The 144,179-nt window shown below is 39.7% G+C and overlaps 2 protein-coding genes across 14 annotated transcripts; one reads left to right on the top strand and one right to left on the bottom strand.

Moving 5' to 3' along the window:
• Nucleotides 1-82,009: 82,009 nt before the first annotated feature.
• Nucleotides 82,010-85,619, top strand: GPR151 (G protein-coupled receptor 151). The gene has a single exon (XM_005906625.2). The coding sequence runs from the start codon at nucleotides 83,476-83,478 to the stop codon at nucleotides 84,694-84,696; it is 1,221 nt and encodes a 406-aa protein (XP_005906687.2). The 5' UTR covers nucleotides 82,010-83,475; the 3' UTR covers nucleotides 84,697-85,619.
• Nucleotides 85,620-87,758: 2,139 nt separating this feature from the next.
• Nucleotides 87,759-139,636, bottom strand: TCERG1 (transcription elongation regulator 1). Of its 13 annotated transcripts, XR_011464840.1 has the most exons (25): nucleotides 139,492-139,636; nucleotides 133,305-133,530; nucleotides 130,947-131,099; nucleotides 129,627-129,972; nucleotides 129,207-129,326; nucleotides 125,079-125,321; nucleotides 120,816-120,878; nucleotides 119,445-119,645; nucleotides 118,622-118,734; nucleotides 117,599-117,687; nucleotides 110,470-110,630; nucleotides 109,321-109,377; nucleotides 109,110-109,176; nucleotides 108,005-108,055; nucleotides 106,509-106,644; nucleotides 105,600-105,689; nucleotides 102,293-102,411; nucleotides 98,788-98,938; nucleotides 94,214-94,378; nucleotides 93,780-93,962; nucleotides 92,183-92,362; nucleotides 91,435-91,518; nucleotides 90,014-90,114; nucleotides 89,113-89,208; nucleotides 88,709-88,844 (listed from the first exon to the last, which is right to left on the bottom strand). XR_011464840.1 is itself a non-coding variant. In XM_070374558.1 (24 exons), exons 1-24 carry the CDS (start codon nucleotides 139,548-139,550, stop codon nucleotides 88,643-88,645), a joined length of 3,360 nt encoding a protein of 1,119 aa, XP_070230659.1. In that variant the 5' UTR covers nucleotides 139,551-139,636; the 3' UTR covers nucleotides 87,759-88,642. The 13 variants fall into 13 exon arrangements, 12 of the variants coding, with proteins under 12 accessions (XP_070230659.1, XP_070230662.1, XP_070230660.1 ...); XM_070374558.1 differs by lacking the exon at nucleotides 89,113-89,208 and having other exon boundaries at nucleotides 87,759-88,844; XM_070374561.1 differs by lacking the exon at nucleotides 89,113-89,208 and having other exon boundaries at nucleotides 87,759-88,844; nucleotides 125,079-125,237.
• Nucleotides 139,637-144,179: the final 4,543 nt, after the last annotated feature.

Genomic DNA, 144,179 nt, shown 5'->3' with positions numbered 1-144,179 from the left:
TAAGTAAAAGAAATCAAACAAAAAATAATTTCTTCATGAATACAATTATATACAATTCAAAAGCAATTTTATAGATTCACAAACAGGCAAGACTGAACTATAATGTTTATGATGCATACTTAGGTAGTAAAACCATAAAGAAAAACAAGGAAGTGGTTATTATAGAATTAAGGACAATGGTTATCTTTGTACAAAAGGTGTGACTAGGAAGAAGCATTCAGAGAACTTTTGAAAAGCTGTATGTGTGTGCTCAGTCATTCAGTTGTGTCCGACTCTGCAATGCCATGGACTGCAACCCACCAGGCTCCTCTGTCCATGGAATTTTCCAGGCAAAAAATATACCAGAGTGGATTGCCATTTCCTCCTCTAGGGGATCTTCCCAACCCAGGGAGTGAACCTGTGTCTCCTACAGTTTCTGCATTTCAAGTGGATTCTTTACCACTGAGTCACCTAGGAGGCTCTTCTGAAAAACTGACACAAAACTAATTTACCATTCTAAAGGATTCCCTTTATAATAATTCACTGTTTTCCACTTGTGCTTTTCAGTTTTCTGTGTACTATGTTTCACAAAGATTTTTTTAAAGCTAAGAGAAGTACTCAAACCCTTTGACTACATGACAGTGTTACATGTTGGGGAAAATAGTCCTGACTGCATGCCAAGAGCCCCACAGGGCATCACTGAATCACAACACAGGACAGCATGTTTACAATGATAACCATAAGTTATCAAGAAAATACTAAGTTCATTCTGTATGTGCTGCTGGACAAGGCAAGGAAGCATGAAATACATAAAAAACAAAGGCGAGTTACAGAGGTTGCAGCAGCTATAGCTGAAAGAACACGAGTGTTCAACCTAGGAGTTGAGTGCGAATTCAAATTCTCTCCCTTCCTTCCAGGACTGTTCCTCATCCTTCTGTCTTCAATGATCTTTTTCTTAACTCTCCTGAGAAAGAACAGCCACTGTTACTGTCCAGCTTCTAGTGGGGAATAAGCATATCATCAAGAAACTGGGTGGAAATATCACCTTCTCAAGATATCTGGCTGCATTGCTGGACTGTTTCCGTCCAATATTTGCATTTGCCTTATTAAACAGCAAAATGATCTAAACAGAGCATTATTAATGCAGCCAACGTTTGTTTTCACTACCCAGACTTCTGCCCTCTTACAAAAAAATCTCTAGATATCTCTTAGGATAGGGCCTCTCAGGTGGCTCAGGGGTAAAGAATCTGCCTGCCAAGGCAGGAAGCACAGGAGACGTGGATTAAATCCCTGGGTCGAGAAGATTCCCAGGAGGAGGAAATGGCAACCCACTCCAGTATTCTTGTCTGGAGAATCCCATGGACAGAGGAGCCTAGAGGGCTACAGTCCATGGGGTTGGAGTCGGATATAGCTGAGCACAATCTTAGAGTAGACCACTTTCTCCCAGCACCTGGCCACATACCTTGAATGAAGCTGACCTCACTCTTAGCTCCAAGGATGGAGCATGATATCCGGGCCAAGCCAATGAGCCTTGGCCACTATTCATAACAGATGACCTAAGTCAGGCCAATCAGGGCCAGCAAGGGTGAATTCTTGGACTTAGTTTGAACAATGAGAGAACTGAACATGTTCTTTCTTGATGAATATGAACAGAAAGGGGTTAGAAACAGGAATAGCTACAGCCATCTCGCCACCATGTAAGCCCGAGAATGGTAAAATCCAGTAGAGTAGGAGTCAGTCAACTCTCCCTATAAAGGGCCAGATAGAAATATTTTAGGCTTTGCAAGCTGTACTGTCTGTGTTGTAACTGCTCAACTGTGCCTTTGCAGCATGAAAACATAAATAAACGAGGGTGGCTGTGTCCCAATAAAGCTTTATTTACAAGAATGAGTGGAGGTGGAATTTGGCTTGTAGGCCAGAGTTCTCCAACCCATGTTTTAATGCACAGGTTCTAAAAACTAGAAATATCACATAGACGTGAATCCTGACTCTCTTATTTGCATAGTCCTGAACAAGTGATGGCCTGGTGTGCAGCGATTCATGGGGTCGCAAAGAGTCGGACACGACTGAGCGACTGATCTGATCTGAACAAGTGACTTCATCTCACCATACCTCACTTGCCTCATCTGTAAATGGAAGTACCTACCTCCTAAGCAGTGACTGCAGCCATGAAATTAAAAGAGGTTTGCTTCTTGGAAGAAAAGCTACGACAAACCTACACAGTGTATTAAAAAGCGATATCACTGGGCTAACAAAAGTCCATATAGTCAAAGCTCTGGTTTTTCCAGTGGCCATGTACAGATGTGAGAGTTGGACTATAAAGAAGGCTGAGCACTGAAGAATTGATGCTTTTGAATTGCGGTGATGGAGAAGACTCCTGAGAGTTCCTTGGACAGCAAGGATATCAAACCAGTCAATCCTAAAGGAAATCAACCCTGAATATTCATAGGAAGGACTAACGTGGAAGCTGAAGCTCCAATACCTTGGCCACTGGATGCAATCAGCCAACTCACTGGAAAAGACCCTGATGCTGGGAAAGATCAAAGGCAGGAGGAGAAGGGGGCAACGGAGGGTGACATGGTTGGATGGCATCATCCACTCAATGGACAGGAGTTTGAGCAAACTCTGGGAGATGGTGAAGGACAAGGAAGCCTGGCATGCTGAAGTCCATGGGGTTGCAAAGAACTGGACGTGACTAAGTAATGGAACAATAACAACAACCTCGTTGACTCAAGAGGATTAAATGAATTAGTGTCAAGTGCTTAAAACAGTGCCTGGCACACTGAAGTGCTGTGTGTACTCCCTGCTATCACTTTAATCATCATAGTCTCTATCAAAGGTGCCAAGAAAAAGAAACCGGGCTTGTATCACTGGAGCCCAAGATCCAAATGGACCCATGTTCTTAGCCCAGGCTATTTAGTTGCATGAGGTAATAAATTCCGTTTTTGCTTAAAACAGTTTGAACTGGTTTTTCATCTTATAACTGAAATTACTCCAACGGAATAAATGAATGAACCCCAGATAAAAATGACAACAACCTGACAACGGTGATGCAACCTTGCATCACAGACATCACCAATCGAACACAGCATTTTCTCTCACTAAGCTCAGACAGGGCCTAAGACAGGGCTGTGAACTGAATTATATCCCACCCCCTTCATACGGTGAAGCCCAGTGTAATGGTATTTGGAGATGCGGCCTTTGGGAGGCCATTAGGATTAGTTGAGGTCAGGAGTGTGGGGTCCTTAGGATGGAATTAGCATCTTTATGAGAAGAAATATTACGGGGCTTTCTTCCTCTCTTTCTCTCCACCTGCTCACACTAAAGAAAGGACATACGACAGCACAGTGGGATGACAGCCATCTACAAACCTAAGAGAGGGTTTGCACCCGTCACTGACCCCACTGGCACCTCAGACTGCCGGTCCCCAGGAGGAGAAGCAAACGCCTATTGTTTAAGCCACCGGGTCTATGGTGTTTTGTCGCAGCAGCCCTAGTTGATTAAGACAGACATGTTTTCCCCTCAAAACAAGACCTAAGCAGTCTCTCTCAATCAATCAAAGTCAGTACGTGAAATGAAACCTCTTTATCCCTGCTTTAAGTCATGAATTCTAGGGGCTGATCCCGAGTAATATTAATGAGCTTTGTAAATTGTCTCTTTAGCATATGCTTGTGAGAGCAAGAAATTTGCACAAAGTGCTATATACATTTTGAGATGTGTAATCTCCATCTATAACTTCTCATTTATGAGTCTTTATTCCATTTCAAACCCATATACTTTAAACTACCTGCAAAAAACAACAACAACAACAACTTGAAATCATCCTATCCTTCTCTTTTCACCAGGCACCTTTTCTCTTAGAACATTCAATAAATGCTGTTTGCATGAATGAGGTCAGCAAAGGCTTGTAAAGAACAAGTTTCTCCTCTTACCTAGGAAGTGATAAAATTAATATACTTGAAAATGTAGTGTCTCACTGATGAATGTAATGTCCTTAATCTATAGTAGAAAAAACAATCACATAATTGATTTGTTTTATAGTCATAGAAAGAGGGGATCTTGAATTTAAAATGCAAATGAGCCAAGAACCTGGATATTTTTCTTTTAATTAGCTATTGCTAACAACATTCCATGGGAGAAGGCAATGGCACCCCACTCCAGGACTCTTGCCTGGAAAATCCCATGGACAGAGGAGCCTGGTAGGCTGCAGTTCATGGGGTCACTAAGAGTCAGACACGACTGAGCGGCTTCACTTTCACTTTTCACTTTCATGCATTGGAGAAGGAAATGGCAACCCACTCCAGTGTTCTTGCCTGGAGATGGGGAATCTCAGAGATGGGGGAGCCTGGTGGGCTGCCATCTATGGGGTCATACAGAGTCAGACACGACTGAAGCGCTTTGCAGCAGCAGCAATATTCCATACTTCCCAAATCCTTAGCTCACAAGGTGGGAATACCATTGCCACCTCCCTGAAAACCTATTCAGACACATTTCATCTTCTCAAATCAATAGAAATACCATATGTTCATTAAGAAAAGGATTCCTGGTAATGCTACAGCAATTTATGAACTGTGCAGAGCAGAGGTTCTCAAACATGAATCTGCGTCAAAATTACCCTGAGAGCTCATTAAAACCCACACTGCAGACGTTCCAATTCAGTAGGTCTCGGGTAGTGCCTGGGAATCTGGATTTTTAACTAGTTCCCAAGTGATGTGATGCTTAGCTACAAGTGAAATATTTGTGTTAGTTTTCTACACCAGGCAATAAATTATCACAAACTTAGGACCTTTGCAAAACACAAGCATATTCTCTCACTGTTTCTCTAGGTCAGGAGTCTGGCCATGAGTTAGCTGGGCTTTCTGCCCAGAGCCTCCAAGGTGCCAGAGCTGGGGTATCTGTCCATTACTACAAGGGTGTTGACAGAACTCATTTCCTTGTACCTGTGGAAGTCATGGAAGCTGTCTCATCAAGGCCAGCAGGAGGGTTTCTCTCACACTCTCAAACTCTTCTGCCCTCAGGAAGACAGGGTCCCGTTTAAGGACTCACCTGATTAGGTCAGGCTCACCCAGGTTGGTTGATTTCTCTTTGGATGAACTCAAAGTCAACTGATGAGTAACCCCATCTCAGGAGTGCTATCCCATCTATTCACAGGTTCCACCCACACTTGAAATGAGAGGATTATACCAGGGGGAAGGTAAGGAGTATACACCAAGAACTCCAGAATCACAGAGGCCATCCCAGAATTCTGCCTACCCCAACCTCTATCACAGTACCTAACCTCACAATATTGAATTATAAATTTGCCTATCTGTCCCCTTATTGAAAAGTACCATTTTATATCAATGCCCTCAACACCAAACACTGAGTGCCAAAAGACATTCCATAAACACCAGATAGCCGAACTAACTGATGAATGCTATACTACTACCTCCTAGTGAAGACCTTTTCTTCCCTACTTACTTTAACTTGAAAGCTTCTGGAAAAAGTGACACATGTGATTATGTGTAATATATTGGACAAAAGAACTGAGGAAGGAAGCAATCATAATCCTAAGCAAAATTCTATTGACGTGTGCACAATTCTGGCTTCAGAGGGTAACACACTTCACATAACAGATATTTAAACATTAACTAGGTTTCAACTGCAGAGAAGGCAATGGCAACCCACTCCAGTACTCCTGCCTGGAAAATCCCATGGATGGAGGGGCCTGGTGGGCTGCAGTCCATGGGGTCGCTAGAAGTCAGACACGACTGAGCGACTTCACTTTCACTTTTCACTTTCATGCACTGGAGAAGGAAATGGCAACCCACTCCAGTGTTCTTGCCTGGAGAATCCCAGGGACGGGGGAGCCTGGTGGGTCGCCATCTATGGGGTCGCACAGAGTCGGACACGACTGAAGTGACTTAGCAGCAGCAGCAGCAGGTTTCAACTGAGATCGCTGAAAGATTTGACATATATGCTTTGAAGCTTCATCTTGTGCTTGACCATAGTACTTCAGCTTATAACTGTTGTCATGCAAACAGCCTAAATGTCCCTCAACAGATGAATGGATAAAGAGGATGTGGTACATGTATACAGTTAATATATGTATTATGAATATATGTATTCAGCCATAAAAACAGCCTAAATGTCCCTCAACAGATGAATGGATAAAGAGGATGTGGTACATGTATACAGTTAATATATGTATTATGAATATATGTATTCAGCCATAAAAAAAAAAAATGCAATGACATGGATGCAATTATAGGTTATCATACTAAGTGAAGTAATTCAGAAAGAGAAAGAAAAATACCACGTGATATCACATATATGTGGAATCTAAAATCTGACACAAACGAACCTATCTAGAATCAGACACGACTGGGCGACTTCACTTTCACTTTTCAGTTTCATGCACTGGAGAAGGAAATGGCACCCCACTCCAGTGTTCTTGCCTGGAGAGTCCCAGGGACGGGGGAGCCTGGTGGGCTGGCGTCTATGGGGTCGCACAGAGTTGGACACGATTGAAGCGACTTAGCAGCAGCAGCAGCCTAAAACAGAGAATCACAGATGTAGGTGAGAGACTGCCAGTTGCCAAGGGGAAGGGGAGGTGGTAAAGGGATGGCTTGGGATTCAGGGATTACCAGATGGAAACTAGCATTTATAGAATGGATAAACAACAAGGTTGTACTGTATAGCATGGGAACTAGATTCAGTATACTGTGATAAACCACAATGGAAAGTATGGAAAGGAATTTTGTGTGTGTGTGTGTGTATAACCAAGTCACTTTGCTGTACAGCAATAATTAATACAACACTGTAAATCAACCATACTTCCATTTAAAACAATAAAATATAACTGTCATTACTGTTTATATTGACCATTTGAGCACTGACTATACACCAGGCGTCATGCTAGATGGTTTGAAAGCAAACATTCTCCTATAATGTCCCATGAAGAGTACAGATTATCTCTCTTTTTCACTACTTTACCAGTGTCAACCCAGTGTCTGGCCACTTGAAGGCTCTCAGTAAAACCGCTGTCAAATGAGTGACCAAAAACCCTTGGAAGAAGTTATTATGCCCATTTCAAAGATGAGGAAACATGCTGAGAAATGAGGTATCTTGCCTAAAGACACACAGAGACAGGATTCAAACCCAACTGCTTCACTCCAAAGTCCACACCCGTCAATACTTGTCTGTAATACTTCACTTCTCATCTGTGGAATTCCCACATCACAGTAAATTTTGGCAGTTTAAAAATGGGACTTAAATTGGCCTAAGTCTCTTAAACCAGCTTCCCTGGTGGCTCAGACAGTAAAGAATCTGCCTGCAGTGCAGGGGATCCAGGTTTGATCCCTGGGTTGGGAAGAGCCCCTAGAGAAGGGTATGGTAACCCACTTCAATATTCTTGCCTGGAGAATTCCATGGACAAAGGAGACTGGTGGGCTACAGTCCACAGGGTTGCAAAGAGTCGGACACAACTGAGCAACTAACACTTTCCCTTTTCACTTAAACCAAAGTCTTTTTTTTTGTGTACCAGTCCTGGTTCTTACAGGGATCTGCCTGTCAAGCAAACCTGTTTTAAGAGAGGAAGATGAGAAAGAGAACCACCTGTTATAACCAAGGTCTACACTCCTGTAAGTTTATATCACACACTTTCTTAGGTAATGTAAGGAAGAGCACTGACAAACATTTAGGATTTAATCTGCATGTCTTCCCTAGATGCTAATGGTTTTTGAAGTCCTCATCATCCTTGAAAGACCTTGACCTTTGCTTGACTAAACCCCAAGTGGACATTTCAAATCCTTCCCATGAAATAGAAAATTAACCCACAAAACATTGTGTGGGAAAGACACAAGGGCTTTAAGAGTTAGTGCCATCTGGGAAGTTGGATGCTCAAAAAATATTGGGATATAGAAACAGAAGTAGGCTGGCAGGAAGTGTAAACACAATGGTGTGTGTGTGTGTGTGTGTGTGTGTGTGTATGCGCGTGCGCACGTGCTAAGTCACTTCAGTCATGTCCGACTCTGTGCAACCCTATGGACTGTAGCCCACCGGGTTCCTCTGTCCATAGGATTCTGCAGACAACTGGAGGGGGTTGCCATGCCCTCCTCCAGACAATCTTCTTGACTCAGGGATCGAACCTGCATCTCTTATGTCTCCTAAATTATCAGGCAGGTAACTTCCCTAAAGGCTCTTGTGAGGACTATCATGAAACAGGCTTATGACTTTTCTTCTCTGAGCTCAGTCACAGGTTTAGAGTCACCTCCCAGAGTCCCTGGCAACCAAGCAACCAAAAACTTCTGATGACATGAATAGAAGAGAAATAGAAATCAATAGTGCTAGAGACCTCCCTTGTGGACACATTCTAGGGAATCCTTGGGCTCACACCTTGACTGTGTTCCCACCCACATGGCCACACTCCAGGCTGCCACGGTTTCACCCTGTGCTGCCACCTAGTGGCCATAGCTGCACAGACCAAAGTGTTGTGCAAGACCCTTAAACCAAAGTCTGACACACAGACCCCGGGGGGATGGCACCCCTGATTCTGTGCAGTGATTTTGTTCTAGTTTCCTGCAGAGGGGTGCAAACTTGACAGCTGAGGGAGGTGCTCTACAGTTTCAGTGTGAAATACAGCCATGCCTGCCCACTAGCTCTTTGTTAACAGTCCATGAGAAATTATGTACAGAAATTGAAAGTAAGCATTTAGAAACTCTTATAGTGGGGGAACTAAGATCCTACATGCCGCAAGACAACTAAGCCTTGCACCAGCAACTAGAGAAGCCCACACGACACAAGAAGATCCTGTGTGCTGCAATCAAGACCCAACACAGCCAAATAAATATTAAATTCTTACAGAACTTTGACAGAGTAATTTTAGGACTATGGAATCAAACAATCAAAATCTGAGTATATTTTATTTTGGCATAAATAAGCTTTATTGTATTTTGGCAGAGTTTGGGGAACACTGGATTTCAGAGAATCAACGATCGATCTGCAGACATTTAAAGAAGAGGCAAAGGCAGATGTTTGTGAAGGGGTCCTTGATATCAGTTCATTCCTGAGACTTGATTACCCCCATGTCATTAGGGGCTTCTTAAGTGGCTCCAGTGGTAAAGAATCACCTACACAAGACACGGGTTCAATCCCTGGGTTGGGAGGATCCCCTGGAGAAGGAAATGACTACCCACCCCATTATTCTTGCCTGGAAAATTCCATGGACAGAGGAGCCTGGCGGGCTGCAGTCCATGGGGTTGCAAAGAGTTGGACACGACTGAGCAACTGAGCATGCATGCACATGTCATTAGATTCAAAAAACATTCCTAAATCCTTGTGATGAACATTCCTTTTCTGCTGAAACTTGTTCATGCAATTTTATGGGCCTTGAAACTGAAGTCCTAGTAAATACATTCTCATCAATCCCGGGGGAGGAAAAAAGCCCTACTGGTCTTTATCCTGGTTTCCTGAGAACGTCTCCTAACCTGAGACTCCATCAAAGCAATTCAGAACAATCACTCTTTCATTCTCATCCTTGACTAGACCATTAATTCTAAAATAAAATGGTTGTTTATGTAGGAATCATGGAAAAGAGAAGGAAAATGGCTGAGACAGAAGAGCATTAGTCAATAAACATGTACAGAGAGTCTACTAGGTGCTCTCATTTAGTGAACAGGTGTGAGCAGGTATATGCAGGTTGCCATATGTAACTCAGGTCATAATGGGAGGAGAGTGCTGACACGTCAACAAACAAGATTATTTCAGAGAATGATACATACAAAGAAGGAAATTACATATGACAGGAAAAACAGACCAGCCCCTCAAAACCACCAGCTAAGACAAAGAGAAAGATGAAGTAGAGAAGAAAGGCCAATAATTATAAAAAATATCATTTATTAAAAACTCTATGCCAGGCCTGCTAAATACTTTAAGTACCCTCACAACAACCCTAGGAAATGCTGTTGTCATCCCCATTTTACAGATGGGGGGAATGTTCAGAGAGATCCCCTAACATGCCCAAGATAACAATTGGGAAGACATGAAGGCAGGGTATGAAATTAAATATTTTATCCCAAAGCCTATACGATTAACCACCCATGGAGAGCAACAGAACAAAAAGGTGAGCCTCAGCAACATGACTATTTTATTTATTTTTATTTTTTGATCACTCAGGTCAGGCTCAAACACTCTTGCTTCTTAGGAAAAAAAGGACCATGAAATCCCTTCACATACATATTCCCTTCTGAAAGCCAAATGCAAAGGCCTCCTGTTCTGTGAGGCTGGTGGTTATCAGTAGAAACCAACAGTAGCCAAGTACTTTGGGCCACAAAAAAAGCTTTTTTTAATTAAATGAAGTATAGTTTGTTTATAACGTCATGTTTGCTTCAGGTGTACAGCAGAGTGATTCATTTATATATACGTTATATATGTATATATATATTTATACACACATATATTCATTTATACATATATATTTATATAAAAATTTATATAAACTATACACCTGAAAAAAGCTTTTATGTGGCCCAAAGTACTTGGTTATTGTTGGTAACATAAAAGCTATTTTTGCAGAAAGCATCTCACAAAGCAGAACAGGAAATAAAGTTGGATCTTATGACACTATTTCTCCAAGCAGTGGCAAGAAATGGCTGTAAGATGTCTCTTCAAATCCATCAAATGTACAAATGGCATGAACTTAAGTTGAACAGCGATTCAGTGAATCATTGAACATCTGGACTGGATTTCCAACAGCCAGAAGAGCCTGGGGCTCAGGTCTTTGCTTATAGATCACAAACCCCCTCCACCATTTAAGCCATGTCCTTCCTCTCTCCAGGGCGTACCTCTCTCCCTCTCACTCTTTTTCTCTTGATAGGTTAATGCATGTGTTTTCTAATAACAGTTTCGGGTGACTGAAGTCGTCCATCTTCTGGACCTTATTGGTAGGCAGATTTTGAATATAGGCCCCATAATCAGCTCCAGGCAGATCCCCTGACATCCAGGCAATGAGCGAAGATGAACGCAAGAAAGCTGGGTGCCTTCAGGTATGGAAAAGATTTATGGGATGGTGGCTCTACTGCAATAAAAAAAATCCATTCCAACTTTAGAAGTCTAGAATTTGCTGCAATCTAAGATAATTTTTATTGGATTTACCTGCATGATGCTTATTAAATGTATACTAAGGCAATTTTTAAAATATATTTTATTATTTTAAAATTAACTTGGTAATTAACTTGGTCGCTCAGTTGTGTCCAACTCTTTGAGACCCCATGGACTATATACAGTCCATGGAACTCTTCAGGCCAGAATATTGGAGCGGGTAGCCTTTCTCTTCTCCAGGGGATCTTCCCAATCCAGGGATCCAACCCAGGTCTCCCACATTGCAGGCAGATCCTTTACCAGCTGAGCCCAAAGGGAAGCCCTTAGTAAAATTAGCTCTCTGCAAACACCATGTGCTATTCATCTAAGAGTTATAGTTGACCAGATATCACTAATAATAATATTAAGTGCTCAACAAACATTATTTTTGTCAGATCCCACCAGACTAAGTGTTACTACAGCCCTATGGCATAGAGAGTATTATCCCCACTTTAAGGAAAAATTAAATTCAAGCTTAGAAAGTGTTTACCAAGGATACCTCAGGTGAAAGTGAAAGGAGCTCAGTCACATCTGACTCTCTGCAACTCCATGGACTGTATAGTTATCCAGGCCAGCATATTGGAGTGGTAGTCATTCCCTGCTGCAGGGATCTTCCCAGCCCAGGGATTAAACCCAGGTCTCCCACACTGTAGGCAGATTCTTTACCAGCTGAGCCACCAGGGAAGCCCACTTCAGGTATGATTCAAATCTAAACTCAGGAGACAGGATCAAGAGTAGGAACACGGTGGGAAGACCTGAGTTCCTCGTCCCCCATTGAACACATCAAAACCACAACTACATATAGAGCAGTTCTTACAGAGAATGACCTGAAGACGAGCAGAATAGCTCTTGACCACCACGGCTATAAAGAAAGAACCACATGGAGTCTGGTAGGAGTGGAGGAGAAGCAATCAAGCCCCTAGTGGGTGACCCAGAAGAGGAGAAGAGTATCAGAGGCTCAGGGATCTTCCATAAGGAGCAAGGGTTTGACCCCCAGACTAGGCACCCCAGCCCTGGGGTCCGGCACTGGAAGGATGAGCCCCCTGGGCTGAACTGAAAATCAGTGAGGCTTACTTTAAGGCTTTAAGAAACCAAGACTTTGCTCTTGAAGATCATGCACAGACTTGCTTGCTACCAATCTTAGCACAGAGGTAGCAGATTAAAAACTGCCCGCTGCTCTCATCAGCTTACCAAGACTGCCCCAGAGCACTGCCCTCTCTCCAATCCCCACTAGGCTCTTGCTTCAGAGAGGGGCTCCATGATATATTGAAAGTGTTGAAAGGAAAATATCTATAATCGAGGATACTCTACCAGGAAGATTATCATTTAGAATGAAAGAAAAAAATAAAGAATTTCTCATGCAAGCAAAAACTAAAAGTTCACTAATAATATACCTATCCTAAAATGTTAAAGACTTCTCTTAAGGGGAAAAGAAAAGGCTACAACAAGAAGTAAGAATACATAAGAAAGAAAAAAATCACACTAGCAAAGGCAAATATATAATAAAAGTAGTGGATCAACCACTTAAATAAGCTAGTATAAAGATTAAAGGACAAAAATATTGTAAAAATTAATTATAACCACAACAAACAAGTGATGGGATAAACATGAAGATGTAAAATATGACATCAAAAACCCAAAATGTGGGAGAAGGGAGTAAGAAATAATGTATATTTTTTTAGAATGTGTTTGGACTTAAATGATTGCCAGTTTAAAACAAGTGGATATAGTTACAGGTCAGGAAGATGTCCTGGAGAAAGAAATGGCAACCCACTCCAGTATTCTTGCCTGGGAAATCCCATGAACATAGGAGCTTGGTGGGCTACAGTTCATGGGGGTGCAAAAGAGTCAGACATGACTTAGTGACTAAACAAACAGCATATATGAACCCCATGGTAATCTCAAATTAAAAACATAAGAAATACACAAAAACCAGTAGGAAAGGAATACAAGCATACTGTTAAAGAAAATCACCAAATCACAAAGGGAGAAACCAAAAGAAGAATAAAAGAACAGAGACGAGATACAAAAACAACTGAAAAACAAGTAACAAAATGCCAGTAAGTACATAACTATAAATAATCACTTTTTTGTCACTGGACTAAATGCTCCAAGTAAAACATAAAGGGTATAGCTGATTGGGTAAAAAAAAAAAAAAAAAACAAGCAGACTCATTTATATACTGCTTACAGGAAACTCATTTCAAAGCAAAGATATACAGACTAAAAGTGAGAGGATAGAAAAAGATACTTCATGAAAACAGACACTACAAGAAAGCAGGGGTAATATTAATAGCACTCATATTAGACAAAATACACAAAGAAGGGCACTCTGTACATAAGGGGATCAATACAAGAAGAGGTTTAATATGCTCCCAAAATTGGGGCACCTAAATACATAAAGCAAATACTGAGAGACTAGGGAGAAATTGAAAATGATGTAATAATAGTAGGGGATTATAATACCCCACTTACATCAATGGACAGATCATTCAGACAAAAAATCAACACGGAAGCAGTAGTGCAACAATAGATCAGATGCACCTTAACAGACAGCTACAGGACATTCCATCTAAGAACAGCAGAACACAAATTCTTTTTAAGTTCACATGAAATATTCTCCATGCTAGACCACCTGCTAGGCGGCAAAACATAGCCTCACAAAACACAGCAAAATATGCTTCAACAAATTTAAGAGGACAGAAACTATATCAAGCATTTTTTTTCTGACCACAGTGGTTTGAAACTAGAAACTAATTACAGGAAGAAAAATAGGAAAAACTCAAACATGTGAAGACTAAACAACAGGCTACTCAAAAAACAATGGGTAAATGAAGAAATCAGAGGAGAAATCGGAAAATATTTCAAAACAAATGAAAGCACAACTTCTCAAAATCTGTGTGATGCAGCAGAAGCAGTTCTAAGAGGGAAGTTCTAAGGCCTACCTCAAAAAAATTAGAAAAATTTCAGATAAACAACCTAACCTATCCTCTAAAGGAATTAGAAAAGGAAGAACAAACAAAGCCCAAAGTCAGCAGAAGGAAGGAAGTAATAAAGATCAGAGGGCAAATAGAGACTTTTTTAAAAAGAGAAAAGATCAATGAAACTAAGAGATGTTTTTTCAAAAAGATAAACAAAATTGAAAAAACTTTAGCCAAACTCATTGAAAAAAAGAGAATTAAATAAAAGAAACTAGAAGTGAAGGAGGAGAAATTACAACTAATATCACAGAAATACAAACAATTATAAGAGAACAATATAAACAGAGGAAAACAATAGAATGGAAAGATTACATACCTCTTTAAGAAAATTGGAAATACCAAGGAAACATTTCATGCAAAAATAAGCACAATAAAGGACAAAACCCAGCAAGGACCTAACAGAAGCAGAAGAGATTAAGAAAATGTGGCAAGAATACACAGAAGAACTGTACAAAAAAACTTTTAATGACCCAGATAACCATGATTCTGTGTTCAATCTCCTAGAGCCAGACATTCTGGAATGTGAAGTCAAGTGGAATTTAGGAAGTATTACTACGAACAAAGCTAGTGGAGGTGATGGAATTCCAGTTGAGCTATTTCAAATCCTAAAAGATGATGCTGTGAAAGTGCTGCACTCACTATGCCAGCAAATTTGGAAAACTCAGCAGTGGCCACAAGACTGGAAAAGGTCAGTTTTCATTCCAATCCCAAAGAAAGGCAATGCCAAAGAATGTTCAAATTACTGTAGAATTGCACTCATTTCACATGCCAGCAAGATTATGCTCAAAATCCTTCAAGCTGGCTTTGGCTGTACATGAACTGAGAACTTCCAGATATACAAACTGAATTTAGAAAAGGCAGAGAAATCAGAGATCAAATTGCCAACATTCGCTGGATCATAGAAAAAACAAGGGAATTTTTTTTTTAAAAAATCTAATTCTGCTTCATTGACTATGCTAAACGCTTTGACTGTGGATCACAACAAACTGTGGATATTCTTAATGAGGTAGGAATACCAGACCACATTACCTGCCTCCTGAGAAGCCTGTATGCAGGACAAGAAGCAGCAATTAGAACTGGACATGGAACAATAGACTGGTTCAAAATTGGGAAAGGAGTATGCTGCTGCTAAGTCACTTCAGTCGTGTCCAACTCTGTGTGACCCCATCGACGGCAGCCCACCAGGCTCCACCGTCCCTGGGATTTTCCAGGCAAGAACACTGGAATGGGTTGCCATTTCCTTCTCCAATGCATGAAAATCAAAAGTGAAAGTGAAGTGGCTGAGTCGTGTCCGACTCTTTTCGACCCCATGGACTGCAGCCTACCAGGCTCCTCCGTCCATGGGATTTTCCAGGCAAGAGTACTGGAGTTGGGTGCCATTGCCTTCTCCGGGGAAAGGAGTATGCAAGGCTGTATATTGTCACTCTGCTTATTTAACTTATATGCAGAGTACATCATGTGAAATGCTGGGCTAGATGAAGCACAAGCTGGAATCAAGATTACTGGGAGAAATATCATCCACCTCAGATATGCAGATAACACCTCTTTAATGGCAGAAAGTGAAGAGGAACTAAAGAGCCTCTTGATGAAGGTGAAAGAGGAGAATGAAAAAGCTGGCTTAAAACTCAATATTTAAAAAACTAAGATCACGGCATCCAGTCCTACCACTTCATGTTAAATAGATGGGGAAAATGTGGAAACAGTGTCAGATTTCATTTTCTTGGGCTCCAAAATCAATGCAGACAGTGTCTGCAGCCATGAAGTTAAGACGCTTGCTTCTTGGAAGAATAGCTTGGACAAACCTAGAATGGTATATTAAAAAACAGAGATATCACTTTGCTGACAAAGGTCTGTATAGTCAAAGCTAGAGTTTTTCCAGTAGTCATGTATGGATTTGAGAGTTGGACCAAAAAGAAGGCTGAGCACTGAAGAATTGATGCTTTCCAACTGTGGTTCTGGAGAAGACTCTTGAGAGTCCCTTGGACAGCAAGGACATCAAACCAGTCGATCCTAAAGGAAATCAACCCTGAATATTCATTGGAAGGACTGGTGCTGAAGCTCCAATACTTTGGCCACCTGACATCAAGAGCTGACTCCTTAGAAAAGACTCTGATTCTGGGAAAGACTGAGGGCAAGAGGAGAAGGGAGCAACAGAGGATGAAATGGTTGGATGGCATCACTGACTCAATGGACATTAGTTTGATCAAACTCTGGGAGATAGTGAAGGACAGGGAAGCCTGGCATGCTGCAGTCCATGGGGTTGGACTCCACGCAAAGAGTTGGACAAAACTTAGAGACTGAACAACAATAAACAGTTACACATAACAAATTGGACAACCTAGAACAAATGGATAAATCCTAAAAATATACACTCTTTCAAGACTGAATTAGGAAGAAATGGAAAATCTGAAGAGACCAATTACTAGTAATCGAAGAACTGCCATCAACAACAGAGAAAGTCCTGGACTGGACAACTTCATAGGAGAATTTTACTAAACATTTAAAGAAGAGTTAATACCTTTACAAACTACTTCAAGAAAATCAAACTTCCAAACTCATTCTACGAGCCCAGTATTATCTTGATTCCAAAACCAGACAGACATTTTTAAAAAAGAAAATTATAGGCCAATACCCCTGATAAACATAGATACAGAAATACTCAACAAAAGATTAGCAAATCACATTCAACAAAACATAAAAAGGATCATATACCAGGAACAAGTAGGATTTGTTCCTGAAATAAGTGTGATTTATTTCAGGGATGCAAAGGTGGGTCAATATTCATAAATCAAACAATGTGATGTACCACTTTAACAAAACATTAAAATCACACAATCTTATCAATGCAGAAAACGCATTTAATAAAATCAGAGATTTTCCTGGTGGTACAGTGACTAAACTCTGTGCTCCCAATGCAGGCAGCCCAGCTTCAATCTCTGGTCAGGGAACTAGATCCCATATGCCACAACTAAAATTTGCATGCCTCAACTAAATCCCACAGTTCAGTTCAGTCGCAAGTCATTTCCCACTCTTTGTGGACACCCATGAATTGCAGCACGCCGGGCCTCCCTGTCCATCACCAACTCCCAGAGTTCACTCAAACTCATGTCCATCGAGTTGGTGATGCCATCCAGCCATCTCATCCTCTGTCGTCCCCTTCTCCTCCTGCCCCCAATCCCTCCCAGCATCAGGGTCTTTTCAAATGAGTCAACTCTTCACATGAGGTGTCCAAAGTACTGGAGTTTCAGCCTCAGCATCAGTCCTTCCAATGAACACTCAGGACTGATATCCTTTAGGATGGACTGGTTGGATCTCCTTGCAGTCCAAGGGACTCTCAAGAGTCTTCTCCAACACCACAGTTCAAAAGCATCAATTCTTCAGTGCTCAGCTTTCTTTATAGTCCAACTCTCACATCCATACATGACTACTGGAAAAAGCATAGCCTTGACTAGATGGACCTTTGTTGGCAAAGTACTGTGTCTGCTTTTTAATATGCTGTCTAGGTTGGTTATAACTTTCCTTCCAAGGAGTAAGCGTCTTTTAATTTCATGGCTGCAGTCACCATCTGCAGTGATTTTGGAGCCCACAAGCCACAACTAAAGATTCCATATGCTGCAACTAAGACCTGATGCAGCTAAATAAATAAATAAAAACCTTTTAAGTTAACATTTAATCATGATAAGAACTCATAGAAAGGGGGATATAAAGGGAACATACCTCAACAGAGTAAAGGCTATATATGATATACCCACAAGAAACATACTAAGATCAGAAACAAAATAAAAACACCCATTCTCACCACTTTTATTCAACATGGTATTGGAACTTCTGGGCACAGCAATTGGACAAGAAAAAGAAATAAAAAGAATCCAAATTGGAAAGGAAGAAAAACAACTGTCACTGTCTGCATGTCACATGATACTATACAGAGAAAATCCTACCCAGAAGTCACCAAAAACTATTAGAGTCTGCTTATCCATGAATTGCAGATTGTAAAGCTGCAGGATACAAAAGTAATGTAAATAAATTTGTTGTATTTCTATACACTAATAATGAACCATTGGAAAGAGAAATCAAGAAAATAATGTACAATTGTATCAAAAAGAGTAAAACACCTAGGAATAATTTTAATCAAGGAGGTAAAAGATCTAAACTCTGAAAACTATGAGACACTGAGTAAAGAAATTGAAGATGATATAAATAAATGGAAATATATTGCATGCTCATGGATTAGAAGAATTAAAATTGTTAAAATGTCCATACTACCCAAAGCAATCTAGATTTAATGCAATCCATGTCCAAATACCCATGACATTTCTCATAGACCTAGAATAACATTAAAATGTGTATGGAACCACAAAAAAACAAACAGCCAAAGCAACCGTGACAGAAAAGAGTTGCAAATCAAAACTACAATGGGGTACCACCTTACACCACTCAGAACAGCCATCATTCTAAAAATTTACAAATAACAAATGCTAGAGAGAGTGTGGAGAAAAAGGAACCCTCCTATATTGTTGGTAGGAATGTAAATTGGTACAGCCACTATGGAAAAGAGCATGGAGGTTCCTCAAAACACTAAAAATGGAGTTGCCATATGACCAGCAATCCCATTCCTGGGCATATATTCAGATCAAACTATAATTCAAAAATATACATGCATCTTTTTGTTAAACTATTCACAATAGTATGTGGCACTATTCACAATAGTCAAGACATGAAAAAAACCTAAAGGCCCACTGACAGATGAATGAATAAAGATGTAGAATATATATATACACACACACACATAATGGAATACTACTCAGCCATAAAAAAGAATGCAATAATGCCATTTGCAGCAACAAGGATGGATCTAGAGATTATCCCACTAAGTGAAGTAAGAGAAGAAAAGAGAAGGAAAATACCGAATGATATCACTTACACGTGAAATCTAAAATGTGACATAAATGAACTTACCTACGAAATAGAAACAGACTCACAGACACAGAGTTGTGGTTGCCGAGGAGGAGAGGGTAAGGGAGGGAGGAACTGGGAGTTTGTGACTAGCAGAGGCAAACTATTAAAGAATGGATAAATAACACAGTCCTACTGTATAGCACACTGAACTATGTTCAATATCCTGTGATAAACCATAATGAAAAGAATATGATACATGTATAGATGAATCACTTTGCCATACAGCAGAAATTAACATGACATCGTAAATCAATGATGCTTCAATAAAATAAAGTTAAGGAAAGAAAAAGAACGAAGTTGAAGGTATCACACGCCCTGACTTCAGACTATACTACAAAGCTACAGTAATCAAAACAGTATGTACTAGCACCCAAAACAGACAAACACAACAAAACAGAATAGAAAGCCCAGAAGTAAACCCATGCACATATGGCCAATTAATCTATGACAAAGGAGGCAAGACCATACAATAAGAAAGGACAGTCTCTTTAATAAGTGGTGCTGGCATATCTGGACAACTTGCAAATAAAAGAATGAAATTACAACATTTTTTCACATCATATACAAAAATAAATTCAAAATGAATTAAATCTAAATGTAAGACAAGAAACCATAAAATTCCTATAAGAAAAAATAGGTGTGTGTTATTTGACACTGGTCTTAGCCATATTTCTTTGGATCTCCTTGGGAAAGGGAAAAAACAAAAATAAACGAAGGGGACCCAACTTAAAAAGGGGATCAACTTAAAGGCTTTTGCAAAGTGAAAGGAACTGTCAATGAAATGAAAAGACAACCTACTGAATGGGAGAAGATATGTCTTATAAGGGGTTCTTATCCAAAATATGTAAAGAAATTATATAATTCAACATCAAAAACACAAATAATCTGACTTTAAAATGGGCAGAGAACCTGAATAGGCATTTTTCCAAAGAAGATATACAGATGGCCAACAGGCACATGAAAAGATGCTCAACATCACTAACCAGGGAACCACAAAATCCACAGTGAGATATCACCTCAGATATGTCAGAATGGCCATTATCAGAAAAGTCTACAAATAACAAGTGTTAGTGAGGATGTGGAGAAAAGAGAACCCTTGTGCACTGTTGATGTGAATGTAAATGAGTGCAGTCACTAAGGAGAACAGCATGGAGTTTCCTTAAAACATTAAAAATGGAACTATCATAAGACCCAGTAATTATACTCTTGGGTACTTATCCAAAGAAAACAAAAACACTAATTCAAAAAGATGCAGGCACCTCAATGTTCACAGCAGCATCATTTATGATTGCCAAGATATGGAAGCAACTTAAGTGCTGACAGATGAATGGATGATGTGATACACACACACAATGGAATATCGCTCAGTCATAAAATTTTGCCACCTCCAACAATATGGACAGACCTAGAGTGTGTTATACTTAATGAAACAATTTTGACAGAGAAAGACAAATACCGTATGTTCTCACTTACGTGTGGCACCTAAAAAATAACAAACAAATCTAACAAAACAGAAACAGGCTCACAGAGAACAAACTAGTGGTTACTGGCTGGGAAAAGGGTGATGGGAGGGGCAAGGTACAGGAAGGGAACGAAGAGGTACAGACCACTGTTGTTATTGTTTAGTCATTAAGTTGTGTCCGACCCTTTGCAACCCATGGACTGTGGTCCTCTGTCCAGGGGATTTCCTAGGCAAGAATACTGGAGTAGGTTGCCATTTCCTTCTCCAGGGGAGCTTCCCAATCTAGGAACTGAACCAGAATCTTCTGCTTGGCAGGCGAATTCTTTACCTCTGAGCCACCTGTGAATACTATTAGGTATAATAAGAAGTTACAAGGATATAATGTAAAGCACAAGGAACATAACCAATATTTTATAATAACCTTATATGGGATATAGACTATAAAAATTTTGAAATGCTATCTTGTACATCTGAAACTAATATAGTAATTGAACTATACTTCAATTTAAAAAAAAAAAAGGAATGATAAGCAAATAGAATTACTACATCAGATAAAAGAAAAGCAGCGGGTGCAGTAGCTTCCTAAATCACCTGACATGGAGATGGGCATCTAGGGTACTGAGCAAGAAAGTTCAAATCTAGTCCTTAGGCACTCAGGAGTAAGTAGCTCCATGAGCTTGACCTATCAGCTTGACCCTGTGCTTCTGGTTCTAGTTAAGGGTCAGATAAAATACCAAGGGATCACAGGGACCAGGAGGAAGGCTATACTACTAACACAAAGCTCTGCTCTGAAGCAGCCCTGTATGATTCTGTCCAGAAACACGGGGTAGGATCATGCTGTCATGGGCCATTTGTGCGCCCTTCTGGATACACCCTACTCCTTGACTTTTGGCCCAAGTTCTAATCTGGACAATCTGTCATCTGCTGCCTGCCTATATATTAATAGTTTCCTCTCTGGCCTTCAGTATATTTATTGGTAGAATGGTAATCTCTGATTATCTTGTATTCATGGAGTGATACGGATATGAAAGGATTTTGGAAAATGTAGTAAGTTAAATAGAGTGGGGCAGAGGCAATGACTTCTTCCCAATTTGGCCATTCCTGCTTCAGAGCCATTCTCCCAGGTCCCAGCTTCCAACTCTATCCCAACCTTTTGATCAATCTTTGCCTACCAAGGGGCAAAACTACATGTTATCCCAAGGAACAGGGACGACTACTAGACTCCATTTCCTCTCTTTACCAATTCCTCTGACCATTCTTCAACCTAGAAACTGGGACCACTTTCATGACTGGTGGAGATTACTGACTGGTCACAAAAGGAGTGGCATGTACACTTCATAGAGGGCATTTCCATTATGAATGGGGTGATGCACTCAGCAGTGTGACATAACTGCTGGATCAGGTCTGAGTTTCCACCAGTTACTGATTTTCACAGGATGAGTATGCACAGAGTGCCAATTGAAAGAAACACAAGAAAACTACCTGCAATTTCCTCCTCTCAATTCCAGCCTCCATCTCCTCTTCCTGCTCATTCTTGCTCTCACTGTCCAACTCACCTTCCTCCCCTGTATCCTCCATCTTTTTGCCCTTGGCCTCCTCCCCGGCACTATGCTCCTCTCTCAGTTTTGAGCCCCACCTGTTTCCCTCCTCTGACTAGTGTCATCCCTTCCTGTCACCCTACCTTAAGGACTTCCATGCCCGGCTCTTCCCTTGTTCCCTGCAGACCATCCACTTGCCACCCTGTTCGTCTTGGCCCATTGTCTCTTTACTCCTTTGTTCTTGCCCCTACTCCTCCTCCGACCCCTTCTAGTCCTTTGGACTCTGATTCTCACTAATACTCCAGCTACCCCCAAGCTGGTAATTCACAAGTATCATCCTGAAGAGATGGGTTCCCTACAAGGGGACTAATCTGGTGAAGTTCAATCAGGAATTAGATTGTGGATTCCCTGGTGGACATAGGGAATTCAAGATGACGGCCAAACAACATTCAGCATAAAGGTAAGCTCAGTTCCTTACAGGACCTCCTCCATCCTCATTATCTTACTCCTATCCCTAGTTTGCCTTCATCTTCATCTTGTCACTTCTCTTCAGATGCCGGAGACATCTTCAACAAACTCCTTTCTTCTGTTTCTTTCCTCTCCTGCCTGATCACCAAGTCTGCACAATCTGTACATCTCCAATTGGCTTCTCCATGAAACTTGGTCTGTGGCCACAAAGCAAATAGTGAGACCAGTGACAGAGAAGGTAGAGAAGAGGGAGGAGTAGAAAGCATCTTACCTTATCTCTAGGTGGGTAAGTTCTATTGATCTACCTTGGGTTAAAGTGAGCCCAAGCATGGGTGACCCCTGAAAACTCACATATGGGGCACAAGGTCCCTACTCCAGAGAGATGAGAACTCAAGGGATTTTGGTCTGGTTCTTCCAAGACTCCCATTTATTTTCTGTATCCTAGAGTTCTAGAACCTTGCCAGGGACTTTCCACCCCTGAGAAGAGGAAGGACCCTCCACTGTGTTCTCAGCAAAGAGGTAAAGCTTGAGCCTCTTTCTCAGTCAGCTGATCATACCCCAGAATGTGGAAGGTAGCAGAGACTGGAAGGCAAGGACAGGTCCACATCCTACCTAGAAGATAGCATCAGATGAACATGTATTATTTTTTAAGTGCTCTCTTCAAACTGATATATGATTCAATATAATCTCAATCAAAATCTTTACAGATATTTTGGGGGAACTTGGCAAGTAATTTATATGGAAAGGCAATAAACCGATAATAGCCAAGATTCTCCTAAGAACTAGTAGGAACAACTTCCCTACCAGATATCAGGACTCACTGTGAAAATTATAGTAGTTAAGATAGTGTTAAGTTATTAACATGGCTGGTTCTTTGCAGTCTCCCAACATAGCAAGTCATTCCTAAATCTAAAATTATACTAGTTAAGCCAGTGTCTACTGGTGTAAGCATAGACAAATAGACAGATGGCATAGAACAGAGTCCAGAAACAGATTCACACATGTGTGGATATTGAAGACAGAAGTTTCATGGGGTTAGGGCTATCTTTTCAATAAATTGGTTCTGAGTCAGTTGGATATTCATATTAAAAAAATTAAGCTAGGTTACTACCTTGCACTACACACAAAAATTTCAGAGAGAACATGGATATAAATGTGAAAAGGTAAAAACAGTAAGTCTTTTAGAACTGCTCTGGTCATGCTTGGCTATTAAGCACTTGAGATGTGCTACTACACGTAAAATTCACACTAAATAGTAAGAAAAAGACAATAAAATATCAATTTTCATACTGAAATGCTGAAATGGAAATAATCTAAATATACTGGTTAAACTAAACATTTTAAAATTGTTCAGTTGCTAAGTGGCATCTGGCTCTTTTAAGTACATATCCAGACCCTTCAAACTCCTTCCACTAGATTGTCCAGACATCTATTTCATGAAACTGTCATCAACAGCTACTTGGCAGAAATAAAATATTTTTCAAAATCACTCTAAAATCCACAGCAGCCTTGTATTCTCCAAGACGGGAAAAGAAGTGAGTTTTCCCTGTGGCTAAAAGGCTCTACAAACCATGGAGGGTTCTAATCCATCTCGCACAAGTCACTTACAAAGCCTTGACGTTCTCAACAGCCATCCCCTACTTTATCTCTTGTTCCCTCGCCCATGCCACCTTACATGTGAATTATTTCACCTCTCTGAGACACAAGGCCTCATCTGACATGGGCTTCCCTGGTGGCTCAGAGGTTAAAGCGTCTGCCTGGAATGCGGGAGACCCGGGTTGAGTAGCTGTTATAAGGATTAAGTGAGATCATATACATAAAAACTTAGAACATGATAAGTCAATAAACTGGGGTACTGGGGTCCAAGAAAGGAAAGGAATTTATTTTTTACTGAGTATTTATTTGTAGTATTTAAATTTTTACCATGCAGACGTACTAATTTTTTTAACTGTTGAAGGTTATTAAAATCAATGGTCCAGCTCGAGTCTCTCTGCCTGGATGAAGCAGAGAGACCAGGCCCTGGTGGTCTCACTTCCAAGCTTGCAGAGCCTTGGACGCTCCCTGTTCTCCTCTCCTGCTGCCTTGACCGACTGACCACCTATGGATCTCACAGTTACCTCCTCAGGATTACAACTCATAAAAGCATAGCCCCAAATTAGGATGCCATATGGAAAATACTATGACAGAGGTCCACAAATTTTGAAATGTGGTTCCTGGCAAGCTGAGTAGATTTGGATTTAAACTGTTGACCCCTCAAGCTCAAAATTTGACAGATGCTCTAAGGCTTTACAAAGCAGAAAATAAATGGTGTTTTTCGAGATATCTGGTTCCTTTACCTTCCTTATGGGCCACTAACCACAAGGGCACTGGGGCAACCCTCTCCCCACTCTAACTATTAGCTCAGAATACATCCCTGAAGTGACAAGAGAGCTACTAGCTTAGTAACAGTAAGATGCACAAGAATTCAAGCTTGAAATCTGGAGGTGGGGGTGGGGAAACATTCCCCCATTGACACGGCATCTTTTGGTGGTAGAGTAATCAGAATGAACACAAATCCTTTTCCTGGATTATCATCCTCTGTCTTGCTGCAACCTAGGGGCGAGTGCTAGTGGTAAAGAATCCACCTGCAATACAGGAGTCGCAAGAGACAAAGGTTCAATTCCTGGGTTGGGAAGATCTCCTGGAGGAGGAAATGGCAACCCACTCCAGTATTCCTGCATGGAGAATCCCATGGACAGAGGAGCTTGGTGGGCTCCATGGAGTCGCAAAGAGTCGGACACAACTGGGCCCGCCCACCCACCCACTGGATACAATCAAGCAGTGGTTGCTAACCAAGTTCTTTTTCATACTTCTCCTTCTGCTACCACATGACAGACAACCTCCACGGGAAGTCTTCCTAGACCATCAGAAAGTGACATCCAACCTGCCAGATTTTTTTCTACCTAAAAAGCTTGTCTGTTTCTCTCTCAAACTATGCTGTGAGTTTTTCTTTTTTTTTTTTTCTTCTGCTGCACCACATGACTTATGGGATCTTAGTTTCTCAACCATGGATTGAACCCGGCGCCACACAGTGAAAGAACTGAGTTCTAATCACTGGGCAGTCAAGGAATTTCTTCCTTTATTTTTAAAGGTGAAAATGTCTTTTTCCCATTTTCATAGCTTTATATCTTAGTTTTCAACTCCATCTAAACTCTCTCCCACCACCAATCACACTCTCTCTGGCTGATCGAGCTGACCAACTTCTCCAGGCCCACATGCGGGATGTACAGGAAAGGTGCAAGATGAAGTCCACTTCACTTAGGTCTTCTCGGCTGACATCCAACAGTTAACCTACATGGGCAGATGATGCCGTCTTGTCTGCAAAAACCCCTGGAGTCCCACGGCATTCTGTTTCCCCAAAAGCCCCTGCTGTTCAGAGTTGCTGAGAATCTTCATGTCTTAGGAAAACCGAAAAACTCCAGGTGTTGCTGGGGCAGAGCGGATGTAGAGATTGGGGCAGGGGGGCAGTGGGCAGTGGGCTGGGGAGGAAAGAGCCTCTTAATTGTCTCTTATGGTTGCTGTAATCTCTGCTACTGGGAATTGAAACTGAGTCCCTTACAACTGAGTTCTCTGCTGAGTTTATGATTAAACTCTCTGTCCAAAACTTTCTTCCCTTCCTTGTCCCACCTGATTCCCTCAGGACTGAGGAGTATCTAAGGAAAGGAAGAGGGACTGAAATCAAGCAGGATCTTGTGAAGTATCCCCAGCGGCAAGACCTCTCTTGTTTGTCCGGAAAAAAGGCTTTAGTCTCCTAGGTGTTTCCTGAGTTCCAAAGAGCAGATTCAAGCGGTTACTAATTAGAGAAGCGATGGAACACAAAAACAAAGAAGCAGTTAAGCAGGATAGCTTGCACAATAGTACAGCGATAAAAGAGAGCCCCAGTTCCTTCTCAAGGGATATATATGTAACAACCTGACATATATTTCTGAGTTTTATTGCAGAAACTAAGACCCCAACCCAGGTGGAAGATGGTGACTATCTGCTGACCCTAAGCACATAGACCCCAGACTAGCTGAACTAGAAGATGGATGATGACGATTCCCAAAACAGCACCCTGTTACCTCACCACCAACCAATCAGAACAAAGTCCAGGAGCTGCAACCCTCACCCCAAATGCTGCCTTTAAAAATCCTTCTCTGAAAGCCACTGGGTAGTTGAGGTCTTTTGAGCACAAGCCTCCTGTTCATTATCCTTGCCTGAAGTGAAATGTTAGTCGCTCAGTCATGTCCAACTGTTTGTGACCCCATAGACTGTAGCCCAACAGGTTTTTCTGTCCATGGAATTCTCCAGGCAACAATACTGGAGTGGGTTGCCATGCATCTCTCCAGGGTATTTTCCCACCCCAGGGACTGAACCAAGGTCTCCTGCATTGCAGGCAGATTGTCTACCATCTGAGCTCCAAGGGAAATCTTATCCTTGCTTCAGTTCGGTTTAGTTCAGTTGCTTAGTCGTGTCTGACTCTTTGTGACCCCATGGACTGCAGCATGCCAGGCCTCCCTGTCCATCACCAACTCCTGGAGTTTACTCAAACTCATGTCCATTGAGTCATTGATGCCATCCAACCATCTCATCTTCTGTCATCCCCTTCTCCTCCTGCCTTCAATCTTTGCCACCATCAGGGTCTTTTCAAATGAGTCAGTTCTTCACATCAGGTGGCCAAAGTATTGGAGTTTCAGCTTCACCATCAGTCCTTCCAAGGAATATTCAGGATTGATTTCCTTTAGGATGGACTGATTGGATCTCCTCGCAGTCCAAGGGACTCTCAAGAGTCTTCTCCAACATCACAGTTCAAAAGCATCAATTCTTCAGCACTCAGCTTTCTTTACAGTCCAACTGTCACATCCATACATGACTACTGGAAAAACCATAGCCTTGACTAGATGGACCTTTGTGGGCAAAGCTTTTTAATATGCTGTCTAGGTTGGTCTTAACTTTTTGTGCAAGGAGTAAGCATCTTTTAATTTCATGACTGCAGTCACCATCTGCAGTGATTTTGGAGCCCAAAAAAATAAAGGCTGACACTGTTTCCACTGTTTCCCCATCTATTTCCCATGAAGTGATGGGACCAGATGTCATGATCTTCGTTTTCTGAATGTTGAGCTTTAAGCCAACATTTTCACTCTCCTTTTTCACTTTCATCAAGAGGCTCTTTAATTCTTCTTCGCTTTCTGCCTTAAGGGTGGTGTCATTTGCGTATCTAAGGTTATTGATATTTCTCCCAGCAGTCTTGATTCCAGCTTGCCCTTCATCCAGCCCAGCATTTCTCATGATGTACTCTGCATATAAGTTAAACAAGCAGGGTGACAACATACAGCCTTGACATACTCCTTTCCCGATTTGGAACCAGTCTGTTGCTCCATGTCCAGTTCTAACTGTTGCTTCCTGACCTGCATACAGATTTCTCGGGAGGCAGGTAAGGTGGTCTGGTATTCCCATCTCTTTCAGAATTTTCCACAGTTTGTTGTGATCCACACAGTCAAAGGCTTTGGCATAGTCAATAAAGCAGAAATAGATGTTTTTCTGGAACTCTCTTGCTTTTTGGCAATTTGATCTCTGGTTCCTCTGCCTTTTATAAAACCAGCTTGATCTGAAAGTTCACGGTTCCGGTATTGCTGAAGCCTGACTTGGAGAATTTTGAGTAGTAAATTCACTACTAGTAAAGTGTGTGAGATGAGTGCAATTGTGCAGTAGTTTGAGCATTCTTTGGCATTGCCTTTATTTGGGATTGGAACGAAAACTGACCTTTTCCAGTCCTGTGACCACTGCTGAGTTTTCCAAATTTGCTGGCATATTGAGTGCAGCACTTTCACAGCATCCTCTTTTAGGATTTGAAATAGCTCAATTGGAATTCCATCACCTCCACTAGCTTTGTTCATAGTGATGCTTCCTAAGGCCCACTTGACTTTACATTCCAGGATGTTTGGCTCTAGGTGAGTGATCACACCATCATGATTATATGGGTCATGAAGATCTTTTTGTATAGTTCTCCCATGTCCCTGCAAATAGATGCTGTATATCCCCTTCTTCACCACAACCCAGCAAAGATGGACTTTGCTACATGGTGGGTAAGCCAACTCAAGTTTGGTCCAGTAACAGAACTGTGTCAAGAAATCAACCCTCAGTTTGAAATGTGGGCTCCTTTGGCTAAAATAGGATTTCCCAAGGACATTCTAAAGAACACACATTCTACAGGATGTTAGTAAAGCTGATAGACAAAAGCTTCTCCAGTTAAGGCCAGTGGAGAACGCTATAATAAAAAGGGACTGGCAGATTTCTTCATTACAGGACTCATCAGAGCCTTTATTGGGCAAACAGTCTGTGCACCTACAAGGAGGAGATCTGATATGCAACATTTCTTGGCTATTGGACCACGAAGTCTTTCTTTGAGCAAATCATTGCATGGTTACTATTCTGCAGAACACCCTCAGAAATGTGCCACCACATGAAATCTCTGCAAGGGTCCTCTTCACAAGTATTCCTGTCTGGTTACACCAAGGGATTAGCAGAAATACTCTCTAAAGTCCTCACCACCCCTCTGATTCCATGACCAGCTGAAGATGACAAAATATCAGAACCCACTACTTCCTGTTTCATTTTAACTGGTTCAGGACTTCTTTGTTCAATTCAATACAAACAAGAGAAAAAAAAAAAAAAAAGGCAGTAACAACCAGCTAGGTTACTTTTGCTCTGAGCAGTATCTGCCAGGTCCCCTGTAGGGTTTCCTAAAATCTTCCTATGTGCTCCAGAAAGCAGGTTTCCCATTTCACAGACACAGAAAGTAGGCCTGGCATGTGTTAAGTAGCTTGCTCTAGCTCACACAACCAAAGGTGGCAGAGATGAAAGCTCCTGAACAGTGTGTGTGATGCAGAACCATCTCGTGATCAGTGGGAGACAAGTCCCTCAGGAAAGTTCTGAGGACAAAGGGGAGAGGATGCTCTTCCTAGAAGTGGCACAAGAAATATTAGCGTAAGCTTGGCTTCCCGAAGTCTGCCCATATGGCATACGGGGACTAGCACAGGTCTGGGTGCTCGGAAGGCTAGCAATATAAAGCTCCGAATAATGTCACCCTCTGCCTAAGGATATTCAGTCCTCAGAACAGAGCACACACAGAAAAGGAGAAAGCCAAGGGAGAGAGACAGCAGGGACAGGAGACCGAGGCCCATAGAATCACAGCACCAGTAAGAACATCCCCAAGGCAGGGAAAAGCTGACACATTTCATGACCCAAATCTGCCATTTTTTCCCTAGATTGCAGGGTAGCCAAAGCTTACAAAATACCTAGGAGCATCCTCTCTTTCCTCCCTCCACGCTGGCCCACATTCAATCCCTTGGTAGACTCTCTCAGGGCACAGGAGCTAGCCCTGAATCCCAAAGCGCTCAGAACTGCTCCTGAGCCCGGTCATCTATTGACACCTTTCCACTGGTACAGTCCCAGTCCAAGCCACCACATCTCAGCTTCTCAACCACAGAGCCTCTACCTGTTCTTCCCACTCCTGTTCCTCCACCACAACTCATTCTACACAAGCTAAAGCGACCTCCCTGCCTGAACTACGAACCAAAATATGTCATGCACCTGCTGGAAATTGTCCCGTTGCACAAGAATACAAGCCAAACTGCTTATTCTTGCCTCCCAAGTTCTGCTTATCCCTCGGATCATCTCAGACCACACTTTCCTGTCACACTGTCCTTTCTAAAACAACCTCATCTCCTTCCCACCTCAGACTCAAACTTGCAGCTCCCTTTGCCTAGAACACTCTTCCTGGAGATCTTCACATAAATGGCTCCCTCTTGCCTTTCAGGTGATGGCTTCATTATCACCTCCTCAAAAGCTCTTTCTCTGACCTCACACCACACTCCACTCTGCATCATGTCCCCCTGCGTTATTACCTTCCAAGTGCCTGTTACACCTGAATTTGCTGGTATATCTGCTGTGGACTCATTTTTGGTCAATCAGGCTTGAATATAAGCTTGAAGAGAGGAGGACCTTTCCTCTTGTTCAAAACTCTTGCTCCATGGCCCATAGTAGTAGCTCAGGAAGCAGTCACTCTGTGAATGGATAGATAAATAGTGCCTGTGTTGGTGTTTCTCTGAGGGAATGAATTAGGGGAGTCACGTCTACTGGTGGGAAGGAAGCTGGGGACCAGCTCTCCAGTAGAAGACACTACTGCACAGAAGACATCTAAGCTTCTCCCCAGAACCTTCAGAGACTCTGAACAACAACTCGGTGGCCCTCCCACAAAGTGTGTCATAAAGTACCAGTAGCTCCATAAGGTTGAGGGACTCGGAATTATGTGATCTAGGTTACCTAATTTAATCTTCACAACCACCCACTGGAACTGGCAGGATCCCTAAACTCACAAGATGAGGAAATGCAAGTTTGGAAAGGCTGAGTCACTGCCTGGTGGTCAAGTCCTTATACTCCTACACTCTCTCTGTCAACAATTCTGTATGCTGGGTTGAGTTATATTTATTCTGTGGCATTTGCCATCTTCTCAGACACCCATTTTTGGTATCATCTAGTGCTGGGGAAAAAAAAGCTTCCTTGAGTCAACTGAGAGAAAATGGCATTTTTTAGACAGCCAACTCGAGGTGATGGCAGAATTTAAAGGAAACTTAGGAGCATTGTGTCCACAGATGTATCAGCTCTTTTTCACCTCTGGAAGGCTGAGTCTCTGCCTGGTAGAACATAAGACAGGAGAAAAAATATTTCTGAAAGAAAGTCTGAGACTCCAGCCTTCCAACGAGACCACCACTGGGGAGCTGGCACTGAATTCCAGCACAGTCACTGGCTAGGGTTGGAATTTATAACCTCTGGTTTTCCTGGCTCCTCTTAATGTGATTTTTCCCTGCAATGATATCTCTGAGTGATGAATAATTGACATAATATTCAACACGTATGAAGATTGATGTGATCCCAAGGCTATCAATCTACCCATTTTAATGCTTCCTTTGCTCACATCCCTGATGGGCCCAGAGATGAATGGGGGAGGGGAGGTTCTGCAAAGTCTGAGGGTGAAGGTGGTAGAACAGCCTCCAAGTACAGAGTCCCCCAGATTGTGTGGGGGTGGGGAGAAGAATCTGGACTCTGCAGTGCTTTGTTAGGACTCCCTGGGGAGCCACTAGTCAGGCTGAGAGGCAGACCCCAGTGATGAATAGTCTTCTCGGGCCTTTATTTCTTGGTGTCTTTTCTGTTCTCAGTCATAAGATGACTGGGAAAGAATATAGATGCAGGAACATGCACACACAGATAAATACACCCAGAAAGAGCTACATAGGTAGACACATAGATACATGCACACACACCGGATACATATACCAGAGATACACACACACAAAATCTGCTTAGTTTTCAGACAGCCTGCTAGGGTGCTCCCTGTTCAGGTTTAAAAAAATCAGAAAATAAATGACTGCAGGGTGAAGTTTGTCTTAAAAATCAAAAAGATAGAATCTTCCAAATTTAGGAAACCTAGTATTTTCAATAAATCTTGTTTGAATATGGATAAATTCTTTCAAACTAGATTTTGAGAAATATTCGGAGGCTCCTTTGAATTCTCAAGAATGATGGGATCAATTCAAGGACAAACATATGCTGTAATTTTAAGTTTCTCAGCTTGCTTTTGTGAATGGGGTCTTGTTTAACCTATCTGTTTAACAGTGATAGTAATAAAAGTCTTCCTAGCAGTGAGACCAATATGTATGAACACAAGATGTTGAAGTTACTGGTAACAATAATTATTCTGTTCTATAAACTTTATTTAACATTTCTAGCATCTCTATATGGAGAAGGCTATGGCACCCCACTCCAGTACTCTTGCCTGGAAAATCCCATGGACGGAGGAGCCTGGTGGGCTGCGGTCCATGGGGTCACATAGAGTTGGACACGAATGAGTGATTTCACTTTCACTTTTCACTTTCCTGCGTTGGAGAAGGAAATGGCAACCCACTCCAGTGTTCTTGCCTGGAGAATCCCAGGAATAGGGGAGCCTGGTGGGCTTCTGTCTATGCAGTCTCACAGAGTCAGACACGACTGAAGCGACTTAGCAGCAGAAGCAGCATCTCTATAAAATCCATTTCCCCAAGTGGCCCAAAGCACTCTAACCATATGTTTTAACTACAATTTTGCCACTTGGCAATCCATGGTCTGAACTTCTCAATTAGTCTCAAGGTGATCTGATAATTTAAAATAACAGTGAATATGATCTAGAGTCATCTGATACAATTACAAAATATTAAGAACCTCAGAAAAAAATGACAGATATTAACTGAATTCTTATTCATGCCAGACATTCTACATATAACTTTTCATTCATTAGCTCATGTAATCCTCACACCATGCCATAAAACGCACTGTTAACCCTATATACAGATGAAAAAAGTAAGGTAAAGAAAGATTCAACTGTCCTGTACTAGGTGAGTGGCAGAATAAAGTTTGGATCTTGCTCCCCATCCTCAAATTCTGACATAAAGCCCATGCTCTTAACAACTATTAAGCCCAGGCTCATAACATTATTGTGTTATTTTTCAGTGGCCAAAACTCAAACACATTGTTTTGGGGGAAATGGTGGAAGGAAATCATTTGGAAGCTTATGCATTCTAACATATGCCCCTCAAAAAGTTGCAATCATTTTTCATATTTACTATGGTTTCTGAAGTCATAAAAATGACACCTTCCATCCTAATAATTCCAAGTGATCATCAACCAACAGAATATAAACTACCCTTACTCCTCAGGAAGATTAGAACAATTCAGGGCATTTGCCACCAATGAGCTTCAGGTAATCTATGAAGCCCCTCCTAAAGTGAAAGTCAAATTTATCTGTATCCACGTGCATTTTTCTGGGATAAAAGCCCACAGTTTTGACTCATTTTGCAAAGAGCTACAGGACCACTACTTGAGAAACAGTATTTAGATACTGCATGCTTTCCTTGGCAGGAAAGCTATGGCAAACCTAGACAGTGTGTTAAAAAGCAAAGACATCACTTTACCTTCAAAGGTCTGTATAGTCAAGGCTATTGTCTTTCCAATAATCACACCTGTTTGTGAGATGGACCATAAAAAAGGCAGAGCGCCAAAGAAGTGATGCTTTCAAATTGTGGTGCTGGAGAAGACTTTTCAGAGTCCTTTGGACAGCAAGGAGATCAAACTAGTCGATCTTAAAGGAAATCAACCATGAATACTCATTGGAAGGATAGAGGCTGAAGCTACAATACTTTGGCCACCTGATGGGAACAGCCAACTCATTGAAAAAGACCCTAATACTGGAAAAGACTGAAGGCAGAAGAACAGGGTGACAGAGGATGAGATGGTTGGATGGCACCACCGATTCAATGGACACGAACCTGGGCAAACTCCGGGAGATGGTGAGGAACAGGAAAGCTTGGCGTGCTGCATTCTGTAGGGTTGCAAAGAGACAGACATGACTTGGGGACTGAACAACAACCACCGTACCAAAAGAATAACACCTAGAAATTCCATCTTCCTCAAAGGTGCCCACCAATAAAATACCAACATTTCAAGGAATTAAAAAGGAAATTCTATTAAAGACATAGGATTTGGAACTTTGCTAATAACTGAATACCCTTATTCATATAAAGCATAACTCTTCTTGACTCCTATCAAGCAGTATTTGAGACAGCCTTAGGAAGGAAGAGATTCTTCTGAGTCACTTTTGGCCTTAGGCAGTCTTGTTGGCATTGTACCAACACTTAGCTTTCCCTAATTTAATTCAGATGACCCTTATATCTACCACTGTGGGCAAGAATCCCTTAGAAGAAATGGAGTAGCCCACACAGTTAACAAAAGAATCTTGAAATGCAGTACTTGGGTGCAATCTCAAAGACAACAGAATGACCTCAATTCATTTCCAAGGCAAACCATTCAACATCACAGTAACCCAAGTCTATGCCCCAACTACTAATGCTGAAGAAGATGAAGTTAAATGGTTCTATGAACACCTATAAGACCTTCTAGAACTAACATTGAAAAACTACATCCTTTTCACCATAGGGGATTGGAATGCAAAAGTAGGAAGTCAGGAGACACCTGTTCTAACAGGCAAATTTGGTCTTGGAGTACAAAATGAATCAAGGCAAAGGCTAACAGAGTTTTGTCAAGAGAACACACTGGTCATAGCAAACACCCTTTTCCAGCAGTGTAAGAGATGACTCTACACTTGGACATAACCAAATGGTCAATACCAAAACCAGATTAATTACATTCTTTGCAGCTGAAGATGAAGAAGCTCTATACAGTTAGCAAAAATAAGACCTGGAGCTGACGGTGGCTCAGATCATGAACTCCTTATTACAAAATTCAGGCTTAACTTGAAGAAACTAGGGAAAACCACAAATCAAATCCCTTATGATTATACAGTGGAGGTGACAAATAGTTCAAAGGGTTAGATACAGTATACAGAGTGCCTGAAGAACTATGGATGGAGGCTTGTAACACTGTACAGGAGGCAGTGATCAAAGCCATTCCAAAGAAAAAAGAAATGTAAGAAGGCAAAGTGGTTGTCTGGGGAGGCTTTACAAATAGCTGAGGAAAGAGGAGAAGCAAAAAAAGCAAGAGAGAAAGGGAAAGATACCCATTTGAATGTAGAGTTCCAGAGAATAGCAAGGAGAGATAAGAAGACCTTAAGTGTACAATGCAAAGAAGTAAACAGTAGAATGGGAAAGACTAGAGATCGCTTCAAGAAAACAGCTATCAAGGGAACATTTCATACAAGGATGGGCATGATAAAGGACAGAAATGGTAAGGACCTAACAGAAGCAGAACAGATTAAAAAGAAGAGGCAAGATTATACAGAAGAACTATGCAAAAAAGTTCTTAATGACCCAGATAGCCACAATGCTGTGGTCATTCACCTAGAGCCAGACATTCTGGCATGTGAAGTCAAGTGGGCCTTTTAGGAAGCATTACTGAGAACAAAGCTAGTGGAGGTGATGGAATCACAGCTGGGCTTTTTAAAATCCTAAAAGGTAATGCTGTTAAAGTGCTGTATACAACAAGTTAGCAAATTTGGAAAACTCAGCACCAGCCACAGAACTGGAAAAGGTCAGTTTTCATTCAATCCCAAAGAAGGTCAATGCCAAAGAATGTTAAATGAAAAAAGCTGAGTATTGAACAGTATGCTTTGTATGTTTCTCTTACTTTTGTTTGTTTTGCTTTGGGGGTTTTATATTTAGCTTGGTTTTCTTTCATTTAAAAAAAAATTTCTAATTGGAGGATAACTGCGTTATAATGTTGTGCTGGTTTCTGCCATACAACACTGTGAATCAGCCATAAGTGTACATATGTCCCTTCTCTTTTGAATCTACCTCCCACCCCAATCCGATTCCACTCCTCTCAGTTGTTAAAGAGCACCAGGCTGAGCTTCCTGTGTTATACAGCAACTTCCCACTGGCTATCTATTTTACATAAGGCAATGGATATGTTTTGATGCTACTCTCGCAATTCACCCCACCGTCTCCTCCCTGACTATGTCCACAAATCTGTTCTCTGCATCTACTTCTCTATTCCTGCCCTGCAAATAGCTTCAGCAGCACCATTTTCCTAGACTCCACATATTTGCATTATTAGATAATATTTGCTTTTCACTTTGACTTACTTCACTCTGCGTAACAGGCTCAAGGTTCATCTACCTTACTAGAACTAACTCAAATCCATTCCTTTTTATGACAGAGTAATATTCCACTGTGTGTGTGTGTGTGTACCACAACTTCTTTATTCATTCATCTGTAGATGGACATCTAGGTTACTTCTATGTCCTAGCTATTACAAATACTGCTGCAATGAATACTAGGGTACATGAATCTTTTTCAATTATGGTTTTCTCAGGGTATATGCCTAGTAGCTGGAGAAGGAAATGGCAACCCACTCCAGTACTCTTGCCCGGAAAATCCCATGGATGGAAGAGCTTCACAGGCTGCAGTCCATGGGGTCGCAAAGAGTCGGACATGACTGGGCGACTTCACTCACTATGCCTAGTAGTGGGATTGCTAGGTAATATGGTATTTTTATTCCTAGTTTTTCAAGAAAACTCCATACTGTTCTCCACAGTGATTGTATCGATTTACATTCCCACCAGTTGTGCACCAGTTGTGAGGGCTCCCTTTTCTCCATATCCTCTCCAGCATTTATTGTTTGTAGATTTTTTTTGCTGATCTGACTGGTATGAAGTGATAACTCATTGTAGTAAGTTTGGTTTTAAAGAAGAAGAGAACAAGGTGTTAACAAGAGAAAATAAACATACTTGCTTGTTTTCATACTAATTTCACATAAGAAACTAACACTTGCTGTTTCCCGGGAGGAGGAAAGGGCAAGAGAGAGGCACTCAACTGTTCAGCTTTGTAACTCTTGAATTTGAAATCACATAAAGGTATAATTTTTTAAAATACTTTCAAGACAACTTAAAGTATAATAAGCCTTCACCTTCATTTTCTATGAATTCAGCATTTTTATTGTCCTTAACTGAAATATATGTATAAATAGCTTCTTCCTAAAGCCAATCATAGAAAGTTCAAGCATATGAATCGTCATACCAACTTCTTACAGCTTAGAGAACTCTATTAATTATTCCAAGACATTTAGAAAATATTACTGCCTTTAGTTGCAACTGTGGCAATGTATATTTACAATAACTTTGTTTCTATGCTGCATGACAGTATGATCCTTTTGAAGACAGTTTAAATTGCAATGAGCTATCCACATTTAATTTTAGATTTACTTTGGTGCTACCAAAAAAACTCTCTAAGGTGATAATTGGTGGACAGAGTCCACCAATTCTAAGTCTATGAATTCTAATTTTGAATTTGAACAATCAAAGACAATCTCTGACCTGTCACTACTTATTCCTCTGCCTGGTAAATTTCTTTGATATGAACTCAGAAAGCATCTTAACTTCAAATGTGTTAAAATGAAGGGCAGGGAGGAAAAGAACACAAACACCCACAAGCATGGCTAAATTTTAAAAGACAATACTAGGTGTGGGCAAGAATGCAGAGCAGTTGGAACCATCGCATACTTTTTTTTTAATTTAGAAATTTATTCTGTTTAATCCACAAGTTTTATATAGCTTTAGTTTAAAAAAAAAACAGAAACAAAAACAAAACAAAATCACATACTTCTGATACAAATGTAAAATGGTACAATCACTTTTGAAAACAGTTTGTTAGTTTCCTACAGTATGACCCATAAGTTTCACTCCTATATTCCTAAGAGAAGTAAGTGCATTTGTCCACAGTAATACATCTACATGTCCAGAGCATCCTGGTAGCTCAGTTGTAAAGAATATACCTGCAATGCAAAAGATGTGGGCTTAGTCAGAAGAGCTCCTAGAAAAGGAAATTGCAACACACTTCAGTATACTTGCTTGGGAAATCCCACGGACAGAGGAACATGGCGGGCTATAGTCCATGGTGTTGCAAAAAGAGTCAGATGCAACTTAGTGACTAAACAACAAAATGAAAATGATCTAAGTATTCCTTATCAGGAGAATGATGAACTGTGGTGTATCCATACCATCAAATACTTCTCAGCAGTCAGGGTGGACTACTACAAACAACTTAGACAAATGTCAAAAACATTATGCTGAATGAAAGAAATCAGTCACCAAAAAGAGAAATGAACACCAAATGATCTCATCTATAAGAAATTCAAAACCAGCCCAAATAATCTTCAGTGATAGAAAGTCTAATAGTGATTGCCTCTGGTGAGAAGGAAGGGTTGCCTGAAACAGGGAACAAGAGAAGATTCAAAGTGGTAGAAAACTACCGTATCTTAATCTGGGTGATGGCTACACATGTGCATGTATTGTCAAAACTCATCAAGTTACACATTTAAGAACTGTGCATGACTCCAGATAAACTATTCATTAAGTATTGTTAGCATTAAAATGGTAATAAATCTACAGTTGAGAAAATGTGTTACACAGTTTTGTTTGTGAATACGTAATACCCAAAAATGAGATTGAAACAGAAACCTGTGCAATCCTAAAAGCAATAAGTAGGAACTCAGTAAAGGCAAATCCCATCTCAGGACTAAATTGACTGCCTTCACCCTGGCAATTTGCTCTCTTTTCCATCTTGTGGAGCAGCTGGAACAGATTACTGGATTTGTCTTTAGAACTTAATCTTTGAGAATCTGACTCAAGCAATGAACTAAAACTCTGGGGAAATGACTACAAATATATTATTTTTGCATAGGATCCCAGGGGGATGAAAATGATCTGAAGACCATCCATAGAAGCCAGGGTAGGTACCCCTGAAGAGATGTTTTCTCAGACTCTTTGTTCTAACATTGGAGGTTCTTTATTTTCTAAACCAAACCAATGGCCTCTAAAATGCAAATTGGTACATTGACGTATGGAAATATTTATTGTTTTAATCAAAAAAATAAGTACTTATACTGTACTAATATTTAACCTATGCTTAATCAGTAATAGACATATACTTTATAAATATATATAAGATTTCCTACTCAAAATTTTGTATGCAAGCATGCTAAGTTGCTTCAGTTGTGTCCGACTCTATGTGATCCCATGGACTGTAGCCCTCCAGGCTCCTCTGTCCATGGGACTGTCTAGGCAAGAATACTAGAGTGGGTTGCCATGCCCTCCTCCAGAGCATCTTCCCGATCTAGGGATTGAACCTGCATCTCCTGCATCACAGGCCAATTCTTTACTGCTGAGCCACCAGAGAAGCCCACTCAAAATTCTGTAAAAAGAGATATGTGACCTAAAAAGTGCAGAGCCCTCTCTTCTCTTTTAGACCTTCAAATTTCATAAAATTTGCCCACCTACCCCCAAAATGGAGACCCACATGTTTTGGGGGCTTGGATTTTTTACCTTTTTGCATTAAAAAAAGGAAGAATGATTTCCCAACTTTACCATAATTTATAAAAGAAAGACAATAAATGGTAGGAAGGACATAGTCTCAGGAATTTTTTAATCCTTTAAGACAGAATAAATTCAGCTTTTTAAATAACTCAATACATTATCTTGATTTTTTTCAAACTTCACTGGAAAAAGAAAAACGCTGCAAAGCAGTTCTAGTGCATAGTCTTAAATGCTTGTTTCCCTGAAATCTCAATTCTGTTTTAATTTGCCTCCAACAAGCTTGCATATGAGAAGAGAAAGAGTTCAGACATTTTTTTTTTAAACGTACAACATCGATGCCCTTGTAGAAGAAGAAGAGGAGGAGGAAGAGATACAGTTCCATTCTCACTTGCATTTCTGGCGGCACCCAGCCTCTCAGCATTAACCTGAGGGCTAGAGCCAGGAAAAGGAAGCCTAGAGGGAAATAAATACAAAGAATACATAGCCTTCAGAGGCAAAATAAGTTTTTTTTTTTTTTAAAGAGCAATATCAACAACCATCTACTGTCAACATGTCCTACGCTATCTCATATTGGTGTGATCTTACTATGTCTTTTGACAACTAACTAAAACTCTGCATAAGTAGAGTTTATGTAGAGAAAAAGACACTCAAAGAGGTTATTTATCAGATATCATCCAGGTAGTTAGAGAAAGAGACTTGAAACCAGGTCTGCCCAATATCAAAGTCCATCCTCGAACTCAGAAACAGGTCCTGTGAGATAAAGCGACTGCCAAGGTCATAGATAGAGCTCTGGCGTAAACCCTGGGTTCAAATCCTACTATTCCTCCCCAGGTACCTTCAGCAACTGTCCCTCTGAATCCCCAATTTTTTCCCCTATTAAATAGGGTTATTACTGCCTATATCCAAAAGTTACCTTGAGGATTAAATGACATAAATAAATATGTAAATAAAGTTCGGAGTACAGTAATTGACACATCCCAGGAGTTTGACAAGTGCCGGTCTGAAGTTCCCCTGCCTTGGCTGGATCAGCATGGTGCTATTTTCCCGGAAGTCTCCACTCAGTCCCAGCCCTTCACACCCAGAGCTCTGCAGAACTCATTCCAAAGGGAAATGCACATGCCCCACTGCTCTAGTGGGACCCAAGGCAGGCACTCACCACTGCAAGTCTATCCTTCACTGGCTCCCGGTAATGAATCCTGCTTTTAACTAGCCTGATGCAGCCAGGCCTCCTATTCCCAAGCTGAAGCCCATTAGCATACACAGCCCCATTTACTGATAAATGCATGTAATTTGTTTCTAGTGTGTCACTGTTCTATCGCTGCTTCCTGTCTTGGGGCTCAAGTGATAAAGTTTTATGCAGTTATGGGGGTTTTTTTCCCCCTTTTAATTGGAGCTTTCGATTTCAAGAGATTAAAAAAATAGTGTTTAATTTAAAATCACCCACGGGTTTGCAATCCTTTGGTGCATTAAAAGAGGGGAAAGAGTGATGAACAAAAAGGGGAGAGGGAATCGAATAGATCAACTGAGTAAAGAAAATCAAGGCTGCCCTTCTTGTGTTAAGGGGAGAAAACACCTAGTCATGTGTCTTTTCTGAGGAAAAGGCCCTTCCATTCTTTTTCTCAGAAGCTGTGACCCCATCTAACAGACCAGGCAAGCAGAGGTAAGGGTCCTTTTAACCAGCCAATGGACAGAACGATTCTGGTATCCGATGTCTGTGGGATAGAGTTCCAGCCCTGCCACACACCCATGACCTTGGTCAAGTTATTTACCTTATATGAGTTTCAGTCTCCTCTCCTGTAACATAGGGAGAACAGCAGCACTGGATTCAGAGATGTGACAGGGCACTTGGTTGAAAGCAAGAACAGTGTACCGGGGGACTTTCCTGGTGGTCCAGTGGTAAAGAATCCACCTTCCAATGTAAGAGATGTGAAGTCGATCCCTGATCGGGGTACTAAGATCCCACATGCCGCAGGGCGACTAGACCCACGTGCTGCACCTACGAAGCCCACATGCTCTGGAGTTCACAATGAAAACCCAGAGCAGCCAATTTTTTTTTTTTTAAGTGTGCGTGCTGGAATTCACAGACATCAAGATGGGCACCATGCAGGAGCTGTAGGACCCCCAAGCTCTCTGACCACTGGGCAGTACCTTGTCTAGAACGCTGCCATGGCAGGACAGGCTCCCATCCCGTCTCTGCCCTCATAACTCTCGGCTCAGACTCACATTCAAAGAATCCAGCAGGAGTGTCTGAGGGCTGGCCTGTCTGCGGGAGGCAGGGAGAGGGAACATGAGGCATCCGTGGAGTTGGGGCCCTGTCTGGACCCGCCTCCCACAAGGGAGAGTCACATGAAGACATGCACAAGCATGACTCCCCCTCCCCACCCCCGGGGAGAAATGCCTACAACAGGATGATTGTGGAGAATAAATGAGAAAACACACAGAGAGCCCTTAGCAACTTACTAGAACCTAGCAGATGGCCAATAAATGGCAGCTATTATTATTGCTGTAATTAGCATTATTTTCAGCGACTACCACTCTGGCTGCTGGGGGGATCCATGCAGATGATAGAAATAGACTCATTTTAGATGAATTCATGATGAGAGTCATGGGGACAGGGTGGAACTATAGGCAATTCAACATAGAGGCCAGTGCCTCTGACACCTGAGAACATCAAGTCTACTCGTGAACTACCCTTGATATCACTGTCAGCCTGGTCACCTCCTCACCCAGGGACCACCGTCTGCTCTGCAGCTGAACTGACCCCGGGATGCCAGGGCCTCCCTTGCATTTTCCAGGTTTTACCACACCACACACAGGCTTCTTAGCTCCGCACAGGAGGGTTTTTCCATTTTAATGACTTGCCTCAACTCGCATGTGTAGGAGAAGAGGGATCTGAGGTCCTCCTGGGGTTCAAGAGCAGGCTCCGACAACCTTGTCATCTAAAAAAGGGCAGGGGCATGTTTATGCACTGTTTGCCTCAAAAACATGGGTAAAGTCTAAAGATTAGCCCAGTGTAACTATGCAGAAAATGAAGCTTGACATGGCAATTAATTCTTTGCATTCCTCTGCTGTCTACGACAGGGATTTTTTTTTTTTTTTTATGGTCCAAGTTCTCAGCACAGATTCAAGTTCTATTAGTCAGTGGCTTAGAGCTAAAATTAAAAGTGAAATACCACCTTGGAAGCTGTGGTCCTGAAGTCATTCTGATATTGCAGAGGAAGAGAACTGTTCTCTTAAATATGTATGGTCTGAATTGCCTCTGACAGTCCTAAACTGACCCTGTATTGCTTTGTCTTTTCTCACAGCCAGGGTATATGATGGTATGTACATGATAAAGCGGAGGCCTTGAAAGGCTAGCAGAGTTTTTTAAAATTAAAAAGAAAAGAATTTGTATAACTGAATCACTTAGCTGTACACCTGAAATTAACACAACATTGTAACATTGTAAGTCAATCATATTAAAAAAAATTTTTTTTTAACAGAAAAGAAAGAAACCTATTTAGTATTGGGTAAATTTTAGTGAAGTTAAAAGAAAATCTAGCATTGAGTGTAAGTTCACACTCCAGACCATGCCAAATCTTTCACTCATCCTAATAGAAAGTTGTAATCCAAGTTGTGAGAGTGATAAGGCTAAATGACGGTAATCAATGAAAATTCAGTTAGAAGTTAATATACTAGGTAGGAGAAGGCAATGGCACCCCACTCCAGTACTCTTGCCTGGAAAATCCCATGGACGGAGGAGCCTGGTAGGCAGTCCATGGGGTCGCTAAGAGTCGGACACGACTGAGTGACTTCACTTTCACTTTTCACTTCCATGCATTGGAGAAGGAAATGGCAACCCACTCCAGTGTTCTTGCCTGGAGAATCCCAGGGTCAGGGGAGCCTGGTGGGCTGCCGTCTATGGGGTCGCACAGAGTCGGACACGACTAAAATGACTTAGCAGCAGCAGCAGCCATTCCTTCATCTGAACAATCTCAACACAAGGCCTACTGTCTGCCAGGAACCATGCTGTGTCTGGGGCTGCAGGGCAGAAATAGTGGCAGTCAGGGACCTTGGGAATTCCCAGGCTAAGCTAGTGATTGTACAAAGAAACACAAAGTAATAAAAGTTGCCAGGACTATCAGAGACATACTCTCTCCAGGTAAAAATTGCAAGCTTCTCAGGACTTCCCTGGTGGTCCAGTGGCTAAGACTCCCAGATCCCAGTGCAGGGGGCCCAAGTTCAATCCCTGGTCAGGGAACTAGATTCCTCAACTAAGAGTCCATATGCCGCAACTAATGAACATCCTCCCATATATTGCAACTAAAGATCCTGTACTCGGCAACTAAAACCCAGCACAGCCAAATCAAACAAACAAATAAATATTGAAGAAAAGGAAAAAAAAAAAAAAACCACTGAAGGCTTCTCTGAGGAAATGTGGCCAAGCTGAGACCCAAAAGATGTGAGTTGGTACCAAGGTGAAGAGTGGATGGGGGTAGGTGGAGAGGAGGGTATTTTGTCAGGCAGTCATCCAACTTGCCTTTATCCTCAGCCCTCCCATGGAAATTCAAAGGTCCCTGATCATCATCATTAATAGGCTGGGAAGTATATTCCCTAGACCTGGCGTGCCAACAACCGAAGGACAAAATTCTCAAATTGAACGTTTGTGAACAAGGCAATGAGTATTACACAAGTGAGAGTAAGGTCTGGTTGATTCCTGCCCTCCATAGTGCCCGATTTAGTTTTGAAGACAATTCTGTAAGTAGTTAAGAAAAACATATAGGCTGTTCAATGCAACAACCTACATAAAAGAAGGCGAAGTCTTCCATTCATTCAGCAAATATTTATTTAGCAATTATTATGGACTCAACACTGTGTGGGAAACTAAAATGACTAAGACTCATTATCTGGGTCAGGAAAATAGGATTCACCACACACCTATCAGTTTGGCCAAAATCCAGAACACTGACACCACCAGATGCTGAAGAGGATGTGGAGAGACAGGAGCACTGTTAGAGGGGATGCAGAATGCTACAGCCACTTGGAAGAGCTTCCCAGGAAGACAGTTCCTTACAAAACTATGATCCAGTAATCATGCACCTTGGTATTCACCCAGAGGAGCTGAAAACTTGTATCCATACAAAATCCACATGGATGTTTATAGCTGCTTCACTCGGCTGCCAACATTTGAAAGCAACCAAGATATCCTTCAGTAGGTGAATGGATAAACTGCTGTTTATTCAGACAATGAAATACTATTTGGCACTAAAAAGAATGAGTTACCAGGCCATAAAAAGATGTGGAGAAATCTTACATGCATATTAGGAAGTGAAAGAAGTCAGCCTGGCAAGGCTACCTCTTTGAAAATCAAACTATAGGGACTTCTCTAGTGGTCCAGTGGTTAAGACTTCCAGTGCAGGGAACCTGGGTTTGATTCCTGGTCAGGGAACTAGATCCCACTTGTCACACCACAACTAAATATCCAACATTCCACAACCAAGACCCAGCACAGCCAAATAAATTAAAAATGAAAGAAAATCATACTATATAATTCTAACTACTTAAAAAAGGCAGAGCTCTGGGAAAAAAAGCAAAATTATTGAGACAATAACACACAATAGTGGTTGCAGGGGAGACAGGGTGTGTGAGAGCACAGTGGGCTTTTAGGGCGGTAAAGCTACTCTGTAGGATATAAAGATGGATACATGGCATTACACATTTGTCCAACCCCATAGAACACACAGTACCAAGAGTGAACCCTAAAGTAAACTGTAGGCTTCAAGTGATTATTATGTCAACAGAGGTTCATCTCGGTGAAAATTCTACCATTCTGGTAAGTGACATTAATAAGGGGGGAGGTTATGCACATGTGGGGACAGAAGGTATACAGGAAATCTCTGCACCTTTCTCTAAGGGTTGCTATAAACTTAAAACAGCTCTAAAACAAAGTCTTTAGAAAAAGAAAGAGAGGGCTTTTGTTGCATCTTCAGGAGGAGTAGAAATTGAACTGGTGGGAAAATGAAGACATGTAAGCCCAAGGAGATGTAATGGAGGGATGAATAAAGTCAAAGAAAAGGGACTAAATGTCCACTTTCATTGTAACCGAAGAGTTGGTCAACTTCTGTTCACTGTGTACCCAGGGCAGGAAACAGTAACTGACCTCCATTCTACTCTTCGTAGCTTGTAAGATCTTACCTTCCAGGAAACCACTCCTGATAAGCTAAAATATGAAACTTATCCACCAAAACTGTGGCACCATTTACAAAACCAGGGGAGAGAAGAGAGGGAGCTGAGCTTGGAGGGAAATTAAAAAGGCTAATTGAATATGTTGGTAAAGATGTGTCTAGGTGCAAACTACTAATATTCAGCAAGACCTATTAATCTGGGAATCAGCCGCAGAAAGTTGTTTCAAGATCAATACGCACTCTCTTGAGCCCTCTCTGCTAGCTGCTGCTGCTGCTGCAAGTCGCTTCAGTCGTGTCCAACTCTGTGCAACCCCATAGACAGCAGCCCATCAGGCTCCCTCGTCTCTGGGATTCTCCAGGCAAGAACACTGGAGTGGGTTGCCATTTCCTTCTCCAATGCATGAAAGTGAAAATTGAAAGTGAAGTCACTCAGTTGTGTCCAACTCTTAGTGACCCCATGGACTGCAGCCTACCAGGCTCCTCCATCCATGGAATTTTCCAGGCAAGAGTACTGGGGTGGGGTGCCATTGCCTTCTCCACCTCTCTGCTAGAGAAAACCACAAATCCAGGCTATTTTGGATAGGTATGAATAAGCTCTTCATTTAAGAGGTTACAGAATTGATCATGGAGACCATGTAGCAAATTGTGTGACTGCAGAAGCGTGCTAATGGACTGGATTGGGGTTTTTCAAACTATTCATACCATTTCTGTTAGTGAGTGTATAAGAGGTGGTAAGGGACATACTAGAAACTAACGAAGACTTTGTCCTTGAAAGAGGAAAAGAGAATTGAAAGAAAGTACACCTGTGTGAGTGAAATGCTACCTATATCAGGCTTCAGTGCTACCAAAACCCCATCTATTGGACCATGTAAGTTTCACAGTTTTGATATATTGGACAATGCATAAATTGGCTAAAATTTATCAAGCCTGTACCAGTCATCATTTTTAAAGCATTATGCTCCAAACAACTCTACCTTATATATGAGAAAAAAATGGGACATGAGGTTAAGAAATTTCCCTGAGTCATACTACCAGGAAATCATAGAGCTGGTATTCAAACCCAGTCAACCTAGCTCCAGAGGCCATCCCCTAACTAGAACACTGTTCTGGCTGGCCAGAGACTGAAGCATCTCTGTAGAGTGACAGTGTGGGAAAACTGACCTGACTGGTTGCTGAAGCTGTCAAGGGATGAGAAGACAGTCTCTGGAAATGCGGAGTTTTGATGGATGGTATATACCCATTGTTTTAAGAACATATAGAATAGCGTTTAACTAGTGGAGAAAGATAAGCTGGGGCCTCCGTGGGTGAGAACACGACACGATTACGCATTTTCAAAGAACATTAATTGAATATAGCATGTGTGTGCTCAGTTGCTAAGTCCTGTCCAATTGTGTGACCCCATGGGTTGTAGCCCACCAGGCTCCTCTGTCCATGGGATTTTCCAGGCAAGAATACTGGAGTGGGTTGCCACTCCATTCTCCAGGAGATCTTCCCCACCTAGAGATCAAACCCACATCTCTTGCATCTCCTGCATTGGCAGGTGGATTCTTTACCACTGAACCAGCTGGGAACTAAACACAAATTCAAGATTGATTTATATGTGATATATACAAAATCAATTACACAATTATATATATGTGTGTGTGTGTGTATATATATGAGAGAGAAAGAGAGGTCTAAGGTAATGTTTATTTACTGACTGGAGTTCAGTGCAGGAGGCAAAAACCATTCTAATATGTTAAGAACAATGAGATTTAAATCAGAGATAAGATGCAACATCAGTGGAAGAATTAACTGAATGGTATTAATATTAAAAGGCTGCCTCTAGGTTCCTGTGGGAGTCGTGAGGACTGTCACGAAGTCTTTTCAGCTCTCCACATTCTAGGCACACTTCCTAACCCCTTTGTGATTAGGTGGGACTTGACTAGTTATGACCATTGGTTTTTTGTGTGACATGTATTGCTTCTAGGTCAGAGCATCTAACTGCCAGCACGATTTCCCTACACCTTGCCACCCCTCCACACGTACCCAGCGAAGGAGGGGTTGATGTCTGCTGCATCAGTGTGAATCCTAGTGTGAGGCAACATGAGGCACAGCCCTTCAGCAATCCACACCTGGCACATTACAGAAACGAAAGAAATTGATTGTAAAAAGAAAACACTCCAGATTTCACAGGTGTTTGTTACCCCAGCAGAACCTCGCCTATGCTGACTGGAATGGGTTCTGATTTCAAGATTATAACCTCCACAGCCACAATCCAGAGGGCAGGGACTATTACTGCCAGGGAGATGTCAGGCTATTGCTGTTTCCATAGCTACCGCCAATGCTGAAGCCATAGCTTCTCCAGATGGTGAAGCTAAATAAACTGTGACTGTGAAGTCCAGCTACTGCCAGCATGCACATATATCAGCAGCACAGAAGTCTCAGGGGAAAAAACAAAGAGTGGTCTTTGCCTCCCTTCTGCCTTCAAAACCTCCAGCGCATCTCCTTATCAAAGCTTAAACCTCATCCGGTATGCTAGTGGCCAAAGAGTCAGGAGAAGGTGGTTCTTACCTTCCAGCCTCTACGACAGAGGGGTATGGGGACACAGAAGGTTACGCAAACAGACGCTGAGTGCCAGAACTCAGTATCTCGCACAAATTCTCAGTGTGCTCCAGGGACCCTCTGTCTCAGAACCGTGGGGGTGCATACCAGCAAATGTCAAACATATATGGTCAGAATCTCAGGAAATCTGGGCATCTGCATTTCGACAGAGCCCCAGGAATCCTTTGATACACACTAAAGGTTGAGATCCTCTGGACTATAGCAAAAGGAACTTACCTATAAAAGTGATGGTGAGGCTGGGCGGGTGGAGGCGGGGGTGGAGGGCGGAGAGAAAGAGTCAAAACAAAATGACTCCTACACAAAAAAATTGTTTTGCTATTTTAATGGTCCCCTATAAGGCTCATGTTTCTTGCATAGTTTTAAATCATATTACATTTGCAAATCATAAAGGTTATATTTAGACTTCATAGAAAATAAAACCCAACTCCTTCATTTTAGAAACGAAGAAAATGAAGCACAGACAGGTTAAGAATTTTCCTTAAGGTGAAATATTTTTAGTCAGAGAACTCTGTGGACCAAAGACATGACTGAAAACCAAATAAATCAGATTTGACCTCAGAAGACAAGTCTATTTAGCAGCCACCTGAGCATTACCCACAGATCTCAGTAACCCTTAATGTAGAAGTTATAAATGGGCAGCACTCAAGCCACAACTGTACTCTTTTACTGTCCACTGTGTATTCTTTTAACACTTGAGCTCACATCTACAATTCAGGAAATTTCATGTAAAAATCTATGTATCTGGCCGCTGACAATTAGGTCCTCTGGGAAGCAGGTGCCAATCCCCTCTATCTTTGTTACAATTTCCACCCCCTCCTTACTGTCTCCAGGAATTTCATGCTGAGGGTCAATGGCCATTATTACCGTGCTTGAAATAGATTTCCTTTCTCACTGCAAAGAAAGATTTCTGAAGCAGAAACAGACTGCCAGACATCGACAACAGATTTGTGGCTGCCAAGGGAACAAGGGGTAGGGGATGGACAGGATTGGGAAGTTGGGACCAACAGACAAACTATTATATATAGAATGGATGGACAGCACGGTTCTATTGTACACCACAGGGTATACAATATATATTCAATATTCTGTAACAAACCACAGTGGAAAAGAATATGAAAAAGAATATATATCCATAAAAAAGAGGAAAAGATTTCTCAAAACTATATGTTGATTAAAACCACAGAAACAAATATAGACCAGTGAGGCTGTGTGAGTTCTTAGACCTTCCCATTTCATTCATTTTTGTTGCCAGCCTCACCACTGTCCCCTCCCCACCCCAACAACCCTTCATCCATGACAATTTGCTCCTCTGTCCTTAGAGCATCTGGTAGCATTCAGGTCCTGAGGACAGGACTGAGGCATAAGGTCTGAACTCCAATTGAAGGGGGCCCCCACCTGGCCACCTGCAAAACAGCACCCTAGAGAGCTCTATTTTCTCATTCTGGCACATGCAGGGCAGTCAAAGCACTTCTCCATACTGGATACCACTGCGCTGTGTGTTTGAGGTAATTAGCTTGGCTCTAAAATTAGCAGTTAAATAAATGTTAATGAACAGCTGTTCCCAATAAACAGGATAAATTGAAATTAATAATTGTTGTATTCATTTAACAAATGAATTACCCACATTTTAAGTACACCGACATCACACGTGTGATCTCCCGCCAAGCCCAGCCAGTCTAAGAAAATGCATTTAGTGGTGAAACAGGGCAAACTGGGAGCTGAGCCAGGCAGACACCGTGCCACCCGGTCTGACAATACCAAGTAAATATGTGACTGCTTTGCTTGTTTTTACTTTGAAAGGTAAAAATACAAGATAGATTTAATTGCTTGTGGATCTTTAAAAGAACCCAGCTGTGTTATGTCCTGAGGTAGGGTTAAAAAGAAAAATGCTAGAAACATGGAGTTCTTGGGCAGTGAGAACGGCGTGAGCTTTCGAGGGACAGATTTGGCTCAGTTGCCTCAGTTTCCCTACCTGCATAATGGAAACACCAGTTTTCTCATGGGATGGTGGTGAGCTTCTCATGAGATCATATGTAAGTCAAGCAATTAGCACAATGTGTGCCGCATAGCAGTTGCTTATGTTAATTTATATACATATTCATTTCCCTCTATTTCATAAGGGAAAAAGCAGATTCCAAAAAGGACCAACTCACAAGTACACTAAGCATAGATCTGGAGGACTTCTCCGGTGGTCCAGTGGCGAAGACTGTGCTCCCAATGCAGGGGGTCCAGGTTTGATACCTGGGAAGAGAACTAGATCCCACGTGCCGCAACAAAGATCTTGCATGCTGTAACTGAGACCCAGCACAGCCAAATAAATATATAATGAATTTCTAAAATACAAACACTGATCCACCAGAGCCCTAGCTTTCATAGTTCACAAAAGGCCATGTATTGTCCAGGGTGCTATTCCAGGCAGGGATGCAGCATGACAAGGGTTCTGCCTGGTGGAGCTCCCACCCTGGCTCATGATGCTTGAGAATGTCCAGGGAGTGACCTGCAGGACCAGAGGTCAGAAGAGAGGGTTGGGTGGCTCCCACTGGGACCACAGGAACAAGTGAGGGAGTTCCTCCCTGACAGGACACTAAAACCAACTTCTGGAGAACCGAAGGCTGCCAGGAGAAGGGCTCCAAGAAGAGTATTCCAGAGGAAAGAGAAAGTGTCAAGATGTTGAAGTGAGAAAGTGTTCTGGTATATTCCAGCAAGAAGATCAGATTGGTTAGAGCACTGGTTATAGTGACGCTTTCACTTCTAAAAGATCACTCCGAGGCTTCCCTGGGGGCTCAGCGGTAAGAAATCCGCCTGCCAATGCAGGAGCCACGGGTTCAATCCATGATCTGAGAAGATTCCACATGCCATGGAGCACAACATGCCTGTGCTCCCACAACTACCGAGCCAGCACTCCAGAGCCCTGGAGCAGCAGCTACTGAAGGCTGTGTGTGCTAGAGCCCACACTCTGCAACAAGAGAAGCCACAGCCATGAGGAGCCTGCACCACACTAGAGAGCAGTCCCCTCTAGCCACAACTAGAGAAAGCCTGCACAGCACCAAAGACTTGGCACAGCCAAAAATAATGAAATTATTTTTTTAATATTTTAAAAAAGATCACACTGCGTGCCACATGGGACAAAGGCAGAAGAAGGGAGATGAGAAGAAGGATCTGGAAGGCAGTGACTTCAACTAGGGTTTGCCATAAATTGCCCAGCCTACCTCTTCCCATGTAAAGTCATCCTCCCCACCCCAGAAACCCCCACAGCACATCATGTTCATGATGAAACACAAGTTTGTGACTGACAGAAGGGTTACAGCAAAAACCAGCAGAGTCCTATACAATCTCTCTCCAGCTTGGAGCTGGGCCTTGAAGGTAATACCAAGGCTGCACATAAGACCTTGCTGCTGCTGCTGCTAAGTCGCTTCAGTCATGTCCGACTCTGTGCGACCCCATAGATGGCAGCCCACCAGGCTCCCCTGTCCCTGGGATTCTCCAGGCAAGAACACTGGAGTGGCTTGCCATTTCCTTCTCCAATGCATGAAAGTGAAAAGTGAAAGGGAAGTCGCTCAGTCGTGTCCGACCCTCAGCGACCCCACGGACTGCAGCCTACCAGGCTCCTCCGCCCATGGGATTTTCCAGGCAAGAGTACTGGAGTGGGGTGCCATTGCCTTCTCCAAGACCTTGCTAAGACTTCTCTATTCACTCCCTTGTCTGTTTCCCCACGCCCAACGTCCACACCACTCATTATCAGAGTGGAAGGACTCAATAACCATTACACGTTCAAAATATTAATCTACCATAGACATATGTAATATTTCAGAATGTTTAATAGATCTTAGCCTGATCTGAATCTCAACTCTACCACTTTCTACGTGGTCAATTTACTGAACCTTCTTTATGTGTCAGGAGAAAGTCAATAATGGGAAGACCTCTGGACATAGCATGTCAAGTTTATACCCAGTGCTCAGTCAATGTCAGCTCTCAGTAATAGGCTCCCAATACACAAAGGTCTTCTCTCTGATTGACATAAATCCTGTCCCACTGATGGCTAACATGTGCTGTAAAATGAGACAATTCCATTCAAAATGAGAAACAAAGTTGGTGGTAAAATTACAGAATAGACTGGATGTTTTAAGTTTTAAATAAAAACAAATTTAGGGATCAAATCAGTGGAAAACTCATTAGTCTCAGCAGACAACTCTATGGATCCAGTATAAACTGCTCAAAACTTTACAGCAGAAGAACATGAATACAGGCAAAGTTATGTAAGACAGAACCCTCATCCACTGATGGAAAGGGTATAAAGCCAGAGAGCCAGTTCAGAGGTGAATTTGGCCAAATCTTATCCATTTTTGAATGTGTACAAGCTTCAACTGACCAGTTTAATTCTCAAATATCTCTTCTAGAACATGACACTTGCTATGCTCTGAAGGTTTAAGTCCCCCTAAAATTCACTTTGATGCTGGGAAAGATTAAAGGCAGGAGAAAGAGACAACAGAGGATGAGATGGTTGGATGGCATCACTGACTCAAAGAATATGAGTTTGAGCACGCTCTGGGAGTTGGTGATGGACAAGGAAGCCCAGCATGATCCAGTTCATGGGGTCACAAAGAGTCAGACACAACTGAGCGACTGAACTGAACTGAAAATTCACTTTGGAATCCCAACATTCAATGTGATGGTCTTAGGTGGTGGGCCTTTGGGGGTGATTAGGTCATGATGGTGGAGTCCCCCTGAATGGAATTAGTGCCCTTATATCAGAGACCCACAGAGCTCCCTAGCCCCTTCTAGCTGGTGAGGACATAGCAAGAAGTCATCAGTCAGAAAAACCTGGAGGAAGGCCCTCACCTGGCCATGCTGGAACCCATATCTTGGACTTCTAGTCCCCAGAACTGCAAGAGATACATTTCTGTGGTAACACCACCCAGCCTCTGGTATTTTGTTATAGCAACCTGAACAAACTAAGGTAACACCCAAGTGTGCCTTAAAAATACTATATAAAGGTATTCATGACACTACTGTTTGTAATAGCAAACAGCTGGAATGATTATCATGGAGATATAGCTTAAAAATCACAGTATTTTTACAATACAGAATACTATGCATGAGTGAGTGAAATGCAGTAGAATTCTACTGGGTTGGCCAAAAAATTTGTTTGGGTTTTCCCCATAAGAGCTTACAGAAAAACCCAAACTAACTTTTTGGCCAACCCAGTATGTACTAACATGCTAAGATCTCTAAAACATACTGTATGGGGTGGGGGTGGGGGGGGGGAGTTGAAGTTGAAATATTGCACGTGGGGTACAATATGTAAAAATAATGCTATGCACTTGCCAGCAAATTTGGAAAACTCAGCGATGGCCACAGGACTGGAAAAGGTCAGTTTTCAGCCCAATATCAAAGAAGGGGAATGCCAAAGAATGTTCAAACTACCACACAATTGTGCTTATTTCACAGGCTAGCAAGGTAATGCTTAAAATTCTTCAACCTAGACTTCAACAGTACATGAGCCGAGAACTTCCAGACGTACAAGGTCTATTTAGAAAGGGCAGAGGAACCAGAGATCAAATCACCAACATCTGCTGGATCATAGAAAAAGCAAGATAATTCCAGAAAAATATCTACTTCTGCTTCACTGACTACACTAAAGCCTTTGACTGTGTGGATCACAACAAAATGTGGAAAATTTTTAAGAGATGGGACTACCAGACCACTTTACCCTCCTCCTGAGAAAAGTTTAAGCAGGTCAAGAACCAACAGTTAGACTGAACCAACAAAGTTCAGTCCAGTCGCTCAGGCATGTCCAACTCTTTGCGGCCCCATGAACCGAAGCACTCTAGGCTCCCTGTCCATCACCAACTCCCGGAGTTTACCCAAACTCACGTCCATTGAGTCAGTGATGCCATCCAGCCATCTCATCCTCTGTCGTCCCCTTCTCCTCCTGCCCTCAATCTTTCCCAGCATCAGGGTCTTTTCAAATGAGTCAGCTCTTTGCATTAGATGGCCAAAGTACTAGAGTTTCAGCTTCAACCTCAGTCCTTCCAATGAACACCCAGGACTGATCGAATCTCCTTGCAGTCCAAGGGACTCTCAAGAGTCTTCTCCAACACCACAGTTCAAAAGCATCAATTCTTCAGTGCTCTGCTTTCTTTATAGTCCAACTCTCACATCCATACATGACTACTGGAAAAACAATAGCCTTGCCTAGACAGACGTTTGTTGACAAAGTAATGTCTCTGCTTTTTAATATGCTGTCTAGGTTGATCACAACTTTCCTTACAAGGAGTGCTGCTGCTAAGTCACTAAGTTGTGTCCGACTCTGTGCAACCCCATAGACGGCAGCCCACCAGGCTCCCCCGTCCCTGGGATTCTCCAGGCAAGAACACTGGAGTGGCTTGCCATTTCCTTCTCCAATGCATGAAAGTGAAAAGAAAGTGAAGTTGCTCAGTCGTGTCCGACTCTTAGCGACCCCATGGACTGCAGCCTACCAGGCTCCTCCGTCCATGGGATTTTCCAGGCAAGAGTACTGGAGTGGGTTGCCATTGCCTTCTCCGTTCCAAGGAGTAAGTGTCTTTTAATTTCATGACTGCAGTCACCATCTGCAGTGATTTTGGAGCCTAAAAAATAAAGCCAGCCACTGTTTCCGCTGTTTGCCCATCTATTTGCCATGAAGTGATAGGACCGGATGCCATGATCTTAGTTTTCTGAATGTTGAGCTTTAAGCCAACTTTTTCACTCTCCTCTTTCACTTTCATCAAGCGGCTCTTTAGTTCTTCTTCACTTTCTGCCATAAGGTTGGTGTCATCTGCATATCTGAGGTTATTGATATTTTTCCCGGCCATCTTGATTCCAGCTTGTGCTTCTTCCAGCCCAGCGCTTCTCATGATCCACTTCGCATATAAGTTAAATAAGCAGGGTGACAATATACAGCCTTGACGTACTCCTTTTCCTATTTGGAACCAGTCCGTTGTTCCATGTCCAGTTCTAACTATTGCTTCCTGACCTGCATATAGGTTTCTCAAGAGGCAGGTCAGGTGGTCTAGTATTCCCATCTCTTGAAGAATTTTCCACAGTTTGAATTTGTGATCCACAAATTCAAAGGCTTTGGCATAGTCAATAAAGCAGAAATAGATATTTTTCTGGAACTCTCTTGCTTTTTTGATGATCCAGCAGATGTTGGCAATTTGACCTCTGGTTCCTCTGCCTTCACTAAGAACTGTTTCAAATCTGGGAAAAGATTATATCAAGGCTGTATGGGATTGTCACCCTGCTTTTGTCACCCTGCTTATTTAACTTATATGCAGAGTACCTTATGCAAAATGCCGGGCTGGATGAATCACAAGCTGGAATCAAAATTGCTGGGAGAAATAAACAACCTCAGATATGCAGATGATACTACCCTAATCACAGAAAGCAAAGAGGAACTAAAGAGCCTCCTGATAAAGGTGAAAGAGGAGAGTGAAAGAGATAGCTTAACACTCAAAAAACTAAGATCATGGTATCTGGTCCCATCACTTCATGACAAACAAAAGGAGGAAAAGTGGAAACAGTGGCAGATTTTATTTTCTTGGGCTCCAAAATCCCTGTGGACAATGACTACAGCCATGAAATTAAATGATGCTTGGTCCTAGAAGATAAGCTATGACAAACCTAGACAGTGTATTAAAAAGCAGAAACATCACTTTGCCAACAAATGTCCGTCTAGTCAAAGTATGATTTTTTTCAGTAGTCATGTACAGATGTAAAAGTTGAACCATAAAAAAAAGCCAAGCACCCAAGAATTGATGCTTTCAAACTGTGGTGCTGGAAAATTCTCTTGAGAATCCCTTGGACAGCAAGGAGATCAAACCAGTCAATCTTAAAGGAAATCAACCCTGAACATTCTTTGGAAGAACTAATGCTGAAGCTCTAATACTTTGGCTACCTGATGTGAAGAGCCGATTCATTGGAAAAGACCCTGATGCTGGAGAAGACTAGGGGCAGGAGGAGAAGGGGGAGACCGAAGATGAGATGGTTGCATGCCGTCACCAACTCAAGGGACATGAGTTTGAGCAGATTTGGGGAGATAGTGAAAGACAGGGAAGCCTGGCATGCTGCAGCCAAGGGGGTCGCAAAGAGTCGGACATGACTTAGTGACTAAACAGTAACAACTTTTATATACACATATTTGCATGGCAGAGATTGCTAGCTGCCTAACCCACTTGCTATTTAATAATAGAACTATGATCTTGGCTTCCCCAGTGGTTCAGCAGTAAAGAATCTGCCTCTAATGCAGCAGATGCAGGTTTAATCCCTGAATTGGGACTATCCCCTGGAAAAGCATATGGCAACCCACTCCAGTTTCTTGCCTGAAAAATCCCATGGACAGAGGAGCCTAGCGGACTATAGTCCAAAGGGTTGCAAAGAGTCCATCATGACTCAGTGATTGACTGTACACACAAAACAATGAATTCAGCCAAAAGACTACAATTCCCAGAACCTCTTGCAGCTAACCACAGTATTATTACTGAATTCTAGTCAACAAGATGTACTCAGAAGTGAACGCACATAAGACATCCTTCCTTCCATGTCTGGTCCAGGATGTGGATAGAATGGTTGGCACTGTGCCACCATCTTGGACCAGGAGGTGACCTTGAGGGTGGAGATGATGGACGGAAGATTGCAATCTGGTGCCCAGATCCATGACCAAATCCTGGAGCCAGTATGCCAGCCCTGAATGCCTGCCTCCAGACTTGCCATATGGAAGAAAGAAATTTCTAATTCATTTAAGCTATTTTTATTTGTGGTTACCCTATCTTAAGCAGGCAAATCTAATCCTACGTGACACAGTAGGCAAATCCAATTAGTCTGCAAAGATAAATAATTTCAATGATCATCTCTGGGGAAAGGAAGTGAGGAGTGCAGTCACAGAGAGAAAGTCCAGGGAAAATAGAGCTCTCTCATATTTGGTTCTTTAGAAGTCATTCATGTATTTGTGCATCTAAAAACTGATTCTAAAATAAAAGGGAGGGACTTCCCTGGTAGTCCAGTGGTTAAGAATCTGCCTTCAAATGCAGGGAATGTGGGTTTCAACCCCTGGTCAGGGAACTAAGATCCCACATGCCCAGGAGCAACTAAGCCTGTGCCATAATTACTGAACCACCACAGCCAAAACAATAAATAGGAAACATTCATGTTAAGAAGAGAGTCTGATGAAGCAGCAGCTAGCAGGGCTCAGGGCTCAGATGCCCCAGAGCTGCTTTACCATGCGGGCCCACTGCAATCACAGAAGGGTTGGGCCATCATAGCAACCACACTCCCATAGAACTCTTACCTGGACTGCAGCTGGGCACCCCCACCAGAGACATTTCACCTGTGGACTGACCATCAGAAACTATCCAGCAGGCAATACGCCTGGTTCCCTCCCAATAAAAATGAATCCCAGCCAAGATATTCAGGGGCTTCTGTAATTGTTGAGTCATCAGACTCCAACAAGAGTTAGGTTAGAAGACTTGTATTGTCAGAAAACTGTTTTATCTTTCAAGATCAGTTTTTCTAAGTCAGGAGGAGACATGGGGATGTAATAGAGATGATGCTGTTTCGCATTCTCCCATGTGATGAATGACACCATACAGTTCCATCCATGTCAGCAAAGAGCCCAGGATAAAAGCATGACTTAAAGTTCTGCTGGTCCCCCAACAGAGAAACGGGAAACTAATTAGCCAGGGGTAGGAGGACATCAGAGAAGGCAAAGACACCCCACTCCAGTACTCTTGCCTGGAAAATCCCATGGATGGAGGAGGCTGGTGGGCTACAGTCCATGGGGTCGCTAAGAGTCGGACATGACTGAGCGACTTCACTTTCACTTTCATGCATTGGAGAAGGAAATGGCAACCCATTCCAGTGTTCTAGCCTTGAGAATCCCAGGGACGGGGGAGCCTGGTGGGCTGCCGTCTATGAGGTCGAACAGAGTCGTACACGACTGAAGCGACTTAGCAGCAGCAGTAGCAGCAGGAGGACATGGGGCACATCACTCAGATTTCAAGTCCATATTCAATTCACATTCACCAGCATCACATTTTTACCAAGATGAGCAAGAACTCCCAGATAGATCAAAACAGAGCAAAACTGGAGAGCAACAATAGATGTGTCCTCATGTACTCCCAGACTTGGCCAAACCCCAACTCTGAATAGCTCAACCATCAGCTTAGTGAAGTAAAGTGAAGCCTGCCCTGGGCAGGTGGGTATCACTCTACATCAGCATGGTGGTGGTGGTTTAGTCACTAAGTGTCCGACTCTTGCAACCCCATTGTCTGTAGCCTGCTAGGCTCCTCTGTCCATGAGATTCTCTAGGCAAGAATACTGGAGTGGGTTGCCGTTTCCTTCTCCAGGGGATATTCCTGACCCAGGGCTCGAACCTGGGTCTCCTGCATTGCAGGCAGATTCTTTACCAACTGAGCTACAAGAGAAGCCCCCACATCAGCATCCTTCACTTCAAATAAGCCTTTGGCCAGCCCCAGCAATTCTGCTGTTTAGAGTAACAGGTCTTCAGTTCAGTTACTCAGTTGTGTCCGACTCTTTGCAATCACGAGGACTGCAGCACGCCAGGCTTCCCTATCCTTCACTATCTCCCAGAGTTTGATCAAACTAATGTCCATTGAGTCAGTGATGCCATCCAACCATTTCATTCTCTGTCATTCCCTTCTCCTCCCATCTTCAATCTTTCCCAGCATCAGGGTCTGTCTTTGCATCATCAAGTCGGTTCTTCGTATCAGATGGCCAAAGCACTGGAGTTTCAGCTTCAGCATCAGTCCTTCCAATGAATATTCAGGTCTGATCCCCTTTAGGATGGACTGGTTGGATCTCCTTGCAGTTCAAGGGACTCTCAAGAGTCTTCTCCAACACCACAGTTCAAAAGCATCAATTCTTCGGTGCTCAGGTTTCTTCACAGTCCAACTCTCACATCCATACATGACCACTGGAAAAACCATAGCCTTGACTAGATGGACTTTTGTTGGCAAAGTAATGTCTCTGGTTTTTAATATGCTATCTAGGTTGGTCATAACTTTCCAAGGAATAAGCGTCTTTTAATTTCATAGCTGCAATCACCATCTGCAGTGATTTTGGAGCCCCAAAAAATAAAGGCTGACACTGTTTCCACTGTTTCCCCATCCATTTGCCATGAAGTGATGGGACCAGATGCCATGATCTTAAGTATTCTGAATGTTGAGCTTTAAGCCAACTTTTTCACTCTCCTCTTTCACTTTCATCAAGGGGCTCTTTAGTTCCTCTTTGCCATAAGGGTGATGTCATCTGCATATCTGAGGTTATTAATATTTCTCCCAGCAATCTTGACTCCAGCTTGTGCTTCATCCAGCCCAGCATTTCTCATGATGTACTCTGCATGTAAGTTAAATAAGCAGGGTGACAATATACAGCCTTGACGTACTCCTTTCCCGATTTGGAACCAATCTGTTGTTCCATGTCCAGTTCTAACTGTTGCTTCCTGACCTGCATATAGGTTTCTCAAGAGGCAGGTCAGGTGGTCTGGTATTCCCATCTCTTTCAGAATTTTCCAGTTTATTGTGATCCACAAATTCAAAGGCTTTGGCATAGTCAATAAAGCAGAAATATATGTTTTTCTGGAATTCTCTTGCTTTTTCGATGATCCAGCAGATGTTGGCAATTTGATCTCTGGTTCCTCTGCCTTTTCTAAATCCAGCTTGAACATCTGGAAGTTCACAGTTCCCGTATTGCTTGGAGAATTTTAAGCATTACTTCACTAGCATGTGAGATGAGTGCAATTGTGCGGTAGTTTGAGCATTCTTTGGCATTGCCTTTCTTTGGGATTGGAATGAAAACTGACCTTTTCCAGTCCTGTGGCCACTGCTGAGTTTTCCAAATTTGCTGGCATACTGAGTGCAGCACTTTCACAGCATCATCTTTCAGGATTTGGAATAGCTCAACTAGAATTCTATTACCTCCACTAGCTTTGTTCGTAGTGATGCTTTCTAAGGCCCACTTGACTTCACATTCCAGGATGTCTGGTTCTAGGAGAGTGATCACACCATTGTGATTATCTCAGTCGTGAAGATCTTTTTTGTACAGTTCTTCTGTGTATTCTTGCCACCTCTTCTTAATATCTTCTGCTTCTGTTAGGTCCCTACCATTTCTGTCCTTTATCAAGCCCATCTTTGCATGAAATATTCCCTTAGTATCTCTAATTTTCTTGAAGAAATCTCTCGTCTTTCCCATTCTGTTGTTTTCCTCTATTTCTTTGCATTGATCGCTGAGGAAGGCTTTCTTATCCCTCCTTGCTATTCTTTGGAACTCTGCATTCAGATGCTTATACCTTTCCTTTTCTCCTTTGCTTGTTCATAGATCCCACGAAAAAACAGAGTTTGAAATTCAACTGTTAGAATCACCTATTTTTTTTTAAATTTATTTATTTTTGGCTCTGTTGGATCTTCATTGCTGTTCATGGGCTTTCTCTAGCTGCGGAGAGCAGGGTCCACTCTTGAGCTGCAGAGCACATTATCTAGGCCCACGGGGTTCAGTAGTTGCTGCATGTGGGCTTGGTTACTCTGCGACGTGTGGGATCTTCCTGGACCAGGGACCGAACCTGTGTCCCCTGCATTGGCAGGCAGATTCTTTACCAATGGACTACCAGGGAAGCCCCATCACCCATGTATTTTTACTTGCAAAAATAAATTCTGAAGGCAGATAGTCTTTCAGATATGTAACGACCAAGTAGTCTGTATCTGTTAGCTGTCTTGGTCCTTTCAGGCTGCTATAACAAAATCCCACATACTGGGCGGCTTACAGAAATATTTTTCTCCCAATTCTGGAGGCTGCAAGTCTAAGATCAGGTGCCAGCATGGCCAAGTGAGGATCATAAACTCATTCTGTCTTGACATGGCAGAAGGGGCTAGGGAGCTCTGTGGGTTTTCCTTGAGAAGGCCACTAATTCCATGCTTGAAGCCTCAGCCCTCATGACCTAATCACCTCCTAAAGGCTCCACTTCCTAACACCATCACCTTGGGGGTTAGGATTTCAACATATGAATTTTGGAGGGATAAACATATAGACCATAGCACTAGCCAATATTCATATGTGGCAATTTTAACTAAAATTAAATAAAATGAACTGGACTTCCCTGGTGGTCCAGAGGTTAAGAATCTGCCTGACAACGCAGGGGAGACAGGTTCAATCCCTGGTCTAGGAAGATTCCATATGCCATAGGGCAACTAAGCCCATGAGCCCTAACTACTGGAGCCCACGCTCCCTAAAGCCCATGCTCTGCAACAAGAGAAGTCACTACAATAAGAAGCCCAGGAACCACAGCTAGAGAGAGCCCGTGTGCAGTCAGACAGATGCAGTACAGCCGAAAATAAATAAAGTTTTAAATATAAAAAACTAAATTAACTATCCAGTTCCTCAGTTGCACCAACCACATTTCATACTGGACAGTCCAGAGAGACCATTTCCATCATCTTACAAAGGGCTATTGGACCTTGCTGATCCAAAGTACTGGAAGCAGGGAGAGGGATATGAGGTTGCAGTTCTGTTTGATTTTCTTTGTAAATAGATCATTTGGATTTAATTAAAAAAGATCAGTCAACTTATGGTCTGTGTACAAATTTGGTGAATGATATTCTTCAACAAACATGTTAACAAATGCCATTTTACTTACATGTAAAAGCAGTTTCAAAGTTACCGGTCTACAATCCTAGGAAGGTAACTATTCAACCCAAACACTGAATATTACCAGAAAGTTCTTGGCACTCCACTTTTCTTTTTGCTTGCACCTCGTGACATGTGGGATCTAGTTCCCTGACCAGGGATTGGACCCATGCCCCCTGTGTTGGAAACACAGTCTTAACTACTGGGCCACCATGGAAGTCCCCTAAGTGAACAATCAGAAGTGCAGCTTTATATTAAGAAGATAATCAGAGAGACTTAACTCAAATTTGATGTTTCTCAGTTTGCCGATATTCTCTATCCTTTTCCTTTAGGTCACTAAATAGAAAGATAGAGAATAACCCTAACTTGAAACTCCTGTGTCTACACCACCTCGACTTCGTGCTTCTCATCCCGTTCCAAGGAACTTGTTGCATATAGTTTTAACTGCAACTTTAAGCAAAACTCTCTTGGGGGGTTTAAAATAGCTTTGTTTCAAAGCCGTGAGGGGAAGGAAACATGGCAATTACAAGGCCAGGGTGGCAGGAATGCAAAGAGGAGGAGATGGTTGAGATAAAACGGGAGAAATAGTCCTGGAGAGGTCTATCTTTAATCTAAGGAGCAGTTGGAGGGCCCTGGAGGATTATAAGAGTACAAGGAAGAATGTGGAAGCAGGAAAAAGTTAATCAAATTTGAGTTTTCAAAAGATGACTCTGGTTGCCTGCTGAGGAAAATTATGAAGAACAGTGTGGGAGGATGCGGGAGAAAATGCAGACAGAGCTCTCAGGAGACTAACACAGTGGAAGGCAGGCTGTGAGGCACCAGCCAGAGGGTCACTCCATCTCCCATGTTAAAAATAAGACACCATCCTGACAAATACAGAAGTAGTTATAAGGAAACAAGGCAGAGTGTTTAGAAGTTCAACAATCCCACAAAATCTGGATTGTAATACTTAATTTATTATTTGAAGGAGAATGCTTGCTTAACAAGCAAGCCAACTCCTATCAGAATTCCATAACAAAAATGTATTATTCACCTTGAAATTTTATTTTTTTTTCACCTTGAAATTTTAATCCCAGTGGAAACAGCACGACTTTCCCCTAAAATATTAAACCCAGTCTACTTTTATTGTCTATACTCTACTCTTCCCTCTTTTAAAGAAATAATATGGAAATAACCTTTAGAAAAAGAGAAGAATAAGTCTGGGCCATGTATTGATATAATCCTGAGATTCTTGGCAGACCACAGGCCAAGTTCAGCCCACTAATATGGTTTTTTTTTTTTTGGCCTGAATGATGCTTTAAAAGAAATTAAACTATCTTTTTAAGTCAGAAAATTTTAGGGAGAAACCTGGAATGCTTTTTTCTCCTGAAAAATCAGAACTGGCAACATGCGGGCTTTCTTTCACAAAACAACCATCAGCTAGAACTAACTGCAAGCTCGTTTTTTCAGACCTGGAACCCCTCTCCAGCTCATGAACATCACCACCGTCATCATCTAGGTATCTGAGTTCACACAGGCTATACACCTCCTTGGCATTAGCATCAGCAACTGTCTCTCGCCCTCTCCTGACCATTCCATGCAACTGCACTAAACTGCCAAGTTATTCCAGCCTGTTGATCGTCTGCAAATAGGTCAGCCACTCAAAAACCAAAATTCTTTATCAATACCAAAACAAAAATTCCTCATCTCCTCCCAGCATCAGATGATATGTATTTAAGAAATGCAAACTGGGTTTTGTTTTCATAGACCATCATTTGAAAAGTGCACAAGAATGTCAAACACAAATCTCATTATAGTATAATTTGTGAATGGAATTCAGAATTACTTCACTTACATAACAAAGCTTTAATTTTTTCCCCAAAAACAGCATATTAAGTCATTTTCCACCACGTTCCTCAATATGATTAAGGCACGATTAACTTCATCCTGAAGTTTCTGTGAGCTACACTGAATTTAGCCATCCCAAAGACTGTGAATTCTTGTCATGACATGGTGCTCACAGCAGCCGTCACAGGGGTCAAGACAAAACAAGGGGCTCTTAGTCACTGAGCTACTGCCAAGTGCAACACTCCAAGCAGGGAAAGCTGCTGCCTGACAGGGTAGCCCCGATCTGTATGCAGATTCTATAACCAACTCCAACCTGATGTGGGCTTCCCTGGTGGCCCAGGTGGTGAAGAATTCGCCTGCAATGCAGGAGACCTGGGTTGGAAAGATTCCCTGGAGGAGGGCATGGCAACCCACTTCAGTATTCTTGCCTAGAGAATCCCCATGGACAGAGAAGCCTGGCGGGTTACAGTCCATGGGGTCACAAAGAGTCGGACACGACTGAGCAACTAAGCACATACAGCATACCAACCTGATGCACTTAACAGCTCTATTTTAAAAGTCATATATTCAACTAAAGAGATTTCTGCTATATTTTTACCATTATTCTCTTCTCTCTAAAGATAAAATGTGACGAGAGAGCAATGCTTTGATCACACCCTGTAAGTTAATCACCAATTTCCAACTTGCAGCAGCAATAGCCAAAGAATACAGAATGTTAAAACAAATATTTTTCTGCACTGAACTGGAAGTCTAGGGGTAATTGCCAAGTGTCTCTAATCAAAAACTCCTGTGGAAATATGACAAAACCCACAGGTGTGTAAGACCCATCCAAATTAGCAAAAATGGAGAATTATAAATCTTGCAGAAATTCTGTTTAATGCATTCCAAGTTTATCATGGGGTCCGAGCAGAGCTCTGCTCTATAAAGCACTTAATTAATGTAGAAGAATAAATACTTCAACTACATGTATTTGCTTGTAATGAGCGTACTTTCATCTCTTAAATTTCCAGTTTCCTGGGATTCCCTGAGACCCTAACAGGGGATCTACAAGATCAAAACTAATTTTTAGTAATACTAAAATATTATGTGCCTTTTTCACTCTCATTCGCTCCTGAGTATACAGGAGTTTTCTAGAGGCCACAAGTTGAGTGATACTTTCACAGACCAAATGCAAAAGCAGACAGGAGAATCCAGTTTCATTCTATTAAGCCAGGCTTTAAGGAAATTTGCAAAAATATGGAAAAACACCACTCTTATCACTAATTTTTCATTTTTTATTGTGACCATGCCACAGCGCTTACAGGATCTCAGTTCCCCAACTGGGGACTGAAGCCAGGCCCCGGCAATGAAAGCCCAGAATCCTAACAGGTAGGCCATCAAGGAACTGTATTTTTTTTGTTTTATAAAATATATTTATTTCTTATAAAACTATTGCTTAACGTTAACATGTACTGGGTTGATTACCATTTCTTTTAAATGAATTAATATTGTAAAATTTTCTTACATGGAATGCTATCAAAATCAAGAAGTTTAGGTAGGAATTTCCCTAACTATGCAGTTTACAAGAAACAGAAATGGATGAATGAGAGCACTGAAATGTGCAATAATAATAAAAGAGAAAAATAAATCATAAAAAAAGATAAACATTTTTTTTGCTCTGCCCAGGTATCAAACCTGTTCCCCTGTGGAAGCACAGAGTCTTAACCACTGGACCATCAAGGAAGTCCCCTCAAAAAAATATTTTAAAATTTTCTCAGCTTTAGTTTCTAATAAGGTCAATATCAATAGATATAATCACATAAACAAAAAGCTCTATGGCATTCTCAATAATTTTTAAAAGATAAAGAGGTCCTCTCAGACCAAAAAGTCTGAGAACCACTGTTTTAAACACCAGTTCTCCTGCTGCTTCCTAGATGAAGCAAATGCTCAGAAAACTGAGTCATTAAGAATGTGAGAGTTGAACCATAAAGAAGGCAGAGCACCAATGAATTGATGCTTTTGAATTGTGGAGTTAGAGAAGACTCGAGAGTCCCATGGACAGCAAGGTGATCAAACCAGTCAATCCTAAAGGAAATCAGTCCAGAATATTCACTGGAAGGACTGATGCTGAAGCTGAAACTCCAATGCTTTGGCCACCTGATGCAAAGAGCCAACTCACTGGAAAAGACCTTAATGCTGGGAAAGATTGAAGGCAGGAGAAGGGGATGGGGACGACAGAGGATGAGGTGGTTGGATGATCACCGACTCAACGGACACAAGTTTGAGCAAACTCTAAGAGATAGTGTATGAAGGGGAGCCTGGCATGCTGCAGTCCATGGGTTGCAAAGAGTTGGACATGACTTAGTGACTGAACAAAAACAGAAAACTGGTTTTACCCTAAATAATCCTTTTTACATCACTAATGAAAAGCTGGGGTCAGATGTTCAGAGTTTGGTCCTGAACGCCCTAGCAGGCCCAGCACCCACCTCCACTCCCCAAATCTACAACCTTCAGTTTTTCAACTGAGGAATACCATTCTATCCCACTTGCTAAAGACCATGCTTTAGAGTGATCATAACAATCACAACCCATCAGGTTTTAAGATTTGATGAGCCTTCCCCCATCCCATTCACAAATTAGTAACAAGTGTCAGTAACAGCACCGGGGGTAGGGTGGGCCCTCATTAATCCTTAGTGGTGATGGTGGTGATGTTGCTGGTGACGGTTGCCTGACAATAATCCTATGAGGGACGTACTGGTTATATTCCCCATTTACAGATAAGGAAACTGAGGCACAGAAATGTCACCTGCTCAAGTTCACACAGGTAATAAGTGGCAGAGCTGGGAATCCAACCCAATTCTACCTACATCTCAAGTCCATGGGCCAAACACCTGCCTCGCTGTACACCAGAGGTTCTCATGCTTCACCATGCGGATGAGTCATCTCAAGTCCCTGTTAAATGCAGACTCCGATACGAGAGTTTGGGGTGGGACCTGGGATTCTGCATTTCTAACGGGTTCAAAAGCAGTACCCAAGCAACTGGACCTCAAGCCACAATTTAGAAGACTGTATACCTCCTCTCATGGGCATCTGGTACCATTTTTTATTTCTGTGTTCATTTTCCTCGTGTACACTCAAATATGCTTATGCTAAAGTAATTTTCATCCATGTCCCATTCAACAATAGTCCCTAAACTTCATTCAACTTTTATTTTGTATGTTAGTCACTGATGCCTGCAAATTACTTTTATTTTTTTATTGAAGTATAGTTGATTCACAATGGTGTGTTAGTTTCAGGTGTATAAAGTGACTGTTTTATGTATACATATTATATATATAATATATATAAATCTTTTTCAGATTCTTTCTCCTATAGGTTATTATAAAATATTGAGTATAGTTCCCTGCGCTATACAGCAGGTCCTTGTTGGTGTATCTGCTAATCCTAAACTCCTAGTTTATCCCCCCTCCCGTTCCCCTTTGGTAGCCATAAGTTTGTTTTCTATGCCTTGAGTCTATTTCTATTTTGTAAATAAGTTCATTTATATCATTTTTTAAAAATTCCACATATAAATGATATCGTCACTGAGTATGATAATCTCTAGGTCCATCCCTGTTGCTACAAATGGGGACAAAAAAACAACTACCTTTAGAACAAATAAATGCACTCCTTTCTTCATCAACTGACAGTGTTTTGAGCTGTCCACAGAGGGCAGTGTCTGCCCATCAGTGGTTCAGGTTAGGCAGCAAGCTTGGTAGAGCTGTGGAATTGAGTGATTACATGAATGTATTGAAAACAAATGGGAAAATGAAAAATTAAATTGCAGAAGCATAAAAAAGCATAAGTCCCAAATATAACACCATTGATACAGCAATAGCCATAATTAAGTATGCCAAAATGAAATAAAGAGGAAAACAATTTGGCCTTAGTAGAAGCTTTATGACAATCAACTGTGTTTGTTTATGAAAGACAAGAGAACTAAGAACTTGTCTGATGCCAAGAAATAGATCAAGTATTATTGCTAAAGCCAAGTTATTATTAGGTATTTTATAATATTTATTAATTGTACCTTGAACAGAGTTCAGCCTCATCTTCCCCATGGTCACCTCCTCACACACACTTCTGGAAAAAAAGTCTTTTAAGCAATGGTATTGCACATAGCACACAGAAAAAAAGACTGGATTCATGTATGATGGAATCTAGGAGGATCCCCTGGAGAAAGCAATGGCAACCCACTCCAGTGTTCTTGCCTGGAGAATCCCAGGAACAGGGGAGCCTGGTGGGCTGCAGTCCATGGGGTCACTAAGAGTCAGACACGACTGAGCGACTTCATTTTCACTTTTCACTTTCATGCATTGGAGAAGGCAATGGCAACCCACTCCAGTGTTCTTGCCTGGAGAATCCCAGGGATGGGGGAGCCTGGTGGGCTGCTCTCTATGGAGTCGCACAGAGTCAGACATGACTAAAGTGACTTAGCAGCAGCAGCAGCAGATCTCACTTGAAATCAAAAACACATATGTCATTTATTTGTAAATCTGTAAAGACATCTATGGAAAGGTGTTCACCAAACCATTGAGTTACTTTCACATGAAGCAGGCTACTGTTGAGAGGGGACTCCAATGAGGAAATATCTAGGTTCTGGTCCATATGAAGGTAGAAATAACCACCTCATATGAGAAAGAGAGATGGTGCTTATTAACATTTGCTCCATTCACCAGGAACTCCTTTGACAACTCATTACCTACTATTAAAGTTATCAGAAAGAAAGCCTATTTTGGAGACAGGTTGGTGCCCTGGCGCACAAATGCTAACGTCAGACTACCTGGCTTCAGTTTCAGGCCTCTCACTCACTAGCCACGTAATTTTTGAATCCATTACTCCTTGAAATGGAATGCTTACCCTAGTCAGAATGGCCACCATCAAAAAATATACAAACAATAAATGCTGGAGAGGGTGTGGAGAAAAGGGAAGCCTCTTGTACTGTGGGTGGGAACGCAAATTGACATAGAAAACAGTATGGAGATTCCTTAAAAAACTAGGAATAAAATTACCATATGACCCAACAATCCTACTACTGGGCATATACCCTGAGGAAACCATAAGTGAAAAAGACACATGGACCCCAAAGTTCATCACAGCACTATTTACAATAGCAAGGACATGGAGCAACCTAGCTGTCCACTGACAGATGAATGGATAAAGAAACTGTGGTACATATACACAATGGAATATTACTCTGCCATAAAAAGAGTGCATTTGACTCAGTTCTAATAAGGTAGATACATCTAGAGCCTTTTATACAGAGTAAAGTAAGTCAGAAAGACAAATATGTATTAACACATACATCATGGGAAATAGAGGGGGAAACAGTGGAAACGGTGTCAGAATTTATTTTTTTGGGCTCCAAAATCACTGCAGATGGTGACTGCAGCCATGAAATTGAAAGACTCTTACTCCTTGGAAGAAAAGTTATGACCAACCTAGATAGCATATTGAAAAGCAGAGACATTACTTTGCCAACAAAGGTCCGTCTAGTCAAGGCTATGGTATTTCCAGTGGTCATGTATGGATGTGAGAGTTGGACTGTGAAGAAAGCTGAGCACCAAAGAATTGATGCTTTTGAACTGTGGTGTTGGAGAAGACTCTTGAGAGTCCCTTGGACTGCAAGGAGATCAGCCCTGGGATTTCTTTGGAAGGAATGATGTCAAAGCTGAAACTCCAGTACTTTGGCCACCTCATGCGAAGAGCTGACTCATTGGAAAAGACTCTGATGCTGGGAGGGATGGGGGCAGGAGGAGAAGGGGACGAAAGAGGATGAGATGGCTGGATGGCATCACTGACTCAATGGACGTGAGTCTGAGTGAACTCCGGGAGTTGGTGATGGACAGGGAGGCCTGGCGTGCTGTGATTCATGGGGTCGCAAAGAGTCGGACACGACTGAGCGACTGAACTGAACTGATAGAATCTAGAAAGCTGGTACTGATGACCAGGTATTGATGAGCCTGTTTGCAGGGCAGCATTGGAGACGCAGACATAGAGTACAGACTTATGGACACAGTGGGGGAAGGACAGAGTGGGATGAATTGAGAAAGCAGCACTGAAACATGCCTATTACCATATGTAAAACAGACAGCCCGTGGGCATTGGCTGTATGACTCAGGGAGTTCAAACCAGTGCTCTGTGACAACCTAGAGGGGTCGGGTGGGGTGAGAGGGAGGTTCAAGAGGGAGGGGATAGAAGTATACCTATGGCTAATTCATGTCGATATATGGCAGAAACCAACATGATTCTGTAAAGCAATTATCCTTCAATTGAAAATAATTTTTAAAAAGAAAAAACAAATTAAAAATAATAAAATACTGCAGGGAAAAAAAAAAAAGATTGGGTGAGATGAGACCTTGAAACAGATGCTATAAAGAACTCAAAGACCCAAGCTGATTCAGTTATCCAGGAGGTCCCTGTACCCACACAACACAGGAAATACACACTTTGGTAGCAAGATTGAAAGCCAATTCACTGATCTCTACAGTCCACAGAGTTGCAGAGAGTCAGACTCGACTGAAGCAACTGAGCACAGCACACACAGCCTAGCACACTGATCTCCAGTGTTGTTTGGGATTTATGCACAAGGATAGCTCTTTCTGAAAAAAAAAATAAAATAAAAAAAGGCTGGTTCTGGGTGAAGAATCTACCCAAGGATGTTGGAAGAACTTGACTTGTATCAGTAACATGAGATCTAAGGATGCCCCTTTTCCCCCAGTTGTACTCTCTTCTGCACAAACACAAAAGAGAATGTTCAACTACCATTTTAAAGATGCAGATCAGGTAATGACAGACAGTGGCAGATGAGATGATATGAAAAGAAAAGGCAAATTAGCAATAGCATCCAGCAGGATCCTTTCAAAATTGTATATGTGTGTACCAGAGGACATAAGCGTATAGTTATATCACATTTCTGTTTAAGAGTGATAAAGGCCTTTCTTTCCCACCAAAAATATGTGTGTGTGTGTAGAAAATGTATTTGAAAATATGTATATAGAGATACCTGGGAAGTATCATAGTTCACCTTTCTATGCAGCATTCCCTCAGAACCCCAGGAACACTCCTGCCTCTGAGCTTTTAAACTCTTTTCTAGACTCTGTCAGTGACTTACATCTCCTAGCGCAGGATCCCCAACCTCCAGGCAGAGGACCTCCTATCAGATCAGCAGTAACATTAAAGAAGAAATAAAGTGAACAATAAATGTGATGGGCTTGAGTCATCCCCAAACCATCCCCCGCCCACTCTCGGTCCGTGGAAAAACTGTCTTTCACAAAATCAGTCCCTGGTGCCAAAAAGGCTGGGGACCACTGCCCTGGAGTTTCAGGGAGGCACCCCAAGGGCCACAGCAGTAAATGAGGGGAGGGCCTCAGAAAACAGGACCATGATTCCACCCAACACTTGCTTCACACAGGACAGCGTTTTTTGGTTTTTTTCTGTCATGTGGCTTGGCTTGTGGGATCTTAGTTCCCTGACCAGGAATTGAACCCAGGACCTCAGCAGTGAGAGTACAGAGTTCTAACACTGGGCCACCAAGCAAGTCCCAGGGCAGCTCTCCCTTCGTCACCGTTATTGAGCTTCTGCCTACGATTTCACCTGAAAAGTTGTTTTCCACAGCTAAAGTAAACACGAACATCACTGGCCATAACATTAACTTGGTACTTTCTTTACATTTCCAATGATACAGTCTTATGTAGCATTACAGGAAATGGCAACCCACTCCAGTATTCTTGCCTGGAAAATTCCATGGACAGAGGAGCCTGGTGGGCTATAGTGCATGGTGTCTTGAGGAGTCAGACACAACTGAGCGACTAAGCACACTAACATTACAGATGGTCTTTTCACCAAAGTGCATGCTGTTCCCCGAGAGCTGTTTCAAACCCTGGACAGGACCTTCCTATTTCCTTGATTCTCCCACAATTTCTAGACCATCTTTTCACAGCTTCTTGTTGAATGACTGAAGAGTTCTTCTACTAGGACATCCATCTTTAGGGGAAACTGTCAGCTAACCAGCTCCCCAGGCAGTTTTATCAAAGACAGTAACCATTTTTCTAGACTCCATATATATGCTTAGAATACAATATTTATCTTACTCTTTCTGACTTATTTCACTCTGTATAATAGGTTCTAGGTTCATCCACCTCATTAGAACTGACTCAAATGCGTTCTGTTTTATGGCTGAGTAATATTCCATTGTGTATATTTGGCTGAGTAATATGCCATTGTGTATATGGACCACAACTTCTTTATCCATTCATCTGTCAGTGGACATCTGGGTTGCTTCCATGTCTAGCTATTGTAAATAGCACTGCAATGAACAATGGGATGCATGTGTTTTTTTCAATTTTGGTTTCCTCAGGGTATATGCCTAGGAGTGGGATTGCTGGGTCATATGGTGGTTTTATTCCTAGTTTTTTAAGAAATCTCCATACTGTCTTCCAGAATTTATTTACATGTCAGCAATGGAGAAACTGACATAGAGAATAGACTTACAGATGGGGGAGAGAAGAGGAGAGGGCGAGGTACATGGAAAGAGTAACATGGAAACTTACATTACCATGTATAAAATAGATAGCCAATGGGAATTTGCTGTACGACTCAGGAAACTCACAGGGGCTCTGTGTCAACCAAGAGGGGTGGGATGAGGAGGAAGATGGGAGGGAGGTTCAGAAAGGAGGTGATATATATATATACCTATGGCTGATTCAAGTTTGACAGAAAACAACAAAATTCTGTAAGGCAATTATCCTTCAATTAAAAAATAAATAAAATTTAAAAAAAAGACAGGACTCAGTGGTCTACAAATTTCTACTGACTCTGCCCAAGACACCTGAAATCCTGTTTTACTATTATCTTCCACCACAAAGACACATTCTTTACAGGAGCATTTTCTGAAGAAGCTTTCAACCACCATTCTTCAAATGACATTTGATACCAAGAAATTGTCAAATATAGTATTATGCTCAAAAGTAAAGTAACTGCATGGGCCTGGGCTAAACTGAAACATCAGGTATTGGAAGAATAAAGACTGGGCTGTCCAATATAGAAACCATTAGTCGCACATGATTATTTCTATCATTTAAATCACATGAAATGTAAAATTCAGTCCCTCAGTTGCTCTAACATTTCAAGTGCTCAACAGCCAGATGTGGCTGGCAGCTCCCACACTGGATAGCACAGATACAGAACATGCCCATCGTCACACAAAGTTCTATCGGGTAACACTGATATGAAGGCCACCAAGTTTATTGTTTCATAAAGTGCTCTGAAGAACACTAGCTTGGTAAGATGCTATGCATGCTAAGTCACTTCAGTCGTGTCCAATTCCTTGTGACCCTATGGACTGTGTAGCCCACCAGGCACCTCTGTCCATAGGATTCTCCAGGCAAAAGTTCTGGAGTGGGTTGCCATGCCCTTCTCCAGGGAATCTTCCCTACCCAGGGATTGAATCTGTGTCTCTTACATCTCCTGCATTGGCAGGCAGATCCTTCACCTCTAGAGCCACCTGTAAAGCCAAGATGCTATGATTTGGGCTAGATTAATATGAAAATGTCTGTATCCTAAACCCCCTGCTTTCCATATTAAAGCATTAATATAATGACTCTCCAAGACTCATGCTCTAGCATCACATAGATCTGAGTTTGAATCCCAGCGCTGCCACTTATTAGCAGTGTAAGTTTGAATAAGTCACTTAACTTTGAACTTCAGTTTATTTGATAAATGGAAACAGAACTCCTTTTTGTATTGTCATGAGAATGAAATGAGATAATCAACATAAAATTTAGCAAAGTGCTTCAGAGATACTAAAGTCTCAAAAATGGAAGCTTTGGTTACCATTTTTAAAGTGCAGAGAAATTCTGTTTAATTCTGTTTAGTCCAGCACGTCCCAAATGTACTACCACCAAACTTTTTTAGAATACATGGAACTGACAATAATAGCTTTCCAAAAGATGCCTATGCCCTAACCCCAGAAACCTATGACTATTCACCTTACATGACCAAAGGAACTTTGCAGATATGATTAAGGTAAGGATTTGGAGATGGAGAGACTATCATGGATTATTCACTGGGTACGATGTAATCACAAAAGGTCTTTCATATAAGAAGGAGGCAGAAGGGATAGAAGCCAGAGGAGGAGATGTGACGAAGCAGAAGTTACAGAGAGAGAGGTAAAGATGAAAAGGAGCAGGACCCTATGGTCCTTGTCCCCCATGTCCTCCATCTGCCTTTTGTCTGTGGAGAAACTTTAGCCAAAGAGCAAGTTTAATTAGAGAAGTGAGAAACTGCCTAAACAAAGGTAAACAGTCCAACAAGACTAAATAATATCAGCTGAGTCATTAACTACAGTTAAGGACATTTATTTCCTGCTCAAGGGCAATAAATAATATTCTGGGCCATATCTTGTGAGCTGTCTTGCAGATGCTGAAACCCCCCATCAGGTGGAAGATGTTAACTACATAATGACCAACCTTGCCTCTTTATTGGCTTTTGAGTGGGGAGCAGCTGGACCCCAATTTTGGTTGAAAAGATGCTATGCTGCTGGCTTAGCAGATGAAGGGGCCAGGAGTCAAGAAATGTGAGCAGCCTCTAGACGCCGGAAAAGACAAAGAAATGGATTCTCCCCTAAATCCTCCAGAAGAAATGCAGCCTGCTGACACCTTGATTTTAGGACTTTGGGTCTGTAAGATGATTTGGGTGGCTTTCAGCTGCTATAAATTCATGATGATTTATTACAGAAGCAACAAGAAACTAATACAGAACACCTGAAAACATCTCTCAGCATACTGATTTATGTTCCACTGCGAGCTTGATCTGGTGGAAGAGTTGGAAGCAGAATCAGGAATCCAGGGTCTCTCTTAATCCAGCAACTAACAAGTTCTGAAACTACTAGCAGTCAAAAGCCTCTGGGATGCTTTAGTGTCTTCTATACAAAATAATGACAATATCACCTGTTCTACCTAATTTTTAAAATGTTTATGAAGGTAAAATTTATAGACATCACAGGAAGCACTCAAACTTGCAAAGTTCAATTTTTCAACTACTGAACAAGGCAGGGAAATAATGCACAACTAAATAAATAAATAAAAAGCAAGGTGGAAAAGTTTTAAACTTTTAGAAGAATTTCCTAAACTTTCAACAAGGATTTGCAATGAGGGACTGAAAAGTATAAAAAAAAAAAAAAAAAAGCTTTTTTTTAATGCACTCAGCAGAATAGCTGATTGACAAACATTTTGTACCCAGGTTGAAACATTTGAAATCAAACTCTAATCCTCCTTCCCCTTCATCCAAACACCTTTTCTTTCCAAGATATGGAGTATGATATTTCATTAGAGGATTTTTTTAAATTAAGAAAAATGTTTTCCTCCTCAAAGTAAACATGCAGGCCAAAACCTACAGACTGCCTCTTCCATTTTAAAAAGGAGGGCAGAGTCTGGGACTCTGGGATGGCAGTGTACTCTCTTTTCCAATGGGCCCCAGGAACCTGAGATAGCATGGGATCTCTGAACACTGCATGTTCCATGCCCAGCCCATCTAGTCCTGGGATGTCTGAAATGTGCACGATGATGCAACTCTACCTGCTGGATTCGGTAGTCATGGAAACAGCTCTAGCTGGTGCTGAAGACAGCATCACACCCACAGTAGCCACTCAGCATGGACAAGAACGTGAAAGAGTAAAATAACAAAACCACTGAATTGAGCGTTCACTGGGTGACGTGTGCATGCATGTGTGCTAAGGGCATGTGAGCTCTATCTCTATAAAGCTTTTTTTTTAAAGGAATATGAAAAAATTCACTGTACAAGGTGGATGTGGCAATAAAATTTTGGTTTTTTTTTTTAACAACTAGACCTTCCTCTAAATAATGGGATGTGTCATTTAGTAAGAACCCACAGCAAACTGTACCCTACAAAAACAAAATAGCTGTAGCCAGGAATGCGTTCATTGCATTCAAAGCATGATTTTAACCATTCTGTACCCATATGTATGTGTTAGTCCTTTACTTGCTGTTCTCCTAGGACTATGGCCTCTACAAAAAGCAAGTGAAGATTGTCATCTTCACTGCTTGTGAAATCAATCCCTGAGACAGTTCTCCCTAGGGTCATTTTGGACAATCAGAGCCTCTCATTACAAGAAAAATCAGAGCTTCAGGACTTCCCTGGTGGTCCAGTGGCTAAGACTCCACATGCCCAGTGCAGGGGGCCCAGGTTTGATTCCTGATCAGGACCTAGATCCCACATACTGCAACTAAGACCCAGCACAGCCAAACAAATAAAATATTTTTTTTTAAATCAGAGCTGCAATTATAATTTCCATTCTAACAATGTAAAAAGCAAACAAAGTCTTGCAAAGAAAAAAAACAACAGATAAAAGGAAATACATCATCATATAAACCACCGCTGTGTTTTACAAGACTGGAAATTTGGTTTCTAGAAAAGAAAGTTTAAGTTCTCCATCAGCTGATACATTACAGCTACCTCCTATGTTCTTACAATCCTCGTGCTTTCCAAAGAGGCTTCCCATCTACATCTTCAAATTTTACCCTCCATAAAGTCAAAGCACAAGTTATTAACAAAGGGAAAAAAACACAGCAGGAAGAAGTCCGAAACAGTATGTAGAACAAAAAATAAGAGACTCCTGAATCCCGGTTGCTGCCCAGCTACCGAGAAACCAAGTGACCTAGAACAGGTCACTTACACTTTACTGAGCATCTGCCTCCCCGTCTGGAAAACTGTGACACAGACAATCCAAAAGGGTCCCTGGCAGATCCAACAGTCTCCCTTTGTGGGGAAGGGTTCAGATCGCCTGACTCCCAGTCTGTGGAAGTTAAGATACACAGGATGGCCATCAAGTCTGGAAACATGTGCCAACACACAACAAACGGTTACTACAACGGAATATTAATCAGCCATAAAAAGGAATGAAATTGAGTCAGTTGTAGTGAGGCAGATATACCTAGAGTCTGTCATACAGAGTGAAGTCAGAAAGAGAAAACCAAATATATTAATGCATATATGTGGAATCTAGAAAAATGGTACTGAGGAACCTATTTGCAGGGCAGGAATAGAGACAGATGCAGAGAACAGACAAGTGGTCGTGGGGAGGGTGAGATGAACTGGGAGATTGGGACTGACATATGTACACCATTATGTGTAAAACACACAGCCAAGGGAAATCTGCTGTGTAGCCAGGGAGCCCAGCTCAGAGCTCTGTGATGATCTAAAAGGGTGGGATGGAATGGGATGGGGGTGCTGGGAGGGAGGTGATTCATGTTGCTGTACAGCAGAAATCAACACGACATTGTAAAGCAATTATACTCCAATAAAATAAACGGTTATTGATGTTAAATAAGATAAGTTGAAGACCTACGTTTCCAGACTTGGTGCCCGTTTTGTAACTAACAGCACAATCCATCTGCTTCCGCCATCTTCCCCACGGTGGACTTAAGAGCCACTTAACCAACAGCAGAAACAAGAGGGACGGGGGAGGTGCCGGCTTGTCGGAGCGGTAGCTCAGACCTAGCCAGACCTACCCAGCACTCACGTTAGAGATGGAAGGTCACGCAGCTTTGCACCCGCAGTCTGGAACAACACTCCAAGATGCCAGACGAGAAGTAATGGGACACGCCACTCAGGAAACTCCACGGCAAAGGATGCTTCACAAAAACCAGGAACTGTGATCCAGAAAGGAGCACTGTGAGCGGACCGGAAAGAGGACGCTTCAGCAAGCAAGGCTGTCCTCAAAGAAGGAACCACCAACCGGTTTACTGACCTTGAGAGTGGGAGCGCGGGTGGCAAAGACACTGTAGACCCGAGGGCTGAGCTCCCTACTGCTGGCAGAGACGGAACTGAACGCTGTCTAACAAGCCAACCAAAAGCAGCTGGTCAAACCGCCCCGTGTGCCCCACTCTGCTCCTCCCAGAGCTTCCGTGCAACATCCAGGGCCTGACAGCCCACAGGTGGAAGGAGGTTATTCTCAGACCCCGCAAGCCAGCCACGTTCACCTCTCTGATGAGAAGCAGCTGTTCTCTGGCATTTGCTCCTCAGCCAGTATCTCGTAGCACTCTCTCCGCAACTTCTCCTTTGTCCATCTCTCCGACTACCTGGTAGCTCCTGGAGAAAATGGGACTCTTCTACCACAGTGGGTTCCCGGAGGCTGGCGTTCGGTTTGGCCCAGGGAAAGTGGCTCAGCAAATATTCACTGAAAGAAAAATAGGTGGAGACTGGGTTAGCGCCAGGTGGGCCAGGCACCTGCCTGCTTGAGGCCTTGCAGACAAGCGCTTCCAGGGGTGGGAGTGAAGGTGGGGGTGGGGGGACCCAGAGAGCAAGAGGGAACCCAGCGATACCCTCTGCCCCTTCTCTCTCCACCTAGGGATCTAGAACCCCGACTTCTCTTCCAGGACTCATGGAACAGCGCCCCTCCAGAACGCAAGAGGCTAGGGCCTTCAGTTCCCTCCTAGGACCAAGGGAACCACACTCTAATTCCACACCTCACACCTGCTTCATATAAGGTCCAAGCTCCGATCCTAGGCCCTCAGCTTCTCTCCTGAACCCAAGCATCATGCAGGTTTCCAACTCCCACTCAAGACGATGGGGCCCAACGTACCTGTCCCCTCGCCAGGACTGAGGGATCCGAGGGCCAGCTCCCTCTCTACTCAGGGATCCCCTATACCCAGCACCTCTCTTGGACTCAGGAACCGGAAGCACCCCACTTCCTCTTAGACCCAGGGTATTCGAGGTCCCCAACTTGCCACTAGAGACCCAGGTACATCAGTCCCAGCTCCATCCTAAACTCATGATTCCAGGTCCCCAGAAAAGAAGAAAAGAATACACGAGCTTTATATTCCCAGTGCACAAGGGCTCAAAACATGCTTGTTGAAGTGACCTATAGTCCATTATTTGGGCCTTAGAATATTGGCCTTGGTTGGATCAGTTTCACAACTGTAGTGTTTAGAGAACAGTTAGTACCCAGAACGTTCTTAGTGGGGCAGAATAGCAGCATACAGCTTACCAATACTCACTCTGGAAGCCCGACTCTGGGGTCAGACCCATGGGGGTCTCTGTCCCAACTCCCTCATCTAGTAGCTGTGCAACCTACATTCACATGGGGGTGTTTGTGGCTGTTCAGTTGCTAAGTCACTTCTGACTCTGAGAACTCATGAACTATAGCTCGCCAGGCTCCTCTGTCTATGGTATTCTCCAGGCAAGAATACTGGATTGGGTTGCTATTTCCTTCTCCAGGGAACCTTCTGACCCAGAGATCAAGCCCACATCTCTTGCATTGGCAGGCGGATTCTTTACCCCTGAATTACCAGGAAAGCCTCATAGGCCAGTTATTCACCTCTTTATGCCCCAAGGTCATCACCTGTAAGAAGGAGAAAATGATAGTATTTTAGGAACTGTTGTGAAGATTTGGGGCATAGAATGCTTAGCACAATGATGGGCACTGAGGACTCACTCAAAAAAATGGATGTTTTTATTATTCCCCCTTCCCTGGATGGAACTGAGCTATAGGATAAACTTTACCTGCTCCTAGTAAGAGCTCACGGAGAAGGCAATGGCACCCCACTCCAGTACTCTTGCCTGGAAAATCCCATGGACGGAGGAGCCTGGAAGGCTGCAGTCCATGGGGTCGCTAAGAGTCAGAGACGACTGAGCGACTTCCCTTTCACTTTTCACTTTCATGCATTGGAGAAGGAAATGGCAAGCCACTCCAGTGTTCTTGCCTGGAGAATCCCAGGGACGGGGGAGCCTGGTGGGCTGCTGTCTATGGGGTCGCACAGAGTCGGACACGACTGAGGTGACTTAGCAGCACAGCATCAGCAAGAGCTCACACCTAGTTCTGTTTTTATCAGGAGCCACTTAAAATCTTAGCCACCAGTTTGCTTTGCCTTGGTTCTTTTGAGCTGGCTGAGGTCCCTTGTAAATTAAAAATTTTAAAAGAAATGGGGCGTGTCTATGGCTCAAATTTATCTTTTTTATTACCGTTTCTCAATTTCCAAGGGTTATCTCTTGGCATCATCACTGCGGGTGTTGTCCCTGTTAGGAGAAGGAAGTGTAGACTGGAACCCAACTGAGGTCCTTGTTGGGGGTGGCTGCCCTGTTGCTGGTTTCTCAGCAGGAGTGTGGAAACAGAGGGAGAAGGCTCCAATGAAAGCCCATTTCCAAGCTGGGGAAGCCAAGCCTCAAGGTTCTGAATCCCAGCATTCTGGGGTTCCCTTCTCCCCACAGCCCTTTCCCACCTAGTACTGCCCTTTGGTTTGGTCCTGCCAGATCACAGTCTCTCCCTGGCTCCACATAATATACTTTAATCACAGTCTCAGAATGGGATATTCCCTCTTACTGGAGGTCACTCAGCATTCTAAGAGCTATGACATCTGCTCTTTACCTTTCCTCCATACCAAATAACTCATGTTAAAAAAAGGTTTCATTGAGGTATGATTTACATACCATAAAATTCACTCATTTTGTGTACAATTCAAGGTTTTCAGTACATTGTTACAGAGTTGTATAACCACCCCCCACAATCCCAACTGAGTACATTTTTCTTACCTCCAAAAGATGCTTTGTGCCCATTTGCAGTCACTCCCATTTCCCACCCGTAGCTCCAGGCAACCACTGTTCTACTTTCCATCTCTATAGATTTGCCTTTTCTGGACATTTCATATAAATGGAATCTCACAATACGTCATTGTCTCTGGCTTCTTTCAGTTGGCATAGTATTTGTGAGGTTCTTACACGTGGCAGCATGTATTCCTTTATATTGCTAAATACTAGTCTATTGTGTGAATACAGCCATTTCTTTATCCATTCACCAACCGGTGGAGAGCTGTTTCCAGTATTTTGGGGTGGGGGTGGTGGGTTGTTTTCACTTTTCGTCCCAAATACTCTAAGTATTTTTACTGTACTTCTCCATCCATCTCATCCAAATCATTTCTCTCCAAGATCCCTTCTATCAAATAAGAAAGGGGGGCTTCCCTGGTGGCTCAGATGGTAAAGAATCTGCCTGCAATGCAGGAGACCTGGGTTTGATCCCTGGATCAGGAAGATCCCCTGGAGAAGGGAATATCTACCCACTCCAGTATTCTTGCCTGGAGAATGCCACAGAGTAGCCTGCAGGCTACAGTCCAAGGAGTCACAAAGAGTCAGACACAACTGAGTGACTAACACTTATACTTTCACATACTAGGCAACTTCCAAAAATAAATAAAAATAAGGAAACTTGGCAAATGTCCACCAGGCATACAATTGAATACTGTATTAAAAAAAATTTTTTTTAACTATATGCTATGAAGAAAGATCAAAATAACTTGAATTCATGATATAAATAAGAAAAATGCATAGGATGTAATTCTTCTTTTAGGTTGGCTAAGTTACACTTATCCTCTCAATGGAAATGATGTTAAAACAAAAAGTGGATATAAGGCACATACTGCTACATATTATATTTGTGTAGTGTCTAGATGCACAAGTGCTGGTATATCAGAAGATAAACAGAAGCTTGGGTTGGGTGATGAGTATTGCCAAAGGAAAGAATTCCTTTTTGCCATAAGCACATAGTCTCATTTTGATTTTTATATCTAATGATAATCCAGAAAGAAAACTCAAAATTTTCTGAAAACCAATCCTCAATTGGTTCGGAAAACAATATATATGTTTATGTGTCTATATATATGCATATAAGCGTGTGTGTGTGTGCAGAGAGGGCACGAGCACAAACGTGAAAAACTGTTGACAGCTGGAAAATCAGAATGATAATTCTTTGTACTATTTTTGCATTTTTCCCTATAAGTTTGCAATTATTTCAAAATAAAAAGTTAGAATCAAATTTCCATGCTGTTAAAGCCTTCTCAAACTCATTTAGCTTTTTGTTTTCTGTATCTTCAGGAGCCTGACCATCTCAAGTTTATAAGCCATAATGCAAAGTAGTATATGCTTTCTGGTCCTGAGCTCATCTCTTCCACGTACATCAAGTAGAACTAGCTCTGTTGTAGCCTGTAATTCACAAGACATTCATTTGCTCTAAGTAGTACTCAGGGTGTTTCTCTGCACACCCTGCCCCCAACCATTTGCCTTCCCATATGATGGTGTGGGCCTCTTCACTCCCAAAAATGGTGCTACCGAGACTTGATATATCACTGTCCACAGCACTAACTAGAGATTACTGTGAGTTGCTGGGACAAGACGTTTACCTCCACTGTTTCATAGACACAACTACTTCCTAGAGGGAAAGGAAAACAGAAAAGATAATCAAGAACCACTGACAGCTTTCCTGATATCCATATGTTTTTATTGAGTCAATACTTGTTGAGTTCTGGGATTTCAGGGAGTTTGTTTTTGTTTTTGTTTTTGTTTAGGGAGATTTTAAATGTCATCCTTAATTTCCAGAGAAAAACTAGTGAAAGCAGAGTTAAAACCAGAACCTAGAGGTCCGATTCTGAGCTCAGCACACTTTCCACCATATGACACTAAGCATTTCTGACTCAGCACAGAGTAGACCTCAAAATCCTTTCAATTCCACAAACTCTTCTCCATGAACAATTCCAGCTCCTCTGACCTCCTCCAGAGTATCTTTCCACTGCCTATTATAAAATTTCAAGACTGGTTCTAGAATCATTTTTTTTTATTTTCCCAACTTTAAAATGTCATTTTCTTTAAAATCTCTTACATGCCTTCTGCAAATAAATTATTTTTCTTTTATTTCATTTGTCTTCATAAATCCTTTAGGAATTCTAAAAGAAAATCTAATTCAACATTTGGTTGGTTTAATCACCATCACTGGTTTAAAAGTCTTCTTAGTAAGTAAACTCATTTTAATGCACTGTTCTAAAATCACCTCTAAAAAATTCACAATAGACTAAACTTAGAGTAATCCATAATTAGACTTTTTAATAGGACTTCTTACCAGCAGCTTTTTTTTTTTTTTCCCATTATCCAGTTCTGCGCATTTGATCTCAGCCAGGTGTTGATAAGGCTGAAGTGGTGGTGCTGTTTAGTCGCTAAGTCGTGTCCGGCCATGGACAATAGCCTCCAGGCTCCTCTGTTCATTGAAATTTTCCAGGCAAGAATACTGGAGCAGGTTGCTGTTTCTTTCTCCAGAGGATCTTCTGACTCAGGGACTGAACCCATGTCTCCTGCATTGGCAGATGGATTCTTTACCCGAAGTGGTGGTGAGGTTTGGGTAAAAGAAGAGGAAGCTCATTCCTGCAGCCGAAAGGGGAAGCACCAGTTCTTCCTTGAACAGTGTGGTCCCAGACTCACATCATAACATCCCTGGGAAACCTGATAGAAATGCAAGTTTGGGGGCCCTACCCCAGACCTGCTGGATCAAGCCGTGCAGGTGATTAAAGAAGTGGGTTACTCATTTGTGGTGTTGACTGTATTACAGATGGGGGTCTAGATTTAAAATCAGCTAGTTGAAAATAATTACCTTGACTGTCTCTAGCGACCCCCCAGGAACATAACCCACTTACATGTATGTTCTCATTTATCATTGATGGGTCTATCGGGGAGTTTTTCACTCCGCTGGGCTGACAATGTTATTAGACTTGCTAATGAGCAGCAACCATGAGCTCCTGCTGCTTGTCACTCAATGCAGTCAAGGACTAGCACACACAGCAAAGAGCTTAGCAGTCAACCTTTTTCACAGTCTGCTCTCAGGGAATAAAGCAAGGGGAGGGCCCAGAGGTGTCATTGGACACTGATGATGACGTATGTATTTCCTACACCAAAGAGCCAAGGCAGACAGACAAAAAGAAGCTAACTTTTGCACGTAGGCGCTAGATGGAAGGGGGTGCACTGACAGCTGCCTGGCAGACTCCAACTCCAACACCATGAACGTGTCCTTTGCTCACCTCCACTTTGCCGGCGGGTACCTGCCCTCAGACTCCAAGGACTGGAGGACAGTAGTCCCAGCTCTCCTGGTGGCTGTCTGCCTGGTGGGTTTCGTGGGGAATCTGTGTGTCATTGGCATCCTCCTCCACAGTGCTTGGAAAGGAAAGCCATCCATGATCCACTCCCTGATTCTCAACCTCAGCCTGGCTGATCTCTCTCTCCTGCTGTTTTCTGCACCTGTCCGAGCTACAGCATACTCCAGAGGTGTTTGGGATCTGGGCTGGTTTGTCTGCAAGTCCTCTGACTGGTTCATCCACACGTGCATGGCAGCCAAGAGCCTGACGATCGTTGCAGTAGCCAAGGTATGCTTCATGTATGCATGTGACCCAGCCAAACCAGTAAGTATCCACAACTGCACCATCTGGTCAGTGCTGGTGGCCATTTGGGCTGTGGCAAGCCTGCTACCCCTGCCAGAATGGTTCTTCACCACCACCAGGCATCATGCAGGTGTGGAAATGTGCCTCGTGGATGTGCCCGCTGTGGCGAGAGAGTTCACGTCAACGTTTGGTAAGCTCTACCCGCTGCTGGCATTTTGCCTCCCGTTACTCTCTGCCAGCTTTTATTTCTGGAGAGCTTATGGCCAATGTCAGAAACGAGGAACTAAAACTCAAAATCTTAGAAACCAGATGCGTTCAAAGCAACTCACAGTGATGCTGCTGAGCATTGCCATCACCTCTGCTATCCTGTGGCTCCCTGAGTGGATAGCCTGGCTGTGGATTTGGCATCTGAAGGCTGGAGGCCCAGCCCCACCACAGGGTTTTATAGCCCTGTCTCAAGTCCTCATGTTTTCCATCTCTTCAGCAAATCCTCTCATTTTTCTAGTGATGTCAGAGGAGTTCAAGGAAGGCTTGAAAGGCATATGGAAATGGATGATAACCAAAAAACATCCACCTGCTTCAGAGTCTCAGGAGACACCAGCTGGTAACTCCCAGGTCCTTCGTGACAGTATTCCATCTCTGGAATCCCCACCATCTATGTCAGAGAAAGAGAAAACTGGCTCTCCTTCCGTCAGCAAAGAGAAAGCCGAGAAGGCAGAGATTCCCATCCTCCCTGATGTCGAGCAGTTTTGGCATGACAGAGACACAGTCCCTTGTGTAGAGGACAATGACCCTATCCCCTGGGAACACGAAGATCAAGAGACAGGAGACTGTGATAAATAGTTCCAAAGCAAAATAGTGTTTACTGTATTTATTTATAATGCTTATGAGTACCACTGACATTGCCATATGAAACATAGTAGAATACCATTAGGAATTACAAAAATGCTTTGCAGTCTGCATTTGCAAAATGTACAATTTGGTTAAGCAGGACATCATATTAGAGTAACTATGTTATCATCTGGCTGTCAAAGATTTAACTGCTGTATTTAAGATGCTTCTGTCAGAAGTGATTGATTAGAAAGGCCAGCTCTTTTTTCACTTGTCCACAGGGGCTGTTTCCCTGGGTAGTCTGTAGGGCCAGCTGTGTACTGGCTGGAGTAAAGCTTATCTGTCAGAGGCTCAGTCTCCTTCCTTTTAGTTTCTTCCTGAACCTGCTAATTCTAACTTTACCTATCAAACCTTATTTCACATAACCAGAGTTCAAAATTTACTTCTAAATTTAACATGTAAATTTTAATGTTATCTTCATTTGCTTTAGAAATGTTAATTTACTTGATGAAAATCCATAATTTTCATGACTGCGTGTTGCAGAATAAGGAACATCCTTATTCTGATCCTGAGCTAATTTCAAACCATGGCTTATTTTACAGGCAAAGTCTAAGTAAATTCAGACTTTGCCTCATGCAAAAATCTGCTTCACTGATCTTTTTAAAGCACCTCAGTGAGTTTCCAGTTTCTAAGTCTGGGGATTTTAGCAGTTAACACTGAACTTAAGCAGTAAAACTAAATTTTGTGTTTCCAAATATATTATCAGTATAATTTGAGTAACAAGCATTAACCATTAAATGTATTGCATGATGACACAAACCCAATAAAACAATTATGATACATGTCTTCCCCTATTAAATATAAAAATGATATTTATCCATGATTTTTGGCTACTCTGTAATGGAATTCTGGGATATTTTCACTGAGTTCTCTCTGGAGAAAACAAAACTACATTTAGGCTAAGCAATGGAGAAACTATAAAAACATGCTGTGGATGGAATTTTTTAATGTACAGTCTGTGTCTTTGTTTATTCTTTATAAATGGTCATAATTTACTTTTATAGACAGGGCTTTTTGCCTTGGTTCATACATTTCATTTTAAGGCTCACAAAAGCACATTAAACTACAACAAACACAGGTATCTAAAATACTGTCTTGTGAGGCAATAGTTATATAATAGAATTACCTTCAAAACTGTGATGAACTATCTCAATTAAAGACTTGTGATCATTATCTATAGTAAATGGAGGATGTACGCTTTCACTATTTCAACTTGTAAACAAATAAACACATTATGTTTTGCTTCAGATAGTTTTGGACTTAAGCTTTGTCTTGAATGCTGCTTTCAAAATTATCATTTAGCACACGGGGGCTTTACAGGAAGGTGAGAACTTAACACTGGCACAGGTATCAGAGAGCAAGGAATCATGTATCCTTAAAAAGTTTGCTGGTAAGCACCAAATCAAAATGAAGATACTGAAACACAATGTAACTACAATAAACACAATTTAACAAGAACCTAATGGGGGCGTGTGTATGTGGTAAATTATGAGTTTAGGTATAACATACACACATTACTAATAAAAAGATAAACAAGGACTTACTGTATAGCATAGGGAATTATCCTTGTTATCTTGTAATAACCTACAGGGAAAAGAACCTGAAAAAGAATAGATATGTGTGTGTGTGTGTATATATATATACATATATATATATAAAACTGAATCACTGTGTTGTAACCTGACACTAACCTGATACTCCAAATCAATTAAAAAAAAAAAAAAAACACCTAATATACAAAGTCTTGACCTGCCCCCTTAAAGAAATCTGCCTAGAAAAGTTTGATTTATACCCTATGTGATAAGTTAATTCCAAGTATTTTACAGCAAAAGTAGGAAACTAAAATAGGTATCACCAAATCATTTTCTTCACAGTTTTCTACAGTGAGAAACAGAGCGTATTGAGCAGGCACACAATACTATGTGGATTTCAGAGTAACAAAATAAATATTCTAGAAAACTTTACCTTTGTAAGTCACTCTTAGTTCTATAATAGTTGTTTCTTTTGTCACACAGTTTCAGTTTCACTTCAGACTTCAGAGTCACTCAAATAGATTTATGTAAAAATCCCATCAACTACCAATTTTATAGGTTAAAATAGTAGATAATCCATTCTGGGTTTATACACACAGAAAGAGAAGTCACTCAGTCGTGTCCAACTCTTTGTGACCCCACGGACTATAGCCTACCGTGCTTCTACATCCATGGGATTTTCCAGGCAAGAGTACTGGAGTGGGTTGCCATTTCCTTCTCCAGGGGATCTTCCTGACCCAGGGATTGAACCCAGGTCTCCTGCATTGCAGACAGAAGCTTTACCATCTGAGCCACCAGGGAAGCCAACTCTACATATAGAGTCCACATAATTTCTGTGGCGCTTAATATATTTAAGCTAAGCACTATATCACAGGGATGTGACTGTGTTTTTGTATGTGTGTGATGCGTGTCTGGGTCTGTATGCATATAAAACATATCTATTGCCGTCCCTTTTTAAGGTTTTGTCACCACTGTAGAAGGTGTGAGATAACAGGGAAAATAAATTATCCTATTAACATATATTTTTTCTTAAACACTTTATTTATGGTGGTGATTCAAACTAGAAATCTATGAAGGAATGAAATAGAGATCTTTCTAAACTGGAGAGGTAAAGCCAGAAAGAGTAACCAGGAATCAAAGTTAAGTTTCATGGTATGATGCACTCAACACACTGAAAGGAATCCAAAAAGGCATTCATCAATATGTTAATATAAAAGATGAGAACAAGAAAACAGACAAAAATCAGCATCTTCTTGCTATGAAGCAATATGATATTGCTAAGAGACTGAGCACCAAAATGGTTCTTTACAAATTTCTTCCCTTTTATGGTACAAGTAATTTATTATATTCAAGCCTTTTAAAATGACGTGATACTCAAGATTCAAACCTTCTTTGCGCCAAATTGCATTTGCTGCTGCTTTTAAGAACAGGTTTAAAAGAAGTATTTATACATTATATAACAATAATCATATACAATCCACATATATAAAAAGGGTTGGTTTATTGTAGTTCAAATACATAAACTGAACATTCAAACATCTTAAAATTAAACTTTAGAAACAAAAAATTAACATTCAAATAGGAGTATAGTTTACAAGGAACATCCAAGAAAGGTAATTTGTTGTCTAATCCAGAATATTGATAAAGATCACTTAATGGTGAATAAAATGTGTTTAACCAGCAGTCCTAGTCTGGCCAACATGTTAGTTACGACTGTGGCTCCATACCTGAGAAGAAATTACTAAATAAATCTTCTCTTAGGCTAAACAACAAGACTTGGCCTATAATTCAAAGGGGATAATCAAAGCACATAAGTGAACAAATGAAACTAAAGTATTCTTTAGAGACAAAGGTCAAAGTATGTCCATTATAATAATCTTAGCCTCTGGAAGATAAGAATTCAATTTTCAGTGTTTTTTTCTTTTACCCGCTTTAAAAAACAAAATCAAAACAAAACAAACCCTAACTTAGGTTTTTTTTTTTTTTGGGAATCTGTGGTATTTGCATCTTGCAAGTTCAAACCACAAATGCTCTTACGTCTTGCATGTATTGTAACACTGCTAGAAAGAACATCACCAAAAGTCACTGACTTCCACATCTCATAAAAGGATGATTTTTTAGCTTCAAGATTTTAGATTTACTAGAGACAGCCTATATTTGAGTATGTAAGTCAGTCATGCCATACAAAGAAAAGCATAAATATTTCCAAAGTGTTCTCTGTTCAGAAACTGTTCACGGATGCTTCTCCTTCTGCTCATCAGATGGTTCTGCAATAGTCTGACTAATGCACATACACGTAAAAACCTGAAAACTGGCTCATGCAAGCGTTTTGAATGAACAGACACCCTGTGGAAGAGTATTCCAAATTATTTTGTTGATCGTCTTGTGGGCTCTGACGCTGTGGGAGGTGGGGGTGGACCCCGGCGATCCAGGTCATCCACATACGCCACAATCAGTTTACGCCTCTCCTCTGGCACACAGTCTAGTACTAGATACCGCTTGTCGTTCTGCAAAATTTTTTCTACGTCTTTCAGGTGCTGGTCAGATTCCTGGATTAGCTTTTTGGATCTGAAATAAGAAAAGAAGTTCAAGAATTACTTACTGCTGTTCATAGGTCTTTCAGAAATGAACTGGAAATGTCCATCTAGTTCCTAATTGTGTTTCCATTTTTTTTTTTTAAAGAAAAATTTCACTGCAGTGGTCACCTTTGTAAGTCGCCTCAGCAAAGACTCCAAGGAGTGAAAGGGCCTCAGAAGCTGAATTACCCTCCCACCCCTGCTGGTGGTCCCTCCAGATCAGGGCTGAGGGTGGGTGGGTAACCTTGCCCGTGCTGTACCTGTTCTGTGGATGAACAGAGGACTTCAGTCTGCGGGGCTGCCAATCCCAGCATCTTTCACAAGCTTTTTCACTTTCACATCTTTCACTAAATTAACTACAAAAATGTAGAAAGAAGTCTTACTTCACATCTAATTTAAAAGCCCAAGCTGATGCAAAACATTAAGGATCCTGACCAAAAAATCCAATGACAAAATCCTAAAAACCACACCCTCAGCACTATCTATCCTCCCGTGCATACCCTTCATTAAGATGTTTCAAATTTTTCTCTTATAAGAAAAGTTGGAGCATGAAACAAAAGTTTCCTGCACACTGACTGCTAAGCGATATAAAACTGTTTTCCCGATGACAACTTGTTAGGGAGTGGGGAACTATTGGGGATGTTACAGCAAAATCTTGTTTTAAAGTGCTGATTTTATAATTTTGAAGTTTTAATTTAAAAGTATCCAGCAAACTGCTTTCATCTGAGAAAAAATGCATTTGCTGAGTTTAAATAGGATGATTTCAAGCTTTAGAATGAACACACTAAATATTTAGTCTTCAGAGGAGGAAAGATAATTGACAGTGAAAGATTTTTTTTTTTAAGTCTCTTCATGAAATACAATTTTTATGTATTTGAAAATACTTCTGAAAAAGCAGTGAAGTAAAAACAAAAGAGTGTTTAAAAAATAGATGGGTGGGTAACGCAAAATAAGAATTAACATCTGGGCCCTTTCTTAAAAAAAAAAAAAAAAAAAAAAAGGTAAATATGGGCTGTATTCAGCCTTTGAGAAAAGTTGGCTTCTTCTTATTCCTAAAAATTAACAATGTCACCATGTGTGTGAATGCAAAGTATGCTTGGCCATCAGAGTAGGACTAGTAAAGACAATGACTGGCGATATGAAACATTTCATTGCACATACCTATATGTTATAAATTTGGTCTCTTTCAAAAGTGTCCTGAAGTCAGCTTTGGCTGTGATGTATTTGTCTCTGATGTATTCTTCAAACTCTCTTTGTTTTTTCTGCAAAAAGACAGTAAGATTAGGGGGAAAATTCCACTAATTCCAGAATTATGATCAATTATTTATTAAACTAATGACCGATAAGTCACAACATAAAATAATTCAAAAGCAGTAAGACACATTTCTGTTCATGCAACATTCATTAAAAGTAAAATCTTCAGTGTACACTTTAAAGGTAAAAAGCAAGAATAAGAAACCATATATTAGTAGCAGCTAACGTATGGTTTATGTTATAATCATATATTGGGGGCTTGCTACATGCTACACTGTGCTGAGGCTTTTATAAAATATCTCCTTTACCCTTCATCACAACTTCAGGTGGTAGACACTCTTAAAAATACAGAAATTAAGAGTTAAATGTACATTCCTAAAGACTGTATATCTTCAAGCACAAAAATAATGTGGCATAATTTATAAAGTAATACTCAGAACTTTAGTAAGCTCAACTGAGCATTTAGCTCAGTAAGAGAGCTTAGTAAGGGACCAGCAAAGACACGCAGGAACTCCGAGCTTTAAAAAGGTATGATTAATTCTAAACAATCAGAAAAGTTAAAGAAACTGACTGCATGGATCTCTCAGCTATCTGTCTACCATACTTTTCCAATCATGTATATTTTGTGGTCCATACATCTAAAATTTAATGGAGTAGGAGGGGGAAGAATATTAGATCATGGGCTTTTTGAACTCTAGACCTAAAGAAACCAACCAGGACGGATAATAATGGGAAGAAGGAAAATATGAACACCGAGGGACAAAATGGACGGGAATAAGCTACACTTTCCTTGACATCATTCACTAATTCAGACTCCTGGTGAGTTATTTTCCTACAGCGGAGTCAGAGTGTACCAGAAGAGGGCTTCTACAAGGTTCACACAGCTGAGGTTCCCCTAAGTTTCTGGGACATTAAGAACTAGAGATCATGTTACGTTTTTCTGCTAGCGTGGTTGTAAGAGTTAAGCACTTTTGGTAGCCTAGCACCAATTGCCAGCCTGAATATATCTAGTGGGACCTGACTATACAATAAATAAAAACTACAGCTTCATTAAATCTTTTAGAAGATCCCCAAACACAGGTTTAAACCCAAGGATCAGGTTTAAACTCAAGGATTAAAATTTTAAAGTTCCTCTTGTGTTGTCTTGCTAATGATATCATACAAGAAAGAAAATATAAACTTAAAACTCAAGATTTATTTCTCATACATCTAAACATTATTCACTTAAAACCATCAACTTTATTTTAGTCAAGATACTAGTGCTGCTGATTAAGCACCCAATTAGTATTTATAAACTGAAAGTAAATCTCAAGACAAAATTTTCTTACCCTGTCACTGGAGGAGAATTTAATGCACCGAGGATCTTCCTTAATGATTTTTTTAACTTCTTTCCACGTGGATGTTAAGGTAATCTTTGAAAGACAAGTGAATAAAAAAACAGAACTGACTTTTCTTGAGGGGTGGTACTGCAGCACATGCATACATCATATCACACAATGATCTGCAATCTCTCGTTAGGCCCAAGTGTAATGGGACCAGTGAGGGAGAGGGAGGCAGCTTTAATGCAATTTCTGTTGGCTTGCCACAAGTTATTTTCATGGCCATACTGTCAAGGTGACCTATGACAATTAACTGCAAACCCTGTATCTGCATGGGCAATATCATAACTTCTAAAGAAACCACCACCAAAAAAGAGATCAAATAGGAGCAAAACCTGCAGAGAGCACAAACTGCCAAACAAGGGGACTAAGGTACCAAACTGAAAATAGAGCAAAGGAAGGGATCTATTAAATCTATCATCAGGAAGCATCAATGTTCACACACAGATAAGAACATCTGGAATTACTAAGGGAGGACATATGAACTTGGCACTGGGAATACAAAATAAAAATGAAGTAAGTTCTAAATAGTAAGAGTACCATTTTACTTAAAAAACTCAGAGAAGAGCCATAAAACCCATGAACTTCAGTAATAGTTCTAAAGACAATGACATTAAAAATCACATCAGTGTTTTACTTATAGGAATTATTAACAAAGATTCATCCAGATTAGAGCAGAAAAGTAGAAGACTCTTACTGCAGAAGTTTCATCCAAAAGTTGCCTAAAGTGCTCCCTCTTCTTTTTGGTAAGTGCTTCAATGTGTTCATTAAAAAGCTTCTCTTTCTCCTCTCTTTCCAACAAGGATCCAGATTCCCAGCGGTGATCTTTCCGTAGAGTTCTCCGAGTATCAGACCAGGACACATCTGAAGAACGTACCTAAAAACAGAGAATGCTATCTATCACCCAAGACAAACTTATTTTTTAATATTTCATCAATAAAAGACTCATTTATTTTGTTTAGGAACAATACACTTAATAAAAAAAGCTTCTGATGACTCCGTCTTAGCCAAACAGTAACTGAAAATCTACTTCTTTAAAACCAGAAATCTCATCTCCTAGAGCACATCTAATCTATATAGTATGGGCTGAGAGGTAAGAAGGATAAAGAGAAGTTATCTCCCATAAACCATGGTCCCTAAGAACTTTAAGTTCCTAGGTACTTTACTGAAGATCTTACCAACTTCTAGTAGTAGAAATGGATATAAATAAGAGAGGAAATAGACTGTCTTACAGCATAAGCAGCTCACCAGACCAAAGGAAAAAAAGATTTCTTAAGGTCAAATTGGGACTTAACTATATCCTGGAAGTGACACTTGCACATAAAGCAGAAATGAACATCATTAAGAAGATAAGAGAACAGACAACGTGATAGCTCTGGCTGGGTCAGCAACCAGCAGAAAGGCATGCTTCATGGATAGCAACGGCATTACAAGTTAAGTCACACTGCTGCCAACGCTAAGAAATACTGGATGCTGAAAAGACAAAAAAAAGTAATAAAGAAGAAAGACATAAAAACATTTATTTACCAAAAAAAACAAGTACCTAAAAACATGTCAAGTGAACACTGAGCTTGGCACTGGGAATACAAAATGAAAAAGAACTGCCAGGAGTAGCAAGGACCTTCACTCTCTTCAAGCAACAGGGAGAGTGACAAGAATCAGATGTGCCTTTTACAAAGATTTCTGTGATTGCAATAAAGAGGATGAATCTGGGGGAAGCAGAGGCAGGGAGAGAAAACAGTAAACAACTGTAACTGCGCAGGAAACAGAAAGGTCACTGAAAACCGACCAGCAGAAGCAAGGGAAGAAATCAGAGAAAGCAACAGGAGTGATGAGAGGAGCCTTGTTAAAACAAATAGTAGGAGAGACAGTGACAAGGAGGAAAAAGCAAGCAGAACAGCAGGGTGGCCTGAGGGCATTCACTGTAGGGACAAAAAACCCTACATATCTGAACAACCTGGGTAATACAGGAGGATTTTTTTTTAAGTCCCATGCAAGTGTATGATGATTTAAGATGACTTCATCAAGGACAATTTTTTAAACGCTCTGAGACTAAAAGATTATGAAATTTTACAAATACAAAACATCAAACTTCTGAAAATATTAAATAACTAGGATTTCCTATTCTATTGGTGTTAATATCAAGTACTCAATTTTAAAATACTTTATAGGTAACTTACTAAATTACAACTCTGAGTCAATTTAAAGAATATTCAAATGTCCACTAATGAGGTAATATAAAAGATTTCTAATACCCAATATTTTACAGAAAAAAGCAAAACAGTAATATATACCATATCAGACAGAAGAGCCTTGAAATTCTGGATAGCTTCTTCTCGTTTGTGCTGTTCTCTCTCTCGATCTATTTCTTTTGTTTGTTCTGAACGAGCCTTCTGAACCTCTCTCTCTCGTTCTCGAAGGCTTGCCTCAATGCGGGCTTGCCTTTCAAGCTCCTTTTCTTTTTCTGAGTCTAAATTCTGTAAAAGTGAAATTACCATCTCCATTAACATATGACCCCACAGAATAACTAGTTTGCCAAATATAAGGTTTCAAACCTAGTTTTTACCAAGAATATACCTAAACACTTGTTCCAAAATTAATTACTAAAGGTTCTATTAGGAACACCAACAAGAAAATTCTAAACCCTGAAGAAGTAGCAAATACCTTTATAATGCAATTAACAATTTTACTATTCCATGGTTACCATAAAAGTAAACACAGTGGTTACCTTGGCTATTTTTTCAATGTACTGTTTGAAGAGGTCTTCTCTCATGGATGAACTATCCACTGCTTTGTAACGTGGATCACTTTCTACTTTGTCTTTTACTTTGCTCCATCGAGACTGACTGTCCAAGTGATGATTAGATAGTAGTTCAAAGAAATCCGACTTAATCTATATTTCAAAACAGGTGTAAGGTGGGAGGAAAACAATATGCCATGAGAAATTCTTCATAAAGATTTACAACTAGAACAAAGCTCACTGACCTTAAAGATGAGAATAATTTAATACATTTAAAGTGAAATTTTAGTTAAAAAAAAAAAGTATCAGAACTGCTCTTCTATGAAATTAAAATTCAGGCTTATGAACAAATGGCAAAAATACTTCAACATCAATATGGTAAGAATATTTTTAAAAGTACATTAATACAACTGTTAAAATTAATAGAGGAATTTGCAAACAGCTGCACCCAAACAGCAAGCCTTATTACAAATCTGAAACTTACTGTCAAAAGTGTAAAAACAAAAAATAAACTTTTATATTTTGCTTTTAAAAAAGAGCAATGTTTTTACCTTTATATGTATAAGAAAACTATATAATTTCTATAATTAGTCATTTCTAAAACAAAAAACCTATATTCAGATTTCTTGCAGTTTTTAGCCATTAAACATGTATGCCTTCACCAGAATATGTGTCAATGAAATTATGTTCTTAACAAATTAAGTACCAAATTAGTAACATTATACTAAAGATATTATATATCAATCCTTTAGTGTCAACATGTGCAATACTTAGAAAGCCTCTTCCAACTTGTATTTTTTATTTTTTAATACGAGAAGAAGAAAATAAACAAGCATTTGTTTCTATGCACTTTGAGGATCCATTTTAAAATTCAGTCTCATTTAGGTTATTGTGTATCGTTACCAGCAAAGACATCTGAGGTAGCTAAACTCATTTCAGCAGAGGATTCTGACCACGTCAAGATCCTCTCTTCCCCGTAGGGATTAAATATGCTGTCTCCCCATCTGAACAAAGGAATGAGAAATTAGGAATGGAAACAGAATTTCTGTGGGGGCACAAAATAAAATGAATCATTCCTTAGGTCTATTTCAACCCTCACTTCTCCCTGTAACTTCGTTTCTCCTAAAAGAGGATTAAAAGGGAGGTGGATGTCCTCTTTGGCAAACACTTGTAAGGTTATAAGAAACAGAGCTTCTGTATTAGAGAATTTTCTAAAAGATAAGAACTATTCAGTGAATTTCTCCACTCATGGAACTCTGATCTTGACTTTGTTTTAATAAGAAACAACTCATAAACCCAGGATTTCTAGATAGCAACTTGATGTAATAGCAATGTAACAATTTTTCTGTTCATTTATCTACTTTGTATATGACACAATGAACACTAAATTCCCAGAAGGCAAAATTTATGTTAATAAAATAGCTAAGCTGCATCAAATAAGAATCCTTCTAAACTATAAAATGTCAATTATCATTAGCAACAATTCAAGACCCTATTGTCCCTATTTTCCTCTCTCTAAAAATGAAAGCATCTTACCAACTAAGCTGTTAAGTTAAGGGAGAAATAGTCTCCTCAGTCAAGTGCACTGTAACAAAAATTGTTTAGCAGGTAATTTGAAAGAGAGGGAAGAGAGAAAAATGCCAACTTTACAAAAGGATTAACCCCATTATATGCAACTTCAAATCTGCTGTGCCCAAAAATAAATTATTTGAAATACTAATAAAATTGATTAAAATAATAATAATAAAATTATTATCAAACAAACAAAAACGCAAGGGTAGCTACTCTGGTAAACAAAACCACCCAGTACAAGTTTTAGGGGCATTTCTTAAATAAAACTACCCATGAAAGCTACATGAAAATGATGACTGCACTCTAGTCTGAAAATCCCAATTAAAGAGAAAAAAAGTATTTCACCAAAAGTCAGTATCATTCATGAGTTTTGACTCAGCAAGTAAATTACCTTTCAATTACTACTATTCAGCTATTGACTCAATTATCTGTTACAAAGCCAGTTAGAACAAAGAAATTCCAATGTATCAGTTTACTATTCAATCATACACAGTTAAAATGCAATTAAAAAATGTACTTCAGGACTTCGCTGGTGGTCCAGTGGTAAGGAATCCTCCTGCTAATGCAAGGAATATGGGTTTGATCCCAGGCCTGGGAAGATTCCACACGATGTGGGACAAGGAAGCCTGCGAGGAGCAACTGTCAATCCCATGTACCCTAGAGCCTTTGCTCTGCAAGAGAAACCACTGCAACAAAAAGCCCACGTGCCACAACTAGAGTAGCCCTCACTTGCTGAGTCTAGAGAAAGCCCGCGTGCAGCAACAAAGATTCAGCACAGACAAAAGTAAATAAATACTAAAAAAGATTTTTAATGTACTGCCAATATACTTCATAAGAATATACAGCAGCAGTCATGAAGAGATAAAACTTCATTAGCCAGATACTTCTCAAATTAGAATATAATACATTTAAACCTCTACTTTCAATACCTAGTTAGTAATTGACTTTGCATTCTTTAAATTGGCTAAGAAAAGTTTCACTTTAGTAATTTCCTATTTTTCCCCCAAAGGGAAAAAGGCTAAACCTTTAGAGAATTCAAATTTTACAATCAAAAGAAAACAAAGCTGAATAATTGTTTATTTAGATGTTTTTGCTAAGTCGCGTCAGTCGTGTCCGACTCTGTGCAACCCCATAGACGGCAGCCCACCAGGCCCCACCGACCCTGGGATTCTCCAGGCAAGAACACTGGAGTGGGTTGCCATTTCCTTCCCCAATGCATGAAAGTGAAAAGTGAAACTGAAATTGCTCAGTCGTGTCCAACTCTTAGCGACCCCTTGGACTGCAGCCTACCAGGCTCCTCCATCCATGGGATTTTCCAAGCAAGAGTACTGGAGTGGGGTGCCATCACCTTCTCCAGATGTAATGTTTATTTAATGTCTTATTTTAATTAACACATTCTGGACACAACTCTCACTACTTTATAAGAAAAAAGATCCCCCCCTCTCCAAAAGTAATGTACCAGAACCACATAAGGCTAAAAGCACCACACAAGTGTAACGAAGTGTTGCTTATTGTGTGTCCAACTCTGTGCGATCCCATGGACTGCAGCCCGCCAGGTTCCTCTGTTCATGGAATTCTCCAGGCAAGAATACTGGAGTGGATAGTCATTCCCTTCTCCAGGAAATCTTCCCAACCCAGGGACTGAACCCAAGTCTCCTGCACTACAGGCAGATTCTTTACCATCTGAGCCACCAGGGAGATGCCAATTCTTTCCTCATCAGAGAATTACATTATCAGTAACTGAACAGCTGTCAGACCAAACCGACTGACAGGCCACACAGCACAAAACTGTAAAGTCTATTCACTTGTTATAAAACAATACATTAAATAGCTATCAAAAAACATGCTTAGAGAAAGAGTATCAGTTATAAATGCAAAAACATTCAATTTGTTTAAAAGCAATCATATGATATCAGGAAGTTCTTACTAAAAGTCAATTGTAGCAAACAATTCATTGACATGATTCTAATTCAACAGACAAAATGCTTAAGTAAAACTCAATCTTCCTCTGAGAAGCACCATCATTTACTCCCAAAAAAGTTAATAGTGAAATGATTCTGGAAAAATCTACCATGAAGCATAATAAATCACATAATCAGGAAATTTCAATTATTTCTGACAAAAGTTATTTCACTTAATACTGTTGTTATTGTTCAATTAAAGAGGCTTCTTTTCTACAAGAGTGGTATTTCCACAACAACATTTCTTAATAGAATTTGAAATATTTTAACTCTCTGGAATAAGAGGCAATTTTAAATGTCAAGAATAATAAAGCTTCAGAGGCTCTTTTTCTCCATTCAAAAGCACACAGTGTCACTGAGGAGAGGCTGCATGTTTTGATGGTTCACGCACCACTGGTGCCACCTCCCTACTAGTGTGCCTCCCCAGTGGTGTGCTCCTCTTCATTTGTGACACCGCTATCAAATGACATTTGGAATTCATTAATCTTTAATAGCTGACCTTTAATTCTGATAAGCAATAATTCATATGTAAGGTATGTTTACTAAAAGATTAGAAAGTCACTAAAATGCTATCTTTTAGAGGGCAAAAAAAATATAAAGATGCTTTTTGAAAAATTTAAATGTTACTGCCTATGAAGAACCTTGAAATGTTAGCAGGCAAGCACCAGTGAACGGCCTAATAACCAGTTCTGGATTTAATGGGCATCTTAGAATTAATAAAATACAAAGGAAATCTATGCAGTTTAGTGACATTACTAACTGTGCATTATGGAAGCAGTGAAACACACACATATAAACAACTGTAAAAGTTAACTTTAAAAGCTAGACAGTAAATATGGATCTTGTTATTGGGTTGGCCAAAAAGTTTGTTTGGGTTTTTCCATACATACAATGCTACAGAAAAACCAGATGAACCTTTTAGCCAACTTAATATTTATGCCCATGAATGAGATTAGAAACAGCACCAGGTTAGTCCCTTCCCATTCATACTCCCATTAACCACACCACTGGAACTAAAAACCTTCTTACCTTCTCACCTCTCGTCTTCGAATCTTCTTTCTCTTTCTTCCTTGCAGCTGCCACAAATTCATTAAACAAGGCTTCTCGATCTTTCATCTTTTCAATTGCTTTAAATCTTGAATCTTTAGCATGCTTGGCTGCAAATTCACTAAATGTAACTCTGCAACAAAATGGCAAGTGTGCTAACTTTGGTAGAGCTATTTCTACTTAAAGAAAGGAACAGATGATATCATCTTCCCAATAAGAGTATGTGCCAACAAGACAATGAGTCCCAACACCTACCAACAGAAAGGAGTAAAAGGGCTAAAGAGTGAAAACGTGGTTAGAGATTTGTATTACTATCAGCATGATGTTAGGGGGACAGACATCGGAGAGCAAAAAATCTGTGTATTTCAAGAAACATCAGAGTTCATTTAGTTCCACTCTAAGATGAGACTGAGTAACTCTTCCTGAATTAGCTCTCCCTCCAAAAGCAACTATAAAACCAGACAAAATATATGAGGCAATTGATTTCAAGTACTGGACAACAGGTAGAGTAAAACTGTAAGAAGCCCCATGGCCCTCTGCCTCAGGACAATTTCCCAAAATGCAAACAGCTAGAGTCCAAAAAGAGTACAGTGATCCGCACGAGCTAGAAGTAGCAAAGATCAGAGTTGGGGGTGCTAAAAAAAATGGCAGAGGAAGAAGCTGTAGAAAGAAGGTACCCCAGAAAAATACCATTTAGAAATTCCCCATGAGTAAGTAGACAGCCAAGACCAAGCTATAAAACAGCAGAAAAACTACTCTGTGTACCAAACTGCTACATACTTAAGAGCAAAAAAGAGACACTAGACACTAAGAAGTGCTGGAAAAAGAACAATATGAAGACAACAAAACCCACAAAAGATCCACAGGGAGACAAAGCTGGAAGTTTGACAAAAACAATTCCCACTTTCTGAGATTGACAGTAACAGCATAAAATCAAACCTAAAAGTAAAGTGATCAGCCTGTAACTGAACTGCCTGCTAAAACAAGAATCCACACTCTTGAGAGGAAGGTAACAGTCTCTACCTATTATTCCAAAATTTTCAATATTCAATTAAAACTCACAATACATACAAAGAAACGTGATTCACAGGAGGGGGGGAAACTTTAAGCAACAGAAAGAAACCCAAGATACACAGATGTTGTTTGAGGTATAGACAAATCTTTTAAACTACTATAATTATATTGGAAGAATTAAATAAAAATATGTTCGAAGAATTTAAAACATGATCTTAATGGATGAACAATTATGTAGCTTCAGCAGAGATATGGAAAATCAAGTCTATGAGGGACAATGAAACTAAGTATTAAAGAAGTTTTTCCATGAATAAAAGAAGCATTTCTAAAGCTTTCATGTATTTGGATATGTTTCAATATCTGAAGCTTTTCACCTTATTATATATAGTAAGAATTCAAATGCTCCCCATGTTTAGCTTATTTTTGGAGGTGAAAAATAAAACTTACTTTTCCCTTTAAAAACTATCTATATCAATACAAAAATAAAACACTTTATCTCATGTATTAAAACAAAGATTAAGTCCAATAAATCTATTTTCTTAGGTACCCTACTTTATAATTTTAAGACAAAGTATTACTATGATTAAAGAACAAACTTCTTAAAAATGTAAAATCAATGAAGTGAGAATTCAATTATTTAATACATATTTCTACTACTTAAAATAGGTTTAAAAAAAAAGGTAGTAAATTTTTTTTTTATCAGAACAGACTAAAATGAAGTTTTAGCATTAGATTCCATAAAGATGTTTTCATATGACTCATCTTTTAACTCCAAAAATGCTATTGCAAAGGATTTATAATAGCATTTTGCTACATACTTTATAACAAACATGGCATAAAAGTTCTTTACAGAAAAGAGTTAGGTGGATAGTTTTTGGTGATAATGGATGAGAAAGAGTAATAATGACTCAAAGTTAACCATAGGAAGTACACCTGAAATTTCCAACAAAAAAGAAAAAAGACATAGAAAAAAAAGGCACTAAAGTTAGGTAATTCTTCCCAGTCATTCCTTCCCTTGGAATAAACTCCAGTGCTTTAGAGTTCTGTGCTTGTGGTCTTTTCCCAATTCAAAGGAAGTCTATGGATGGTATTTTCTCAACTTTAGTAAGTTTTTCCTCTTTGTTTCCTACTTACTAAAATGGGTCCTAATCTCTATGCCAGTGTCAAATGCATCAATTTAGCAATACAGCCCAATGCCCCAAGTGCTAAGACTTCAAGTTCTGTGCCTGATGGCTTTACTTTCTGATATAACCTGCATAGTAAAAATCACTCAAACAATTTTATCTGCCCCAAAACAATATTAGTAGGGTACTGTGATACAGCAAGATTTAACTTTTCAAATCTACAACAGAGAAATCTCATTGGAGTCTCAATTATTCCCAGATCCATAAAGGGTTTTTATGGATATATTCTGCTGAATCATTTGGAAGTAACCTGTAGACATCATGAAATTCCATCAATAAATATTTCAGCATGCATCTCCTGAGAGTAAATCCTTTTTCTACCATAATTACAATATCCAAGAAAATTACTAATCTCTAATATGTAATACCACTTCAACTACCTTCCAAAAAATATTTTATAACAGTCACAACTACACGGACCCATGAATTTCTACTCTTTTGATTAAGAAAAAAGCCCAAGATCTCCTGGAGAGTCTGAAACTCTATTACCCTTAAACAGTACCATTTAACCCAGAGATTCCATGATTCTACCCCATAGTTCAGAAATTCTCCATATTCTGGGATATTCATAGCAATTTAAAATACTGGAATCTAGTTGAAATTCCACATCCACTCAGTCAAGTGACCTAATGTGTATAAAGCTTACTTTCGTTATTTCTAAAATAGATAGGATATGAGGACCTAAATCATATTGGCTGTTTTGAAGATTTAACGTGGTAATAATACACACATACATATGCAAGTTACTTTAACAGCATATATGCATAAGTTCATATATCTAAAATATCCAATAATTGATGATGGTATTATAATCCTAAGCACATAAGTTTAAAATGTCTCCTTTTCTTCAGCCATCATATATATTCAATATATATTAACAATCAATTAAAAGTGTTGAACAATCATCAACACATTTAGAAATTTTTAAAATGATCCTACATTATTTCAATTCAATCAAAATAATGTCCCTGCTCTGCAATTTATTATGTGTAAATCTTTAAGAAGACAGTAGATTTTTAATCATTTACTAGTTTCAGAGAAAGAAACTTATTCTCAAAGAGAATCTTTTAAAACAAGGTACTTTCTTCAAAACCAGTGCCTCAGGAACCAGTACCAGGAATCCTCCAAAGAAAATGTATTAAGAAAGAAGATTCTTGGAAAGCCAGAAATCAATAATCAAACAAGAAGCTTTTCATGTCCCCAAATACAAAAGATATATATATATATTTTAACTGATCTAGGAGAAAATACATACATGCTTTGATATTTGACAGTAATAAACCATATACCTCGGATTAAATTTTGCTTCCTCCATCATTTTTTTGAAATCCTCCTTGGCTTGCATTATTTTGTTTTTCTTTTCCCTGCGTTCTTCCTCTGCCCTGGTCTTTACATACTGATCAAATACCTATTACAAAAAAAACACAAATTGATGTCAGTCTTTCATATTGGTACTCTAAATACCAAACTATAGAATCTATGGAAAAAAAATGCTATGTCAATATCTGTCCCCAAATAGGAAAAATATATTAATTACAGGTAACTCAATTATATGCCAATGATCTATAGCAAATCTCAACTTTAAAGCTTCAATTGACAGAATTATACAACCATACAAGTCTTGTGTTTAGGCTTCCAGAATTAAAAAGTTAAAAGCCCTTTTCCCTGTCTACAAACTGAGTACAGGTTTATTTTTAAAATTTTAAGCAATATAAACAGTTAAAGAGAAATCACAGTCTTCACAAATCCCTTTTAGAAAAAACATTAACAATATGGATGGAATCTACACTGGAATTTTATTTCTGTGCTTCTCTTTAAGATATAATTATTTTCACCAAAATATAATCATGCATACATATATATATGTATGTATATACATAGAATACATATATTCTATGTATTTTTCTCCATTTAATAATGTACAGTCAAGATTATGAACTGAACATACATATCTATTTCCTGCTTTCTTGAAACAATAAAATGACGATAGAGGATCTCCTTTTTAAAGTTACAAATCAATAAGAACAGAGAAATGGGGGAAAAGAAACAGCAACTCTGGGAACTTGGAAAGCATATGGAAGAAAAAAAGAAAAGCACATAGAGAGGCAATAAAGGATTTGGCAGACAAGAGAAAGCTGACTCTAAACCAGCAGTCAGGAAACCAAGAAACCAGTTTTTAAAATCAGAGACTCCTTCACTAGCTCAAGAATTGACAGCACCAGACACCCATGAAGTAAGGACACAGTACAGCTATAACAAAGATTTTGAAAAAGCAGTTTAATCACTAGATCCCCCTTGCCAACTTTATGTATCTGGGGCACTTTTGAAACTCAGTAAAAGGCAAGGAGTGATTTTAGAAAGCAAGGGTTAGCAAATCACAATCTGTTGGCCAAATCTGGCCTGCTGCCTGTTTCTATACAGCCCAAGAAGAGTTCTGATATTTTTAAAGGTGGGGGAAAAATTGAAAACTTAATTACACATAAAATTAAATGAAATTCAAATTTCAGTGTCTACTCATTCCTTTACATAAATCTACAGGTGTTCTCACATTACAACAGCAGAGTTACCAATTATGACAGAGACCACATAGCCCACAAAACCTAAAGTATTTATTATCTAATCCTTTGTTAAAATTTTGCTGACCCTTCCTCTAAAAGGCAAAATCGTCTCTGGACTGCGAGAACATAAATTAGGATTGAGGCGTACTAGATTGAGAAAACATACGTTATCAAGACACAGTCCTTATCCAGGATCTCACCAGCTTAAAAATGACCTGCTCTAGAGGATCTCAATAAACCAGCTGAAATCATCCCACAGAAAGGCAGTTTTCAACCTCAGCACTGACCAGACCATGTTCAGAAGCATCCCTGGCCAACAGATGCCAGCAGCCCTCCCTCACTGGGGCAAACTAAGATGTCCTCCAGTGTAAAAAAAACCCTGGTTGAGAACCACTGTTCTACAGTAAAGCCAAAACTCATAAGAGCCCACCCAGATGCTAAGAGAGCCCAAAGAGCATTTTAGTGCCTTGTTCTTAAACATTAGCAGTCAGGGTCTACAAAGACATCTAAGCAAACTCTCAAACATGAAAGTCCCCAGGTTGTGGTAGGAAAAGACAGATGGTAAAATAATTTTAGATGAGAGTTCTGAGTGCTACTGAGAGTAATGAAGGCAAAGAGGTTAATCAGAAGGCATCTGGGCAAGTATCTGAACATAAATGATTTAGTAAGCTATGCAAACACCTGGGGGAAGAACACTCCAGGAAGAGGGACTAGTAAGCATCAGAATATTCCAGTACTGGCCAAGGCATATCAGTGTCAGTGAATAAATGAACATAAGAGTCTTGAGAAGTATGCAGATATGAGTATATAGAGAATCTTACAGCCATGAAAATTTTATTCTAACTAAAACAGTAAGCAGTGCACATTTTTCAAGCAACAGAATACTGCCTTAATTTGTCATTTAAATTTTAAGATTAGTCTGGCTGCTGTGCGGAATAAGAACTTGACTACAGAGGACAGAAAGAATGGAGGAGGCAAGGAGTTCAGTTAGGCACCACAATCAGAGTATTTTGAATTAGGGTTTAGTGAGGGAAATGGTAAATAAGAGGTTGGATTTAGAAAAGGTTTTGGAGGTAGATCGTGCTGATAAGACTTGAAATGCACAGTGGGGAAAACTAAAAAATCAAGGCTAATTTACAGGTTCTGATAGGGCCATCAAATGAGTGAAAATGAGACCATCACACACAAAGCGTTTAAAATAAAAAAGACTACTGTGCATGAAATACAGGTGTAAATACATATGGAAAGTCATGTCTTCCTGTTTCAAGTCTCAAATACATTTCTGACATAGTGTAAACTTCCTCTTTTCATAAAAAGTCTATGATTAGACCTAAATTATTTCAACCATTAAATTATAAATATGGAAGATGAACACTACTTCTACCAAATGCAATTGTGTACCTCAACAGCACTATAGCAAGTGGTTCAACATACTCAACGTTTTACACAGATCAGTGTCAGGGTGGTCCAGGTAATTCAGAAAAGTTCGCAGTGTGCAATACTTTAGAGGAAGCATGCACCATGAAATATATATCACTGAATCACAATGGGAATAAACAGCAGCTCAGTAATAAGGCAACTCTAGTTCTTATAATTCTAGTTCAGTAGAGACCTGAAGTACCCATTAAGTTAATTATGAAAAGACATCCTAACAGCTGCCACTTAACAGATGTATATGTAGAGCGTGTGAGATAAAACATGCTGAGTCTTGTCTATCTACAACAGACATATATATGTATACACTGACACATAATAGTTGGGAAGGGTCAAACACTGGAACTATCAGTTTGGAAGAATAGCCCAGTAAAAATTAATAAATGTACATGAGCTGATTTTGAAACCTTTGTGTAACATCAGTATATATGAAACGTAAGGACAAAATGTTCATGAGGCAAAAGCCATGTCCATAATGGCAAAAATATCCAAGTATTTCTGAGGCAGAAATGTCCACACAGAGGGTCACTAAGGTATGAAACGGTTCAATTTAAAAGTTATGCTGGCAAGGGATATACATTTCTTACTGTTATTTTCATTTTACCTGTTTTCTCTCTTTAGGATTGAGCAATAAGTACCGAGGATCAAAAACTATCTTGTGCAACTCCTTCTCCCATGTTGAAAAAGCAGACACCTTTAAAATAAAAAAATGTATTGCCTCATAAATTAAGTTGGCTCTAAAAACTGAAAGGTCATATAATTTTTGCTTGAAATCTATGGGACGTCTACTTAAAAAGGACACATAATAAAAACCATACTGCAGTTTCCATCACTAATAAATGACAAGCAGTGGGAGGCTAGGCAAAAGCAAATTTCCACACTAATTGGCTCTGAACATTTCTATATTATATAGAAGTAACACACTTAATTACTCATTAAAATAACTACTACTGTGTGACATTTTAAAAATCAGTACATCAGAAAAAGCCTTGAAGATTTGCATTTTGATTTCCCAAGCTTGCTCTAATCTTGTGAACAATGTTGTGATGTAAAGTTGAACAATTTTACTTACTCAAATGAATCTGTGAATATAATCAAAAGGTTGAAATCCCTTCTCAATTAAGCTTCATTAATAGTAATATCATAAAGTACCAGTACTCCTTTAACCAAAAGCCATTCTGTAGATATTAAAAGAATCACATTTACCTTACCTATCCCGAGTAGTCCGTCATTCTGTAATGTTAATACTCGTCATATTACTCACCAAAATTTAATGACCCAATAAATGTTAAATGTTATTTGTACTTAAAAGGATAATAAAATGGCATTTAGTTAAAACATAATATAATTAGCCAAGAAAACGGCTATCTGAAAAAGAGCACAGTGATTTGACAGGCTTCCCTTATCCCGCCCCCACGACATGAGCACTAACCTTAGATTTGACCTTTTAGCAAGACATATTTATATTACTTATACAAAACAGAAATATCTCCCCCAAAGATTGTTTTCTGACCCCTCTCTCTAGCAGCATGTCCTTGAACTGCTTCATTCGGGCCTCCAGAGGGACAATGGCCCTTTCTCGGGCAGCTTTAATTTCAGCTTCCATGGCAGCTTCTTTCTCTGAATCAATGTCTTTATTATCGTCTCTCCTATAAAAAAGAAAATGCAGGCATCAACTGACAAAATATTAATATATAATCTTACTAAAATCTTAAAATCACTGGAATATTCAAGACTCACTACTGAGCAGAATATTTTTGGCAAAAACAAATTATACTGAGCTTTTCAAATCAACTCTAAGGGATAAGCAACTTTCATTATAATAATAAAGTTACAATGAGCTTCTAACGATGTTACAGTGGCTACATTGTTAGGAAAGAAAAATACCTTTAATATGCTGTCTCTCCCTGATACTACTTGATACACAAAATAAACGACCTTACTTAAAAACAAAACTTATCCAATAATGCAATAAACTCTAAGTGTTAGAATCAAACAGCATAGAATATAATTTTTAGTTTTTGAAATGATATAGGAAAAACAGTATTTTCCAAAATGTTTTTACATTATAAATGCATACGATTTTTAATCTAACAAAAATTGGTAAAAGTCTTACTAATCTCAAATATTTATTTTGAAAATAAAATATCTGCAGATTTGGCCAAGTGGATTATGTGAGATATATACCTTACCTACCTGACATTTTTTTTACTCACTTTCTGGGTGATAAGTTGAGATTTAAGTTGAAGGACAGGTCCCAGAGAGCAACATAGGCCCCGGAGTAGTTAGGTGGAATTAGAACTGTTCATCAATGACTAAACTACTTCTTGTTTCTCCAAAAATGCACCTCAGGGCTAAGGGCAACCCTGCTGTTGTACAGTACTCAGGTGAGATTGTGAACATGAAATTAAGTCACCTCTCAAACATCTGCCCTATGAAGAAGGCCCATTCATGTGAATAATCAAAAAAAGTAATTCAGTAATATTCAGGTGTGTTAAAGCAGATCTTCCATCTTAAATTCGATCTGCTTTGTATACAAATAAAATTGGTTCATATTTCCTGCATAAACTTAAGGGAATTAGAAAAACAGAACATTAGGAAATTCAAAATCATGCTATATAGGGAAATGAAGGTAGCCCAGGAGATTTAAATGGAACTAAGGCTACCCCACAAATATGGTGAGAGGTATTTAGCAATTTAGGGAATGAATCAAAAATAGAAGATATAATCCGTGACCTGCAGGAACTTAGCGAGATAGTCTGTGACCTAAGATATGCACAAAACAAACAGGTAAAAGCAATTTGCCAAACAATATACCCTCTTATAATAATTTATTTAAGAACTATTTATATAAAGAGTTAAAAGACAAGAAATACAACTAATGAAAACAAATAACCTTTACAGAATTATACTAAATGAAAATGTCACAATACAAACTATCACTATCTATCTCAATAAAAGAAATAAAAGAAAAACTAAGCCAGGAAAAACAGGCTTTTAGCTTTGTACCTAAATAGAGAAGCTCGGGCAATCCACATAAAGGACTTCTTTGACATTCTCCTGATAAAAGCAGTTAAAAACCTTACAGAGTTGTCTATAAGAACAAACAATTAAAAACAACCTAAAAGTTTAACATTGTAGGAACATCCAAAATCATGGTACATAAACAGAATGAATACAGTCATTTATAATAATTAACACAAATTCTTATTAGAACACAAATTCAGTTGATTACAACTAATAAAAAATACATTTGGTCAAGAACTAAAAAGTCAACTGTAAAATTTCAAACAGCTGTTGTTACTGTGGTCAATTATGAGTCACACTTTAATATCTTAATTTCTTTAACACTGTTGCCAATAAAGAAACTTTTTTAAAAAAAGAAACACCCTTAACAGGGGTTGTCTTACTGATTTCTTTGCCATAATTTGGCTGCATTCAATCTGTCCTCAGATAAGGACTATGATAAACCAATCCATAATAATGTCTTCAAACTTTCCTTCTTGCCGCTAAATAATGGTCCCATGCCTCCCCCACTCATATACAAACACCTTCTACCCCACCCATTCACCCCCCATAATTAGTAACATTCATATTTTACTGCACACTGGTCAAACTAAGGCTTCCGTTTATACCACTCTCTCTCTCTCAGAGCACTTTCTAATAATAATAGCCTCAAGGGTTCCCTCTTCAACAAGTAATGACCACGGATACAAGGACTAAGTGCAGTGACAAGTATATAAAAAGAGAGGGAAGTCTGGGTCTACATTTATCAGGTTTTGGGAACGGTATCTGTTGGGGTCTACATTAGGAAGGAAAGTTTTTTTTATAAAATTCAGGTGTAATGAATTTCTAAAAACAATTTATCATAATAATGTCATTTGGCTTCATAATACATATTTAAATAACCAAAACTCTCCCACATCTAGAAACAGAAGGGACACCATTTCTACAACCTAAAGCAAGGCTTAGTCATAGGCCTAAAGAGAGCAATCGTAACTTCTGCTTCCTAACACACACACATTACCTGTCCTAATCATGAACTCACTGTAGCCTAATCATCTTTTAAGGGTAAAAATCTACCTAAATTACATAAACTATAAGTATTACTTACTTCCGTTTTTTGGCTTTAACAGGTTCATCTTCATTCATTTCTTCCATTAATTCTTGTTCTTCTTTAACTATAAGAAAATTTAATTTAACTGTCAGAATAAAAATAAGCAAGCAACAATTTAAATATTTAGGTATGAATCCTTCTGCTAACCACTACTGGAACACTTGTGTCAGCAGTATTTTTTAAAAGCTGCAACTTATAGCTCACTCACTTGCACTCATAGAGAACTGCCACTTTTGGATGGACAGCATTGTCGGGGTTGGGTGCCCTGGCAAAAAAAATTTCAAAAATTATGAATAGTTTATATGCACATATTACACAATCTTTTCTTTAATAAAATTACTCCTTATAACTATATATCTATAACACTTCTTTATAAAACATTAAACAAATCATGATAATTCTACAACTCCTCTATTAATCTTCCCTTTACATTAAACTTGACTCATTCTGAAATTTTTATTAACATAAAATTTATCAAATAAATGAATATTGTATTCATTTATCAAATAAGTGAATATTTATCAAATAAATGAATAAAACCCTTATACCTTTTGCACCAGGTAGACCAAGTTCCAATAATTTGGAAATCACTAGCAAGCAGAAAATGTACCATGTGTATACATATAATCTATGAAGATTTCTCAATTATTATAAATGATATATTAGGATTTGTTTCAACTAAAGTATTAAATGAGTCATTTATCATGCTTCTACACTATATAAAGGGTTTTTAAAAAAACACAATCAATACCATGGCAAATTTTCAATAAAAATTATATACAAATATTTATATTTATTATATATCTTATATATTGAAAGGCTGTCTGAGGGTAAGGTGAATTAAAAGATTATCTCTTAATAAGGTGCAGGCGTCTCTCTAGTCCCAGGAAAAAGGTTTACCTCCCTAAATTTCATCAAGTTTAAAGTACTGCAGTTTTAGTTAGCCAAATTTTAATAAACAATATTTTAAAAATACTCTGCACAGCTTAATTATTTCAAAATATGTAACACTAATCACAAAAGGTGCTGAAAGGCTCACTGAGGAGCATTTTAGTACTATTAATAAGAATGAAGCAAGCATCAGCAGCACCAACATATCTTGGATTAACTGACAACCTTGAAAATAACAAGATGTTTTTAAAATACATACAATAAATATTTTACAAACCATAATTTTATCCAAATTCTCTATTTTTAATTATATGAACTCAATCTAGAAGAGCAGTCTACATTCCATTTCTCAAATACTCCTTTCCTTATATTTCTTGAAAATAAGACTTCTAAACTGCCTCCTATTTTCCATAAAAATGTTAAAAGAATATTAAAATTAGAGGATAAATCCTAATTTAAGACTTACTTAGTTTCTTCACTTCTTCCATTCCTTTTTTATGAGGGGGCTCTTGAATAATTTTGTCAACATCTGCCCTTCCAATCAGATCATCGGGTCGGTCCCACATAGAAAGACGGGTGGTAGGATTATAAAAGAAGACCCTCTCATCACCAGTCCAAACCACACACCTAGGAATAGATTCAAACATTTTCTTATGTTATGCAACATATTTTATAGTTAGGTCTTTTAATGCCATCCAATCAAAAGGGGAGGTGGTGGTGGTGGGGAAGGACACGTTCATATTATCATTTCTTACAGAGAACCAAATATGATTTTTAGAACAGAAGAGGTGACTGGCTATGGGTTAAGTAAAACAGCAACTCAACATATTAACAGAAAACTAGGAAAAGCAAAACATTGATGATCAGAATTCAGAGTGCTCAGGAACATACATGTCTGGCACACTCAATGTTAACCTATCACAAAAGATGAGCCTAACAGCAGATAATAATACTATTAAGCAGCTCTAAAGCTCAAGAACACACCACAGCATCTGACCTATTACATAATACTTACTATTTCTTACCAAACCAGACAGACTACAAACTCAAATGCAATTATTTATGAAGCTTTTAATAACTGACTGTATCAAGTATTTAAAAGCACCTATTGTGCTATGGCACTGTAGCCCAGCACAACCCACTGTTCCTATTAATTACAACTAGAAACTCAGCAACAATATAGAAAAAAACAAGTACATAAGAACTCTCTAAGGTTTAAAAAAAAAAAAACACACAGATATGGAGTCAAAATTTAGAGAAGCAAGGGTATAAATTTCTCCACCCTCAAACCTCTGCTGAGGCCTCTGGTTGCACAGTAATAGTAGCACAGGCAGCTAAAACTAAGAGAAATCAGGTCTTTATGACCAGATAATCAAAGTTAATCAACAGCTGCCAAGCTCAAGGTGACCTAGATGTTAAAATTAATCAGACAAAGGCTCTATTATTGAAATAATCAAACACTTTACAGCAGCAATTATAATTACACTTAATGAGATAAAGAAAAACAAAACAAAGATAAGCCAAAACTTGAAATGAAAGAAGACAGAGGTTCTCAGCAGAGAAACTGTTAAAAAAGAAAAAAAAAAAAAAAAAAAGAATGGTGTTTCAGGAACCTATGGGACTATATCAAAATGCCCAACAGACATGTCACTGGGATCCCAGAAGAGAATATTGGGGCAGAAAAAATTTAAAGACAAAATGGCCCAAAGATATCTCCAAATTTGGTAGAAGACATAAATACTAAGGAAGTTCAGTGAACCCCAAACAGAACAGACTTCAAGAAAATCATTTTTAGACACAACATAAACAGATGGAAATCGAAAATAAAGAAAAATCCTCGAGAGCAGCTAACAAAAAGTATGGCAGAAAACAAACAGGGAAACAAGTCCAGGGACTGTGGATTTCCTACCAGAAACCACAGAGGCAAAAATACATTAAAACAACATCATTAAAGTCCGGGAAAAAAAAGAAATCCAACCTAGAATCCCATACAGAGCAAAAACATCCTTCAGGAACAAAGGAAAAGAAGATAGTCTCAATGAAGGGAAACTAAGAGATTTCATTTCTATCAGAATTACCCTGTAAGAAAGTTTTTCGGGCTGAAAGGAAATGATACGTAAAAAACTATCAAACAAAAAAGCACCGGGACCTTTAGTAATGAAGGGAAAAAAACAGAAATGGAAAATATCAAAGATTTTTTTCCTCTTAAGTTCTTCAAAATATGTATGAAAAATCATGAACAATGCATGTTGGGGTTTTCAATGTATGTAACAGTAATACATATGACAACGGTAACATAAAGGTCAGTAGGTACAAGGTTAAAAAAGAACCTATATGAAAATAAGGCTCCCACATTTTATGTGAAGTGCTACAATAATAACTCTAAGTAGGCTATGATGGTTAAGTGGGTATATTATAATACAAGAAAACTAAAAATTAATGCAAAGAGATACCACCCGAAAGCCAAGAGATAAATTATTAAATGGAATGCTAGAAAATGTTCAAATAATTCAAACGAAGGGAGTAAAGGGCAAATGGAGGAACAAAAATAGAGAAGACAGAAAACAAATAACAGATTTAAATCCAACCAAAAGTTACACTCATGTTAACAGCCTAAACACTCCCATTTAAAAAGCAAGAATTGACAAAGTGAGTAAAAACACAAGACACTACTATAAGCTGTTTTAAGAGACAAACTAAACATAAAATTATAGAAAGTTTGAAAGTAAATGGTGGAAAAAGCACAAGACAAAGGGTATTATGAGAGAGAAATAGGGTCTTTTCATAATGATTAAAAAAAAAAGACAATCAAGAACATGTAACAACTATAAAACATATATAATAAGCCAGTTTACAGAGCTTAAAAGTAGATGAAATAGGCAATTCCACTATTACAAAAGATTAACAAAACTCTCTCAACAACTGCCAGACCAACCAAACCCTAAAACTAACAGTACCAAGAAAGACCACCTGGTGAACAATTTAAAAAAAGTCTTAATGAACTTGAAAGTATCAAAACCAAAGGAAGCGCATTCTCTGACCACAGGACAATTAAATCAGTACAAGTGAAATACACAGAAAAAACTCAAATTAAGGAACTGAAACAAAAGACTTCTAAATAATGAGTGAGTCAAAGACAAAAATCGAAAGTAAATTTTATAATAAAAATTGAATGGCAATGAAAATACAACACATCAAAATTTGTAGGCTGGTGCTAAAGCAGGGCTTAAAAGGAAACTATGTTAAGCTTTAAATGATAAGAAAAGAACACTAATAACTTAAGAGTAATTTCATAATTACTAGAAAAAGAAGCTAGAAAAAGTATAAAGTAAACCCAAAGTAATCAGAAAAAAGGAAATAAGAGTGGGCAAGAGTGGAGGGGCCCAACCACCCTAAAACTTGCGGTCTTAATGAAAGACCAGAAAACAGGCAAACTTTTGGCTTGACTGGTCCTGAATAGAGAACAAATCACCACTATGTGGAAAGAAAAAGGGGTATCACCACAGAGCATAGACATTTAAAGAATATTAAGAGAATAATAATAACAGAAACATTCAAAGGATACTAAGAAAATAATTAGAACAAATTCAACTTACACAAAATAAGCAAATTTCCTGAAAAATACAACTTAACCAAAGACAACAGAAGAAACAACAGCAAAAAAAAATGGTCCTATAGCTATTAAAGAAGTTTAAATTGTTACGAAAACTCTTCCCCCCAAAAAAACTCTGACCACGGATGATTTGTTAATTCTATAAAACCTTAATGAAAAAATATTATCTTACAAACTTTTTCAGTAAATAGAGGAATAGAAATCACCAGTCACCATCCAACTCATTTCCTGAAACCAGCAAAACCCTAATACCAAAATCCAACAAAAACATTACAAAAGAAACTTATGGATTCAGAGGCCACAAGCAGAGATGCAAAAATACTCAGTAAAATATTAGCAAATCAAATCCAACAATACATTAAAAAGATTAATCTACCATGATTAAGGTTTATTACAGAAATGCAAAGTTAAACAATCAAAATTCAGAGTAATTCTCCATATTAAAAGAATGTAAGAGAAAAACATTTCAAAAGATGCAGATTTATGATAAAAACATTATCAAATTTTTTAAAAACCATATAAGCTACTATTATATCTGATGTAAAAGACTGAATTTCTCCCCCTACATGGAGAATAAGGCAGGGACGTTCATTTTTTCTACTTAACATTGCACTGATACAACAGTCCTAGCAACAAGAATAATTACACTGGAATTTTTTTCTTGGTATTTCAGAGCATAGGTTTGACTTTATTTTACTTTTTTTTTTTTAAGAATAAAGAGGGATCAAAAATCAGAAATTTTCTAGGTTCAGTAAACTTTAGTTTCTGATTCTAAGAAAGTTTTTAATGTTTTGACAAAACAAAAATCTTTTAAGGTCATGGAGACTTGTAACTTTTCCAATTGGTTACTAAGACTGCATCACAAAGATTTAGCATGCCGTAAAGGCAGAGGAACCAGAGATCAAATTGCCAACATCTGCTGGATCAGAGAAAAAGCAAGAGAACTGCAGAAAAACATCTACTTCTGCTTCATTGGCTACGCTAAAGCCTCTGACTGTGAATCACAACAAACTGTGGGATAGGAATACCAGACCACCTTACCTGCCTCCTGAGAAACCTGTGTGCAGGTCAAGAAGCAACAGTTAGAACTGGACATGGAATAACGGACGGGTTCCAAACTGGGAAAGGAGAACGTCCAGGCTGAATACAGTCACCCTGCTTTTTTAATTTATATGCAGAGTACATCACGAGAAATATTGGACTAGATGAAGCACAAGCTGGAATTAAAGACTGCTGGGAGAAATAGTAATAACCTCAGATATGCAGATGACACCACCCTTATGGCAGAAAGCGATGAGGAACTAAAGAGCCTCTTGATCAAAGTGCAAGAGGAGAGTGAAAAAGTTGGCTTAAAACTCAACATTCAAAAAATGAAGATCATGGCATCCGGTCCCATTACTTCATGGCAAATAGATGGGGAAACAATGGAATCAGTGAGAGACTTTATTTTTGGGGGCCCCAAAATCCCTGTAGATGGTGACAGCAGCCATGAAATTAAGACACTTGTTCCTTGGAAGAAAAGCTATGACAAACATTGACAGCCTATTAAAAAGCAGAGACATTACTTTGCCAACAAAGGTCCATCTAGTCAAAGCTACGGTTTTTCCAGTAGTCATGTATGAACGTGAGAGCAGGACCATAAAGAAAGCTGAGCGCTGAAGAACTGCTGCTTTTGAACTATGGTGTTGGAGAAGATTCTTGAGAGTACCTTGGACTGCAAGGAGATCCAACCAATCTAAACCCAATCTAAAGGAAATCAACCCTGAATTTCACTGGAAGAACTGATGCTGAAGCTGAAGCTCCAATACTTTGGCCACCTAATAAGAGCCAACTCACTGGAAAAGACCCTGATGCTGGGAAAGACTGAAGGCAGGAGGAGAAGGGACGACAGAGGACGAGATGGTTGGATGGCATCACCGACTCAATGCACACGCATTTGAGCAAGACCCATAAGTGGTGAAGGACAGGAAAGCCTGGCTTGCTGCAGGCCATGGGGTCGCAAAGAGTCGGACATGACTGAGCAACTGAACAACGAAGTCTAAGTGAGGCTGCCTTTATTTGCCATTCACAGTTTGTTTGTAACCTGTGTTGGATTTTAACTTATGAAAAATTTATCTTTGAATTTACAGTATTTGAAATTTCATATTCACCTAGACTGGCATGGCGACTTTATTTTTATTTACACATTTATATCAATTAATGATTGATTAATTGATATAATTGATTAATCAATTAATGATTAATTGCTGATGCATTTCTTTAGTTTATTTCCATAGGTTTTTACTCAATATTATGAAAAAATTTAAATATACAGAATATTTAAAGAATGTCTCTAGAACAGTGAACATAATATACTGACCATCTAGATTTAGACTTAATATTTTATCATATATTCTTTATCATGCATCTATCCTTCCTCTATCTGCCAGTCTTATTTTTTCATCTATTAAATGATGCAGATTATCAGTACACTTCACCCTACTCACTTTATCATGCATATTATTAGCACAAGGTAGTTTTGTGACACAAGAATTCTTTGTCCATGTGTTGACTGCTTAGTTGTTTCTGACTCTCTGTGACCCCATGAATTGTAGCCTTCCAGGCTCCTCTGTCCATGGGGATTCTCCAGGCAAATAATACTGGAGTGGGGTGCCATGCCCTCCTCCAAGGGATGGAACCCAGGTCTCCTGCACTGAAGGTGGATTCTTTACCATCTGAGCCACCAGGGAAGCCCTGGTGACTCAAGAATTCTTTATCCATAGTCTATTAATTCTGAAATGTCCTGACAGCTTCTCACTCCACACTTACGACTCATACCACTGGAGCTGTATTAGCACACCTCGGTAGGAAAATAACCAGAAAAAATCTTAAACCGTCTTCAGTAATCATACCGTTGCTGACACTACTGGTCTTGTCTGTGGGAAAAGCAAATGAGCAAATATGCCAAAAGGCCAGGTTTTTCATACTCCACATTACTGGCATTTAGGCCAAATAATTAATTCTTACAGGGAGCTGCCCTGTATATGGTAGGGTGTTTAGGAGCAACCCAGGCCTATACCTACCACATGCCTTCCAGTTACGACAACCAAAAATGCCTGCACACTTTGCCCAATATCCACTTCAGGGAGGAGGGGGCTGAGGGGAGGAGGCCAAAATTACTTCTGGTTGAAAACCACTGATCTAGGCAAATCAGCAATGACCACTAAAATCACACACAAAAAAGGGACAACTAGATGCATCCTGAGGGAAAGGTCATCATCAGTTAGTTGGCCAAAAAGATCAAGCATAAATTTCATCGTATCTCTATAAGTGCCCGCTAAATTTACAGGAAATTCAGAATGGAGGATTCTATTTAAAAGTACCACTAGGATACAGTAATAAAACCCAGACTGTGGGATTCTATAGAACAAATAATAAAACCAAGGAGAAAAAAGGAAACCAAGTTGAAGGGGAATTTACACATTACAAGACTCAAGAAACAAGCCAACTCATTGCCATGAGTAGACCGAGTACAGATTAAATAGAATAGGGAAAGAAAGTCCTGATGTGGGGAGAGGAAGAAGAGAGAGAACCAAACAAAAAAAGGAAAGAAAAAACAGACTACTCAAAGTTAAGATAAAAAGATGTAATTTTACAAAGTTCTCTAAACATAATCATTTATGAGGATATATATAAAAGCGATTTTAAAACACTTCATAAATAAACACTTCATAAATAAAAAAGGAGATTCAGGATCTTACAGTGGTTCAAATCTATAATTATAATCAGTAAATATTAATAGGGAGTTCTGTGAGAAGAGCAAGATACTGCAGCAGTTGAGTTTTAGGTTTGAGAATCCAAAATAAAACAACCAAAAAACATTCAGTATTTGACACATACTTTTTTTAAAGTACTTTCTCTACCTATTGTGTAATAATGTAATAATCAAACATGGCAATAAATAAATAAATAAAACAACTTACTAATTAAGTAACCTACATACCACGGAGTACCAGGAATAGGGGTAGTAGCTACTGGCTTTGCCTTCTGGGCAGCTTTTTCTTCCTCAGTCATCTCTTCTTCTTTGGGCTCCTATGGGAAATTGTATTACTCCCATTAAATTCATATCACAAAATTATACTTGAATATCCCACAAGCACAAGACTGCAAATACCTTAAAGTAAAACTAACATAATGTCTGTTGCTACCATACAGAGGGGAGACTCTGAATCAGAATTTCTAAATCTTTGCCCCTTAGGCAGAGCTGAATTCCATGACAGTAGAACCCACTGGCGTCCCAGATGGCACAGTGATAAAGAATTTCCTGCCAATGCAGGAGATACAAGTTTAATCCCTGGGTCTGGAAGATCCCCAGGAGTAGGAAAATGGCAACCCACTCCAATATTCTTGCCTGGAAAATTCCATGGACAGAGGAGCCTGGTGGGCTACTGTCCATGGGGTTGCAAAGAGTTAGACATGACTGAGAAGGCACTCACATAGAAATATAGACCCCATCAGAAGATGTTTCTAACTTAGAGAGTCACTAACTATCTGTTTAGGAGTAGAAATAAAGAAAGGGGTATAGAATATTAGAGGAGATTTCTTCATTTAAGGTTGTTTCTTTTTCTGCTAAATTCCTTACTCAGCAGAATGTCCAAAAGCAGAGCTCTTTTAGTGTTGTTCAGAGATTATTCTATGCAAGAGAGGACAGGTAAAATACAATGAACAATCCCCAAATATGAAGTTGTACTTAAAATTATAACATGTAGCAATTTGTAAGTCAGGAGGAGACATCAGCTCTGGTCCAGGGGCCTTTCTTTCTAGAGGGGCTTTGGTTTCGTGTAAGAAATAATTTAATGAAATTTTCAAAGGGAAAATTGAATTACAAATTTCAAAGAACCCTAAAATTTCAGGGATCAGATTTACAGCAATTATCTAAAACAACGGTAAACAGATTTTCAGTTACCAGTACACTGTACCCAACAATCAACACTGGCTCTCATGTCAGTAGGAAATGGCCCTTTACCTCCTTTATCTCCTTTATTGGCTCTTCTTTAGGATCCTCTTCCTCCGTCTCCATTGGCAGAGGTTCTTCAGAAGGTTCTTTAATTGGCTCTTTAATCTTCTCCTCTAGTTTCTCTATTAAAAAATGGAGATAACATCACATAGTGGTTCTGATCTAACTTCTGATGAACACTGACACTAAGCAGTTAGGATATTCCATTTCTAGCTGTTAACCACAAAAATAAAATATTCTTCCTGTAATATCATTGACTTGAATCTAATGTCATGCTCAACTTCAAATACCTTGCTATACTAATTAGGAAACTGTCAGCAGAAAAGAACTACTGATTTCAGAAGGACATAAAGTCTTACATTCATATATCATTTTTGCTACAAATGAAAGGGATAACATACTAAAAAACAGAAACAGGGACTTGTGATTATAGAAAATAAGAGTCCTCTTCCTCCAAGGTTCCAACAGCCTAAAGTTTTTCTTCAGAACACACACAATACACACATTCCTTCCTGGTCACTACTATCAATTTCAGTAAGGGTGATAGTAATTCAACAGCTAATTAGGCAATTATGCAATTCCTGACAACAGTAAAAAATATATCTATTAGTGTGGACATATAATTTAATTTCTCTAAATGGTAAAATGACAGACAAACCTGTAAGCAGAACAACTGTGGCTTTTTAAATAAATACATTATCAATTCAGTGGAAATAAATAATCCAACACTATATAAATAGAAAATCCCTCAAATGTTTTAAAAAGGAATTAATTCAGAATTTCAAATACCATTCTATGTATACTATGTCCCACTAAGTCATTACAACTATACCTTTTTCTTTTAGCTCTTGGGGTTTTTCCCAGGTTGATTCTAATGTTCTATTATTATAATAATATGTCTTCCCATCTGCTGTTTTATATTCAGTCCACTCAGAAACTGCTGTTGCTCCAGCTAAGGTAGCAGGTGAAGCTGCAATAGCAACCTGGGGATGTATCATAGGTACGATAGGAGGGGCCATTCCTGGCAATACACCTAAAAGAAGAATAATAGAAAATATTAGATCCAAGTACCAAATTGTGATACAAAGTAAAACTTTAAAATATGAGCTGAATCTATTAAACATCAATAAATGAATGAGCCAACTGAAACAAAAAAAATCATATAAAATATTAATTACTTAAATCTGGCTTACTTCTAATGCCTAAATTCAATTAGATTCAGAAATTCAACCCAAGAAGTACCTTAAAGTCAGAAATTTGTGTCACACCTATAACGAAATCTTGATAAATCATAATAACATAAAACTATAAAAATGATAAATTCTTTAATTAATAGAAATATATTTTTATAAAGAATTTAAGTTCTAATGAAATCAAAGCAATAAGCACATTTACTAGGAATATTTCCTGAGGAAAAATTATTTTCTTATTCTAAGATACCTAAAAAGGATATGAATAAAACTCTATTTCAAAGTAAATGACTGAAAAAATAAATAAGTAAAAGTAAGTCCCTGACTTTGTTATCAAATCAATTTTAGCATACTAAGTGATTAAGTCACATAGTCCTGTAAACTCTGACAGTTTATTATTTTCCAAAAAGAGAGCAAAATTTCTTTTATGTTTAAAAGATAAGCCAAGATTTATATTTTTCACCAGACAGCTAAATAAGCTGGTGCTACATAATCAAAAATGTGAATTAAAATTGGAAAAAAAAAAAAAAAGAACTTCATATCCTATACTAGAATTTAAGTTTCACGTAGTTAACTTCAGTAACTTTAAAATGCAAATTTACACTATAAACACACAAATATTCACACACATAAACTCACTAGCATGCAAGCATAATCACATCACTTTACACATGGAAATGATTTTTTTATATTTAACTTAAAAACACACATCAAAAATAAAATTAAATGTTATGAATATGAGAATGAAGTTGTTTACACTTATTACAGAAATCAAGATATAAAGTGATCTGACCTTATTTGCTTTTGTGAACCAACAAAGCTAATACTACAGGCAACTGGGAAAATTAAGTGTTGGCCAAATATGACAACTGCATTTATACTGCTCATTAAAAAGAAAAATATAAAAAAAATCCACTCACTTGGGCAAAATAAATAAATAAAAGGATAAACAACAACATTCACTACCATGCCAACTTACAGACAAAACAAACTAAGATGGTTTTAAAAATTACCGGTCTTGGTGGTAGCGACTGTCTTTACATACGGGCAGCTGACTATTTGCATCATTGCTACACCTGTAAAATGGATAAGCAAGCATACGTTGGAAAGCTGCCATTGTATGTCGGCTACCACTGGGATTCAGGGAAATAATTTACCACTACAATTTAGAATGTTATTTCCAAATGAAAAAGACCAAGGATGGAGTAGACTTTCTTTCTGTTTGACATTTTATGGGAAGTGGTGCCAAATTCAATGATAACTAGTTCTAAGTTATAGCATCAATTACCTTTTTATCAAACCAGCTGGTAATTTTTGAAGGAGTCTCAAGAGTTTAAAGTCAACAAAGGAAGAGTCCCTTCATTACATATGCATAACAGGTTTCCATGTGGGACATTTTCCCACAGGATATCAAGTCCATGCTGCTTAAGAAACCAGTGAAAGGCAGACACAGCATGGCACTGACAAGATACCTTCTCTGTGCTGCTGCTAAGTGGGAACTACATGCAGAAGCAGAGGCATGGAGCACAACCATGCAAAAGGAGAACAGTAAGGTAGGACAAAGAGGGTGAGAGCAAGGAAGAAAACTAAGTAGGAGACAGACCCAAATATTCTACTGCAAATAATAAAAGGGCAAGGATGAAGAGGAGGGTAGCATTCAACTAAAGACAGAATATCCACGTGTAGTGCCTGCTCTGTGGAATGCCATGGGCTTGGGACACTGTGGAGACAGGCTAACGAATTAAGAAAAATACAGCCCCACTGATGACTACATGGGTTGATTAATTTAGAAACCTCAATTTGTTTAAGCTGGCTAAAGGAATGGAAATTACGTACATTAGAAGAAGAATGAAGCCTCATCACGATGCATTACAATAATGATAAAAAGGGAATGAAAGGAAAAGCTGGAAACGTAAGATTTTTTAGTTGAGGAAATTTGAAATTAGAGAGTGAATTTTTTAAAATTTTTTAAGGAAAAGGCAAAGGGTTTGGAAATTAAATTTAATTTTCTATTTGTTTTGGCTAAAAAAATACTAAACCTATTTTAGTACTGACAAAAATTAAAAAGAATAAACTATTTTCCCCACAAAGTACATGAAAAGAAATTCTTCATGATTCAGAGAAAAAAATTTAAGCTAAACTCCTGGGTTTATAAATAATGTGCCTATGTTCACTCACACACACACAAAAATACTGCCAATTTTTGCAAACTGCCTTAACTTCTTAATTACATTTTAAATAAAAACAAAGCTAAACCTTCTATTAACACTGAAACTAAAACAAATGCACTGGACCATAAAAGCATGCTGAGTAGCTATATGTACAGTTTTATTTTCCATGTTTAAAGAAAGCAATGGAAAAATTCATTTGGTTAAGGAAGTTACAACATGTATTAGGTTTAAATTAGTATAAATACTGCCATCTGCAGGACCACTGAGCCTAGTAAGCCAGCACTAGAAATTCAATTCTTAGAATATATGAACTTTATTCTCAAAGATTGTTCCTAAAGACATTCCCCAATACATAATTTCAACTATACAACTAAAACAGAAGAAAATCCTACCTACTGATATTTAGGCCTAACTGCCATTGTCTAATATCAACTGAGCCAACAGAGAACTCTTGTATTTGACTATCAATATTATAGGTCACGATAAAAGAACATGTCTGTTTCTTCTCATGTTAAAAAGACCAAATTGAGGTTTTCTGAGGGTGACTATATGCACACCATGAAGACTCACAAAACAACCAAAGGGCTAAATTTTTAGTCTTCTTTTTAAAAGGAGCATTGGTTCAATTTTCCTACAACTCCATCCATCCTCAAATTATGTTCTACCAGGAAATTAGAAAATTCCATTTAGTATTCTGGATAATCCTGATGTCACTGACTATAAGCTTCTTAAAATTGCAAATAAGATTTTACAGTAGAAATCCTATAATCCTAATCCAATTCACTATCCCAAAGCCCACCTCTGAAGGTTTTATTTTACACCTAACTCTTCCACTCCTTTCCTTCACTTTGTTTGAGCATCCCCTCTTTAATCATCCTCAGAGCCATACACTGCTGTTTCAAACAGCATTTAAGGCTCCAAGATAAATTACATCCAAATCCCCCATTTACCTTACTACAAATATTCAACAAATATTACTTCAAAAATATTAATATTACTTTCTATAAAAAATTAGTTCCCTCTCCAAAGAATCTTTGGTATCATGCACAAAGTTTTGTAGATTATCTAATTCAGGTTGTCTTCCAACTGACCTACAAAATGTCATTAATGGCTGCCATTTATTAAATGTTTTTTGCTGCCAAACTTCATAGGTGCTACCTCATCTGGTAACTCAAATGTTTACCAACTGTTCTAAAATTCAATGGTGGGTGAGGGCCAGAGAAGACCAAGATATTCAAAGACAGCTGTAACTGAAGGGATTTTATTGTGACAAAATTCCACTTCCTATAAAAATAATTTTGGCTACTCTTTGATATTAGCAAAGAGTAGCTACTCTTTGCTACTCACTGGTACTATTAAGAACCTCCACAGCAAAACTAAACTCTTTTAGCTAACAGCCTTTCCAATGTTTCATATGTTATTATGCTACCTCTCAATCTTCTCTCTACAGAATTAACAACCCCAGATCCTTAAGATGACTCAGAATTCAGGATCTGGTCTTAACACTGTCCTGGCCCTAAAGCAGACCAAGATTGCAAGAGGTTATGTCATGCTTTTATCCATTTATCACTTCATTTTCTACAAAGAGTACTCCAAAGAGGAAAGTATCTAGCTGTTTATCTTTAATTTCGAAAAAGGGTAATACCTAGTATTTGAGAAAATTTTTTTATTTTCTTCTTACTTTCAAATGATTTCAGTTTCTTAAATATCATATACTATGCATTATCTAACACTACAAGAACATGAAAAAGATTTTCTAAAAAACCCACTAATTCTTAAATTTTTGGCTTCTTGCTCAGGTATAATAGCTGAAAGTGTTCTTTTCAAATACAAGGAAATAGACAATTAGAGCAACAGTGATGATTCATGTGTACAACTCATAACAGCTGTATCACAACCCTATTTTACATAAAAAATAATGCAATAAAGTAGCAGTCAGGTGGAAAGAACCTGAAATTAGGAGACAGGAGGCCTAGGTTCTATTCATCTTTGCTACAAACTAGCCTTGTAAACTTGACCTCTTTAGTTAAAGTGTCAGTCGCTCAGTCATGTCCAACTATGGACTATAGCCCACCAGGCTCCTCTGTCCATGGGATTTCCCAGGCAAGAATCTTGAAATGGGTTGCCATTTCCTCCTCCAGGGGACCTTCCCAACCCAGAGATCCAAACTGGGTTTCCTGAACTGCAGGCAGATTCTTTACTGTCTGAGCCACCAGGGAAGCCCTGACCTCTTTAAGGGATCAATATTTTCAACTATAAATCTAGGAGAACAGACGATGGATTAAGGAGCAAATGTGTCTGACAACAGCAAACACTCTCATATTTAGGATGCTGAACACTATCATTGTTTAATTCCTATGGGGAAAAACTTTACTCCAAATCTTTTAATTCCTTTTCTAGTTGAAATGATTTCCCCTAAGAAAATAAAACACATGAATTCACTGCAATTATGTAAACATTTAAGTGGTATATGTTATACTTCACAATTGTTACAGGGGAAGCACGCGTTTTGTTTCACATGAATTTTTTAAATTACATGACTCACAGTTTTTTCTCAGTATAACATCATTATTATGAGCATAGTATTTGGATCTGAAGTGCCCAGACTCAAACCCCAACACCTTATCAGCAGCTATGTGACCATGGGCAAGTAACCTTAACCTGTCTGTGTATCTACCTCCTAAGATGGTGGTGAAAATTACATGACTTATTACACGTAAAGTGCTTGGACCAATGGATGATATATAAATCACTTGTGGTAACTCTTATCACGTGATTTCTTAACTTCATACAGTCAATCCCTTAAAATATGGCATTTAGAACACATTTACACAAAAAGATGATCACTTTTAATTCATTGAGGCCATTATCCAAAACGAGTGTAGCTTTAAATGTGGCTCTAATTTTAAGACATGTAAACAACAATAACAAAAAAGGACATTTACCAAAACTGAAGAGAAAATATTGCAGTTAGCCATGAATCTTTCAAAAATGTTTCAAACAAGTGAGATTCAAGGCAAATTTCAAATGTAACAGACACATGAGAACAAACTAACTGACAATATGAAAACATAACTGGAGAAACTGTTATCATCTGTTGGTTACCTGGAAGTGGAATTGGCATGCCAGGAAGGGGAACACGAAACGGAGGTACCATGACTGGTGGAAAAGCAGGGATTGCTGCTGCTGGCTGAGGCACTGAATGCGGAACAGCAGGAGGTAACGTCTGGGGGTGCGGCTGAGGAACGGTTTGCACAGGTGTGGCTGTAGGAGCAGGAGTTGAAACACTAACTGTAGGCGTGGCAACTGAAACAGCAGAACTTGGGGTCTGATCTTGTGTTGTGGGTGCTGATAAGAAATAAAACAAAAATATGTATCACTCGTTCATAAACGATTTTACTATACTCATTCATCATTCACTCATTCAGTATTTAAGGGCCCATTCCATGCACTGAAAGGTATTTATAACAAGGTCTCTGTCTTCAAGAAGCTTGAAAATAGTTAAATGAAACACAAATAATAACTAAAATACAAAGTGAGATGGGATAAATGTACAGGAGTGTGAATCAAGACCCAAAGACCACTTCTATTGTGAGACGGTACAGAAAATTTCATACTGTGATGATAGGCCTTGAAAGATTATGATTTTAACAAGGAAAATGACAAAGTGAAAAGAGAAAATAAGCAAGTGGTGAGAAAACTGAGTAAAAGCAAAGAGTAGGGGACAAAAAGGACTTGTTTAGAAAACAGAAGGCAAGCAGTTAACTAGTCAAACACTAGGCATATCAACAGAACCAGTAAATTACAGCTGGAAAGGTAGGCAAGAAGCATAAATTGGGAGGCCTTGAACACACAACTTATGCGTTTGCACTCGACTGGGGAGGGAAAGGGAAGAACTCATGTAAATGCAGAGACATAATCTAAAAGAATGAACACCAAACTGTATCTGTATATACCCTTTTATTTTTACTACACATGCTTCAGAGTTTGATTTTTCTTTTTTAATAAGAATGCATTCACGTGTTATTTATGTGACTTCATGAATGTAAAAGGGATGAGTGGAGGCAGAATGAAGGTTTCTGAATGAAAGAGTAATAATCACTGTTCATTTGATGAATTAACCTGGCAGATGCATAGGAAGAAAAGGAAAAACAGAGATGTGAAAATCAATTTCAACACATCTGAAGTTGTCCAAGAAAGGAAGAACAGAGGGAAAAAGATATGCAATAACTAATGACTGACTGGATATGAACAAATGGAGTAAAAAAAAAAGGGTTTCTTTGTAATTATTTCAAAATAAAAAGGTTAAAAAAAGAGGAAAAAAAAAACCACTCAGGTTTCCAATGTGAGACCAGGAGAATGTGAAATTCAGGATAATCTGGTTCTGCTAATACATTCTTTTTTAGATATGAAAAATAAAAACATTTCACCCCTGGTAATCGCACATAAAATCAAATTGTGACTCTCGAAATATACAAAATTCGTATTTCTCTCCTTTAAAGTTTCAGTTCTCAAATATAATATTGCACAGAACTAAACCATCTAGTTCCAAAACAAAATTTGTTTTTATAATTCATTGGTAACAAATACGTCATCTTTATCTTGACAGAAGGAAAAATGTCAAACTTTACCTATACTGGACTAAGAATGAATTCATCAAATTTATAAATAAAACAGTGCTTTCCCAACCTTTATGCCAATTTTATTCTAAGGGAAAGCACACTGTCTAATGCAAACCACCCAATAATTCAACTGAAAAATGTGTCACTATCTTTCCTTCAGCTCCTAACAATGAAAAACTCACTTAGGCTGGGAAGATGTGTGCAATTTCATACTTGTTAATGAGGGACTCACCTTGGCTAAATAGACAGCAGGGCCAAACAAGTATCTTCAGGGGCCCAGGAATGAATTGGTGGTCTAGCATAGACCTAGCCTTAGGGTACAGTATCATATTAATATAATTTTATAACAGTGTGAAAAATACAAATTACATGCAACATTTGCCCAGTCCCATACATATACCATTTATCATTTGTAATCTACTGCAATGGCTGAAAATATATCTAGTTATTTCCCAACTTCCCTGAGAAGTAGGATTTCATCAGCATTTTTCACAAATTTGCACAAGATAAAACGAGTTTAGGCTCAACTGGGGTTAAAATATAAACTCCTTAATTTTCAGTTCCATTTACCCAGATTTACACTGCAGTTAATAGAATTACATTTTTTCAAAGTATTATGGTAATAGTACTTAGTAATATTTGTTAAAATTATGATATAAAGTACTGGAATCAGGAAAATGAGTTAGAAAGGGATCAAATTTCAAGGGGAAAGGTACACCAATGGAGATGGCAGAAACTATTCACTCATCCTCTTGCTGAAACAGGATTTTCTGAATTTGATTAGGGGCCGGGAGTCATGACAGAAAAGGGACAAAGGAAATAAAAGAATTAAAATTAAATGAGGAGCTGGGAGAATGGTAGCTAGGACTTTATAATAAGTAAATTTCTATTAGCTTCATTTGCTAAAATGACTAGTGTAACACTAGAACTCAAAATATACTACTAATCCAGCCTCGGACCTTAACTAAAGACAAGTGACTGCCTCTAAGAGATGGAAAAAGAATTCTAAGAATTATAGTAAGAATTATACTAAGAATTATAGTATGGTAACACTTCATGACTGAATCAAGCGAAATAAAAATAGATGTCAGGAATACTGAAAGACAACATCAAAACTGATGTTTAAAGGCAGTAAAAAGAACAAGATTTCACTGTTTTGTTCTTAGAATAAAGACCTTCCTTTCTATCACTGAAGAGTATGCAAAAAAAAAAAAAACAGGAATTCTGAATAGAATGGTTAATAACCACAAGACACCTATGGGCCTACTGATAGACCATTCCAATACAGAAATGGAATATATAGAGAACAGTTCAAAGTTTTTGGCTATCCACTTTCCTTAACAAATACTACGGATTCTCTTTCCGAAGAAGACAGGGAAAACAACAGAATCAACACAGAGCCTCCCCCACAGAACCACAATGCTTTTAACGATCTCCGTCTCCCATTTCGACCAAAAGTACCCCATAAAAACTGGCAGCTTTTTGCCTTGCCGCACAGGTTTAAGAAACATTTGCCTATAAAAAGGCAAAGATCCTCAACCAACTAGCTGGTATCACTGCTAAACTTCTAAATTTTCAGAAGTCAACATAGCTACAGAAGAAATCAGACTAATAAAGCATTATTTACATCTTTCTATTAAGTATATTTTCTCCCAAGCTATCTGAAAAGTATCAGATAGGGCCTTTAAAAAAACTGTCTCCCTTACACAGGTACCTTACTACTTCAGTTACTACTTGTGTAAATAAAATCAAATTTGAATTTTTAAAATGACTAGATTTCTCTTATTTCTTATAAAGTAATATACACTAATAATTCCCTAGTCCCCAAAGCTACTGGGGGAGGGAGAAGAGTTTCTTTTTTCCCCCTTATTCTCACCTATTATCCAGGTAGGAAAAGACTCTTAGGATTGTAATTCCCTTATAAGGATAACTATGTATCTTCATATCATATTAAATAATCAAATCAATAAAATTATTTAAATATTTGGGTGCTCAATCTGAACCTGCAGAATAAGTACAGTATTTATATATTTTAAAAAAATAAACCCAGAAATAGTATCATAAATATTAATGACAGTCTTTTAAGCAAATTAACATTCTTCTCTCCTCACCCCTGAAGTCTATTCATCACTGCTAATCTTTAGAGAAAAGACGTACCTTTGGGCTTCTGTGATTTCATACCTGAAAGTTCTCTTACCTTTTGGACTGCTTCTAACTCAAGTCCTCATTACATCTGCCTGCACATCATTCCGAGACCTAGCTACCTTTAAACAAGATTACTGCAAGTTTTCCTAAGTTTCCCCAATTTCAACATTAACCAGAAAATGAGCACAAGAAAAAAATCTTACAGAATACTAAATTTATACAAACCACCTAGCGCCTGCCTGCCTCACTTATCTGCCTGGTTCTTAAAACTCTCCATAACCTGGTCTCTTATTCAATATATTACCTAATAAAAAGCCTCCCACCTAACAATCTTACAAACTATATTTACCGTCATTTCCTGACCTATGTTTCCCCCATCTGAAACACCTCTCTGAAATTTTGAACCTATTCAAATCCTATTACACACCCTTTATGATCCATCTCAATACCCATGTAGTCCACTCACTTGTCTCTCCGTTTTCTTGAATTCTTATATCTTCTAGCTTCGCTGTATAACTCTGCACACTATTTTCTAATTGTTTCACATGCATTTTTCTTGCCTCCTCAATTAGAAAAACTGGAAACTCTGCAAGATAGGGGCCAAGACTCACACTTATTTTGCAAATCCACAGCACCCAACATTACTGTTGGCCAAGTTGAACAGCTAACTCTGCACTTTTCCAGTTTAGCTTCATGAATTTCAATTGAACAAATAATTTTTTCTACTAATATAAATTTCTGTTCTTTTTAGCCAAAAGTCTTAATGTCAAAAATGTATTTTAAATAATATCAAGGATAATACTTAAACTAGGACCATATGGGAATGCATTCCTACTTGTCCATTTCTCTAGTCCCTAAATGAAAACACATGCTGACCAATACTCACTTGATACTGTCTGCGAAACTGAAGAGGCAGTTGTGGTGGTGGAAGTGGTAGAGGATGGGGTTGACGATGATGCTGAAGTAGATACTGCAGGCGCTGGGCTACTGGTCGTAGGGGTGGAAGCACCAACTGCCTGTGCTTGCACTTGCACTTGCGCCTGCACCTGGGCCTGGGCCTGCGCCTGCGCCTGGGCCTGCGCCTGTGCTTGAGCTTGTGCTTGGGCCTGGGCCTGGGCCTGAACCTGCGCCTGGGCTGCAAGCATAGGTGTCAGTTCTGACTGCTGAATAACCTTAACTCCATCTGGCTTGGTCCATGCAGATTCACGTGTCCGAGCATTATAATAATAAACCTGCAGAAGAAGGAAAATCATCAGTTTCAAAGAACCTGTCAACTATCATTTATAAATAATACAATGATATTTTGTCTTAAATAGTATTTTTTTAAAAACCTAGAAAAGAGAAAGTACATCAGAATCAGCTGTTCATATGAGATTATTGGTAATTTTTCACTTTTTCCTTTTCCCTCAATTTTCTATAAAGAGCATACTGTATTTTTAACACATCAAAAAAGGAGAACCAAGGCTATGTTTTGTGCATAGTTAACACAGCAGATCTAAGACCGCTATCCTTAGAAAGCCATTGTCCACCATTCCCTAACTGATAGGAATGGCTCAACTACTTACGCAAACAATGCAGTTTATGCTCTATACCTGCCTTCCTTCTAAAGTCTGGAATTTGGTAAGTGTAAGGCAGATGGTACCAGATATGGGACCAGTCCCCAATGAAAACTTTGATTCCTCAGCTCAGGATAGCGTCCCTGGCAGACAACACTTTACCAGTGTTTTCACAATTCCATGGCACAGGAATTAAACACACTCTTATGAGACTCCAACTGAAAGGACTCCTGAAAGCTTGTGCTTGGTTTCCTCCAGACTCCGCCCCATGCACCTTTTTTTTCTTTGCTGGTTTTGCTTTGTATCCTTTTTCTATAATTAGTCATAGCTGCAAATACAACTACCTGCTGAGTCCTGTAAGTTCTCCCAGTAAACACTAAACCTGAGAGCTGTCAGGGGACCTAAGGTGTGTATTTAAAAACACAGGTTTCAGAATCACAGGCAAACCTATGATAGTGCTCCAGGCCACCTTACGTCTGTGCAGAAGTCCAACCAAGTGAACCTTTCCTAGAGTCCTGCCCTACCCTGGCTTACTTGAGTTTCATTCTTAATTGGCAAGGATATAGTCACTGATTTCAATCTGCCAAATTCCCAGGTTTTACTCTTCTGTCACCAAGAAGATAACAACCTAAATACATTTCATAATTTACCTTCCCATCTGGAGTTTTATTTTCAACCCATATCTCCTCAGTAGGAGGCAGTGCTGGAGTACCAGGAGCAGTCACGGGAGGCATTCCTGGTGGAAACATCATACCAGGAGGAGGAGGCATGGTTCCCATGGGTGGAGGCATGAAAGGTGGTCTCTGTTAATTCACAAGAAGTAATGTCACTTGTGTTTGTCTTTTTTCCTTCAAATTATTACTAAATTCTACCCAAAAGGTAAGGCACTGTAAGAGAAATTAGCTTTATAGTCAATTCAAATACATTTACCTAGGTTGTTGTGTAAGCAAAGTTTTTCTGTAATAAAAATGATTACTAAACAGACTAGAAGAAAGTATGTCAAGATACTAATAACAGTCATCTCTGGGTTGTAGAATTATAGGTGAGTTTTGCTTTATTATTTATACCTTAACTGCTATTTCATATATTGGGCACTACATTACTTTCAGAAGAAAAAAACTGATTCTCTTAACACCAGCCACCCAATGCCTTGACAGCTCACCTACAACAGGAACCAACAAACTATAAGAGAAATGTTATTTTACAAATAACAAGTAATAACTTAAAAAGAAAAATCAGATATACCTAACCTTTTATTCTCTTTTCCTATATGGAAAAAATTATTAGCTAGGAAAACATTTATTTCCTAGTTTTCAAATAATAATAATGTAGCTCACCAAAGATGCTAACATTAGTAAGTTTAAAAGATACAGTAAAATAATTATTCACTTTACTTTTGTGAAAAGAATCTAAATGGTATATATTACAATTAAAAAAATAAATCTCCCGAAACCATTACTGATTCAACACTATCCCTCATAATTCCTTCAATGACTGCTGACTCAACCCAAGATCCTGAACCAAAGAATTTAACTGTAACTGCTATATCTTACTCACTAAAGTAGAAAAAAGGTCTGCAATTCTGAAAACAGATTTTGAACAGGGATTAAAAGATTTCCTCTATAATCTACAAGTAACATTAGAACTTAATTATCCAAAGCATCTTAATCTGGATAATGGAATTGACACTATGCCAATAATGTGAAAGTTACTTTTTTTCCTAAAAAAGTTTTCTTTTCCATACTCGTGTTTCTAGATTCAAATGACTGTCTTTCAAGCATCAATCAGCACACAGGCCCATGTTCTATAAAATATTCATTCCAAATATATGCTACACAGTATCTGAAAATCATTTGGATTTAAAGTAAAATCACACAATGGTCCATCAAGACCAAAAAAAGCATCACATTAGGAAGCATCCCATTACAACATCTGATATATTTCCATTAGAGGGTTACATTAACCCATTACATTTTATAATATTCCACAAAGAGGTTTAACTCTTAAAGGCACAAAATAGAGTAAATTCACACGTAACAAGTTATACCACAGTCAACAAGTCAAAAAGTTACTTCATATTCTAATTCTAAAGAAAATATAAAACCATTTAACTGTTTAAGAGGGCTAGGGGGAAAGGAGGGACAGGCTTATTCTAGGAGGGCAACAAAATAACTAAGCAAAGTACTAAAATCTGGTGTTTCTGCCATACACACAATTCTATGAGAGCTAACATCACTTAAATAGTACCTCATTATCTCTATTTTTAGTAAATTCATTCTTGATTATCTAAGCTAACAGAAGGCATATGATACTACTGTATTTGGTTTCAGAACTGTATAGGTTAAATAAACGGAAAACTCAGAAACAGTCAAAAAGAATATAATCTCAAAAGTAGGTATTTGAGAGTTGATACCTTCATAACTTCACTAAAGGATATATGCTTCAGGCTAAAACACTAGGAAAATTTTCATTTAAGGAAATTTCACAAAAATTCTGTTTCTAAAACTGTGAGACATTCATATTTTTTCCTAGGAAAGGAAAAAAATTCAAATACTGTGCTTACAAAATGTGCTGATTGTCACATTCTAGATTCTATACTAGGGATCATTCGTGGAAAGAATTCTTCAGGAATATATAAATATATATAAACTCATTAGTAATGTATATCATTGAAAACAAACTTCCCTCTCTTTACACATAAGCTTTCAAATATCATTTCCCATCAAGAAGATTATTAAAGACAACTGTCAGAGATGAAAGCAAGTTAGAACTACCTTATTCAATCCTAATATACATATTTTTTCATCACCATATAAATTTCCATTCTGAATTTCCATACTAATTATCATTATCAGTGCTTTTGAAGCAACACATTAGTATAAAGATGTTCTCTTTAGTTCTCATTCTCCTATAAACCCAAGAATACAAGTTTTATTCATACATACAAAACTCATACATACTATTGATACTAACACCAACAAAGAAATAGCTATCTCTACATTCTTTACCTGAAGGTGTGGAGGGCCCATAGGTGGAGGAATCCCTCCTGGAGGAGGCATTGGTGGCATATTAGGATCAAAAGGGGGACGTCCAAATGGGGGCCGAGGTGGTGGAGGAGGGCCTCGCATCATACCAAAAGGTGGAGGAGGTCGCATCAGAGGTGGTGGGCCTCGCATCACTGCGTTTGGTGGGGGAGCTGGGCCTCGGAACCTCAAGGCCTGCTGTTGAGCCATCCTGTATGGGAAACCAATGAATAAAATTTTCTTTCTCAAAGTAAGAAAAATATAGCTACTAAACTCTGATTACATCAATTTTTAAAGCCCTTAAGAGCAAGCAGAGTTGGAAAGTCATCATTTTGTATCACTGTATCAATGGACACCAAATCTAGGAGGAAATGAGGGGGTTATTTGCATGGTCTTAATATATCTTTCCACATGTTTCTTACAATAGAAATAAGGATAAACAAAACACTATGCAATAGAGAAACTGACCTAACACAACTGAGAGGGACACAATACCACCTATTCCAAGCAAGAATGTTTAACCTCAACATAATGAGTTATTAGACAAACACAAAATAATGTTCTATTACAAAGTGGGGAGCAGGGAGTATATTCTTCAGAAATGCTGTTATAAAAAGAAGAAAAAAGGAAAGTTGTGGAAATGTTCTAGATTAAAGGAAGCCAAAGAGACATGACAATACAATTCCAACTCTAGACAGGATACTAAACTAGAGAGAAGAAATACGATAAAGAACATAATGCATTAACAGACAACACTGGAATAAAGGCAAAAGATTACTTTTTATCAGTGCAAATTTACAAAGCAGGTAACAGTGCTGTCCCAGAGAAGATCACTATTCTCAGAAAACAAGCACTGGAGTATTTATAGGTAAAGGGCCATGGTGTGTGTGACCCTTTACCACAAATGGTTCAGGGTAACAGAGAGCACATACGTGACCAAGCAACAAAGCAGAACAGGTAAAATATTAACATTAAGCATACTATTTTTGTTTTTGCAACTTTTTGGAACCTTGAAGCTACTTCTAAATACAAGGTTTTTATAGCAGGGGAGGCTAACAGCTTAAGACATAATTAGCATTCTCATATAAAAGGGAATGCCCTTCTGTACTGTACTGTACTTCTGTACTGTTTTCACCCCACCCCAGTCTTCAATCTCTAGCTAAACACCTTCTTTACTTTCTCCATGGCATTCAAGCAGATAAGCAATATCACATTAGATGGTGTTCTCTATCTCCTAAGTGCCTTTTTTTTTTTTTTTACTAATGTTTTCACTCTTACAAATGCTTACTGGGCTTCCCAGGTGGTGCTAGTGGTAAAGAACCAGCTTGCCAATGCAGGAGACATAAAAGATCTGGGTCAGGAAGATCTCCTGATGGAGGATGTGGGAACCCACTCCAGTATCCTTGCCTGGAGAATCCCATGGACAGAGGAGCCTGACCTGCTACAGTCCACAGGGTCACAAAAAGTTGGACACAACTGAAGCAACTTAGCATTCACACAATCAACCTAACTCTGAAATAAGATTTTATCAACCTCACTTTACAGATTAAGGCACACAAAAGTAAAACAACTTATCCAAGGCCACACAGCTGGTTCAGTGGTAAAGTGAAGTGAAAGTGAAGTCGCTCAGTCGTGTCTGACTCTTTGCGACTCCATGGACTGTAGCCTACCAGGCTCCTCGGTCTATGGGATTTTCCAGGCATGAATACTGGAGTGGGTTGCCATTTACTTCTCCAAAATTCAAACACAGGCGAAAGGCTCTTATATACTACACCATGCTGTCTATGTTAGCCCCTTTAGAGCAAGAATTGTCTGTCCTGTTCACCTTTATATCCCCAGCACATAGTTATTTATGCCTGCCCATAGCAGGGCTCAGTAGTATTTGCTGAATGAACCAATGAATATGTAGGTGATACTGTACCTTATAAATAGGGTATGTAGAATCTTATAAAAATCTTTACTATAATATGCCATAGTGAATTTACTGAGCACCTATCACAGTCTACCTACTAGCTACAATAATTCTCTCCATTATAAACATGAAATTTACATTCCAGTGCTCAGGAGAAGATTAACAATTATATCCTCATGTGCATCTGATAATAATCATTCTGACACTCTCGCCTCACCAGATTCTTCCAACTTTCCTACATTTTTCAACCCTGTGCTTAAGACTACCCTTTCAACTTTCTCTAAATTTTCCACATCGTAGTTCAATTCAGACATTAAAAAAAATCCTAATAAAAGAACCAACTTGCCTTCTAGGAGAGCACAAGGATTGTAAACACATCCAGAACTACTATACCAAACATATTTCACCAAATCTGCAAATCATCCTACACTCCAATGGTAGAAGTATGAGTTAAAAGCAGTGACTGCAGAAACAATAATCAGCCTTTTTCAAATTACACGCACTCCCAAAACGCTGATGGGTCACTGTTACCGAAGCAATGTCTTAACCTTTGGGACAGGAAAAATCTTCACCAAGGAAAGATATTCCATCTCAGCCTTCAGCTATACATTATTTCTTTCTTTTGAATGTCACACTTTCTAGCTCTAACTTGAAGTTAAGTATTTTAGGCTCTAAAACCATGGCAAGTCAAACCAGGGCTCTGCCTTCTGTTTCAGGCTTCTTACCTATTTTCTGAACCTGAATATACTCAGATGTAAGTGAGGGGCAGTGGGGACAGAAATGAAACCTCTCTCTCTCTCTCTGTTTAATAAGATAATCCCCGTGAAACATTTAGGATGGTACCTGGGACACAGTGAACTATTTTAACCATCATTACTTTCATTCTCCCACAAAACCTAGCATAGTACTCTACCTGAAAAGCTAGATGCTTTCAAATGTCTGCAGTGAAAATGCTAGCAAAATTCACATAATTTCCTCTATCGACAGCCTCAAGCTGCCATTTTCTTATGTCAGATATGTATAGCACATGTGCTGAGCTCTTCATATGCACTTTATCACAACAACCTTACCTGCAGTGAGGGTTAAAGAAGCTAATGAAGTACTTGGAACAGTGCTCAGCACATTTTTATTAATTATTATTGCTGTTACTACAACATCAGTATAGTAATAGTAGCAATCAAAAACCATAATTTAGTGACTACTAAAATTACCTTGTTAAACAGTATTAATATTAGTAGCAGTATTAATATTATTATAATCATTATTAGCAGGCTCTATATAACCTGGCCCTTGCTGATCTCTCTACAGACTCTAATCCTTTTGATCAACTACTTCATTACCCTGAAGCCTCTGCACTTGCTTCCTCTGCCTGGCGTGCTTTTCCCCAGAGCTTTATGTAACAGACTCTCTCATTCTTCAGTTAAAGCTCAAAGTTCTTTCCCACCTTAGTCTCTCCCACCTCCTTTCTATCTCATTATCCAATCTGAGTTTACAACTATGAGGTAAATGCTATGAAAAAAATCCTCACATTTATTTAGTTTTATATTACCTATACTCACTAGTATTTTCTCTTTAGTATATTGATGTCTCCCAGAGCCCAGAAGGCAGGTGTTCAATTACTGTTTTAATAATGAGAGTGAACCCTAGGTATTTTTTCTATACCAAGCAGTTATAGGGACATTATGTACTAAGTCCATGTACTTAGTACATGTACTAAGTCTTTCAATCATCATAAAAACTCAATGAGATAAGTTTGGCACCGGTTTTACAAAGGAAACTATAGCACAGAAAAAGAACTTGTTTCATGTTAGTTAGTGGTAACACCAGCGTATTCTTATTCCCAGTGTACAGTTGAGGAAATTCAGACAAGCACCTTGTCATAAGTCATAAAGCATTAATAAGTAAATAAAGGCCCTGGGTAAAGTATCTGTACCAACATGACTCTAAAAGTTATCTTAATGATCCTTACTCATAAAGGAATAGAAAGGTATTTGGATCTCCAAATAAATCCTATTGTGGATTATTCGCATTCCTACCACTTTGGATCTTTACGAAAATAGAAGCGTACATGCATGAACAGAAATGCAGAAAAAATTTTTTACAAGAACAAATTATTTCCCTAGAAGTACTATATCTAGATATGCAATCTTCCCAATGGTAAGCACTGCAAATACTTTAGCACAACGGAGCAAAATTTTTAAATGCTGATATATGGGAAGCAAATTATAAAGTAGACTAAGTGAGGAGACCTAGGTTTTAATCCGGACCCAGTGACTTTGTGTAGTCTCTTCACACTTGTAGGCTGATTTCCTCATCTGGTGTGGTTAGTTTGAAATTTAGATCAATCTTAATTAGCATGGAAGCTCCCAGAGGACAAAGGATTTTAGTCCGGTTCAAGACTACTGCCAGCACCTAGGTCAGTGACTCTTATATAGCACACAATAAATGTGAGTCCAATAAATGGACCATCTCTAAATCTCCTATAACAATTTATTTACGATATATATACCTGAAAACCTGATTCGTGGGGCACTATGACGGTGACAACACCATAACGTATATTCAGAATACAAATGCAAAAAATTAAGCCCCAATTTCTGTACTCAGAGGCCACAAAAAACTAATTCCTCTTAAACCATGAGAAATGCTAAAATAAAAGTCTGTACCACATGCTGTGGAAGGAATTTCCAACCCCAGAAGTTAAGGCATGAAACATTTGCAAGAGAACACCTAATTTAAAGCACTATTCAAATCAGTTTTGCAGCAGCGTCTACACTTACTATTAATAAAATCTAAAAGGCTACTCACTGTAAAACTGAAGAAAGATACTCTCTTAAATGCAAAGTAATGTTTCCAAATCAATCCATAAGGCTAGCTTAAGTACCTCTTGAGATAAGAATCAGGTATAACCCTTTCATCACTAAATACTAAACGACCCTGGCAATGCACTCTGATCACTTAGTATTGAAGTATATACGTGGGGTTTAAAGATTTGAGATCCATCCCTGAAATAAGACTTTATTCCTGTCAAACTAAAAAATTTTTGACAACTCATCATCTCAAAGACATGATTTTTCCCCCCTGAAAACTTTAGTAACAATACCCAGTTTCCTTATACAATTTTATCTGGAGCTCTAGACAATGCTAGAGTCATCATAACTTTTTCTACTCTTCCTCATTCTCAAAGAATGACAACGGGCACAAATCAGAATGGGGGCTAAACATCTGAGATGCCATTTTTTTCCACCCAAGAAAAAGATAAAGTATCAAACAGACGTAAAGCTCTGTACCTCGTTTTCCCTAAAAACCACTGATTAAAGACTTCTCTCTCCAAGACAATTAAAAATTCCAGAGGCAGCCCAGAAACCAGGGCGAGAAAGGTCATTGCTGCCGTCCTTAGGGAGACAGTGTGGGCAGACGACTAGAAGTGAGGATAGAAAAGTGCAGGCTCCCAAGCCTGGCTGCCTGCGTTCAAGCCACTTCCTGAAGCCAAGATTCTACCAAAGACACCTGGCTCTAGGTCAGTTTCCTCACCTGAAGGATGGGTAAGTCACTTAACTGAAGGTGGCTCTTGCTCCGGGGCCTGCAAAACCAGAAGAGCAACTACTCCAAAAGGTGGGTGTGAGGATCACAAGAGAAAACACTAAGGAAAAGGCTCTCTGGCTCTCGGAAGCACGAAACAAATGACTGCCGCTATTGTTACTCCTCATAAACTCGGGATAAGGGATCAAACGATGAGAAAGGGAGGCCGCGTGAAGTTAAAGGAAAGCAAGCGACGTGGGCAAAAAGGAACCAGGCGGACGCGGGGACACCAAAAGGCGGCGGAGGACGTGAAGAAGGCCGAGCCAGGGCGCCGAGGAGTTGCCCCGCGGCATGGAGGGCTTCAGGGAGGAAAACTGGGCCCGCGGCGGCGCCAAGCCGGGAGTCAGGCTGAGGGCCGCCCAAGCGGAGGCGGACTGCGTCTGAGGCGGGGCCCCAAAGCGGGAACCCCGGACCCAGCCTGTGGGCCGCAAGCTGCGAGGGGCGCCTGGGCCCCACGAAAACGGAAATGAGCGCCCCGAGAACCCACAGGAGGCCGCGGCCGAAACCCGGCCCGGTCTCATTCAAGCCGCCTTCCCTTCCCCCTTCTCCAACCCCATGCGGTCCGGGCTCTTGGCCGCCGCGCCTCCTCAGTCCACCCTCCACCTCGGTTCTCCGTGCAGCAGGCTTAGCCTCTGGGACGTCGGAGCGCCGAGATGTAAGGCGGAGCAGTGCCCTTACCTGAGCTCCCCGGGGTTGAATCGCTCACCGTCTCCCCCGTCCCCACCACGCTCCGCCATTACAGAGGGCCGCTTTCATCCACCCGCCGACTGGGCGTCCCCTATTGGTCGGGTGGATCGTCAATCCCGTGAGAGAAAGGCGGAGATAGCGGAGACTTGTGAGGTGATTTGTCAAACTCTCCATCAATCGCCGAGCTGAGGGTGGTGTCTGCCTTATTATTGGTGAAAGGGCCCGCCGACTTTAAAAGCGGTATGGAGACAGTCAGTTGATTGGTCGCTCAGAGGCTTTATGGGAAAACGAGACACTAGCAACGAGGAGCCGCCGGCGCCCTCTCGAGGTTAGCGAAACTAGGTCCTCCCACGTACGGCTAGGCCTGCGGTAGCCACGTGTCTGTCGGCTTCCAGGAAAGCCAATTGTGGGGCCATATTGTCCTCGTACCGGTCATATTGGCTCGGGCCTTGACCATTTCTATTGAGTGAGCCAATGAAAAATCGACCTGGGTCGCCGGTAAACCAATCACAGAGTTGTTGTAGAAACGAGCTATTTCCCAGATTTTTAGAATCTAGAGTCCTAAGGGGCCACCAGTTTATACCCGTGTTATTAAATGATACATTACTAACCACAAGAATACCTGTTAAACTGTATTCAATAATTAGTTGCAGGCTGATAAGTGTTACAAATTGCTCTATTAAGTTGGGGGAAGGAAACGTCTTGGCAATTTATAATTTAAACCATACGTCCTTCAATTTTAAAGTATACTTGTGTAAAATTAGCATACCCTAATACTTCCCTGGTGGCTCAGAAGGTAAAGCGTCTGTCTGCAATGCAGGAGACCCAGGTTCGATCCCTGGGTTGGGAAGATCCCCTGGAGAAGGAAATGGCAGCCCACTCCAGTATTCTTGCCTGGAAAATCCCATGGACGGCAGAGCCTGGTAGGCTACTGTCAATGGGGTCTCAAAGAGTCGGACACAACTGAGAGACTTCACTTTCACTTTAAATACCCGAGGAATTCTGAATATTTATTAAACTTTTTATTAAAAACAAAAACCTTCGGATACTGGGGTTTCAAAGGCACGATGAAGAGGAATTCCACCATTCAGATAAAATCAGATCAGATCAGTCACTCAGTCGTGTCCAACTCTTTGCGACCCCATGAATCGCAGCACACCAGGCCTCCCTGTCCATCACCAACTCCCGGAATTAACTCAGACTCATGTCCATCCAGTCAGTGATGCCATCCAGCCATCTCATCCTCTGTTGTCCCCTTCTCCTCTTGCCCCCAATCCCTCCCAGCATCAGAGTCTTTTCGAATGAGTCAACTCTTCGCATGAGGTGGCCAAAGCACTGGAGTTTCAGCTTTACCATCATTCCTTCCAAAGAAATCCCAGGGCTGATCTCCTTCAGGATGAACCGGTTGGATCTCCTTGCAGTCCAAGGGACTCTCAAGAGTCTTCTCCAACACTACAGTTCAAAAGCATCAATTCTTCGGCGCTCAGCCTTCTTCACAGTCCAACTCTCACATCCATACATGACCACAGGAAAAACCATAGCCTTGACTAGACAAACCTTTGTTGGCAAAGTAATGTCTCTGCTTTTGAATATGCTATCTAGGTTGGTGATAACTTTCCTTCCAAGGAGTAATTAATTTCTTTTAATTTTAATTTCATGGCTGCAGTCACCATCTGCAGTGATTTTGGAGCCCAGAAAAATAAAGGCTGACACTGTTTCCACTGTTTCCCCATCTATTTCCCATGAAGTGATGGGACCGGATGCCATGATCTTTGTTTTCTGAATGTTGAGTTTTAAGCCAATTTTTTCACTCTCCTCTTTCACTTTCATCAAGAGGCTTTGTAGTTCCTCTTCACTTTCTGCCATAAGGGTGGTGTCATCTGCATATCTGAGATTATTGATATTTCTCCTGGCAATCTTGATTCCAGCTTGTGTTTCTTCCAGTCCAGCGTTTCTCATGATGTACTCTGCATATAAGTTAAATAAACAGGGTGACAATATACAGCCTTGACGTACTCCTTTTCCTATTTGGAACCAGTCTGTTGTTCCATGGAAGTCAAGAAACATCTGAAGTAACAGGCAAATTTGGCCTTGGAATATGGAATGAAGCAGGGCAAAGACAAATAGAGTTTTGCCAAGAATATGTACTGGTCATAACAAACACCCTCTTCCAACAACACAAGAGAAGACTCTACACATGGACATCACCATATGGTCAACACCAAAATCAGATTGATTATATTCTTTGCACCCAAAGATGGAGAAGCTCTATACAGTCAGCAAAAACAAGACCAGGAGCTGACTGTGGCTCAGACCATGAACTCCTTATTGGCAAATTCAGACTTAAATTGAAGAAAGTAGGGAAAACCACTAGACCATTCAGGTATGACCTAAATCAAATCCCTTATGATTATACAGTGGAAGTGAGAAATAGATTTAAGGGCCTAGATCTGATAGATAGAGTGCCTGATGAACTATGGAATGAGGTTCGTGACATTGTACAGGAGACAGGGATCAAGACCATCCCCATGGAAAAGAAATGCAAAAAAGCAAAATGGCTGTCTGGGGAGGCCTTACAAATAGCTGTGAAAAGAAGAGAAGCGAAAAGAAAAGGAGAAAAGGAAAGATATAAACATCTGAATGCAAAGTTCCAAAGAATAGCAAGAAGAGATAAGAAAGCCTTCTTCAGCGATCAATGCAAAGAAATAGAGGAAAACAACAGAATGGGAAAGACTAGAGATCTCTTCAAGAAAATCAGAGCTACCAAAGGAACATTTCATGCAAAGATGAGCTCGATAAAGGACAGAAATGGTATGGACCTAACAGAAGCAGAAGATATTAAGAAGAGATGGCAAGAATACACAGAAGAACTGTGCAAAAAAGGTCTTCACGACCAAGATAATCACGATGGAGTGATCACTGACCTAGAGCCAGACATCCTGGAATGGGAAGTCAAGTGGGCCTTAGAAAGCATCACTATGAGCAAAGCTAGTGGAGGTGATGGAATTCCAGTTGAGCTATTCCAAATCCTGAAAGATGATGCTGTGAAAGTGCTGCACTCAATATGCCAGCAAATTTGGAAAACTCAGCAGTGGCCACAGGACTGGAAAAGGTCAGTTTTCATTCCAATCCCAAAGAAAGGCAATGCCAAAGAATGCTCAAACTACTGCACAATAGCACTCATCTCACATGCTAGTAAAGTAATGCTGAAAATTCTCCAAGCCAGACTTCAGCAATATGTGAACTGTGAACTTCCTGATGTTCAAGCTGGTTTTAGAAAAGGCAGAGGAACCAGAGATCAAATCACCAACATCCACTGGATCATGGAAAAAGTAAGAGAGTTCCAGAAAAACATCTATTTCTGCTTTATTGACTATGCCAAAGCCTTTGACTGTGTAGATCCCAATAAACTGTGGAAAATTCTTCAAGAGATGGGAATACCAGACCACCTGACCTGCCTCTTGAGAAATTTGTATGCAGGTCAGGAAGCAACAGTTAGAACTGGACATGGAACAACAGACTGGTTCCAAATTCCACCATTAAGGACCTCAAAATATTAAGCTAATGATAGACATTTTTTTACTCAGACCTAGGGACTGGTTCCAAATAGGAAAAGGAGTACGTCAAGGCTGTATATTGTCACCCTGCTTATTTAACTTATATGCAGAGTACATCATGAGAAACGCTGGACTGGAAGAAGCACAAGCTGGAATCAAGATTGCCGGGAGAAATATCAATCACCTCAGAAATGCAGATGACACCACCCTTATGGCAGAAAGTGAAGAGGAACTACAAAGCCTCTTGATGAAAGTGAAAGAGGAGAGTGAAAAAGTTGGCTTAAAACTCAACATTCAGAAAACGAAGATCATGGCATCTGGTCCCAACACTTCATGGGAAATAAATGGGGAAACTGTGGAAACAGTGTCAGCCTTTATTTTTCTGGGCTCCAAAATCACTGCAGATGGTGACTGCAGCCATAAAATCAAAAGACACTTACTCCTTGGAAGGAAAGTTATGTCCAACCTAGATAGCATATTGAAAAGCAGAGACATTACTTTGCTAACAAAGGTCCATCTCGTCAAGGCTATGGTTTTTCCTGTGGTCATGTATGGATGTGAGAGTTGGATTGTGAAGAAAGCTGAGCGCCAAAGAATTGATGCTTTTGAACTGTGGTGTTGGAGAAGACTCTTGAGAGTCCCTTGGACTGCAAGGAGATCCAACCAGTTCATCCTAAAGGAGATCAGCCCTGGGATTTCTTTGGAAGGAATGATGGTAAAGCTGAAACTCCAGTGCTTTGGCCCCCTCATGCGAAGAGTTGACTCATTCGAAAAGACTCTGATGCTGGGAGGGATTGGGGGCAGAAGGAGAAGGGGACGACAGAGGATGAGATGGCTGGAGGCATCACTGACTCAGTGGACATGAGTCTGCGTGAACTCCGGGAGTTGGTGATGGACAGGGAGGCCTGGCGTGCTGCGATTCATGGGGTAGCAAGGAGTTGGACACAACTGAGTGACTTCATTTTCACTTTTCACTTTCATGCATTGGAGAAGGAAATGGCAACCCACTCCAGTGTTCTTGCCTGGAGAATCCCAGGGATGGGGGAGCCTGGTGGGCTGCCGTCTATGGGGTCGCACAGAGTTGAACACGACTGAAGCGACTTAGCAGCAGCAGCAGCAGGG

Source organism: Bos mutus, chromosome 7, assembly GCF_027580195.1.
Source record: "Bos mutus isolate GX-2022 chromosome 7, NWIPB_WYAK_1.1, whole genome shotgun sequence".
Lineage (NCBI taxonomy): Eukaryota > Metazoa > Chordata > Mammalia > Artiodactyla > Bovidae > Bos > Bos mutus.
The sequence above is the reverse complement of the archived record's forward strand: the minus strand, read 5'-3'. Positions and strand labels throughout refer to the sequence as shown.

Excerpts from the sequence above, each read along its gene's own strand:
- TCERG1 (XM_070374558.1), bottom strand. The coding sequence starts at position 139,550 with ATGGCGGAGCGTGGTGGGGACGGGGGAGACGGTGAGCGATTCAACCCC. Across the intron at positions 94,379-98,787 it reads CGAAGACGAGAGGTGAGAAG|ATTAAGTCGGATTTCTTTGA; the intron begins GTAAGAAGGTTT and ends TTTGAAATATAG. Across the intron at positions 93,963-94,213 it reads ACATTGAAAAAATAGCCAAG|AATTTAGACTCAGAAAAAGA; the intron begins GTAACCACTGTG and ends TCACTTTTACAG.
- GPR151 (XM_005906625.2), top strand. The coding sequence starts at position 83,476 with ATGAACGTGTCCTTTGCTCACCTCCACTTTGCCGGCGGGTACCTGCCC.